This window comes from Macaca thibetana, chromosome 2 (genome assembly GCF_024542745.1).
Source record: "Macaca thibetana thibetana isolate TM-01 chromosome 2, ASM2454274v1, whole genome shotgun sequence".
Classification (NCBI taxonomy): Eukaryota; Metazoa; Chordata; class Mammalia; order Primates; family Cercopithecidae; genus Macaca; species Macaca thibetana.
This window is the reverse complement of record NC_065579.1, coordinates 19,692,596-19,836,774: the sequence shown is the minus strand read 5'-3', so window position 1 is coordinate 19,836,774 and position 144,179 is coordinate 19,692,596. Positions and strand designations below refer to the sequence as shown.

General features: G+C 35.5%; 1 protein-coding gene across 2 annotated transcripts; it reads left to right on the top strand.

Annotated features, from left to right (window-relative positions):
- Positions 1-26,419: 26,419 nt before the first annotated feature.
- ZCWPW2 (zinc finger CW-type and PWWP domain containing 2) lies at positions 26,420-142,034 on the top strand. 2 transcript variants are annotated; one of them, XM_050779503.1, is made up of 10 exons: positions 26,420-28,376; positions 38,669-38,733; positions 42,947-43,291; positions 56,652-56,811; positions 100,445-100,562; positions 114,164-114,210; positions 130,250-130,308; positions 131,390-131,457; positions 137,116-137,240; positions 140,389-142,034. In XM_050779503.1, exons 3-10 carry the CDS (start codon positions 42,960-42,962, stop codon positions 140,548-140,550), a joined length of 1,071 nt encoding a protein of 356 aa, XP_050635460.1. In that variant the 5' UTR covers positions 26,420-28,376; positions 38,669-38,733; positions 42,947-42,959; the 3' UTR covers positions 140,551-142,034. The 2 variants fall into 2 exon arrangements, with proteins under 2 accessions (XP_050635460.1, XP_050635459.1); XM_050779502.1 differs by lacking the exon at positions 26,420-28,376 and having other exon boundaries at positions 38,575-38,733.
- The last annotated feature ends 2,145 nt before the right edge of the window (positions 142,035-144,179 follow it).

Below are 144,179 nucleotides of genomic sequence, written 5' to 3'. Positions count from 1 at the left end.
CACTTTGAATGAACATATTAATATTAACCATATCTTTTATTTTTTTGTATTCTGATGCTTTGACATTCTAGTGTTTTGCTGACCCTAGAAGTACAGCGCCTTTCAGTGTTTGCCCATTTCTAGAGCTAGTAAACAACTGGCCTGAAATGTACTTTTCAAATGCAGATCAACCAATCCAGAGCCCACACCCCAACCACCTCCTTTATTAAGCTCTTACTCTCCATACCACTGTTTACCTGTGCTAATCACCCCGGAGATAGGTACCAGAAAACTAGGGTCAGCCCCTATGTCCCAGAGCTTCCTGAAATCATTCAAACTAGCCAATCTTAAACCTTTTTTTTTTTTTTTTTTTTTTTGAGACAGAGTCTTGCTCTGTCACCCAGGCTGGAGTGCAGTGGCGTGATCTCGGCTCACTGCAACCTCCACTTCCCGGGTTCACACCATTCTCCTACCTCAACCTCCCAAGTAGCTGGGACTATAGGCGCCCGCCACCACGCCCGGCTAATTTTTTTTTGTAATTTTAGTAGAGAGGGTTTCACCGTGTTAGCCAGGATGGTCTAGATCTCCTGACCTCGTGGTCTGCCCGCCTCGGCCTCCCAAAGTGCTGGGATTACAAGCGTGAGCCACTGCACCCGGCCGCCAATCTTAAACCTTAGGGCTTGCCTTTCCCACTCCTTCCCATAGAAACCACAGTTAAGCCTCTTGTTCGCAGTCCTCCCTCTCCTTCTGCCTCCTGACTGATCCTGGTCCTTCCTCATGTAGCCCTCTCTGGTGGTGCACACTCCCTCCTTTTGTGAATAATAAATTGTCTTTTCAAAATGGCAATTACATTGTTATCTGTCAGCCTTACTGTATCTCAAATTTCCTGTTAATATCTTATATTCGAAATATAATCTTCCTATAATCCATATTGTCCTAATCCATATTCAGTCAGTCATATGTTAAATGTAAGTAGAATCACGGTAAAATCACTACACACCAGAATGGCTAAAATGAAAAAGACTGATAGTATCAAGTGATGGCAAAAATGTGGAGTGACAGAAACTTTTATATATTCTTCATGGGAATATAAGTTGGTACAACCACTTTGGAAAGTCCTTGTCATTATCTACTATGACCCAGCAATTCCATTTGTAGGTATATACCGAACTGTTAAGTGTGCACATTGCACTAAAAGACATATATAAAAACATTCACTGTGGCATAACAACCCTAAACTGGAGATCTAAATAGCAATATTAGAATAGATAAATAAGTTGTGGTATATTTTCGTAATGGAATATCCTATGGGAATGAAAATGAATAAACTAGCCACAAGCAATAGCATGGAGGCATTTCATATGGGCACAAAAGAATACATGCTTTATGATATACTTTATATGAAGATCAAAGCAGACAAAACTATTAGAAGTCATGATAATGGCTACTCCTGGGGAGAAGAAAGAGGGTAGTGACTGGGGAGAGGTCAAAATATTTCTAAGGTATTGTTTATGTTCTAATCCTTAAACTGAATGTTGGTTACATGACTACATTCACTTTGTGATAACTCATTGAGCCATACAGTTATAATTCATGAACTTTCTCTGCTAATTTTCATAAAGGTTTTTTTTTTTGAGATGGAGTTTCACTCTCGTTGCTCAGGCTGGAGTGCAATGGTGTAATCTCCTCTTCAACCTCCTCTTCCCGGGTTCAAGCGATTCTCCTGCCTCAGCCTCCCGAGTAGCTGGGATTATAGGCATGCTCCACCACGCCTGGCTAATTTTGTATTTTTAGTAGAGGTGGGGTTTCTCCACGTTGGTCAGGGTGGTCTTGAACTCCCAACCTCAGGTGATCCGCCCGCCTCAGCCTCCCAAAGTGCTGTGATTACAGGCGTGAGCCAACATGCCCGGCCTATAAATTTTTTTTTTTAAACTATAATTAGTTACAGAGTTGTGTTTCATTTAAGCATCTAACATTCTTAGGTTTGGAATATTAGACTTTGAATTTATCATAGTATTGATAAATGTATACATTTGAGAGTAAATCATATAAAATATTCTACCTAAATGATGTGTTGATGCTTATTGCTTGATTTTATTACAACATCCTACCAGTTTTGGTAAAGAAAAAATTTTTCTGACACTTGTTAAAATGGTAAAGAAATCTTTATTCAAGACTATTGCAATAGGTATGTGGCAATAGGTGAGAGAAATCAGAATAAAACAAGAACGACTGGGGATTTACAGCCAAGGAGCATGGTAAAGTGTCGTGGATAGAAAATTACTGGGAGGAGACATCAAGTGTAGGGGGATTTTGCTAAATTGACTTGACAAGAATCTTACTAAAGGCCAAGGAGTTATACATCAAAGGAAGTTGACCAAATACCAGGAGTGAGCAGCCTGGTATAGTGGCTCATGCCTGCAATCCCAGCTACTCAGAAGGCTAAGGTGGGCGGATCACTTGAGCCCAGGAGTTTGAGGCTACAGTGAGCTATGATTGTGCCACTGCAGTCTAGCGTGGGCAACAGAGCAAGCCCTATCTCAAACAAACAAACAAATAATAAATAAATGTTTGATCAATATTAAGGATGGGAGGACTCTCAGTAAACTAACTTAGCAGGATTCTTTGCTAAGATTGGGCTGCAGAGGCCAAAGATAGGACAAGATAGGTGGGGGTTAGTGGGGGATGTGGTCAAGCTCCACGCCTGGAGGAAAAGAGGCCTTAGAGGAGCCTGATTAAAGTTTAGTGAAAGGGAGAGGCTTTGCCAGTTTCTTCTTCTCCTCCTTCTTCTTCTCTCTTCTTTCTTCTTCCTTCTTTCCTCCTCCTCCTCCTCCTCCTCTTCCTCCTTCTCCTCCTTCTCCTCCTCCTCCTCCTCCTTCTTCTCCTCTTCCTCCTGCTTCTCCTCCTTCTCCTCCTACACCCCCTCCTCCTTCCTTTCTTCATTTTTTGCTTGTAATAATATGGGCTTAATGTTGTTCTTGGCAGGATGGTTCCTTTAATTACCTTGCTAAAATTCATACTACCATAATCTATATTCAATTAATATAGCAGTTGAAGGACTTACATTGATAAAAGACAATGATTATGAAGATTGTTGGATGTAGTTAGAGATTTATGTGAAATATTCACTTAGCTATAATATTAAAGAACCGTAGTCTGTAGTATATTTTTTTGTGATATAAAGTTATGAACGTTTTTAGAAGCTTAAGAGAACCATCAGTGTTTTTAGAAAAGGAAAACAAGCAAATCATGAAATGTTAACAGCCCAAATATCTAAAGATGGAATATTATTTCATCAGGGAATGAAATAATAACTTTTTAAAAATAACTTTTTTTCTTCAATTACAAAGGTTTAAAAAGTACCTATTGAAAAACTGAACAAAGTAAAACTACAGTGTAGCCGTTGATATTAATACATTTTGAAGTACATTCTGCTAGTCTTTTTCTGTGCATTATTTACAACCTTTTTTGGTAACTTTTCCTTTATTTTATTTGAATAGATTCAGAGGATACATTTTGTTGCATGGGTGAGATATATTGCCTAGCTTTGATGTATTGGCTTTTAGTGTACCATCACCTGAATAATGAACATTGTATCCAATAGGCAATTTTTCAGCCCTCACCCCTTTCCCTACCTCTCCCTATTTAGAGTCCCCAGTGTCTATTATTCCCCTCTGTAGTTCCATGTGTACCCATTGTTTAGCTCCCACTTACAAGTGAGAACATAGGGTATTTGATTTTCTGCTTGCCTCCAGCTCCATCTGTTGTTGCAAAAGACATGATTTCATTCTTTTTTTAATGGCTGCATAATATTCCGTGGTCTATATCTATATATCCATATCTATATCTGTCTATCTACACAAACTCCCTACATTTTCTTTATTCACCCATTGATAGACACTTAGGGTGATTCCATAATTTGGCTATGGTGAATAGCGCTACAATAAACATGAGAGTGAAGTATCTCTTTGATATAATCATTTCTTTTCTTTTGGATATGTATCCAGTAGTGGAATTACTGGATCATATGGTAGTCTTTAGTTTTTTGAGGGACATCTATGCTGTTTTACATAGTGGCTATACTAATTTACATTTCCACCAAAAGAATAGGAGGGTTCCCCTTTCTCCACATCCTTACTAGCATTTGTTATTTTTTGTCCTTTTAATAAAAGCCATTTTAACTGGGGTGAGATGATATCTCATTGTGGTTTTGATTTGCATTTTCCTAATGATTAGTGATGTTGAGCCTTTTTTCATATACCTATTGGCCATTTGTATGTATTTTTGTTTGTTTGTTTGTGATGGAGTTTCACTCTGTTGCCCAGGTGAAGGGCAGTGGCACAATCTCTGGCTCACTGAAACTCCTGCCCAGGTTCAAGTGATTCTCCTGCCTCAGCCTCCCAAATAGCTGGGATTACAGGTGTGCAACACTATGCATAGCTAATTTTTGTATTTTTGGTAGAGACGGGGTTTCACCATCTTGGCCAGGCTGGTCTTGAACTCCTGACCTCAGGTGATCCACTCGCTTCACCCTCCCAAAGTGTTGAGATTACAGGTATGAGCCACCACACCTGGCTCCATTTGTATGTCCTTTGAGAAATGTCTACTCAGATCTTTTGCCCATTTTTAAATTCGATCTTGTTTGTTTGTTTTTTGCTGTTGTTGGAGATCCCTATAGATTCTGGTTATTAATCCCATCTCAGATGGATAGTTTGAAAATATTTTCTCTCATTCTGTAGGTTGTCTCTTCACTTTGTTGATTGTTTGCCGTGCAGAAGCTTTTTGGCTTCATGTGATCTTATTTGTTTATTTTTGCTTTTGTTGCCTGTGCTTTTGCTGTCTTACGCAATAAAATTTTTGCCCAGACCAGTGTCCTCAAGCATTTCCCTAATGTTTTCTTGTAGTAGTTTCATGGTTTCCCATCCTAGATTTAAGTCTTTAGTCAATTTTGATTTGAGTCTTGTATATGGTGAGTGATAGGACACTAATTTTATTCTTCTGCATATGGTTATCTAGTTTTCCCAGCATGATTTATTGAAGAGGCTGTCCTTTTCCCAGTGTATGTTCTCAGTACTTTTGTCACAAATGAGTTGACCGTTCTGGGTTCTCTAATCTGTTTCATTAGTCTATGGGTCTGTTTTTATGTGGCGTTGGTTACTTTGGCTTTGTGTAGTATATTTTGAACTCAGGTAGTGTGATGCTGCCAATTTAGTCCTTTTTGCTCAGGATTACTTCAGGCTCTATTTTGGTTCCATATAAATGTTAGGTTTGTTTTTTCTATTTCTATGAAAAATCTCATTGGTATATTGATAGGGATTATATTGAATTTATAGGTTGCTTTGGGTAGTATTATTTTAATGATACTGATTTTTGCAAACTATGATTATGGGATGTCTTTTCATTTTTTGTGTGTTCTTTTCATCAGTGTTCTTTTCCTCAACTGATTTTTCTTGTATAGATCTTTCACTTATTTGGTTAAATTGACTCCTAGGTATTTTTTATCTTTTGTAGATATTGTAAATAGGATTGCTTTCTTGAGTTCTTTTTCAGATTGTTCACTGTTGGCATATATAAATGCTACTGATTTTTGTATGTTGATTTTGTATCCACAACTTTACTGAATTTGCTTTACAGGTTTTTGTTAATTTTCGTTGATTTTTCTTTCTGGATGATCTGTGTGTTACCAAGAGTGAGGTGTTAAAGTTCCTTACTGTTATTATATTACAGTGTCTCTTTCTCTTTAGATCTTTAATATTTGCTTTGTATACTTGAGAGCACCAGAGGTGGGTGCATAGATATTTATAATTGTTTTATCCTCTTGCTGAATTCACGCCTTTATCATTATATAGTGACTCTCTTAATCTCTTTTTAGTCTTTGATTTTTACTCTATTTTTGCTAATGTAAGTATATTCTGGTTTTTTTTTTTTTTTTTTTTTTTTTTTTTTTTTTTTTTTTTTTTTTTTTAGTTTAGTTTAGTCTGTCTGTTTGTTTGTTTCAAGTTGTATGTAATACCTTTTTCCACTCCTTCACTTTGTCTATGTGTCTTGATAGTTTAAGTGGGTTTCTTGTAGGCAGTGTATATTTGGGTCATGTTTCTTTATTAATTCAGCCACTCTCTGCCTTTTAATTGGAGAATTGAGTTCATTTACAGTCAGTGTTATTATTGATAAATAAGGACTTAACTACTGCCATTTTGTTGCTTGTTTTCTGGTTGCTTTGTAACTCCTCTCTTCCTTTCATTCTTTCTTACTGTTTTCCTTTGTGGTTAAGTGATTCTCTCTGGTAGTATTTTTTAATCCACTGCTTGATTTTTAAAACATTTTTGTGGGTACATAGGTTTATATATTTATGGGTTAGCTGAGATGTTTTGATACAGGCATGTAATCTGAAATAAGCATACCATGGAGAATGGGGTATCCATTTCAAGCATTTATCCTTTGAGTTACCAATAATACAATTACATTCTTTAAGGTATTTTAAAAATATAATTAAGTTTATTATTGACTATAGTTATCCTATTGCGCTGTCAAATAGTAGGTCTTATTCATTCTTTCTATTTTTTCATGCTCATTAATTGTCCGCATTTCCCCTACCATCCCCCTACTACTCTTTCTAGCTTCTGGTAACCATCCTTCTACTCTCTATGTCCATGAGTTCAATTGTTTTGATTTTTAGATCCCACAAATAAGTAAGAACATGAAATGTTTGTCTTTCTGTTCCTGACTTATTTCACTTAACATCATAATCTCCAGTTCCATCCATGTTGTTGCAAATGATGGATCTCATTCATTTTTTTATGGCTATTTGAATAGTACTCCATTGTGACTATGTACCACATTTTCTTCATTCATCTGTTGATGGACAGTTAGGTTACTTCCAAATCTTAAGTATTGTAATCAGTGCTACAACAAACATAGGAGTACCGATGTCTTTTTGATACACTGATTTCCTTTCTTTTGGGTATATACTCAGCAGTGGGATTGCTGGTACTTGATATTTTTAGTGAATCTATTATAGGTTTTAGGGTTGTGGTTATCATGAGTTTATAAAAACATCTTATAGATGTTATTTTAAGGAGATGTCAGCTTATCTTTCAATAGAAACAAATAATGAAGAAATAGAAAAAAAAATCTCTACACTTAACTCCATTCCTCTCACATTTTGACTTTTAGTTATTGCATTTACATATTTTTATATTAACCATATCTTTATAGATTGCTCTAGCTATTTTTTTTTTGATAGATATATGTTTGGAGTTTCATTCTAGAGATATGAGTCTATTGCACCCCAGCCTTACAGTACTAGAGTTCGGGGTTTGTCTCTGTACTCAATTTTACCAGCACAATGTATCTGGCAGATTGTGGGAGAGGTGTCATGAATATAGAAGTCTGATTCTCTTATTGTCTGCCCAGTTTTTTCACTTCTCTTTGAACCTAGAGATTGCTTCATCCTCAGATTTCAGTTCTGGGATATTGCTCGTTGTAATCTTGGCAGAAGGTATTTGTTTTTAGTTTTCTCTTGGGGTGAGGTGAAGCTTGATTCCTTGTACTCCACCATTTTGGTGATATAACTTTTGTCTCAAAATGTACGTTGAAATCTTTTGTACACTGATTGCTCCCTAACCCTTTTTTCTCTTTTATGTGTATATTTTCTTTTTATGTCTTAAATGTAATTTTAATGGAAAGAAAAGGTAAATAAATTAGTAGTCTTAAACAGAACTAGACAGTTTGCTTTCTTTATTTAATAATATATTGTGAACATACTGTTTAAGCATAGGCATGATTTTAGTTTTGATGTTAAAATTATATTCTTTATTCCTCAGTTATGTATTTAGACAGTTCTAATGAAATTCACAGTGAAGACAAATATTTTTCCAATATTGAATTCACTACATGATTATGTTTTTTTATTTTATTAGTGATTTGTTTAGAGACCTTTAGTTTGTTTTGTTTCTTTTCAGAGAAAGAATTCCAAATTTTCCTGTCCTCAACCTGTTGTTTTACTCTGCAGATTCAGATGTCATGTATTAAAGATGCATGCTCTCATTTTTGTGTCATGCAATTTAAAACTACTTCCATTTTTACATTCTAATTTTAAAGCTTGTGATAGAGTCCTTTTCTTAATATTTGTGTAATGATTCTTGAAACAATCATTATGCAGTTGCTCACTAGAACTGAGAGTAAGAAGGTTATCACTCTTTGTTAGGATTATGACATTTACTTCAAAAATAAGGAAAGTAAGTGACAATGTATAAATCATCTTGAATGTCAAGTTACAGTTTTCTAATTAGATTAGCTCAAGATTCTATTTTTTGTGTGCTATAGTTTAAGGAAAATGGCCAGCTGAATTAAAGACTTTTTTCACATTAGGGCAACAAAATTTTACCTTTAAATAAATCAACTGTATGACTTCCATGACAATGACAATATAACTTAAATCCAAAGGTCAATTGAGAATGGTCACATTCAGGGAAGAATAACTAAGCAGTCTAAATTTTGTATTCTCATTTTTTCTGTGAATATAACTTTTATATATAATGGGATTTGAAGAGAGTCTGAAGAACTTAATTTTAACTGTCTTGTTAGGTCTGTTTTATTTTTACAAGTCTTAATATACTGAATAAAATTGGCAGCCATTCAATGTAGATCTAAAGCATATAGCTTGATTATTAAGATTTGGAGTTGGCATTTAGCACAATTTATCAAATTTCCAATTATTTACCTTTCCCTTGAAAATATTTAACACAGCAGAATGTAGTTGCTGCAAAAGACACCAGCCATTAAATATCCCAATATGCTGTTTTTGTCCGTTCTACTTTCATGTCTGACTTTGGATGAAACCTATCAGTTATCTTTATTATTATAAAAGAAAAGAAGATCTTTGTTAAGCTTCTTGGAGCTATGCCAGAAATTATCCACCAGTATCTGCATAAACTAGTCTCTGAATGATAACAGTTTTGCATAGATACAGTCTCTTAATACATTTTTGTGGAATCATTAAGTATAAGGTTGACATATGAGCATGAATTTCTTAATTAGGCAAAAGAATGAACAGTGAAAGTTAAATATAGAGAAGATTGAAGATAAGTGTAGTTTAATGATTTGAAGAAAACTAAATAATTATTTGTTGAGCACTTGAAAAAATGAAAGACAAAGTAGACAGCTCCCATTCTACATTGGTTTTTGCACATTTTAATTTCTTATCTAACTAGAAATATAACTGACTTAAAAGCAGTCTAGAAAGGAAATCAAACATTTATTGTATCTTCAGTGTGTCCCAGATACTGAAATGGGTTTTTTCATATGCTGTTTAATTTCATCATTAAAGCTATCTACGAATTAACTGTTATTACCATCAACATATACAGATGATAAAAAGACGTTTGGATCATTTAACTGACTTGCCTTGATTTGAAAATCTCATAGGAAACGAAGTGCGAATTTAAGCCCAGACCTAGGGATGATGTGCAACTGATACGCATGGCCATGATTATTGTTAAATATTTTGAATATCAACACTGCCTAAGCCAGTCTAATTCTGAGGTATATATTTTTTTCATTATTTCATGCCTTATAAATAATTCAGTGCTTCTCTTTGACAAATGTTCTTTTAGATGCTAGGGATAAAGCAATTAATAGATAGATATGAGCCTTGTCCTAAGTGGACTTGTCTTGTAGAGGATGTCACTAAATAAACTATAATACAATGTGTTAAGTAGTATGCAGAGGGAGTAGAGATTGCTGAGGCATATAATAGGGATACTGACTCCTACTTATTATCTTTCAGATTAGCTTAGACATCACTTCTCCCAAGTAGCTGGACACTGCCTGAACATATCAGGTGTGCTTTATGTGCTTCCATAGAATTCTATGTTTGACCCATAATAGTACTTATCATCACTTATGGAGAGGGGTCTTGTATTTACCTTTGCATTTTATACCTGGTTCGTAGCAAACCCTCAAGAAATAGTTCTAGAACAAAGAAAATAGAATCAAGGTCTGAGACTGCAGCAAATCCATGAGAGAGTAGTTTTAGATAAGCTTTTAAGTATTTGGATGAGAAGTGATGGAGATATCCTTGTAAAGCCAGAGGAAAAATTATCTTTTGAGAATGAGGAATATGGTCTAGAATGAAAAAGATTTAGAATAGTCACTGAGGGGATGCAAGAGGAAAGAGAAAGAATACATTAAAAAGACAGCCTTAAACAAGTGCTATAGAATGAGGGTAAAATTCCTGAGGTTAAAACAAAAAACAGCAAAAAATGCCCTTAAGAATATTACTGTGAATTCTTCCCTGAATATCAACAATTAGAAAGTTTATCTGTATGTTTTTCTGAAATCTACCTTTATACAATAAATATCTTCTGCATTAAAATTGGTCATTGAAACAAAAGTTTAGAAAGGAATACCTCTCTGTTCTATTTCCAAAACATTTTTTTTTTTTACACTGGATATGTTAACATCAGTCAGTACTTAAGCAACATTAAGGAACCTAGGACATACAAAGAAATGATTGTACTCTTTAAATGGGTGACTTGTGAAATGTGAATTATATCTCAGAATCAAGCTGTTAAATAAAAAAAAAAAAGAGAACCTTTTCCATAGCAAAAATAGAGAATAGAAAAATTTGACCATTTGTAGCTCAAGTAACATATCAAGAAGTTTCTATTTTGGGAGTCAAAGGGACAGGTGAATTATAATGGAGTAGACCTAATCTTGGAACAAAAACATTGAGTAAGTCAAGTTTTTTTTATTTTTTATACTGGACTCCTCCCCCTCACCACCCATATAAATATATGTCATAACTTGCTCTGGCCCCACAGTGCTTTCCAGCTTGCTCTTCTCTTTGCATTTTTCCTCACTTCCACAGAAACATGCAAACAAACAAAAACAACTACTCAAAGAATCACCTATTGTTTTATACACTTCCTTACTTTATAATTATTCTTTAGCATGCTCCGATGAGGATTTCATCTTTACTATAAACCTAGCATTGCTCCTGTCACGTCATCAGTGACTTCCATGTTGAAATCCAATGGCAACTTCTCTGTCTTCATTCCTGAAAATTCTAAGTAATGTCCAACACAATCAACCATTTAGTTTTTCTGGAGACATGAATGTCACTAACTTTTATTTGATTATTTAGGTTGAAATCTTAGTAGTCAAACTTGATTAATCTCTTTTCATTTTTCCCTACATGCAATATGTCAGTGAGTGCTGCTTATTTGACCTCTAAAACATATGCAGAATGAGTCCACTTTTTTTCAAAGCTCTGTTCCCACCCAAGACCAAAACATTATCTTTTTCCACAAGTCTATTCTCTACCTAATAATGTGCTATGTTTAAAATATATATACTTTGTTGAACTTTAACATATATATATATGTACAAAAATTATTAAGTCTTTACTGAAGTCTCTTGAAAGGATGGCAGACGGGGAAGTCCTTCATTTAATAGAAAATAAATTTCCTCACTCATCTGTCCTCCTCAAAGTTCCAAACTGTGCAGGAATTGCTTGCCTCCCTAAAAACTTCACTAGTAGCCTATTGTTGACCAAAACCCTTAACAATAATATAAACAGTCAATTAACACATACTTTGTATGTTATATCTATTGTATACTGTATTCTTACAATAAACCTAGAAAAAAGAAAATGTTACCAAGAAAATCATAAAGAAAATATACTTACTATTTATTAAGTGGAAATGGATCATCATAAAGGTCTTTGTCCTCACTGCCTTTATGTTGAGTAGACTGAGGGTTGGTTTTGCTGTTTCAGGGATGATGAAAGTGGAAGAAAATCTGCATGTAAGTGGACCCATGCAGTTCACACCTATGTTATTCAAGGGTCAACTGTGTATGTAAATGTTAGAACACCACCAGCCTGGGTGACACAGTGAGACTATGTCTTTACTAAAAATGAAATAAATTAGATGAGCATGGTGGCACACGGCTGTACTCCTAGCTACTCAGGAGGCTGAGTGGGAGGATTGCTTGAGTCCAGGAGTTTGAGGCTGCAGTGCGCTGTGATCCCACCACTGCACTCAGGCCTGAGCAACAGAGAGAACCCTTATCTCATAAGCGTATTTTGGAAGAATAAAGTGGCTGTATTTATTTGCTAGGACTTCTGTAACAGAGCACAACAGATTGGCTGGCTTAAAAAACATAAATTTGGCTGGGTGTGGTGGCTCATGCCTGTAACCCCAGCAATTTAGGAGGCCAAGATGGGTGGATCACCTGCAGTCAGGAGTTGGAGACCAGCCTGACCAACATGGAGAAGCCCCATCTCTACTAAAAATACAAAATTAGCTGGGCGTGGTGGTGCATGCCTGTAATCCCAGCTACTCGGGAGGCTGAGGCAGGAGAATCGCTTGAACCTGGGAGGTAGAGGTTGCAGAGAGCTGAGATTGTGCCATTGCATTCCATCCTGGGCAACAAGAGTGAGACTCCATCTAAAAAAAAAAAAAAAAAGAGAGAGAGAAATTTATTTTCTCACAATTCTGGAAGTAAGAAGCCTGAGATCAAGTCTGAAATCAACCCTGTTGACAAGGTGGGTCCCTTCTGAGAGCTGTGAGGGAAGGATCTGTTTCAGACCTCTCTTCTTGGCTTGTAGATGGCCATCTTCTCCCTGTCCTCACATTGTCTTTCCTCTGTGTCCAAATTTCCTCCTCTTCTAAGGACGCTAGACATATTGGAGGAAGGCTCATCCTAATTACCGCATTTAAATTTAATTACCTCTTTAAAGACCCTAACTCCAAATAGAGTAATATTCTGAGTTACTGGGGATTAGAATTATAGCATGTGAATTTTTTTGGAGAGGAGGGCAAACAATTCAGCTGATAATAGTGGTTTTCCTACTTTTGTTTTAGATACTTACTATTCTGCCAAAGACAATTTATAGAATCCGTTTATTGGTTCTTTTCTTCGTTTTCACAAACTCTGAAGCTAGTATCTAGCTTAATAAAAGGTAAAAAAGGTACATATAATATTTAAGATATTGAGTCTTTGATAGGAAAGCTGGATGCTGCTATAAAGTGCCCTTAAGTCTTTCAAAATCCTGTCCTAATGAGTAACATTAAGGAAATTTCAGGGTACATAGATACTGTCTTAATTGTATGGTAAAACAAATGTTAATTTCAGTCTTTCCACATTAAGAAGCAGTAGTTGAAGCATTTTCAACGATGACTGGCTATACTTGTTTTGCCTCATAATAATAAATTTATAATAACAAAATCACATGGAATTGACACTGGCAGTATTTGTTAACAATTTTGAATTAGGGTATTGCCAAGGTTTCCATCACTCAACCCTGTATTATTGAAATATTAATCAGGGCTGACTTAGCTTTCTGGTGCAAATACCTTGAAGGAGAGGGTAATTCCTAAATATACAGAGGTAACTTGACTGTCTGTGTTGCATCCTGTGTCATCTCCCACATATTAATATTCGATAAGTTGTTTAATTTACATAAGACGTCTAAAGCAGAACCACAGCTCCTTTTGGGAAAATGGCAAATCTTTAGGATGAAAGAACCTATGCGAATAGTACCAAAGCATTACCACATAGTAGCTAATACACTCTATTAAATGTTACATATCGGAAAAATAAAACATACAAGTCTTTAATATTAGACACAAAGCAAAGATTAATGCTTCTTAGATTACATTTTATAGAGAGCTTGCCATAGGTATAAATAGTTGACTTTTTTTTTTTTTTTGTATTATGTGACTGACAATGTCACTGCAAACCTGAACAATGCAGTTTTAGCTATGGATTCAGTTGGCCTTTGTGAAGGTTTTACCTGTGTAAAATGGGCATTTGGTGGGTTTAATGTGTTAGGGTATATTTCTTTTTCTACTTTATAAGTAAAAACAAACAAACAAAAATCTGCTAGGAAATAAGAGGTGTGTGTTAAAGCTGAGTGGGCTGGTTTTGGGGTGACCTTTTTAAGTCAGACATTCTAAATATTGGAATGTTAATTGATTAATAAATTCTCAACGTGGACCTCTTCAATTCTAAAATCTTTATGAAAAGCCTCCCTCACATGAGCCTAAACCAAAGTACTCTTATTGCCACTTTTCTGAAAGTTCAGGGGAAAAAAATCAGTTCACACTTTTTATAATGAACAAACATTTGCCTATTTTATAAAAATGTGACTCAATGCTTACTTTTAAAACTGGATTTTTAAAAAATTGGATGGTATAGGTACCCTGTAATTTTATAATTATTCATCTAAACTTAAAATTTAGTGTTTCTTCATTTTAGAAAAAAATCAACATGCTCCATACCTCCATATACACAGACCATGTAGTGAGTTTCCTGGGCTCTCCCACAGCTTTAGAAGTATATTACTAGAGGCCTAGCCATTTTCATCTTCCTCCATATTTTAAATCTGGGTAATACATTTCTGCTGGTATTAATGGTAGAATATACTGTAATGTAGATCATCTCTACTTCTGTGTTTATTTGTTATTAGACCCAACCACAGTCTTCTTTCCTTGCTTTCATCTTTCTCTGCTCATGGAATATATGTAATTATACACTTTGTATTAATATGTTAGAAATCACAAATCTGTTTTGTACTTTTTATGTTATTAAATACTGCTTGTCAAACTTTTGCTTCTATATTAAATAAAATTAGTCTCACTAGAAAATGTGTCTAGTATACTGAAAATGTGTCTAGAAAATATGTCTGTATACTGAAAATATTTCATTCTAGTTACTTGCCTTTCAATTTACTTTATGGTTTTAATTTTTCAGTTTACCTTTAGTTACACAGAAGATTTAATCACACATTCAAGTTTACCGATTTTTTTTTTTTTTTTTTTTCTGAGACAGAGTCTCACTCTGTCACCCAGGCTGGAGTGCAGTGGGACCATGTTGGCTCACTGCAATCTCCACCTCCTGGGTTCAAGCAATTCTCCCACCTCAGCCTCCTGAGTAGTTGGGATTACAGGCACCCACTACCACGCCCAGCTAATTTTTAAATATTTTTAGTAGAGACGGTGTTTCACCATGTTGGCCAGGCTGGTCTTGAACTCCTGACCTCAGGTGATTCACTCATCTCAGCCTCCCAAAGTGCTGGGATTACAGGCGTGAGCCACCACGCCCAGCCAATCAATCTTTCTTTTATGACTTTTGTGTTTTACATACATTTCTACGTCAATATTATACATATTTTATACTGTTTTGTCAGTCTAGAATTTATGTTTATAAATGGTGCTAGGTTAAGATTAAACTTTATTTTTTATTGTAAGAATCGCAAATAAATGTTGAATTTATCATGCTTTTGGGGCACATATTAAGATGATCCTATGGTTTTCCTTCTTTAATCCATAATGTGGCATGTCGTGAAAGCAAGGCAAGTGGTCAAGACCTGCACATATCAGACCTGTTGAAACAGTATTTAATTTACTGGAGAAAGCTCAAAGGGACAGGCGTCAATAACTCAATTTGTGGGTCTCTGTGACATCATCCCACTCTGAAGCAGACAGGGCATAGCAATTTTTAGAGGCCATATGACAAGTTCCATTAGAGGGACCTTGACTGTTGGCCTGTATAGCTTTTAATTAATAATTAGAGAAATACCACTTCATCCCCTGGCATGATCAGGTACCAGAATACAGCATGATGTGGAAGAAGTTTTATTCCAGCGCTAGTCTGAAAGCATGGGTATTCAAGGTTGATGGGATGTCCCAGCCCAACAGCATCCAGGCCTTATGGTTACAGCTTTGTGATAGTGCAAGATAAGAGTAGGATTGACCATATCAGTACACATGATTAGACTAGCACCAGCTCCTTCTCTGGCATGATAAGGGTTGGAGGTGGCACTGGGGTCCAAACATTGTGGTTGACCAAAATTGATTGCTTTAGGCTCTGGGCCATAGTTAGTTTCTATGGAGCTTTGTAGGACATCATATCTTTGGGAGGCTAGCTTGCAGGGGACCATTCTTGGACTAATTAATTCTTACTCTTATTACCTATTTGGCCATGGTGAATTTTTCTCTTAATATTCTAACAGATTTGATTTACTGTTTTAGTTAGGATTTTAAAAATCTACTTTCCTAAATGAGATTAACATAACCTTTTATTTTCTTACACTCTCCTTATCTGGCTTCTAAGTTTTTTGTTTTTTTTGTTTGTTTGTTTGTTTGTTTTTGAGTTAAATATGTAACATTATATCCTTTAGTAACTTTAAAATTTTTGTTTCTATAGTTATATTTCTAATACAATTTATTTCTGTTTTCTCTTTTTGAAGAACCAGCTTTTGCTTTTGTTGATTGTTATAAACTGAATGTTTGAGTCTCCCCTAAATACAAATGTTGAAACTCTGACCTCCAGTATGGCTAAATTTGGAGTGAGACCCCTACGAAAGTAATTAGGAATAAATGAGTTCATAAAGGTGGTATCCTGATCTGGGAGGATTAATGCCCTTGTAAGAAAAGACACCAGAAAGCTCACTTCCTCTTTTCTTGCATACACACCAAAGAAAAGCCATGTGAGTATCTAGCAACGAGGCATCAGTCCACAAGCAAGAAAGAGAGCCCTCACTAGAAACCAAATCAGCCAGAACCTTTATCTTGAACTTCTAGTTTCTAGAACTCTAAGAAAATTAATTTATGTTGTTTAAGTTACCCAGTGTATAATATTTTGTTTTGCCTCCCCAAGCGGACTAATAGATTCATTGTGTTTGTTTTTTCCTTGCTTGTTTTTTAGTTTATTCATTTCTCTTATACATCATTTTGTAAATTTCAGTGTGCATCCTATGAAACATTATTAGCTAAAGTTTGCCACTCATTAATATTTATTTTTGGTTATTTTGATAGCCTATCAATCCATTTAAACAATCTTGATGGTCAGATTTAAAATATCCATGATATTGTATTGATTATTTTAAAAATAAATAGCCTTTTATATTTATATTTTTATGAGTTAAGGTTATATGATTATAAATATTTTTAAATGCTCTCTGTTTATTAAGCCTCTGTTTTATAGGATAATTGTTTTTTGTTGGATTTGTTTCTTCTCTTTTATTGTTGGCTCTTCTCTTTGATTTTTGTGATTGGGTGATCAACTGTATTTTAGATTCATTGTTAGTCTGTTTATGAGTTCTCTGCTTACTTTAGTTTTTCTCCAAAAAGGAGAAGGAGAATTGGTGGGGCAGGCTCCTGGATAGGGTGAGCCAATAGCTTCTTCTGAGCAGTAAACACTTCCTGTTCCTCCTGAATATCGTTAGACTACTGGAGGTCCTGTTTTCCCCCTTCAGCCCAGCATCAGCTCTCTGCTTTACCTGGCAACAGGCATCTCTGCTGCTTTTTCTGGGCCAAAGAGAGATTACCCAATATGCTGTTACTTCAGTAATCAAACCAATCACTCTTGGTTTTCCCAGATCCCTCCAATATTCACTATCTATGACTTGTAGGCTTAGCAAACCCTTGGATCACCTCCCATCTTTGTAGGTGTTTTCTTCTGTTCATGTTCTGCACATGGTTTTCTTCTCTTTGTTCCCATCTGTCTTCTTTCATGGAAGGACTTCCCATCATTTCTAGAGATCTGAGGATACTACTTTTTAAAAAAATTATATTTTTAGAAGATACGGAGATTTACTCTTCTGTAATTTCCTGGCACTTGAAGTGAGATGCAAAGGCTCTGGCAAGTATTTAGTCATCTATCTTAAACCAGTCTCCAAGACAGCTACATTTTAAAAGTTGTCTTATTTTGATATAATTTTAGAGTTACAGAAAAGCTTCAAAAATAGTAGAAAGACTTCTCAGTTACTCTACATTCAGTTTTTTCAAATATTAACATTTTATTACATTTGCTTTATTTATGTTTGTGTGTGCATCTATATACTCTATCTGAATCATTTAAGAGGAATAATTTAAGAATAAGTTGTAGTGATATCATAAAAAAATGGCAGAATAGGAAACTCAAAATGAAATCTGTCCACTATAACAATGATTAAACTGGCAAAATCTTTCAGAATTGACTTTTTTGGAGCTCTGGAATGTAATTTTAGAATCTAACTGAAAACTTAGTAATACCCAGAGGAGTGTGTAATAAAGAAGGGAGCTGCTAAATTTCAGTAAGAGTGTTTTATGGCATTTTCACTTACACTCTTTCTTAAGAGTTCTACAGAGAAACAGAATCAAGAAACTGCATATGTATAGAGACATATTTATTTCAAGGAATTGGCTCATGTGATTGTAGAGGCTTGACAAATCCAAAATATGGTGGGGTAGGTTAGCAGGCTGGAGACAGAAAAGAGTGGCAGTTTGAGCCCAAAGGTAATCAGTCTAATGGTATAATTCCTTCTTGCTTGGGGCAGGTCAGTCTTTCTTTTATTAAGGTCTTCAACTGAATGGATGAGGCTCACCTACATTATGGAAGACAACCTGCTTGACTCAGAGTTCACTAATTTTAATGATAATCTCATCCAAAAACACCTTCACAGAAATATCCAGAATAATATTTGACCAAATATCTGGGCTCTGTGGCCTAGCCAAATTGACACATGAAATTAACCATCACAAGTCCCCACCTTGTCAACCTGACAGCCATACACATCTCCTTAAACAATACTTAATCTGCCACTAAAGACTCTAATAAGATCATACTTTTGCCTAATATGATACAACTATCTTGCATACAACTGAAAACATGCTCTTTTTCCAGAAGAGGTTGCAAAGTCCTTGTGTGATGTTTGCTCTTTTCCTAGATATCCTGTAACATAAATACTTTGATGTAAAGTTAATAGTACTTAAATACTATGACATAAAGTCAGTATATCTTATAAGATAAGGGAATACTGGGAGAAGAAAACAAGGATATTTGGCTTAAACTCACACATATATTCATAATAAAATAAGAAATACTAATGACAATTAAAATTCTTATTTCTGTAACTGGTCATGTAGTAGTAACTGTCACCTTCTGCCACTACCCATTTTGTATTATCTTTGCACCTTTAGCCTGCATGTCAACGGATAACCCAGTCCTTCATTCCTGAGTGATGTGGGCCATTAAGTACTCCTGCTTGTTTTGGGTTATTATAATTTTCTCTTAATTTTAGTCGCAGTATGTGGTAATACTGAGATGCCCTAAAGGATTTCTCTTGTATTCCAGACATACTGTTTCTTCTTCCATTGTGAAGCAGTATCCCAGTTTCTTTTTGGAAGTCAAGATCAATCACCTCATCCATCACAGCTCCCTTCTTTGTTGATTCAGATGAATAAGGTGCCCCTCAGCCTAAACTTCCAGTTCAATGGAATAATTGTTGTGTCTCCTAGTGGAAGCGTTTTTCCCTCTGGAAGTAAGACCTCTAGGCCGACAGAGCATGGCATCTTGGGAACAGGAAGCAAAAATGTTACTAGTGATGATACTCCCATTCCCACCCCTTGATTCATGGATACAAGATATAAGGGTGTCTTTCAGGGCAGACCTACAAGCTTTCAGATTACTGATGGAGAACTTGAACTCGAAATTTGAGTTCCTGAGCTCATCCCTTTTCTTTTTTGGTTTTCCATCACATTGTCCAATAGCATGAACAACCAGCCAATCTCGTTATACTCATTAGTTTGACAAAAATGTTTGAAGGTACTATATGCATGGTTGCCCAGATCTTGGCTTTTATAAGTGCTTAATTAGGAGTATCCATTGGTGAGATTTTGCTTACCTCTATTGCCATATCATGCCATGGACTAAAATTGCTCTCTTTAGTAATGGAAATGGAGTTATTAGTGTCTTTAAATCTAATCAGATTAGAGACCAATTACAGAATTCCCAGAACTAATTTAGAAAACGCATCCTTAAGATTTTGTTCTTTTAGAACAACTCCCAGTACCAGAGTCTGTATTAGAGTTCTTCAGAGAAACAGAACCAATAGGACATGATATATTTATAAAGAGAGATTTAAAGATACATATCATGCAATTGTGGAGACTTGGCAAGTCCAGTTTCTGATGGAGGAGGCCAGTGGGCTGGAGATTCAGGGAAGAGTTGCAGTTTGAGTCTAAAGTCAGTCATCTGGCAAAATTCCTTCTTACTCAAGGGATGTCAGTGTTTGCATAATTAAGGCCTTCAACTGACTGAATGAGAACCACCCATATTATGGAAGTTAATCTGCTTTACTCAAAGTTCACCAATTTTAGTGTTAATGTTATCTGAAAACACCTTCACAGGAATATCCAGAATAATGTTTGGCCAAATACCTAGATACCATGGCCCAGCCAAGCTGACACATAAAATTAACCTTTATACCTGCCCGTCATCCTCCATTTCCCAGTTTACAGATGGCCATGGGAATGTCAGCCCACATTCTTGATGTGAGTTGCTAGTGCCAGACAGGGTGACACAACAAAGAATATCATCTTCACAGAGTAAAATTGCAGATGTGATCCCTCTTTACCACTTAATACTTCAGGGTGTATTTCAAAAAACAAATAATTATTTTTATTATTACTTAACCATAATGTAGTTATCAAAATCAGCATCTTAACATTGATCAAATACTATTACCATATGAGTATGTCTTAAAAGTGCTTATTACAAATTGCAAAATTTCCTACCCAGAGTTTTATCAAATTTATATTTTTGTCAGTGATATATCAGAATTTCAAATAATTCTTTATTATTTTAAAAATGTGGGTATTATATGGTTTTAAATTTGCTAGATTGAGATACAACTTCTTCAGATTCATCCCAGTAGAACCCCTGCCTCTTTTAGTAACTACAGACCTAACTTACTTTCTCTGGAGTTTTGGGGTCTATTTTCTTCATGGAATTTTTCTAGGAACAAAAGAAAAGTCTAACTCTTTAAATACTTGAGGAACTCCAAAATGTTTTTCTCTAGTACATAGGTATTTTTATTCCCATCACTGTTCTCTATTGCATATATGCAATTTTAAAATTTAAAAATATCACCTGTATAACTTCTCTATGAAATAATAATTTTTCAGATAAAATTAAAATACTAGGAGGTTAAATGACTTTCCCAAAGTTAGCCACAAATTAGAAAGTTCTGGAATCTTCTTATACTTTCTGACTTTGAAGTGGATAACATCATTTTGGGTTGCTTAGGTGGAAGAACAGTGAAACACTCTATCAACATTTGCCAAAGGGAATTCATATCTGCTCTCTTTTATTTTAAAGACAGTGATAAAGGCATCTTTCATGAGAGATGAGAGATACCAGGCTAGACTAGGACCCCAGATAGAGATTGAAGGTGATGAAATGTCCTGGATGTTACTGATTGACAAGAAGCACAACTTTTAGACTAAAATTATTTTCAAGTTAAGGGAGATTACATAAGCATTGGAGATAGAATAAACTTTAAGCCTAGCACATACTGGAGAGTAGATAAGATTTTTAGCAAGTCTTCAGAACTAATAAGACTTAATGACACAGATGTGATAAAAGGGTGACTGATGAAATTTGTAGTTTCATCAGTTTTAACCATGTATATACATGGTTAAAAAGAACATAGAAGAGTATATAGCAGAGAGTCATGACAGCAAGATGGAGGACTACGTGATTCCAGCCTTCAGTTCCATCAGTCCCCTCTCCCTGCCACACACAAACACACACACACACACACACACACACAAACACACAGACAAAGCCAATGAGACAGCTACCCATGAATGAAAATAGCCCTAGGAGGGCTTAGGAGTCCAATTAACAACCTCCATCAATGCAGTGGAACAAAAAATAGATAATATGCTGAAAGAATAATTGCAGAAATGGGCATACCTGAAATGCCTGGAGAAGGCTAGGGATACAAAAGAAGGGCAGGGGCTATTAGTATCAGCAGTGTGGCTTATGGTACCACATGGCAGCCCCTGTGGAAGCCATGGATACCTTGCACTTTCACGGAGTCCTCTTAGTGTTTGTCAGCATGACCTCTAATGCTCTGCTCCATAGAGGATACTGGCAGCTTTCACAGCTGAGGTAACCAATAACATTGCCACTGCAGACACCCAGAGAGGGAGAGGCTTTTGGGTCCCTCACCCTCACCCCCCAAGAAGGAGCCACTATTTTGCCACCCCAGGACCAGGCCACCACCCACTCAACCCAGTACATGCCCTAGCCCCTAGAGAATGACAGGAAGAAAGAAGCAAAGGACCCACAAAACAGCCAGAAAAAAATTTAACAAAATGGCAATGGTAAGTCCTTACTTACTGTTTGCTATTTGCCAGTCAATAATTAACTTGAATGTCAGTGGATCAGATTTTCCAATTAAAAGACATAGAGTAGCTGGAAGGATTTGTTTTAAAGAAAGATCTGATAATATGCTGCCTATCAGACTCACTTCAGCTTTAAGGACATATGGACTGAAAGTGTGGAAAAAGACAGAATCCAAAAGAGGCTAGGGCTATACATATTAGACAAAATAGACTTTAAGTCCAAAACTGTAAGAAGAAACAAAGAAGGTCATTATATAATGATAAAAGAGTCAATTTATCAAGAAGATATAACATCCATAAATATATATGCACCCAACATCATACTTCCTAAATATATAAAGCAAATATTAATAGATTGGAAGATAGAAATAGACAGGAATACAATAATAGTAGTGATTTGCAGTACCCCACTTTCAACAAGGGAGAGATCATTCAGACAGAAATCCAATAAGGAAACACTGAATTTGTACTACACTTTGGACCTAATGGACCTAACAGAAATGTAGAACATTCTATCCAATAGTAGCACAAAATACATATTCTTCTCACACATACACAGAACATTCTCCAGAGTAGATAATATGTGAGGCCATAAAACGAGTCTTAACAAATTTAGGAAGATTGAAATAGTATCATTTCTGACCACAATGGTATAAGATCAGGAATCAATAACAGGAAGAATATTATAAATTCAAAAAATATGTAAATTAAACAACATACTCCTGAACAACCAATGGCTCACTGAAGAAATCAAAAGTGAAATGAAAAAAATATTTTGAGATAAAGAAAAGGAAAAGATATACTAAAACTGATGGACTGTGACAAAAACAATACTAGGAGAGAAAAATTTATAGCAATAAATACATACATGAAGAAAAATGAATGAGTTTAGATAAAATTTACAACTCAAGGAACAAGGAGAAAACAATCAGCCCAAAGTTAACATAAGGTGGGAAATAAAGATCAGTGCAGAAAAAAAAATAGAGATTAGAAATATGCTAGAAAAGATCAAAGGAGAGAAGATTAAAAAAACTAAAATTGTTTTTTTGAAAAGATAAGCAAAATTGGCAAACCTGTAGCTCAACTAAGAAAAAAGAGAGAGAAGACTAAAATAAAATTAGAAATGAAAAAGGAGACATTACAACAGATACCATAGAAATACAAAGGATCATAAGAAACTACTATGAACAATTATATGACATCAAATTGGATAACCTAGAAGAAGTGGATAAATTCCTATAATTATGTAACCTACCAAGACTGAATCATGAAGAAATAGAAAATCTGAAATAGACTAATAATAAGTAAGCCGTTTGAATCAGTAATCAAAATTTCTCATCAAAGAGAAGTCCAAGACCTGATAACTTCACTGCTGAATACTACCAAATATTTAAAGATGAATTAATATCAATCCTTCTCAAGCTCTTCCAATAAATTGAAAAGGAGGGAGCGCTTCTAAACTCATATTACAAGATTAGTGTCACCCTTAAACCACAACCAGACAAGGACACTACAAGAAAAGAAAATTACAGGTCAATATCCCTGATGAACATAGATGCAAAAATCCTCAACAAAATGCTATCAAACCAAATTAAACAGCACATTAAAAGGATCAAACACTATGATCAAATGAGATTTATCTTTGGCATGCAAAGATGGTTCAACATATGCATATGAATATATGTTATACACCACATTGACAGAATGAGGAACAAGCATTATATGATCATCTCAATAGATGAAAAAAGCATTTGACAAAATTTAATTTCATTTAATGATAAAAACTCTTAACAAAATAGATATAGAAGGAATGTACTTCAACACAACAAGGGCTGTATATCACAGTTGTATGACTAACATCATACTCAGTAAGGAAAACTCTAACGTATTTCTCTAACAAGACAAGCATACTCACTCTGACTCTCACCACTTCTATGCAACACACTGGAAGTTTTAACCAGAGCAATTAGGCAAGTGAAAGGAGTAAAAGGCATCCAAATAAAAAAAGGAAGATGTAAAATTATCTCTGTTTCCAGAGGACATGACATTATGTATAGAAAACCCTAGAGACTCCATCATAAAACTGTTAGAACTAATAAATTTAGAAAAGATACAAGATATAAATATAAAAATTAGTTATGTTTTTGTACACTAACAAGAGCTATCAAAAAAGTAATTCAGAAGAAAATCCCATTTACAGTAGCATCAAAAAGAGTAAGATACCTAGAAATAAATTTAACCATGGAGATGAGAGATCTGTACACTGAAAACTATAAAACATTGATGAAAGAAATTGAAGAAGAAACAAATGGGAAGATATTTCATATTTGTGGATTAGAAAAACTAATATTGTCAGAATATACGTATGATCCAAAACAATCTACAGATTCAGTGCAATTTGTATCAAAATTTCAATATAATTTTTCACAGAAATAGAAAAATCCTAAAATTCCTTTGGAACCATGAAAGACTCTAAATTTATAACAGAAGCAATCTTGATCAAGAAGAACAAAGCATCACATTTGCTGATTTCAAATTATATTACAAAGCTATAGTAAGCAAAACAGTATGGTGGCATAATAAAAATAGACATATAAGCAGGAGGAAGAGACCAGAAATAAACCCATGCATATACAACCAATGAATCTTTGACAAAGGCAACAAGAATACACAATGGGGACAAGTATAGTCTCTTCAACAAATAGTCTTAAGAAAACTGGATATTCACATGGAAAAGAATTAAATTGGACCATTATCTTAAATCGTACACAAAAATCAACTCAAAATATATTAAAGACTGAGACATAAGACACGAAACTGTAAAACTCCTAAGAGAAAATATAGGGGAAAATCTTTATAACATTTGTCTTGGCAATAATTTCTTGGATATGACACCAAGTGCACAGGCAACAGAAGCAAAAACAAAGTGGGACTACATCCATTTAAAGTGTATCTGTTCAGCAAAGGAAACAACAGAGTGAAAAGGTAGCCCATGGAGTGGGAGAAAATATTTGTAAGCCATACATAAGGGATTAATATCCAAAATTTGTAAGGAATTCATTCAATTCTGTAGCAAAATATCAAATAACTTGATTAGGAAACGAGCCAAGGACGTAAGTAGGCATTTCACCAAAGAAGACATGTGAATGTCCCACATATGAAAAGATGTTCAACATCAATAATCATCAGGGAAATGCAAATCAAACCACAATGAGATATCTCTTCATACCTGCAAGGGTGGCTATTATCAAAAAAGGAGAACATGTTGGCGAGGATGTGGATTGGCATCCTTGTGCACTGTAATGTAAATGGGAATGTAAAATGGTGCAACTGTTGTGGAAAACAGTATGGAAGTTCCCCAAAAAGTTTAAACTACCATGTATACCAGCAATCTCACTTCACAGATATTTATCCAAAAGAATTGAAAACAGGACCTGGAAGAGGTATTTTCAATCCCATGTTAATTGTGGTAGCATTCACAGTAGCCAAGAAGTGGAAATAAACTAATGTCCATCAAGAGATAAATGGATAAAGAAAATGTGGCTTATACATGCAATGGAATATTATTTAGCCTTAAAAAGGAGAAAATTTTGTCATTATGACAGCTGAATAAGCCTGGAGTACATTATGCTAAATGAAATAAGCCAGACACAAAAAGACAAATACTGTATCATCCAATTATATTTAGAATTTGATAAAGTTGTACTGATGGAAACAAAGTAGAAGGGTGGTTACCAGAGGGCTTGGAGTGGAAAGATAGGGAGATGTTGATCAAAGAGTACAAACTTGCAGTTATAAAATCCTTCAGTTATAGAGACCTAATGTACAGCATAGTGACTATATTTAATAATATATACTTGAAATTCGCTAAGATAGTAGATCTTAATTTTTCTTATCAGAAAAAGTAATAGATAACTGTGAAAGTTGATGGGTATATTAATTTGATTGTGGTATTTTGCAATGTATCTATGTCAAAACATCATGTTATATACCTTGGTATATACAGTTTTTGTCAATTATACCTCAATGAAGCTGGTAGAAAGGGCAAAGAAGCTGATAATGCAGCAGGGGAAGTAGAGAGTTTTTGAGGAAAATCGGAAAGGCCAGAATGGATAAATCATGAAACATTAGAACAGAACAAATTTTAGAGATCATCTAGCCCTATTCTCTTTACAGATAAGAACACAGAGGTCCTCTAGAGATTATACAGCTAGAAAGTTGAATAACAAGTATGAAAAATATTTTTGACTTCAAGTCTTGATATTTTTCTACTGTCTCTAAAATATTACAAAATTTTAATCCATATCTTTAGAATTATTTTATTAATCATTTCAAGTTCTTTCTAGAGGTAGGCAGGACACAAATAAGTAACATTCTTTTAATCCTGTTAGTACTTTAAAAATGGCATTATGTGAACATTTCATTTTTAAAATGAAGGTTTGACTGAAAACACATTATATGTTCGGTATTGCAGCCTTATAAGCATTGTTTACAAGTGAAATGTTATCTAGAAAGTGAAAATCATGAAAATTAAAATTATAATGCCAAAATTCTCTGACTCTGAAGACAGTGATACAAATACTGTTATTTTTCTCAAACCTAAGAGAGTTGCATAATCTCTGATAGCCTCTAGCTAAAAATGGATATATATCTTCCTATAACAAAAATGTTATAGAGTGAAAGAACAACAACTTTGGAAGAACAATCATTTTTCTCATTCACATACAAACAGTAAAAGCAATTTCTATCACAAGTAGCCATTTATCTTCATTCCTATTCCATATGTATTTATTCATACTGTCTCATTACATTCTAGTATTAGGCCGGGCGCAGTGGCTCACACCTGTAATCCTAGCACTTTTGGAGGCTGAGGTGGACGGATTGCGTAAAGCCAGGAGTTTGAGACCAGCCTGGCCAACATGGTGAAACTCCATCTTTATTAAAAATACAAAAATTAGCTGGGCATGGTGGCACATGCCTGTATTCCCAGCTTCTTGGGAGTCTGAGGCATGAGAATCATTTGAACCTGGGAAGCAGAGGTTGCAGTGAGAGAAGATCACATCACTGTACTCTGCCTGTGTGACAAAGCCAGACTCTGTCTCAAAAAAAAAAAAAAAAAAATTCTGGTATTGTTCAAAACCCCTTGGGTGTGTTGTGATTTTACCTTTTTGGATTTTGGATACATCAGTCACAAAATGGTTATACATTGTAATAAAAATGGATGCTTCACAAGAATTTATATTGGCTATATTCCATCTTAAATACTTTTGCTTTAATGAACACAAAAACTGTGTAATATTTTAATTCAAGAAGAATTGATCTTATTTTCTATTTTTTTTCAAACTCTGCTGTAACATTTAAAAATAACATGTATGGGCTAGGCGTGGTGGCTCATGCCTCTAATCCCAGCTCTTTGGGAGGCCAAGGCAGGTGGATCATTTGAGGTCAGCAGTTTGAGACCAGCCTAGCCAACATGGCGAGACCTTGTCTCCACTAAAAATACAAAAATTAACTGGGCATGGTGGTGGGCACCTGTAGTCTCAGCTACTTGGGAGGCTGAGGCAGGAGAATTGCTTGAAGCCAAAAGGCAGAGGTTGTGGTGAGCCAAGATAGCATCACTGCACTCCAGCCTGGGCAACAGAATGAGACTCTATCTCAAAAATACATAATTAAATAAAAATAACATGTATAGAATACAGAAATCTTTGTAGAATTTATGTAAAATCAACAGACTTTTCTTAATTTCTTTTATGTAGCTCATGAATTACACTTAAAGCTATACATACCTATAATAATTGTACTGTTACTAAGTTGCTTAGAACTACTTAGTAGGACTCTACAGGCCTGGATGTTCTCTTTAATAAATTCAGATTATCTAGTAATGCTTATTTCTACATTATTTCTGTTGTCCTAATGAAGTTTTCATTATGTTTTATATGTACATTTTAGTAGCTTTCTTACTAGCTAGTTGTTCTGCTTCTATTTTCTCTGCATCTCTTCCAAAACACAAATTAAATGTAAGACATTGTCAGTCTGCTATAACAAATTACCATAGACTGGGTGCCTTCAACAACAAACATGTATTTCTCACAGTTCTGGAGGCTAAAAACTCCAAGATCAAGGTGACAGCAGGTCCTGTATCTGATGGGGGAGTGCTTCCTGGTTTTCAGATGGCTATCTTCTCACTGTATCTTCACATGGTGACGAGGCAAGGTAAAAAAGCAAACTCTGTGCTATTTCTTATTGTAATGACATTAATCCCATAATGAGGGCTGTCCTCTGATGACCTAATTACCTCCCAAAGGCCCCATCCTCAAATGTAATCATCTTGGGGGTGGGATACAACACTTTCTTAATTCCTAGAATTTTTACATTATAGTTATTTAAAAAGTTATTTTGGATGGTGGATGGGAGACAGAACTAGATTGCAGCTTCAACTCGGATGGAGAGAACAGTGTGTGGAGGCTTGCATCGTTAATTTTTGCTCCAGAATGACTGCAGGAATAAATTGAGAAACCTGAGAGGAGCCACAGACCCTCTGAAGGAACCAGATTGCTCCTGCAAGACCTGGGAGACACCCCAAATACTGCAAAATGGGAAAGGGAAATTGTCTGCCCCCAAATACACACCTCCACGGGGGAAACTGAAGATCTAGATTACAGGAGAAGATGCTGGCCTTACCTGGAGCTGAGTCCATTTATAGAGCCGAGTGAAATACAGGGGTAGAGGAAGCAGCAGGAAAAGCCCTATGAGCTCGCTGGGTCCCCTAGAAAGCCATATCTGCCTGACCTCACAGGGATCCTTCAGGAGGGTGGCCAGAAGCACTGAGAACAGGCCACAGGGAGAAGGCAATATCCAGCTGAACTTTGTAATGATTTGAAATGATCAAGAGGCCTCTTTGCCAAAACTCAGAGGAGGGCATGAATCTGGTGTGCAGACTCTACAGGTGGGTAACAAGGAAAGCCATACTTGCTTTTGCAACTGGGGGGTGGGTAGCCTGGGGCAAGTTCTCAGCCCCACCTGCCCACTGCCTGGAAAGAGACTTGGTGATGTTGGTGGGGGAATGGTGGGGGTGAGACTAGCCCTTCAGATTGTTTGGGAGCTGGGTGAGGCCTGTGACTCTGGCTGTCCCCCACTTCCCTGACAATCTGCATGACTCCATATAGACAGCCATAATCCTGCTAGGAACATAACTCCTTGGACCTGGGAACCTCACCCCCATCCTCCACAGCAGCTGCAGCAAGACCCACCCAAGGAGAGTCTGAGCTCAGACATACACCCAATGGTTCTTTCCCACCCACCCTGGTAACTGAAGACATATGGCATATACTCTTGAGAGTTCTAGGGCCCTGCCCACCACCTGTTCCTTTCCATACTGCCACAGCTGATGCTCTCTGGAAAGCATCACCTCCCGGCAGGAGGCCAACCAGCACAAAAGTAGTGCATTAAACCACCAAAGCTAAGGAACCTCACAGAGTCCATTTCATCCCCCTGCCATCTCGACCAAAACAGGTGCTGGTATTTGTGGCTGAGAAACCCAGAGATGGTTCACTTCACAGGACTCTGTGTAGACAACCCCCAGTACCAGCGTGGCCTGGTAGACTTGCTGGGTGGCTAGATCCAGAAGACAGATAATCACTACAGCTCAGCTCTTAGGAAGCCATGTCCATAGGAAAAAGGGGAGAGTACTACATCAAGGTAATACCCCATAGGACAAAATAATCTGAACAATAGCCTTTAACCCTAGACCTTCCATCTGACAGAGCCTACCCAAATGAGAAGAAACCAGAAAATCAACTCTGGTAATATGACAAAGCAAGGTTCTTTAACACCCCCCAAAAATCACACTAGCTCACCAGCAATGGACCCAAACCAAGAAGAAATCCCTGATTTACCTGAAAAAGAATGCAGGAGGTTAGTTATTAAACTAATCAGGGAGGCACCAGAGAAAGGTAAAGCTCAATGTAAGGAAATTAAAAAAAAAAAAAAAATGATATAAGAAGTGAAGGGACGAACATTCAGCAAAATAGATAGCATAAACAGAAAAACAGTCAAAACTTCAGGAAACAGTGAACACACTTAATGAAATGCAAAATGCTCTGGAAAGTCTCAGCAATACAATGGAACAAGTAGAAGAAAGAAATTCAAAGCTTGAAGATAAGATCTTCGAATTAACCCAATCCAACAAATACAAAAAACAACAACAAAAAGAAAAAACGAACAAAGCCTCCAAGAAGTCTGGGATTATGTTAAATGACCAAACCTAAGAATAATTGGTGTTCCTAAGGAAGAAGAGAAATCTAAAAGTTTGGAAAACATATCTGGGAGAATAATCAAGGAAAGCTTCTTCAGCCTTGCTATAGACTTAGACATTCAAATACAAGAAGCACAAAGAATACCTGGGAAATTCATCACAAAAAGATCATCACCTAGGCATTGTCATCAAGTTACCTAAAGTTAAGATAAAGGAAAGAATCTTAAGAGCTGTAAGACAAAAGCACCAGGTAACCTATAAAGGAAAACCTATCAGATTGACAGCAGATTTCTCAGCAGAAACCCTACAAGCTAGAAGGGATTGGGGCCTCTTCAGCCTCCTCAAATAAAAGGAATATCAGTCAAGAATTTTGCTTCCAGCAAAACTAAGCTTCATATACAAAGGAAAGATACAGTCTTTTTCAGACAAAGAAATGCTAAGATAATTTGCCACGACCAAGCTACCACTACAGGAACTGCTAAAAGAAGCTCTAAATCTTGAAACAAATCCTGGAAACACATCAAAACAAAACCTCTTTAAAGCATAAATCTCACAGGACCTATAAAACAAAAATACAGCTTAAAAAAACACAAAAACAAACAAAAAACAAGGTATGCAGGTAACAAATAGAAAGAGGAATGGAATGGAGCCCCACATCTCAATACTAACATTGAATGTAAATGGCCTAAATCCTCCACTTAAAAGATGAAGAATTGCAGAATGGATAAGAATTCACCAGCCAACTATCTGCTGCCTTCAAGAGACTCACCTAACACATAAGGACTCATATAGATGTAAAGTAAAGGGATGGAAAAAAACATTTCACGCAAATGGGCACCAAAAGCGAGCAGGAGTAGCTATTCTTATATCAGACAAAACAAACTTTAAAGCAGCAGTTACAAAAGACAAAGAGGGACAAAATATAATGACAAAAGGCCTTGTCCAACAGGAAAATACCACAATCCTAAATATAAATGCACCTAACACTGGAACTCCCGAATTTATAAAACAATTACTAATAGACCTAAGAAATGAGATAGACAGCAACACAATAATAGTGGGGGACTTCAATACTCCACTGAGAGCACTAGACAGATCATCAAAACAGAAAGTCAACAAAGAAACAATGGGTTTAAACTATACCCTGGAACAAATGGACCTAACAGATTTATACAGAACATTTCATCTGACAACTGCAGAATATACAATCTTTTCAGCAGCACATAGAACTTTCTCTAAGATAGACCATATTATAGGCCACAAAACAAGCCTCAATAAAATTAAGAAAATTGAAATTATATTAGGCACTCTTTCAGACCACAGTAGAATAAAACTGAAAATCAACTCCAAAAGGAACCTTAAAAATTAAGCAAATACATGGAAATTAACCTGCTCCTGAATGATCATTGGGTCAAAAATGAAATCAAGATGGAAATTAAAAAAATCTTCAACCTAAATGACAATAGTGATACAACCTATCAAAACCTCTGGGATACAGCAAAGGTGGTGCTAAGAGGAAACTTCTTAACCCTAAATGCCTATCTCAAAAAGTCTGAAAGAGCACTATCAGACAGTCTATAGTCACACGTCAAGGAATGAGAGAAACAAGAAAAAAACCCAAACCCAGCAGAAGAAAGGAAACAACCAAGATCAGAACAGAACTAAATGAAATTGAAACAAACAAACAAAAAAATACAAAAGATAGATGAAACAAAAAGCTAGTTATTTGAAAAGATAAATAAAACTGATAGACTATTAGCAAGATTAACCAAAAAGAGAGAAAATCCAAGTAAGCTCAATATGAAATGAAATGAGAGATATTACAACTGACACTACAGAAATACAAAATATCATTCAAGGCTACTATGAACACCTTTACACACATAAACTAGAAAACCTAGAAGAGATGGAAAAATTCCTGGAAAGATACACCCGTGTTAGCTTAAATCAGGAAGAGTTAGATACCCTGAACAGACCAATAACAAGCAGCAACATTGAAATGGTAATTTAAAAATTACCAACAAAAATAAGTCCAGGATGAGACGGATTCACAGCAAAATTCTGCCAGACATTCAAAGAAGAATTGGTACCAATCCTATTGACACTATTTCACAAGATAAAGAAAGAGGGAACCCTTCTTAAATCATTCTATGAAGCCAGTATCACCCTAATACCAAAACCAGGAAAAGAAATAAGCAAAAAAGAAAACTACAGACCAATATTCCTGATGAACATAGATGCTAAAATCCTTAACAAAATACTAGCTAATCAAATCCAACAACATATTAAAAAATAATCTGCCATGATCAAGTGAGTTTCATATCAGAGATGTAGGGATGGTTTAACATATGCAAGTCAATAAATATGATATACCACATAAACAAAATTAAAAACAAAAATCACATGATTATCTCAATAGATGCAGCAAAAGCATTTGACAAAATCCAGCATCCTTTTGTGATTAAAACTCTCAGCAAAATCAGCATACAAGGGACAAATCTCAGTGTAATAAAAGCCATCTTTGACAAACTCACAGCCAACATAATACTGAATGAGAAAAAATTGAAAGCATTCCCTCTGAGAACTGGAACAAGATAAGGATGCCCACTCTCACCACTCCTCTTCCACATAGTACTGGAAGTCCTAGCCGGAGCAGTCAGACAAGAGAAGGAAATAAAGGGTATCCAAATCGGTGAAGAGAAAGTCGAACTGTTGCTATTTGCTGATGATGTGAGTGTTTACCTAGAAAACCCTAAAGACTTCTCCAGAAAGCCCCTAGAACTGATAAAATAATTCAGCTAAGTTTCAGGATACATAATTAATGTGTACAAATCAGTAGCTCTTCTATATACCAACAGCAACAAAGCTGAGAATCAAATCAAGAACTCAACCCCTTTTACAATAGCTGAAAAAAATTACTTAGGAATATACCTAACTAAGGAGGTGAAAGACATCTACAAGGAAAACTACAGAACACTGCTGTTAGAAATCATAGACAACACAAACAAATGAAAACACATCCCAGGCTCATGGATGGGTAGAATCAATATTGTGAAAGTGTCCATACTGCCAAGAGCAATCTACAAATTCAATGCAATTCCCATCAAAATACCATCATCATTCTTCACAGAATTAGAAAAAAAAAATTCTAAAATTTATATGGAACCAAAAAAGAGCCCGCATAGCCAAAGCAAGACTAAGCAAACGGAACAAATCTGGAGGCATCACATTACCTGATTTCAAACTACAGTATAAGGCCATAGTCACCAAAACAGCATGGTACTGGTATAAAAATAGACACAGAAACCAATGGAACAGAGTAGAGAACCCAGAAATAAACCCAAATACTTACAGCCAACTGATCTTCAACAAAGCAAACAAAAACATAAAGTGAGGAAAGGACACCCTTTTCAACAAATGGTGCTGGGATAATTGGTTAGCCACATGTAGGAGAATGAAACTGGATCCTCATCTGTCACCTTACACAGAAATAAACTCAAGATGGATTAAGGACTTAAATCTAATACCTGAAACTATAAAAATTCTAGAAGAGAATATTGGAAAAACCCTGCTAGACATTGGCTTAGGCAAGGATTTCATGACCAAGAACACAAAAGAAAATGCAATAAAAACAAAAACAAATAGCTGGGACTTAAGTAAAGAGCTTTTACATGGCAAAGGAACAGTCAGCAGAATAAACAACCCAGAGAGTGGAAAAAAATTCTTCACAACCTATACATCTGACAAAGGACTAATATCCAGAATCTACAATGAGCTCAAATAAATTAACAAGGAAAAAAAAAAAAACATCAAAAAGTGGCCTAAGGACATGAATACACAATTCTCAAAAGAAGATATACAAATGACCAAAAAACATATGAAAAGATGCTCGACATCATGAATGATCAGGGAAATGCAAATCAAAACCACATTGTAGTTATTCATACCACCTTACTTATTCATACCACCTTACTCCTGCAAGAATGGCCATAATCAAAAATTCAAAAAACAGATGTTGGCATGGATGCAGTGAACAGGGAACACTTCTACATGGCTGGTGGGAATGTAAACTAGTACAACCACTATGGAAAACTGTGTGGAAACTCCATAAAGAACTAGAAGTAGAACTGCCATTTGATCCAGCATTGTCACTACTGGCTATCTACCCAGAGGGAAAAAAGTCATTATATGAAAAATGTACCTGCACATGCATGTTCATGGCAGCCATGGAACCAACCCACATCCACGTGCCCATAAATCAATGGGTGGATAAAGGAACGGTGATATATATATATATATATGATGGATTACTACTTAGCCATTAAAAAGAATGAATTAATGGCATTCACAGCAACCTGGATGAGGTTGTAGACTATTATTCTAAGTGATGTAACTCAGGAATGGAAAACCAAACATCGCATTTCTCACTTATAAGTGAGAGCTAAGCTATGAGGATGCAAAGGGATGAGAATGACACAATGGACTTTGGGTACTTAGGAGGAAATAATGGAAGGAGGGTGAGGGATAAAAGACTACAAATAGGGCACACTGTATACTGCTTTGATGGTGCATGCACCAAAATCTCACAAATCACCACTAAAGAACTTACTCATGTAACCAAATACCACCTGTTCCCCAATAACCAATGGAAATGAAATATTTATTTTGAACTCATTTAGACATATATTCTTATCACATCTCACATAAAAAATAAAATATAAGTGAAATAAATTTGGTTATGGAATTCCTAAAGCTTATTCATATAAAAGTACTTTTCCTAAATCACTTTTCAATTCAGTCTTCGATGTTGGTCTTTCCATATCATATTGCTATGGTCTGAATGTCTGTGTCCCCCAAAATTGATATTTTCAAATCCTAACCCCCAAGGTATTAGGAGATAGAGCCTTTGGGAGGTGGCATTAGGTGGTAGGGCTTTGCAGCCTGAACATACTAAGGCAGGAAATTGGTACTGAGAAGTGGAGGTGCTGCTATAATACTTTCCTAAGAATGTGATAGTGGATTTAGGGTAGAGGCTTGCAGAGTTTTGAGGGGCATGCTAGAAAAAGCATACATTGCTGTAAACAGTTTTTTGTTGTTGTTTTGAGATGGAGTTTCACTCTTGTTGCCCAGGATGCAGTGCAGTGGCACGATCTTGGCTCACTGCAACCTCCGCCTTCCGGTTTCAAGTGATTCTTCTGCCTCAACCTCCCAGGTAGCCAGGATTACAGGCACCCACCACATGCCTGGCTAATTTTTGTATTTTTAGTAGAGATGGGGTTTCACTGTGTTGGTCAGGCTGGTCTCTAACTCCTGACCTTGTGATCTGCCTGCCTCAGCCTCCCAAAGTGCTGGAATTACAGACGTGAGTCACCCTGCCCAGCCAGCAGAATGTTAAGGATGATACTGGTGAAGGCCCAGAAAGAAAAGAGGAGTGCAGTAGAGAATATCTCAATCTTCTTAAACAATGCCTAAGTAATCCTGAAGAGAATGTTGGTAGAAATATAGACATTAAAGGCCATTTTAGTGGGAGACCATTCTCAGATGGAAATGAGGAACATATCATAAAGCAATGGAGCAAAGACCATCCTTATTATCATGTGGCAAAGAACTTGGCTCAATTGTGTTCATGTTCTAGTGTTTTGTGGAAGGTGGAACTGTGAGTGATTAAATTGAATATTTGACTGAAGGAAATATCTGAGCAAAGTGTTGAAGCTGTGGCTTGGCTCTTCTTGACTGCTAATAGTAAAGTATAAGAGGAGAGAAATGATTTAAAGATGGAATTGTTAATCAAAAGAGAAGCAGTGCTTAAGGATTTGGAAACTTCTCAGCCTATACATATAGTAAAGAATGAGAAAGCATGTTCAGGAGAGAACATGAAGGGTGTAGCTAAATGACCATCTGATAAATTAGCAATCTCAACAGAAGCCAAGATCTACTATCCAAGAAAATGGCAGAACGACCCTGAAGAAAATTTAGAAGTCATCAGAGTTCTTGAAATGCTTTCATAGTGACTGTTGTCCAGTCATAGCATGAGAAAACCATATCTGTGCACTTTTGGGTGTGCTTATACTTTAAATTATCAAGTGTATTCATGTACAGGCAATGACAACTACATAATGACTTTGAGAGGATATTGACTGGAAGATACAGTGTGGCTGCTGAGATGTTTAATGTAAAAATATGTGCCTTGGAAATTATGAAGTATCTTATTTTTTGTGATACTCTTAGTTTTAAACAGACAATGACTCCTCTTTGCTTCCAGGATAATAATGTCTATTAACCTAACACGGTAAATAAGATGCTTCTGAGGTTTTTCCACCCTCACCTGCTATGACCTTTGCTTCCCTTAAAAAGTGTTCTAACAGCTGAGCTCAATATTTTTGTACATGCTGTGCATCATTATACATGCATGCATGTTTTCATGGAATTTCCTTTTCTTTTCTTTCTTTCTTTCTTTTTTTTTTTTTTTTTTTTTTTTTTTGACAGACAAGGTCTTAGTCTGTTACCCAGGCTACACTGCAGTGACATGATTATAGCTCACTGCAGCTTCCAACTCCTGAGCTGAAGCAATCCTTATGCCTCCACCTTCTGAATAGTGGGAATACAGGTGTGCCCTGTAACACCCAGCTAATTTAATTATTTTTGGTAGAGATCGAGTCTTACTATGTTGCCCAGACTGGTCTCAAACTCCTGGGTACAAGTGATCCTCTCACCTTGGCCTTCCAAAATGTTGAGATTACAGGCCTGAGCCATTGCACCTGGCGAGTTTCCTCTTATGTGCTCCTTTGCTCCTTCACCTCGCTGAAGTGAACTACTTATCTTTTCATGTTCAGCTGCTCCATGCATCCTTCATGGAGCCTTCTTATTTTCAGAAAATTATTTCCTCATTTGTGTTCTCCTAGGTATTTGTGCATCTAAGATTTATCACACTGTACTGCATTTATCAACTATTTTATGGAACTTGGTATCTATGTTCTGAGTCAAGAACGGGGATTGTTTCTTGTTCATCTTTTGTTCACAGTGTCTAACATTTAATAGGAACTCAATATTTGAATTGATGTTTAAAGTCATCCATTTATTCAAAAAATATTGAGTATCTATAGTGTGCAAAATAATATGCTAGGAGTTCAACATAGGGTAATAAGTAATACTCTTATTATCCCCAGGTAAGGGATCAGAGATTTTGAGTGGTGAACTAATTTGCCTAGTAAAGAGTGGTAGAGTTGTCTGGCTGAAAATTGAGTGTCCATAACCATTCATATCCATTTCTTTGTACTTAAGGCTTTATAATTTTAAATAGCCATTCTGTGTTTTCTATTTTTAAAATTTAATATTTTGTTTTTCTGCATTTTCTAGTTCAATATAAGTAAGTTATGAAATAAAAATTTAGAAACAAAAGTTGAATGAAGCAAATATTGTACTGAGCAGAGCTTTGCATTTGTCAATGTCTTTATAAACTAATTCTGATCTACTTAGGTATGATTATATTGGGATCCCTTCGAAGGCTCTAGCATTCTTGTGACCACATTCACTTCCTCATTGTCATTTGCATCTTATATGTGGCAGGAATTTTGAAAACCAGCAAAGTGTTGGAGAAAATGTAATGGAATCAATGAGAATCTGGTTTGAAAAGAATAAGCATTTTATGATCTATATTCTAAATTCTATTAGCCTGGATAAAACATATCAAATCTAAAATACCAAGAGGTTTAAGTTAGATGCAATTGAAAATGAGTATCACTAAGTAATAATGACATTTTCTTAGTGTTAGTTTATCTTCTCAGTATTATCCACTATGAGACCCAACTTCCTAAGAAAATCTGAAAACGTTATCTAGCATTTAAAAGTAATCTTTTAATCCCCTTAACATTTTATAATAGACTGTCATAATGAATTTTCATAAGCTTTCCATTGATGTGGTGCCACAAACTTTCCCCTTTATAGCAATCCATTGGCTGCAAGTTGGACAAAATGCTAAGTGATTGAGTGACAGTAATTACTTTCTTCTTTCTGTCATCTCTCTCATACTTCATTATTTGCATTATTAATATTGTCAAGTTTTTCTGTTTCTTTTTAGAAATTTTTTAACGTAACTTTATTTTCTGAGGAATAATCTAGATAATATATTCTATAAACTTGTTTAGTTAGTTAAATGTAACTCCAATACATTGCATTATAGTAAGTGTAAATGAATAACTGAAAGGCACATTTGTGAAACCCTCTTAAGTTATGGCATCTCCCACCTTTTCAGCAGGAGACCTCCCATATGACCAGCTTACATATGGTCTTAGTGAAGATTCCAGTGTCAATTTCATAGTAAGTATTAGTAAAGCCTATTTTTTCTTACTTATTAAATAAAAATAAATAGAATGTCCTTGAATGAACTTGTTATTGATAATCTCATTGTTTCTAGATCTGTACCCCAACTATTTTCCCTCAGCTCAGTTGTTCATGCAGATATCTGCTTTAGACTTAGAATTTTCTGAATCTCTTTTGGTACAGGGAAGGACATCTGAAAGAAAGGAATACAGAGCCCAGAAATAGATTCATGTGCACATATGTGAATTAGGATAAACGCCATTTCAGACCAATTACTAAAAGATGAAGAATTAAATAAATATTATTTGGATCATTGGTTAACTACTTAGACAAAAAGTAGAGTCTTCCATCTTATTCATTCACAAACACAGAAAATATTCCAGATATTCCAGATGGCTTAATTTTTTCTTTCTTTCTCTCTCTCTCTCTCTCTCTCTCTCTCTCAACCATGCCCGGCCGCTATTTCATCCCTTTCTGTCACCATCCTTATTCAATGAATACCTTTAGGTGTAGTAAATAATGATGGCAAAGAAACTGGAAAACATATGGAAAAAAAATCTAAATGAACATTGTAGAAAACATACAAGTGATAATTATGACTCATTTTGAGGTATAAATGCCAAATAGAACTGTGATGCTGGAAAGAAATGAGCTAAAGGCACAAAGGTCATCTGAATTAAAGCATTCTATTATTCTGAAGAAGGTGGAGACATTGATTAATTTATACCTTGTTAAATCACATATTAAGGGTAACTATTAAAGTAATAAAAATAACATAAACTTGTGAAAACCAGTATATAGAAGAAAAATATTAATTTGTTTTAATACAAGTTAGGAAAGGAAAAAAGTAAAGAAATAGCATAATTAATAAAAGGTGCACAAAAATGCAAGTATGTCAGTGTCAAACTAAGTGAACTAAAATCACTGGTTAGCAGATCATATCTTAGATTGGATAAAAATGCAAATCCCAACAATATACTGTTTACAGGAGACAGAGACAAAGAAATCCATAATATTAGAAAGGGTAAAAGTAAAGGGATGGTAAGAGTTATAACTAAGACCAAGCCAATCATAAACGTAAGTACTATCTTAATTGCTATGTTAATAGTGGACCAAGTAGTTTGGTCCACTAATTAAGTTAGTAGATTGGCAAAGAACATTATTAGGGATAAATTGCATCATTACATAACATGAGGAAGAATTCACCAGCAAGATGTCACAAATCTGAACATGTGTATATTTAATAAGCAAAGAAACCTGACAAAATTACAGGATAAATGGACAAATCCACAATTACTATTCACACACACACACACTTGATGTGAAGTGAAAGTTTAGGAAAGGACAGGGACTCTGTGAGTAACACATAACATAGCCCTTTAAGTAATTAATATATCAACCAATTCGTATGGATAGAGAAAATTAACCCCACAATCATAAAATTTTATTTGTAATGGTTGATACAAAGCTTGGTATAATGATTAAATGTACACGTTGCACCCAACAATTGAAAACTACACATCCTTTTTTTGCACACATATAACATTCACAAGTATTGTTAAGTAGGGCCACAAAACAAAACAAATGCCAAAAAAATCAATATCACACAGATTATATTCTCTAACAAAAATACAATTACATTAAAAATCAATAATAAAAACTCTTAAATACCCCTACCTTCTGAATTTTTTGAATTAAGTAACTCATGGGTAAAAGATGAATAGAAACTGCGTGCTTAAAACTAAATACTAAAACAATACTGGGAGAGGAATGTATAACCTTGAATGCTCGTAGTAGAAGAGACTGCAAATATATTAACTAAGCATCAACTCAAGAAGAGAAAAATAAGAGCGACAAAGAATGTCCAAAGAAAGTAAAAGGAAATAAAGAATTAAGAAAAGTGCAGCTATTCATTAAATAGAATTCAAAAAAATGAGGGGACTCAAATTCTGGTTGTTTAATAAACTCTGAGAAGATAAATGAAGAAAAAAAAGAGAGGGCATAAACTTCAAAGTGAAAGAGAGAAATATAATGAGAAATATAATAGATATACTAAAATTCATGAAATTTATGTTAAAGTTAGACAATTCCTCCCTTAGGCAAACTTTCCCAAAACGGGGGAACGTTTTTTACTTCACTTAATGAAGTAACTTTATAATCTTCATATGGAAACCAAACAAAGACAAAAGGAGAAATAACAGACAAATCTTATTTATACACACGTAAAAAATATTTATTAATAAATGAAATACAGCACTGTATATTAAAAACTTACGAGGCATAACCAGGTAGGGATTATCCAGAATACAAGCATAGTTTATTATTCAAAAAATCCATGAATATAATATACCCAATTAATATGTTTTAAAAGAAAAACCATATATTTATCTCAGTATATGCCGAAAAGAATTTAATGAAATTAAACATCACATTATGATTAATATCAATAAAAAAAATCCTTTTGGTAGGCCGGTAATAGAAGGAAAACAACTTTCTGTAACCTTTTAATGGTCTCTACAAAAACCATACTCCCAACATAACAGTCAAACATTCAAAGCATTCTCTTTAAAATTAGATAAAGAAATCTACTATCATGGCTTCTAGTCAATGTTATCTCTGTTTTAGCCAGCATAGTAAGACAACATATGAAGATTGGAACTAATCAAGCAAAAAAAGCTGTTACACACACACACACACACACACACACACACACACACACTTGATGTGAAGTGAAAGTTTAGGAAAGGACAGGGACTCTGTGAGTAACACATAACCTGGCTCCAAAGTCTAACCTCAGTCAGTTCTGCTTTACTGACTGGTGACCCAGAGAGTAGAGAAAAAATTTATTCACTTCAGTTGCAATCCACATTGCAGTTTTGCTCCTTATGCATTTTCTCATCAATTAAAGAATTAAACACATTAAAACAAATATCATTAGTAAAAGTTTATATCTTCTGCTAGATTTGATTCTGTTTTTAGACTTTTTCACTTTCAGTATGAAAAACAGTGTTACACTGAATGTTTTTGGTCTTCGTATGTATTGGTTCGTCTTTTTAAAATGTATTTTATTACATTTGCATGAGTGAGATTAATAGGTCAAAATTTTTGAACTGTGGCTATTGAAATACATTGACAAATTTCTAAAGCAATTTGCCGTGGTCCTGGTAAGGTATATGACAAATATTAGTAAGTGAGCTTCTAAATATATGATTAATTTATAAATTAAAGGATTCGTTAAATGGTGCTTATACTTGGATAGTAGTGTTTTACTAATTCGTGTATATGGTACATCAGTCTTTTTATTTTTAAGAAATAGACTTTGTATTGCAAAATAAGTTGCCAATACTTAGTTTTACTTGTATTTTATTTATGTTTATTTATTACTATATACATTGTTATTGAAGCCAGAATTTGGGGGCTTTGTTACACAATTCAAACTTTTTATATGTTTACAATTTTTCTAACAAAAAAGCTCTGAGAAATTTGATTAATAATGAATAAAAGCTGAAACTATATAAGAAAGAGATTAATTTTTAAAAAATCTTGCATTTTTGTATGTTGAAATATTTTGCTGCATTTGATTTCCTGAGACAGAAGAAGAAAAGGATCATTTAGTCATGCTGTATATATACTCAAGAGGCAGTACAAACTAATGGGTAAGATAACAAACTTAGACTCAAACTGCCGGCATTTAAATTCCAGCTCTACTGTGTATCAGCTCCAGGACCTGAGGCAAATTGCTTTACATTTCTTAGCTTCAGTTTTGTCTGTAAAAATGGGCCTAATAAGGTTGTTGGGAAGACTATATGAGCCATGTGTATAAAGCACTTAGAATAATACCTGGTCCCTAGTCAGCATTCAATAAGGCTTAGCTGTTATCATGGGAAAATGTACTTGTTATATACCAGACATGTGCTATATATTAGGTTAATAGAAACTGTAGTCAACCTCTACTACTCTTTGGTTCCATCATATTTTTCTTATTTTTAATTTTGGTGCATTTTATGCTCAGAGTGATTGTTGTTTCTATTTTGTTCCTTTGTTTCTGGGTAGGTGGAAACAATGTGTTCAACATATGTAGTCTTTGTAGGATAGAGAGGGGATGGGCATGGAAGATATCAAAGAGGAATTTCTCTGATTTTGGTTTGAATTTTCTCTCCTTATACTCTTGAATCCTCATTTTGTTATTTTCCTCTTTCTTATTTTCCAGATTAAATGCCTTAATGGATAAAGAAAAATTGGATGGTAAGATTGATTATTGTAACTGTGCAATGGATTCCTCAGTGGAAAACATGTATGTAAACAAAGTGTGGGTTCAATGTGAGAATGAAAATTGTTTGAAATGGAGATTGTTGTCAAGTGAGGATGCAGCCAAAGTTGATCATGATGAACCATGGTACTGCTTCATGAACACTGATTCAAGATATAATAACTGCTCAATTTCTGAAGAAGACTTCCCTGAAGAGTCTCAGCTTCATCAGTGTGGATTTAAGATTGTCTATTCACAGCTCCCTCTTGGAAGCCTGGTTTTGGTAAAATTACAGAATTGGCCAAGGTAAGGTTTGTGTTGTTTTATGACTTTTGAGGTATAGTCTTGCCAGGTTTATGAATATTAAAAATCTTTTTGAAGATTCAACATTTTTCTTTTGTCTACTTGTTTCTTGATTTCTTATCATTGTTCTTTTCTATACTTCTTTGGATTTTTTTTTCTAGCTTTTTAAATGGGAAAGTTAGGTAACTGAATTCAAATCTTATTTTCTTCCCAATATAGGCAATTAAAGCTACAAATTTCTCTTCAAGTAGTGTTGTAGCTTCATCATACAAATTTTGATATACTATGTTTTATTATTCATTTTGAAATATTTACTGATTTTCTTTGTCGTTTCCTTTTTGAAATGGGTTATTTAGAAGTGTGTCTTTAAATTACCAAATATTGGGGAATTTTAATGTATCTTATTGCATTCTAATTTAAATCTGTTATAATCAGTTTCACAGATTCTTATTGTATGGCCCACCGTACCTTCTTGTGGCATATATTATTGATATTTCATAGTCATTTGAAAAGAATGTATTCTGTAATTGTTACCTAGATACCTAAAATATTTTTTCTTTAGATTTATGTTGATTTATTATATTCCAATATTTCCCATTCTGGTTTGGTTTTCCCAAGTATGCAGTGTGCACTTTCATCATATAACTTCAAGTCTTATTTTTAGCTGAGGTTTATTAAATTATAACCTATTATATTTGTTGTGTTGCATTGCTTTGATTTTCTTATTTTAGGATTCTGATATTACTTATGGTGGATGTTTGTCCATCTTTTGTATTACCTTTTCTTGAACTGTGTTTATCTTTTCAATTTTTTAAAATTTCTTTTTTTTTCTGAAGGTATATAAATTGCTTTTTTTCTTCTGGTTTAGTCTTTTTTGTCAAAATCACAAAAAAAAATTTCATTAATTATGTTTCTTCTCTTTTCAAATCTTTTTCTTTTAATTGTAATTTTTTAGGTTCAGGGATACATATGCAGGTTTGTTGTATAGGTACACTTGTTTGATGGGGGTTTGTGGTGAAGATTATTTCATCACCCAGGTATTAAGCCTAGTATTCCTTAGTTATTTTTCCTAATCCTCTCCTTCCTCCCACCTTCCACCCTCTGGTAGGCCCTAGTGTCTTTTATTCCCTCCTATATGTCCATGTGTTCTCATCATCAAATCTTTTTCTCTAATCACTTACTTTATATTTTTTAGTTTTTCTAATTATAATTTATGTTGCTTTTTTTCATTACTTGCATTATTTTCTTAATTTCTATTATCTCAATTTGAACTTTCAGGTACAATTTTGATCTTTGTAAGGCCGTGCCTCTGTGATAAGCTTTCACTTTTTGGTAGGGCATTTACCATAACATCTTTATATTAGATTCTGCTATAATCTTTTGTTCCTGAGTACTTTTATATGAAATGGCTTCTTATTTGTTCAGAAGGCAAGAGGGAGTAATACGTTTTTTTCAGTTCATTTTCTCTCTGTTCAGATTGGTTTATTCCTATTGTTCTCTTTTTAAGTTCACTGATTCTTTTCTCTGTTATATTCATACTGTATTGAAAGTATCCATTGAGCTTTTAAAAATACTGTATTTTCAATTCTAAAATGTTCATTTAGTTCTTTATATTTCCTATTTGTTTACTAGACTTTATATTATTTTCATTTTGGATCTTATTTAAACCTATTTAGCAGGCTGCTTTTGCTACTACATCAGCAGGATATATGGGAGCACCTCTTTGTTACTCCCACATGGGAGTAAGAGTCAAGGTTCTCCACTCAGCCTCTATTGATTTCCAAGGGAGGGAAGGGTGCCTCAATTCCACTGGGCGGAGGAGAGAGTTCAAGCTCCCCACTCACAACCCTAGCTAGTAGGGGTAGGACGAACTTTTCATTGTTGCCAGGTGAACTTCATTGACACCATAGGGGGAGGGTCTTGTTAACACTGGAAGGTGGTAAAAATCTCGGCTTCCAGCTAAGCCTTTTCTGCCACCACCTGAGCAGGAAGGGTGCTCCATTATTACTGGGTGATTTGCAGTCCAGGCTCACCATTGGCCTTTGGCATTGGGGTAAATGTGGAGGCCATATATTTTCCATGACGTTTTTCTGGGATAGAGCAGTTATTCTGTATAAGTTTTCTGTCTTGCTCGGCTCCCCCTATCCTGGTCCTTTGGCTAAAAAGAGCAGGCTTCACTGGAGCTTTTTTTCTTTGTCTGGTTGCACTCACCGGTGTTTCTGGGTTACTGACTTCTTCAGTACCCAGCTGAGGAATATAAAGTGACAAGAAACTCACTGCCATGTCATTCCTCAAGTCACAGGATCCCTAGCTAGTCTATCATTTTCTCTGTGACTTTGAGAATCTTTTTATGTTTTTTTCATATATAACATGCAGATTTTTTGATAGAAGGAGAAATACAAAGAAATGAATCTACTTTCTTCTTGAGAACCATACGTTGGAGAATAGTTTCTGTTTGTTTTTTAGCTTGTTCCCCCCCTACTTCAAAGTTCCAGAGCCCTTATTTTGCTGTTTTCTCAAAGTATCAAAAATATGGCCTGTTCTTAAATTTCCTAGGTTTTTCTCTCCCTCATGTTTACTTTTAAATTTTTTTTTATTATTATTATACTTTAAGTTCTAGAGTACATGTGGATAACGTGCAGGTTTGTTACATATGTATACTTGTGCCATGTTGGCATGCTGCACCCATCAACTCGTCAGCACCCATCAACTCGTCATTTACATCAGGTATAACTCCCAATGCAATCCCTCCCCCCTACCCCCTCCCCATGATAGGCCCCGGTGTATGATGTTCCCCTTCCCGAGTCCAAGTGATCTCATTGTTCAGTTCCCACCTATGAGTGAGAACATGCGGTGTTTGGTTTTCTGTTCTTGCGATAGTTTGCTGAGAATGATGGTTTCTAGCTGCATCCATGTCCCTACAAAGGACACAAACTCATCGATTTTAATGGCTGCATAGTATTCCATGGTGTATATGTGCCACATTTTCTTAATCCAGTCTGTCACTGATGGACATTTGGGTTGATTCCAAGTCTTTGCTATTGTGAATAGTGCCGCAATAAACATACGTGTGCATGTGTCTTTATAGCAGCATGATTTATAATCCTTTGGGTATATACCCAGTAATGGGATGGCTGGGTCATATGGTACTTCTAGTTCTAGATCCTTGAGGAATCGCCATACTGTTTTCCATAATGGTTGAACTAGTTTACAGTCCCACCAACAGTGTAAAAGTGTTCCTATTTCTCCACATCCTCTCCAGCACCTGTTGTTTCCTGACTTTTTAATGATTGCCATTCTAACTGGTGTGAGATAGTATCTCATTGTGGTTTTGATTTGCATTTCTCTGATGGCCAGTGATGATGAGCATTTTTTCATGTGTCTGTTGGCTGTATGAATGTCTTCTTTTGAGAAATGTCTGTTCATATCCTTTGCCCACTTTTCGATGGGGTTGTTTGTTTTTTTCTTGTAAATTTGTTTGAGTTCTTTCATTTTTATTTATTTTAATTAATTGACTTTATTTAGGTTTGCAGAAAAATGGAATGGAAAGTATGGAGAGTTTCCCCATATCCCCTTCTCCCTCTTACACCCACGGTTGCCCCACCATCAACATCCCACACTGGTGTGGTACATTTGTTATAACCTAGGAAATAGCATTCACTCATCATTATCAATTAAGTCCATGGTTTACTTTAGGATTCATTCTTTGTGTTATATATTCTGTGGGTTTTAACAAATGTATAATGACATGTGTCCACCATTATAGTATATGCAGAATAGTTTTATTGGCCTAAAAATTCTCTGTGTTTCTCGTATTTACCCTTCCATTCATCCAAACTCTTGGTGACCATTTATCTTTTTACCATCTTCATAGTATTGTATTTTCTAGAATGCCATATAGTTGGGATTGTATAGTATTTAGCCTTTTCAGACTATCTTCTTTTTTTAGTAATATGCAGTTACGTGTCTTCCATGTCCTTTTATGGCTTGATTACGCATGTATTTTTGCAACTGAATGATATTCCATTGTCTATACGTAGGACAACTTATCTCTCCATTCGCCTACTGAAGGAGATCTTGGTTACTTCCAAGTTTTGGCAATTATGAATAAAGCTTCTATACATCCATGTGCAGGCTTCTATGTGGACCTGTTTTCAGTTCCTTCGGGTAAATACCAAGAAGTGCAGTTGCTGGCAGTGTGCTATGAGTATGTGTGTTGTTGTTTGTTTTTTAAGAAAATGATAAACTGTCTTCCAAAGTGGCTGTATTATTTTGCATTCCCAACAATGTTGCTTCACCTCCCTGCCAGCATTTGGTGTTACCTGGATTTTGGCCATTCTAATAGGTGTGTAGTGGTATTTCATTGTTTTAATTTGTATTTTCCTAAGGACATATGCTTTTGAGTATCTTTTTATATGCTTATTTGCCATCTTGTATATCTTCTTTGGTAGGGTGCCTGTTAAGATTTTTTGCCCATTTTAATATCTGGTTGTTCATTTTCTTATTGTAAAGTTTGAAGAGGTCTTTGTATATTTGTGATATCACAGTCTTATCAGATATATATTTTGCAAATATTTTCTCCCACTCTGTTGCTTGTCATCTTATTCTTTTGACATTGACTTTTGCAGAGCAGATTTTTTTTATTTTAATGAACTCCACTTTATCATTCTTTTCTGTCATGGTTGGTGCCTTTGATGTTATATCCCCACTTTTATTTGTATCTTCTTTTTCCTTTGTTTCTTATTGATCCTGTCCTCTTCAGTTTAGGTTTTGCTCCCAGTAGTTTCTCATTCTGTGAACTTTTTTTAAAAATTTTATTTAATTTTATTATTATTTTTTTTTGAGACAGAATCTCGCTCTGTTGCCCAGGCTGGAGTGCAGTGGCGCAATCTGGGTTCACTGCAAGGTCTGCCTCCTGGGTTCATACCATTCTCCTGCCTCAGCCTCCCAAGTAAGTGGGACTACAGGCACCTGCCAATACACCTAGCTAATTTTTTGTATTTTTAATAGAGACGGGGTTTCGCCATGTTAGCCAGGATGGTCTCGATCTCCTGACCTCATGATCCGCCTGCCTTGGCCTCCCAAAGTGCTGGGATTACAGGTGTGAGCCACCGTGTCCGGCCCCTGTGAACTTTTATCCTGGAATGGATCTTGGTTGGTTCGTAGGGCCCACACTTTTCCAACACTTTCAGATTTTGTTGCAATCCATCTCACGGTTTTGGCTGCTGTTCTTAGTTCAACTTGCTGCACTTTCCTGTCAATGCTTGTTGCAAGTCTGAAGTCCTCATTCCTCCTCCTCCCACCCTCCTTCCTCTCAAATAGATGCTAATATTATGTGGGGGTCATACAATTTTTAGTAGTTTGTGCCCATTTGCTCCTATTTTGGTGTTCATGTGGGTAGGTTACCACTTAGTTTCATTATAGGTGGTGTGCGTCAGGTTTGGTTTTGCTATTATAGTTGCCCTAACTGTATTTATGGGGAAATTTCAGGATATTCTAAAACTATACCACCATTACTGCTATCTTTCCGGAATCCCTTACTATTTTACATTGCATTTTTCAACATAACATTCTTAAATGTATATTCTAGCTTACTACCTTGTTTTCATTCATGTTCAACTATTCTCCATGAAGAAAATAGGATTTTGGCTTTCATAGAGAGACTATGGTGGTCTTATTCCCCCTACTCCACACACACACACAGCCTTTAAATCAATACCTAGATGTATGTTCTTGCTCTATCACTTATGGTTATGGCTGAATTATGTTCTCTCAAAATTCATATGTTGAAGTCTCTAACCCCCAGTAGCTTAGAATGCGACCATATTTGTAGATATGATTCTTAGAGAGGTAATTAAATGAAAATGAGACCAAAGTAAGATGGACCCTAATCCAATATGACTGGCCTCCTTATAAGAAGAGGAGATTAGAACCCAAGACGTGCACAGAAGAAAGACCATGTAAGGACACAGCAAGAAGGTGGACGTCTGTAAGCCAAGGAGAGGGGTTTCAGAAGAAACCAAACATGTCAACATATTAGTCTTAGATGTTAATCCCCCACAACTATGAAAAAATAAATTTCTATTGTTTAAGCCACCCAGTCTGTGGTATTTTGTTATGGCAGCCCTAGCAAACTCATGTGCTTACTATCTTTGCACATATGGGAAATCTAGAAAAATGTGGCCTTTGTTACTGAGGGCTTTTCTAAAGATCAAATGTGATAATGTTGTTTAAAAAATTATATTGTTAATCGGCTTCCATGTAATAATTTAGGAGGGACATCAAGAGGAAATAGTTACGTAAGAAAAAATGTTTTAAAAGACACGAATATGAACACTTATTTTATGAGAACTTATGAAGGTATTTGTAGTCCCACATAATTTTTCTTATTTCTAATTAACATTTTGAAAGCACAGTGTTTGTTTCCTCTAATGAAAATTCTGAAGTTTTAATTCTAGCTAAAAAAAAATTGATTTTTTTTGTCACTGTGTCTGAAATACTGTGTTAGAAATTTGATTAAAACTTTTCTTTTGAAGTATTGTGCTGGTCACTGAGGCTTAAGACTTAAAAATGAAACATGTTTTACCCCAGTCCCTCAATTATCTCTAATCTATGATTAGGGACATCAAAATGCCCAAAAAATACAGCTCTATCTACCTTCTTATTTACTGGAGAGTAGAATGCATCTGACTAAGTTGTCACATATATTCCTCTTTATAAACTAAGTTGAGCACACAAAATACAGATTAAGAAACTCAAATCTACTTATATTGCTTATTCAGTAGCACAAATATATAGAAAGATAATAACAGGATAAATTACAATAGGGAAATATAAAGATAGAATTAACCTACTAGAAACAAATATTAGTTCTTAATTAAGCAGTGTCATAGATGTTGAAGTTCCAAGTGGAAAGATTAGCTGCTGGCCCCAGAGATACCTAGTGGTGTAGCATTATCTGTGTCAGTTCTCTTTAGCCTATGGCCTTACATATAGCTTCTAAGGCTCAGAAACTCAATCTTGTCAACATATCAGAGTAATTCTTTCTCAAAAAAGTTGACTATAATAAAGCTAGCTAGAGACTGATACAGAATCTAGAACTGCTTTGTATCTATATAATAAAAACAAATAATTGTCAAGAGAATAGCACTTTCTTTTCCTATGTGCAGATTCCAAGAATAATCAAATTATAACAGTTATATTTACTTCTACATTCTGGCACAGCATATATTTATGTACTTATAAAAATATATATGTAGGCCAGGTGCGGTGACTCACGCCTGTAATCCCAGCACTTTGGGAGGCCAAGGCAGGAGGATCACCTGAGGTTGGGAGTTCGAGACCAGCCTGACCAACATGGAGAAACCCTGTCTCTACTAAAATTTCAAAATTAGCTGGGCATGGTGGTGCATGCCTGTAATCCCAGCAACTCTGGAGGCTGAGGCAGGAGAATCGCTTGAACCCGGGACATAGAGGTTGCAGTGAGCCAAGATAGCCCTATTGCACTCCAGCCTGGGCAACAAGAGCAAAACTCCATCTCAAAAAAATTATATATATATATATGTGTGTGTGTGTGTGTATATATATGTAGCATTTTGCCTTTGGGTTGTGCCTTTATATACTAGGATATGGAAACATCTGCATGTACTAGAAAGATAAAACTCTCCACAGTGTTCAAGCAGCCTTGTTTTTAAGAAAATTGATCATACACTATTGTATTTGGCTAGAAAGAGTCTGGACTCTTTAGAGGAAAAAATAGTGCATATCTCACTTAATTCAGGAAGATATATCATGAAGCAGAAACTAGGCTCTCTTACGGTAACTACTTCAGGAATATTTACACAGATATTTGACAAAGCTCTGTCAAAAATATGAAAATTAATTTATAGAAAATATATTTGCATTCTATTATAGTCCAGTTTGGTAATAAAATATGGCTTTAAGTTAACAAAGCAATCAAGTGATACTTTTTAGACACAGTATATAAATTGATAAATTGAGATTTCTACTAGATCCTTTTAGTATTATAAATTATTAATTGATTACTTTTCATTTGCATTATTTTGCATATGAATTAATATACTCATAATGTGTGTGTCTGAAAGGAGAACTTCCCTTTTCCATCAGCCCCTGCAATTAGGTACAGTTCAGAGAGTTCTTGGCAAATATAACATTTAGTCATGATTCCAACTCATCCATTTTGTTTCCAACAGTTTAGGGAAAAGCCCCAAGTAAAGTTTGCTCTCCACTTATACATCCAAACCACTATTTAAACATGAAGTCATGTATTTCTAATTGGCTACGTGGCACCTGAAACCATGATTAAACTTCAACTTCTATGGGGGCAATAATTATCTTATTAAAGATCATTTCTACTGGATAACAAATATGTAAAACATGAGTTTTTTCCTGATACATTGGCATTCCCTTGAGCTTACTTGTCCTGTCAAAATTTGCCCTTTCCTCTAATGGATTTCAATGACTGGTATCTATTTGATTTTGTTGCATTTGTGCATTTTACTTCTCACCACCCACAGATTCTAAAATTGATCATACACTTTTCTTGTAATTCTGCTAACTTTCCTTTGGGTTGCCCACTCTTCTCCTTTTCCATCATTAAATCTCCTGATAATGCTTCAGAATTTCTCATCCCAGTAAAAGGAAAAATAGAGAAATGGAAGTGCAGAATGCATTATCATGGTTGACAGTGTCTGAACTCAGAATGAGGTCAGCGTGAGGGCAAAAAGTGGACATCAGCTTTCTTCAAACACCTCAAGTCAGAAAAGATGATGAATGTAGGAGATAAGGAGAAGTAATCGTGTTTTCTACATCTATTGTCTCTGCTCAGCTTTTCCTTTAGTTTAGCACATTCATTTTTAACTGTGATATACAGACTAAGAGTCAAACAATTTCCCTCTGTCTCATGAAGAAATACTGAAGTGCCCCATTTATTTGGACATGTGACAATATCTTTCACAATTTGTCTTTAGATCGGCATGCAAGATTTTCTATGATTTAATATGTTTAAATATGAACAGAAGCTTTTTCTTTCATTAGCATCTAATTCTTTTTGAGAGTCATCTCTGTTTTTATTTATATTTATAAAGTAATAATTTAAAATGAATACTCTTAGACCCAATAGAGATGTGATTTATCAAAGACTATCAAAATAGCCACTCATGTTATATATAATAACTGCAAAATACTTCCCACTTTTATGACTTAAGTGTGAGAAATCTTGAGACTATTTTATGCTACTTTTAATTTGATATTGCTTGACAATAATCCTTTGAGAAATTTTAAATCACCAACTATTAAATATAAACCTCTTACATTTTACAGTTTTAACACTGTAATGTAACAATTATGGATTGGTTGCTTTTAAAATAGATGTTAATTAGGTTGAAACACCCATTGTTCCTAAATTTCTGTTAAGTTGGGGTCTCCATTGCTGCTGCCATGGAGTCTCCATTTCTGCTTCTTAGTGAGATCTTCCTTCGAGTGGGCTCCTTCAGAAATGTAAATTTCCAATGTAAGTTTACAAGGTAAACTCCGCTCAAGTTTGCTCTTAAGGACAGCCTAATAACAGTCGCCAAACAATGAGATACTGTGGTGTGAACCTGATAATAACCAGATAGTCGGCTTCATTGAGGTCCTGAGGCTACAACTGACTTTTTGTTATCACTTAGAGTTCTTTTAACATATTAGGCTTCTTTGGGTTCCAGACAGTTGGAAACAATGTGTAATGCTCTAGACCTTCCTCTTCTAAAACCTATGACTGCCAGGTAGTCCTCTACCTATGCTTTCCCTAACTCAGAGGCACAAGAGCCACAGAACTCTGCTCAGCCTCCAGGGAGCAACTGAACATCTACTTCATTCTCACATTCCACCATCTCTGTTGACTGTGCACCCATGTCACCACCTCCTGGCAGTAGAGTTGGGACTCGTCAACTTCCTAGAATCTGAATTTTTATGTCACTAAATACCAAGCATGAAATATTTTTATTAGTTTACATTGTTTTGTTAATTATAATCAGTAATGATATGGTTTGCCTCTGTAACCCACCAGAATCTCATCTTGAATTGTAATCTGAACTGTAATCCCCATGTGTTGGGGGTGGGACCTTGTGGGAGGTAATTAGAACATGGGAGCAGTTCCCCCATGGTGTTCTCATGATACTGAGTGAGAGATCATGAGATCCAATGGTTTTATAAAGGACTCCCCCCCACCTCACTTCACTTGGCACGATTCTCACTTCTCTCTCCTGCTGCCATATGAAGAAGGATGTGTTTGCTTTCCCTTCTGTCATGATTGTACGTTTCCTGAGGCCTCCCCAACCATGTGGAACTGTGAGCCAATTTAACCTCTTTCCTTTATAAATTACCCAGTCTTGGGTATTTCTTCATAGCAGCGTGAGAACAGACTAATACAGGAAATTGATACCACACAGAGTGGGGTACTGCTATAAAGATACCCCAAAATGTGGAAGCAACTTTGGAACTGGGTAGCAGGCAGAGATTGGAACAGTTTGGAGGGCTCGATAGAAGACAGGAAGATGTGGGAAAGTTTGGAACTTCCTAGAGACTTGTTGAATGACTTTGGCCAAAATGCTGATAGTGATATGGACAATGAAGTCCAGGCTGAGGTGGTCTCAGATGAAAATGAGGAACTTCTTGGGAACTGGAATAAAAGTGACTCTTACTATGCTTTAGCAAAAAGACTGGCAGCATTTTACCCTTGCCCTAGAGATTTGTGGAACTTTGAACTTGAGAGAGATGATTTAGGGTATCTGGTGGAAGAAATTTTTAAGCAGCAACGTGTTTAAGAAGAGACTTGGGTGCTCTAAAAAGCATTAAGTTTTATGTATTCATTCACAAAGATATGGTTTGGAATTGGAATTTATGTTTAAAAGGGAAGTAGAGCATAAAAGTTTGGAAAATTAGCAGCCTGATGATATGATAGAAAAGAAAAACCCATTTTCTGAGAAGAAATTCAAGCCAGCTGCAGAAATTTGCATAGTAACAAGAAGCCAAATGTTAATCACCAAGATAATGGTGAAAATGTCTCCAGGGCATATCAGAGGTCTTCATGGCAGTCCCTCCCTTCACAGGCTCACAGACCTAGGAGGAAATAATGGTTTCATGGGCCAGGTCGAGGGCCTTGCTTCTTTGTGTAGTCATGGGACTTGGTGCCCTGTGTCCCAGCCATGGCTAAAAGGAGTCAAATACAGCTCAGACCATTCCTTCAAAGGGTACAAGCCCCAAGCCTTGGCAGCTTACATGTGGTGTTGGGCCTGCAGGTACACAGAAATAAAGAATTGAAGTTTCAGAACCTCCACCTAGAGTTCAGAGGATGTATGGAAATGCCTGGATGTCCAGGCAGATGTTTGCTTCAAGGACAGAGCCTTCATGGGAGAACCTCTGCTACGAGAGTGCGGAAGGGAAATGTGTGGTTGGAGCCCCCACACAGAGTCCCCACTGAGGCACTGCTTAGTGGAGCTGTGAGAAAAGGGCCACCTTCTTCCAAACCCCAGAATGGTAGATCCACTGACAGCTTGCACTGTGCAACTGGAAAAGCCACAGACACTCAATGCCAGCCTGTTAAAGAAGTTGGGAGGGGGACTGTACCCTGCACAGCCACAGGGGTGGAGTTGCCCAAGGCTGTGGGAGCCCACCTCTTGCATCAGTGTAACCTGGATGTGAGACATGGAGTCAAAGGAGATAATTCAAAGCTTTACGATTTGACTGCCCCACTGGAGGAGACTGTAGCCCCTTCGTTTTGGCCAATTTCTTCCATTTGGAATGGGTGTATTTACCCAATGCCTGTACTAATATTGTATCTAAGAAGTAACTAACTTGCTTTTGATTTTACAGGCTTATAGACAGAAGGGACTTGCCTTGTCTTAGATGCGACTTTGGACCTGGAATTTTGGGTTAATGCTGAAATGAGTTAACACTTTGGAGGACTGTTGGAAGGGCATGATTGTGTTTGTAATGTGAGGGCATGAGATTTGGGAGTGGCCAGTGGCAGAATGATATGGTTTGGCTCTGTGTCCCCACCCAAATCACATCTTGAATTATAATCTGAATTGTAATTTCCACAGGTTGGGGGTGGGACCTTGTAGGAGGTGATTAGATCATGGGGCAGTTCCTCTATGCTCTTCTCATGTTACTAAGTAAGTTCTCGTGAGATTTGGTGGTTTTATGAGGAGCTTTCGCCCCTTCACTTGGCACTTCTTTCAGTTCTCTGTCCTGCTTCCATGTGAAGAAGGACATGTTTGCTACCCCTTCTGCCATGATTGTAAGTTTCCTAAGGCCTCCCCAGCCATGTGGAACTGTGAGTCAATTAAATTTCTTTCCTTTATAAATTACCCAGTCTCAGGCAGTTCTTTATAGCAGCATGAGAATGAACTAATACAAATAATAACTTTTTTATTTGGTTATGGGTTGTTTAGATTTATTATTTTATAACTTTGATATCAGTTGATAATTTAACAGATTAATAATCTACAGACCTCAAATTCAAGCAATGTATGGATATTTTATTTTTGTGATTTCAGATTCTTTGTATACCTTCTTTAGATTTTAAAATTATCTAAATATAGTTTGAAGTCAGGTAGCGTGATGCCTCCAGCTTTGTTCTTTTGACTTAGGATTGTCTTGGCAATGCGGGCTCTTTTTTGGTTCCATATGAACTTTAAAGCAGTTTTTTCCAATTCTGTGAAGAAACTCATTGGTAGCTTGATGGGGATGGCATTGAATCTATAAATTACCTTGGGCAGTATGGCCATTTTCACAATATTGATTCTTCCTATCCATGAGCATGGTATGTTCTTCCATTTGTTTGTGTCCTCTTTTATTTCACTGAGCAGTGGTTTGTAGTTCTCCTTGAAGAGGTCCTTTACATCCCTTGTAAGTTGGATTCCTAGGTGTTTCATTCTCTTTGAAGCAATTGTGAATGGAAGTTCATTCCTGATTTGGCTCTCTGTTTGTCTGTTACTGGTGTATAAGAATGCTTGTGATTTTTGCACATTGATTTTGTATCCTGAGACTTTGCTGAAGTTGCTTATCAGCTTAAGGAGATTTTGGGCTGAGACAATGGGGTTTTCTAAATATACAATCACGTCATCTGCAAAGAGGGACAATTTGACTTCTTCTTTTCCTAACTGAATACCCTTGATTTCTTTCTCTTGCCTGATTGCCCTAGCCAGAACTTCCAACAGATATAAGATATAAGTGGGGATATATGTTTTGTGAAAAGTCATTAAAATTCAAAGGAGGAAGTTAATATGTGATTGATAGATGTGTTGATTTCTGCCTTTTTAAAAGCATCAAAATAATTACAAATGTTTTCTTTTGAAAGTTGGCCAGGGATACTTTGCCCTGACCGTTTTAAAGGGAAATATGTGACCTATGACCCAGATGGAAATGTTGAAGAGTATCACATAGAATTCCTGGGCGATCCTCATTCAAGATCATGGATAAAGGCAACCTTCGTTGGACATTATAGTATCACATTAAAGGTAGGTAAAGTAACATCAAAACTTTATTCTTCTTGCACTTATTTTTAGTTATGGTAATTTTTATCTTTGATCATAAAATACAATTATTTGCTTTTAGATTTATATAAATAAATGTATACTGTTTATTTAATTGAAATATTTGTATTTTTAGTGTTTTTCTCAAAGAAAGTATGGACATAAAATCGTTGTGGGAGTTTTAAATTTTATTTTTCTAATGGCAATATAATAAAAATCAACTGAAGACTTTATGTGATTGCCTTTTGAAAGAATTTTAAGACTATAATTTGGGAATTTTTACATTTTCTTGAGAAGAGGAGACCGTTATAGCCATAGCTCACAGGAAAAATTAATTATGGATTGCAACCAGCTTTTCAATTTCAAATGGAATATTTCATTTATACTAACTCCTTTGGTATCTTTTCGACTCTTTTTAAACTTTAAATCTCACACTACACTTAATGGATAGACTATTAGGTTAGTGCAAAAGTAACTGCGATTTTGCCATTACTTTTGCACCAACCTAATAGTTTCTCAAATTGATGAGAATAGGTAAACTGGACCTATTTCCAAGTATTTGGTTTAATAAGTATAAACCAATTAAATGACCTGTGTTTATATTCTAATACTGAAACTTTTCATCTGCAAATCATGCTTTCATTAAAACTTGATAAAAAGTAGATGTCAGAAATGTGGATAACTTTTACTTAATTTTAGTATTTTCTGTTTTTTTTTTTTTTTTTTTTTTTTTTTTTTTTTTTTTTGCGATGGCCAGCCTTGAATTACTGGGCTCAGGTGATCCTCCTGCCTCAGTCTCCCAAGTAGCTAAGTCTACAAGCATACACTACTGCGTCCAGCTGGATGTTTTTTGTTTTGTTAATAGTGAGATGTGTACATATTTAGAAATACAAATAAGTACATACACGTATTTAAAACATGCAATTTAATCCACAGTAAAATGAAATCTTTAAATATTGGGGTAATTTTAAATGGGCTTTTACTATATCTTTGGCAAATATATGGTAAAAACTATGTATTTTTTTACTCTTTTGTTTGGTATTTTATACTATTCAGTTTGAAGCAGGTAAGAGGGGAGGCTGTTTTTGTGAAAACATTTAAGTATGTAATAACGCCATATCAACCAATTTCATGCTAGTTGTGATCCAGTCATCTTTACATGAGGCATCTTCTCTGCTCTGATGTTTTGAATGTGCTCCTAGATACTTCTGCTGGCAATCACAGAAGACAGGATAGAATATTCCATCTGGGCCCCTTTATAAAGGATAGGGGAATCTTTTAGCTGCTCATGAAGGTGACATTAGAATCTTAGCTCGGGATAGCTGAGATTTCCCTTCCTTTGAAGATGGAGATTGTATTGACTCCAATTTACGCTCTATTGCCTAGACTTCCCAGGGATTTAATCTTTTATGGTCCTTTCCACTTTGGAGCTCCTATATCCTCAAATGCTATCTCTATACTGCATCACATTGATCCAGATATTAAATGCATGCCCCCGACTTCAGAAAAAAAGACAGGACCACTTACATGAAAAGTAATGTATAGTTAAACAATGTAGAGTTTTAAAAATATTTTCTAGAGGAGAGGTATGTAAATTGTACAAGTTGTCTGATCACTTTTTCTAAAACCGGATGAAGAATGATAGTCATGTATAATTTTCTCTGGTTATAGCTGATTAAATCTTACTTCATACACTATTTCAACATCATTTCCCTCTAAATTAATTCTTCTAAACTAATTACTTTAACAACTAATTAAATAATATTTCAGGATTTTCACTGAATATGGACTCTGTATTTTGCAGTACATATGTTAAGGTGGGATAGACATAAATTTGCCTACAAAGACCTGCATTATATGCATTTAAATTAAATATTTTTTGTTTTGCTATGAAAATTTTAACTATTTTCTTTTGGTTCAATCATGTTTGTCTAGTCTTTTAAATAGTTAATTTAATAGGTACATGGTTGACATGTTTATGAGACCTCTGACTTAATTAATTTTATTGTTAAGAGCACAATAGTACTTAGTCATTCTCTAGTCATACAGATAATAGAGTTTTCCCCTGATAAATGGAACTATTTATTAATACACTGAGATATACTCCAGAAAATAGTTGAAGGTAATATTTTTATTGTAGATTTATAATTGATGTTAGTTTATATATTTTAGTTTTTAATAGGTAGCTATAAACATAGCTGAAATCCAGCTTCCTCTCTTATAAAGAAGCCTTGATATTCCTGAAAGTATTCAGAGATGGGATTCTGGGAAGATGGTAGAGTAGGAAGCACCATGATTATGTCTCTCCACCTAGACAACAATCAGACCCTGGAAGAATCTGTCTAATGTAACTATTTTTGAACTCGAGTCTATTGAAGACTTGAAACTTCCACGAAAAGGCTTGGACTGTACGCTGCAGTTAATTTCCATCAACTCCAGCTCTTAACACAGTTGCAGCTACCAGTCCCCATTCCCAGTCCTGTGGCAGACAGTTGCACATGTTTCTGGAGCATCTTGCACATAGCTTACAGGAGCTGAGGTGGGCAAAAACGACCTTGTTTTTCAAATATTGGGGATCTCTGCTGTAATCATCTATTGCTGCTGATGATCACAAAGGTTCAGACAATGAAAGAGGCAGCTACTGTTATTGTAATCTCCCTCATTTTTGCAAGCCCCTCCCCCTTCAGCTGAAGTGACTTCCAGGGGATTTAAAGGGCTGGCACCCTTTTGCACCACCACTTTCATTTTTCCATTTTTCCTCTTATGAAAGCCAGACATTAAACACTAGGAAATTTGAAACCAACTGCATATACAGGGAAAATTAGAAAGTGACTGCACAGGCAGAGGGAAAGGTGCAGGCTCAGAAAAGACCTGAGCAACACTCAAAGTTTTAGTTCAGGCTGATCCTTGGCACAAAGATAGCCTACAACAATAAACAACAACAACAACAACAAAAAACACAAAAGCAATAACAAAAACAGCAAATTGTGGAGAAGAGGATGAATCTGATTTTCAAACTTATCACATTGTTAGACTTAAATGTCCAGTTTTCAACAAAACTTCATAAGGCCTATAAAGAAATAGGAAAGTATGGCTCATTTAAAGGAAAAAAAAAATCAACAGATACTGTCCCTGAAAAAACTTGATGGCAGATCTTCTAGACAAAGACTTTAAAGCTACTGTCTTAAAGATGCTCAAAGAACTAAAGGAAGATTTTGAGAGTCAAGAACATGATGTACGAACAAAAGACAAATATGAATAAGGAAATAGAAAATCTAAAAGAAAACCAAAAGAAATTTAGGAACAGAAAAGTAAAACTGAAATGAAAAGTTCACTACAGGGATTCAAAGACAAATTAGAACACAGAGAAGAAAGAATCAGCAAACTTGAAGACAGAACAGTAGAAATTATTGAGTCTAAGTGTATTAGTCAGGGTTCTCTAGAGGGACAGAACTAATAGCATACATATATGTGTGTGTGTGTGTATATATATATGTGTATATATATGTATTTGTGTGTGTGTGTGTGTGTGTGTATATATATACACACATATATTTTTATATACCTACATATAAAGGGGAGTTTATTAAGTATTAACTTACATGATCACGACATCCACAATAGGCTGTCTGCAAGCTTGAGGAGCAAAGAGAACGAGTCCAAATCTCAAAACTGAAGAACTTGGAGTCTGATGTTTAAGGACAGGAAGCATCCAGCACGGGAGAAAGATGTAGGCTGGGAGGCTAGGCCAGTCTCTCCTTTTCACATTTTTCTGCCTGCTTTATATTTGCTGGCAGCTGATTAAATGGTGCCCACCCAAATAAGGGTGGCTCTGCCTTTCCCAGCCCAATGACTCAAATATTAGTCTCCTTTGGCAACACCCTCTCAGACACACCCAAGATCAATACTTTGTATCCTTCAATCCAATCAAGTTGACACTCAGTGTTAACCATCCCTTGGCAACTTGAACCTGTACACATCTCCTGAGATCATACATAGTCTTCAAATAAAGACAATAATAAGGTCATAATTATGCGGAACATAATACAACTATTCTTTGTACAATTGGAAATGCACCAGTTCTCAACCCAAATACTATTACATAAAGTTAGCAATACTTAAATGCTGATGTGAAGTCAATAAATCTTATGTCACATGATAAAGGAAAAAGGAAATAAAGTGAAGATATTTTCTTAGTACAAGTGTATACGTGAACGAACATGTTTTTAACAAAGAATGGGGCAATACTCATGACAATTACAGTCCCATTTCTGCAGCTGGTCATGTGGTTGTAGCTGGTATTGATGACTACCTTCTTCTACTACCCATTCTGTATTCCTTTTGCCTTCAGTAAGCATCTCAGCAGGTCATGGTTTTTTTCCTGGTGAAGTGACCCAAACCTTCATTCCTGAGGGGTCTGGGCTATTTGTAGTCCTGCCTGGATTGCGCTGTTGTAGTTTGCCATTGACCTTAATCACAGGGCATGGTAATACTAATAGAAACTCTCATGGATCTCCTGTATTCTATGCATACTCTTCCTTACCTCCATTGTGGAGTAGTAGACTGATTGCATCTTGATAGACCAGGTCAATCACCCCAGCCAACATTGTAACTCCCTTAGCCTTTTGACTTAAAGGTAGGAGGAGCCCAAAGTGTCCAGGTGGCAATCTTAACTTCCAGTTTAATGGAAACGTTATTGTGTCCTCTGATGGCAGCATTCCTCCCTCTGGAACTAAGACCTCTAGGACAGCAAAACATAATGTCACAGAAACTGGAAGCAAAAATTTTGCTAGTGGATCATTAGAGGTGATGGTGAGTGGTGCCACTTCCACTTCTACCTCTTGATTCCTGGACCTCTTGATTCCATGAATCCTGGCTATGGGAGAAACAGTACCATATATTAGATGCTGATTCAGAATATACACAGCCTTCTGGAGAACTTTGCCCCAGCAAAATATTGCCACCTAATTGGCATTATAATTGTGACTTCAAATGGCTATTCCACTGTTCTATCAATCCAGCTGCTCCAGGGTGATGGGTAACATAGTAAGACCAGTGAATTTTATGAGCATTAGCCCACTGCCATGCTTCTCTAGCTGTAAAGTGAGTGCCTTGATCAGAGGCAATGCTGTGTGGAATACCATGACGGTGGATAAGGCATTCTGTGAGTCGACGGATGGTAGTCTTGGCAGAAGCATTGTGTGCAGGTTAGGCAGCCCATATCCAGAGTAAGTGTCTATTCCAGTGAGGACCTCTGCCATTTCCATGATGATAGACATCCAATATAATCAACTAGCTTCCAGGTAGCTGGCTGATCACCCCAAGGAATGGTGCCCATATCGAGGACTCAGTGTTGGTCTCTGCTGCTGGCAAATTGGGCACTCAGCAGTGGCTGTAGCCAGGTCAGCCTTGGTGAGTGGAAGTCCATGTTGCTGAGTCCATGCATAACCTCCATCCCTGCCACCATGGCCACTTTGTTCATGGGCCCGTTGGGTGATGACAAGGATGACTGAGAAAGAGGCTGAGTGGTGTCCACAGAACGCAGTCATCCTATCCACTTGATTATTGAAATCCTCCTCTTCTGGGGTCACCTGTTGGTGAGCACTCACATGGGGTACAAATATCTTCACAGTTTTTGACCACTCAGAGAGGTCCATCCACATACCTCTTCCCCACATTTCTTTGTTACCAATTTTCCAGTCATGCTTCTTCCAAGTCCCTGACTATCCAGCCAAACCATTGGCTACAGCTCTTGAATCAGTATATAATCACACATCTGTAGATTTCTTCTTCCATGCAAAGTGCACAACCAGGTGCACTGCTTGAAGTTTTGCCTACTGGGAAGATTACCCTTCACAGCTTTCCTTCAGAGATGTCCTAGAAAGGGGCTATAGTGCTGCAGCTGTCCACTTTCGAGTGTGGTGCCTGCATATCATGCAGAACCATCTCTTCTGTCAGCTGATCACAGGGAATTCATCATGAGGCCATTGGTTCAGGCTGGGGGAGAGAAGGCAGGGTGGCAGGAGTGGAGACGGTGGAATTTGAGACACTTCCCCATGTAACTTACTTGTGCCTTCAGGACCTGCTTGAGCCCGATCACATATACCACTTCCATTTGATGGTGGAATGCTGCTGTGCACAACCCAGTTTATGGCTAGATGGGTCAGGTCAGAAAGCACCTAGTTCATGATAGGCAGTTCAGGTCACATGGGGACTTGCTAATCCATAGTCAAATGTTCAGTTTCCACCAAAGTCCAGTAACAGGCCAAGAGCTGTCTCTCAAAAGGAGAGTAGTTATCTGCAGAAGATGGCAGGGCCTTGCTCCAAAATCCTGGAGGCCTCCACTGTGATTTACCTATTTGGGCCTGCCAAAGGCTCCAGACAGCATCCTTACCTGCCAATGACACTTCAAGCAACATTGGATCTGCTGGGTCATATGGCCCAAGTGACAGAACAGTTTGCACAGCAGCCTGGACCTGTTGCATAGCCTTCTCCTGTTCTGGACCCCACTCAAAACTGGCAGCCTTTTGGGTCACTCAATAAATGCACCACAGTAACAGCCAAATGAGGAATGCGTCGACTCCAAAATCCAAATAAACCCATTAGGCATCGTGCCTCTTTCTTGGTTGTAGGAGAGTCCAAATGCAGCAACTTATCCTTCCCCTTAGAAGGAATATCTCAACAAGCCCCACATCACTGGACTCCTAGAAATTTTGCTGAGGTAGAAGTTCCCTGAATTTTAGTTGGATTTATTTCCCATCCTCTGGCATGCAAATGTCTCACCAATAAGTCCAGTGTGTTTGCTACTTCTTCCTCACGGGATCCAGTCAGCATAATGTCATCAATGCAATGGACCAGTGTGATACTTCATGGAAATGAAAAGCGATCAAGGTCTCTCTGAATAAGATTACGACACAAAGCTGGACAGTGGATATACCCCTGAGGTAGGACAGTAAAAGTATATTGCTGGCCTTGCCACCTGAAGGAAAATTGCTTCTGGTGGGCCTTATGGACAAGAATGGAGAAAAAGGCATTTGCCAAATCAGTGGCTGCATATCAGGTACCAAGAAATGTGTTAATTTGCTCAAGCAATGAAACCACATCTGGTACAGCAGCTGCAATTGGAATCACCACTTGTTTACACATATGATAATCCACTGTCATTCTCCAAGATCCATCTGCTTTCTACACAGGCCAAATGGGAGAGTTGAATGGGGATGTGGTGGGAATCACCTCCCCTTCGTCCTTCAAGTCCTTGATGGTGGCAATAATCTCCACAGTCCCTCCAGAGATGCGATATTGTTTTTGATTTACTATTTCTCTAGCTAGAGGCAGCTCTAATGGCTTCTGTTTTGCCCTTCCCACCATTATAGCCCTCACCCTACCAGTCAGGGAGCCAGTGTGGGGGTTCTGCCTGCTGCTACATATGTCTGTGCCAATTATGCATTCTGGCACTGGGGAAATGACCACAGGATGAGTCCAGGGACCTTCTGGACCCACTGTAAGTCAGACCTGAGGTAAAACTCCATTAATTACCTAACCTCCATATGCCCCTACTTAAACTGGAGGACCACAATGACATTTTGGGTCCCTGGAGTCAACATCAGCTCAGAGCCAGTGTCCAGTAGTCCCTGAAATTTCTGATCATTTCCCATTCCCCAGTGCACAGTTACCTGGGTGAAAGCCCAGAGGTCTCCTTAGGGACGTATGGGAGAAAGATTCACTGCATAAATTTTTGGTAATGTAGTGGGGTCCTTCCTAAAGGTGACCCGGCCTCCCCTTCATTCAAGTGGTTCTGGGTCTGTAAACTGGATCAAGTCTGGAAATTGATTGAGGGGGTGTGGTTCTCTGTTTTTCCAATTGAAATTAGTCTTTTGTCCATTCAACCTAGTTTTCTGCTTGTATAAATTAAGTAGGAATGCAGTAGGCTTCCTATCAGTTTCACTTCTAGGAACGTTGTGATTAACTAGCCAATACCAGTGGGCTCTACACAAGTCAGACTATTCTGATTGCTGCTTTGCCTCTGCTGTCCATTACAGTGGATATGCCCACCTTGCCTTTAATGGTTGAGTGTCGCCACTTGGCCCCTGCCACCTCAGGATCCAATTATTCTCATTGTATTTAAATTTTGTAGTCAAGTGACCGTGGTTCCCACTGTTAGATCTGACATACAGAGAAGAGCAATTACAGGGCTCCTTAAAATTGCAGATGCTGCCCTCACAAATCTGTTTTGCAAGGCACTGGTCAAGGGTGTATCTTCTGGACCCTCCCAGCTAGGATGAGTAGGTCTAAGTGACTAATCCACTCCACCATCCCAATCTCCCTAACCCTTTGGACCCCTTCCTCTACATTGAACCAAGGAAGATTAGGCATTTCCAGCTCACTCACAGTGAACCATCTTTTAATCCATGTTTCATGTGACCAAGCAAATAAACTGTTAGAACCTTTTTTTAACTCCCCAAGCCACAACATTAAAAGCAGAATCCCTACTTAATGGGCCCAAATCAATAAATTCAGCCTGATCCAATTCTGTCTTCCTTCCACCATTATCCCACACCATTAATATCCATTTTTATGCCTGTTCACCAGATTTCTGTTTATATAAATTAGAGAACTCAAACAGCCCTTTTTGAGTGTAGCACACCTACTCATGGTCACACTCTCAACCTCACCTCTAGGGATGAGGACTTTAGTTATAGGTCTAGAAGATAGCATGAGTGTTGAGGGTGGCTCCTGAGGAGAATCAACATTATTTTGCCTGGCAGCTGCCTCAGGGGAGGCCATCACTCTTGCCTCAGGCAATGCAGGGTTTATCTCCTCAGACAAAGGCGGAAAGGCTGATGGCAGCGTTGGTCGAGGCGGGGAAGCTGCCACTACAGAGTTTACAAATCCAGTGTCCCCAGCTTCATCAGGGTCCTCCCACATGTCCCCATTCCACAGTGCAGGGTCCCATTCTTTTCCAATCAATGCACTCACTTTTAGAGTAGACACCTGGTGAGGCTGTGCATGCACCTTTCGTTGCAGGTCAGCCACTCGCATGGTAAGAGCTTGTGTCTGTTTTCCACAATTTCAGCTCTTCCTCTACAGGAGATAAGACTCTCACTCAGGGCAATCTTAGCAGATTTGAGACTTAGTATCTGCTTCTTCTGAAGCCGGGAGTTAGAATCCCTGAGTTCATCTTTTGCTTTCATCACTTTGTCCACTGAACTTAGGAGCAACCAATCAGCTTCATTATATTCCTTGGTTCTTCACATATGGTCAAATGTATTATGTATAGAGTCACTAAACTCCTTGCCTCTCATAGGCAGTGAATCAGGAGTGTCAAATGCATTTATTTGGCTAACTCCATAAAAAGTTCACACCATGGAGTATCAGTGTTTTCTATACTATTAGAAGTAGAGTCCTTAGCATTTTGGGGTCTATCATATTAAGCAGCCAACTCCAGAAACCCCCAAACCAATAAAAGAACTCCATCCTTAATATTCTATTCCCCTAGAACCGTGCCTGGTACCAAAATCTGTATTAGTCAGGGTTCTCTAGAGGGATAGAACTAATAGGATATATGTGTGTGTGTGTGTGTGTATGTGTGTGTGTGTGTGTGTGTGTGTGTATATCCTATTTATACATATATCCTATTAGTGTGTGTATATATCCTATTTGTGTGTGTGTGTGTATATGTGTGTGTGTGGGTGTATATATATATATCTCCTGTTAGTGTGTGTGTGTATATATATATGAGTTTATTAAGTATTAACTCACCACTTGGGTTACCGAGTGAGGCCCTAACATTATTAGTCTAAAAGCTAGTATATGTAACTTTGGCTTATAACTCCATATTTTGTTTTCTGCATAACTTAAGAGACTGATGCTCTTCAAAGAATTATTAGTTTATATTTTTGGGCAAACAACATATAAAGATGAAATTTCATGACAGCAACTGAAGGGGGCAGGGATGAAGCTGTTAAAGGAGCAGAATTTGTGTATGTTGTGGAAGATAAGCTGGTATAAATTCAAATTAAAGTGTTATAACTTAAGGATGTAATCCTCATGTTAAACATAAAGAAAACAGCTATAGAATATATGCACAAGGAAATGAGAAAGGAATTTAAATGTTTCAGTATAAAAAATTAAATATAAAAGATGCCAGTAGGGCAAGAAATGAGGAACAAAAAGCTGTAAGGCGTATTGAAACAAATAACAAAATGACAGAAATAAGTCCCTTACTAGTAATTATTTAAATAGATTAAACTCCCCAATCAAAAGACAGAGATTAATAGAATGAATAAAAAGACATGATCTTACTATCTGCTCTCTAACGAGAGACTCATTTTAGATCCAAAGACACAAATAGACTGAAAGTGAAACAATGAGAAAAGATGTTCCATGCAAATAGTAACCAAAAGAGAACAGGGGTGGCTATACTAATAAACAAACATAATAACAAAATAAGCATAAATGTTACAAGAAACAAAGGATACAACAACAGAACAAAATAAGGATATTTTAATGAATAAGATGTTCTCTATATAGCGAGAAGATATAACTATTATAAACATGCATCTGTTAAAAGATTATTAAACCATATGAAGCAAAATCTTCCAGAATTGAAGGGAGAAATGGACAGTTCAACAATAATAGTTGGAGACTTAATAACCCATTCTCAGTAATGGATAGACCACTAGGCAGAATATAAGTAAAGAAATAGAGGACTCAAATAACACAGTAAACCAAATAGATTTAACAGACATGTACAAAACACTCTACCCAACAAGAATAGTATATTTTCTCAGGTTCACATGGGACATTTTCTACAACAGATGACATGATGGACCACAAATTAAGTCTCAAGAGATTTTTAAAAGACAGATGTAATGTAGAGTATTATCTCGGACCACAATGAAATGAAGGTAGAAATAATAAGAGGTAAAATTAGAATTTGTGGGAATTAAACATACCCCAAGACAACCAATGCATCAAAGAAAAAATTATAAGGGAAATAGGCTAACACTTAGAGATGAATGAAACACATCTTAGATAAAACAAAAACATAGGACACTAAAACTTATGGTATGCAATGAAAACAGTACTGAGGGAAAAATTTATACCTACAAACACTTATTGAAAAACAAGAAATATTTCAAATCAGCAACCTAACTTTACAACTTAGAGGACCAGAAAAAGAAAAACTAAATCCAAAGCTACTAGAAGGAAGGAAATAATAAAGATAAGAGCAGAGATAAGATATATAATAGAAAAACAATAGAGAAAATCAATGAAAACAGAAGTTGGTTCTTTGAGAAGATCAATAAAATCGTCAAACCTTTAGCTAGATGTACTAAGAATTAAAGAGAAAAGACTCAAATTACTAAAGTCAGAAATAAAGCAGGGACATTACTACCAATTCTACATAAATAAAAATGACTATAAGAGCATACTGTGGACAGTTATACGGCAACAAATTGGATAACCTAGATGAAATTTATAAATTCCTAGAAACACAAAACCTAGCAAAACTAAAGCATGAAGAAATAGAAAACCTGAGTAGACCTGTAAGTAGTAATGAAATTGAATTAGTAATCCAAAATCTCCCAACAATAAAGAATCCTGGACATGATGGCTTCACTTTGAAGTCTACCAAACACTTAAAGAACAAATACTGATCCTTCAAATCCTACTTTTCCAAAAACCTGGATAGGAGGGCACACTTCCTAACTCATTCTATAAGGCCAACATTACTCTGGTACAAAAGGCAGATTAAAACACTGCACAGAAAGAAAACTATAGGCTAGTATTCCTTATTTACATTGATGCAAAAAGTCAACAAAATACTAACAAACGTATTTCAGCAGAATAGTAAAATAATTATACACTATGGCAAAATAGGATTTATCTTGGAACGTAAGAACAGTTCAATATATAAAAATCAATGAATGTAATATACCACATTACCAGAATGACGGAAAAAATCGTTAATTAATCATTTCTATATTAATTAATTAATGTACAAAAAGGATTTGACAAGATTCAACAACATTTCATGATTTAAAAAAAAAAAAACAAACAAACCAGGAATGGAAGGCTACTATCTCAACATAATAAAAGCCATATATGAAAACTCATGGAAAACATTATACTCAAAGATGAAGAATTAAAATATTTTCTTCTGAGATGAGGAACAAGACACAGATGCCAACTTTCACCATTCTATTCAACATAGTTCTGAAAGTTCTAGCCAGAGCAATTAGGCAAGAAAAAAGACATAAAAGTTATCTAGCTTCCAGGGATGTTTTCAAGAGGCACTCAGAATGGACCAGGATTTGACATACATCGTAGGGTTTCCTACAATACAACCACTAATAAAACTAGGCTGTCCTGAATCCCTGGTAATAGAATTGTTTACCTTTATACAAAGAAGGTTGGGAAAGCACCAAATCTGCATGTGGTGTGTGCCCAGGCAGACTTAGAGGGGTTCGTGCTGTATGGCCTAAATTTCTTATGCGATTGTCCAAAACAAAGAAACATGTCAGCAGGCCCTATGGTGTTTCCATGTGTACTAAATGTTTTCATGACAGGATCAAGTGTGCTTTCCTTATTGAGGAGCAGAAAATTGTTGTGAAATTGTTTAAGGTACAAGCACAGAGTCAGAAAGCTAAATTTAAAAATGAAGCCTTTTTTAAGTAACAAAAATTAAAAGTCTTTAAAAAAAATCCAAATTGGACAGAAAGAAGTAAAATTATCTTTCTTTGCAGATGATATGATCTTATGAGTAGAAAACCTTAAAGATTCTACACACAAAAAAATAGAACCAATAAGTGAATTCAACAAAGCAGCAGAAACACAGAAATTCAGTTGCAGTTCCATACACTAAGAATGCCAAAAGATAATTATAAAAATGATTCCATTTACAATGCCATCAAAAAGAATAAACCATCTGAGAATTAACCAGGAAGATCAAATACTTGTACAATGAAAACTACAAAACATTGGTGAACAAAGTTAGAGAAGATATAAATAAATAGATAGAAACATGTTCCATGTTCACAGATTGGAATTTACTATTGTTAAAATGTTAATACTGACCGGATGTGGTGGCTCATACCTGTAATCCCAGCATTTTGGGAGGCGGAGGAGGATGTAACACTTGGGGCCAGGAGTTCGAGACCAGCTTGGCCACCATGGAAAAACCTCATCTCTACTAAAAATACAAAAATTAGCTAGGCACGTTGGCGCATGCCTATAATACCAGCTACTCGAGTGGCTGAAGCATGAGAATCGCTTGAATCCAGGAGACAGAGGTTGCAATGAGCTGAGATTGTGCCACTACACTCCAGCCTGGGCCACAGAGTGAGACTCTGTCTCCAAAAAAAAAAAAAAAAAAAAAGTCAATACTACCCAAAGAAATGTACAGAGTCAATGCAATCCCTATTAAAATCCTAATGATATTTTTGCATGAATAGCAAAACCCATCCTAAATTTATTTGGAATCTCAAGGGACCCTGAATAGCCAAAACAATCTTGAAGAACTAAGCTAGAGGACTCACACTTCCTGATTTCAAAACTTAGGATAAAGCTACAGTAAACCTATAGACAAGTGGAATAGAATAGACAGCCCAGAAATAAGTTCTCATGTAAATAGTCAAATTATTCTTGACAGTAGGGCAAAGACCATTCAATGGGGAAAGGACAATCTTATCACGAAATAGTGCTAGGAAAATTGGCTATTCATATGCAAAAAAATGAAGCTAGACCCTTACCTAAAACCACGTACAAAAATGAGTTCATAATAGATCAAAGACCTAAATGTAAGACCTAAAACTATAAAGTCTTAGAAGAAAACACAGGGCAATAACTAGTGGCATATACCAACAATGGAATATTATTCTGCCTTAAATAGAAAGGAAATACTGACATGCTACATCATGACAGAACCATGAAGATATTACGGTAAGTGAAATAATATAATCACACAAAGACAAATACCGTATGATTCCATTTATATGAAGTGCTTAGAACAGTCAAAATTGCTGGGCACAGTGGCTCATGCCTGTAATCCCAGCACTTTGGGAGGCCGAGGCCGGTGGATCACAACGTCAGGAGATTGAGACTATCCTGGCTAACATGGTGAAACCCCATCTCTACTAAAAAAAAAAAAAAAAAAAAAAAAAAATAGCTGGGTGCGGTGGCGGGTGCCTGTAGTCCCAGCTACTCCGGAGGCTGAGGCAGAAGAATGGCGTGAACCCTACAGATGGAGCTTGCAGTGAGCCGAGATCGCCCCACTGCACTCCAGCCTGGGCGAAAGAGCAAGACTCCGTCTCAAAAAAAAAAGAATAGTCAAAATTACAGAGACAAAGTAGAATGGTGCTGCCAGGGGCTGAGGGAAGTAGAGAATGGGAAGTTATTGTTTAATGGGCACAGAATTTCAGTTTTCAAGATGAAAACAGTATGGAGATAGATGGTGGTGATGATTGCACAACATTATAAATGTTTTTAGTAACACCAAACTGTACATTTAAAATAGTTAAGATGGTAGATTTTATGTGTATTTTATCACAATAAAAAATTACACAAAGTATGTGTTCAACATTTACATCACTCTAGTATTTACTCATAGAAATAACCATGAACATGTGCTGCAGGGCTATTTTTTTAAGCTGATGCATGGTATAGAATTCTTCCCCATTAGTACAAATGATTTTTCTTTTATATTTAGTAGGTACATGTCTGTAGAACCCATGATTTTAAAGTTTATTTTGTAGCTTGATAGGTTACATGATTTAGTGTAGCATTTTAGTGTAGAGTAGTGTAGTGTTTGCTCTTCATGCAAGTCTCGTTGTGCATTAGAAAGCTTTACCAAACAAAAACAATAACAAAAACAGAGAAATGCCTGAGCCTCACTCTACTGGATCAATTAAATCTGAATATCTTGGAAAAGGGCCAGGCATAAGCATTTTTAAGTTCCTCAAGCATTCGAAGTTCCTTAAGTTTTAAAGAGAGAGAACCTCTGATTAAGTTTTTCTCAACTTGAGGCATTACAGTTTTGTTGGTTTTATCCCTACTAGTGTAGTAGTCTAACTTTGTTTATGGCTTAGAGCTTTCTGTTGGCTTTCTTTAGTGTACTTCTTTTGTTAGCCTTTCACTTTCATTTGCCTGGACTGGAAATTATGCTTACTGCCATAAGCTCACATGTCTAACCCAATAGTAATCAGTTTAACTGAACACAACATTGAGGTCATTCTTGTCATTCAATATTATTTATAATTTGTAGATATTGCTGATTCAGAATTTGGACTTAATGTTTATAGCATGTTTAAGTTGATCATCTAGCTTGTAGGTGGCATAGAGCCATTATAATTTTTCTTGGGCATAAATAATGTATTCCTATTAGCAGTATAGTACAACCAGTAATTGCTTAGACTGCACTTTTGTAGTTTTTTATGTTGCCAAGAAGAAGTAGATGGTTCATCCCTGATGCTAAGATGCTCCTATAGTAAAAATGTAGCTTGTCTTATCCATGATGTGAATGGATGTTTTTGGCCATATGTCTTAGTGGTCTGCTTATCATTTTATGTAAGATATTCCTATATAGATATGGAATTATTTGGGGGGGGGTCCCAGAGATCATTTTGGTATTTATCCATTGTATTATGAAGTTTACCCATATTTTCTAGGGAAATGGAAAGGGAGCATTGCCATATTGCTAAACTTGAGCTTTACAGCTCCAATAATGCTGTTTTCTAATTGTGATAGTCATTAATATTGTTGATCAGCTTTCCAGATCTCTGCCTTCCTGCTGCAAAGTAGAAGTGCACATTTGGCACCCTCACAGTAGGTAGGGCCAGTGCCTTGTGAGTGAAAGTGATGAATGTCATTTGAGCACTTCACTGCTAGTGAAATATCATCCAGAGTTCTTTCTTTCCATGGCACAGTGACTGGTAATGTTTGAGGTGTCGGTTTGCTGTTGCCTCAGCCTGGATCCTGAGGGACTGCATTCAACATGTGCTGTGATGACTCCAATAGCAAAAAGAGGCCACAAATGTTTATATCAATCGTATATTGAGTCTATATATGTAGGCTAAAGATAGGGAGATCTTTTAAACATAATATTTAAAGTCTAACAGACATCATCACTATTTGACATATGGAGGAAACGGAGACTCAGGCTACATGTCTACTCCAATGTCTGTTGGCTAAATGACAGGGCAATGGTTAGAATCCATATATCAAGTCCAAATTCCTTTCTCTTTGTATGCTATGCCAACATATATATCCATAAGCAGTGGCCTAATTTATTTTTGAATGTTTTCTCACATTTGTACGTACAATGAGGAAATATTTTGGTTTTTAATACATGTTGAATGATGGAAGTCTCTGGAAGACTTGCTCTTTACTTGCTGCTCAATGCTCCCCTATGAAGGAATAGAGACCAAGAAGAACAGGCAGAATTCTTATTTTCAAGTTACATTTGCAGTGGTCATTTGACCAGTACACCTGGATTAACATCTAATTAAAAAGTGTTTTGCTTCTAAGATTCATTAGGATCCCAATTCTAAGATGTAGTCTGTGATAAGGATTAGTAAACGAGTTTATAGATTCATCATCTGGCAGCATTTTGCCATCAGAGTAATAGAGTGAAACTGGATACGGATTTATTAGCCAACACACTGGAAAAATACATTGGAAAACAAAAACTAAAAACTAAAAAACTCTTGCACCACGTTCCTACTAGCAAATAATCTTATACAGCTACCAAACTCTCAGTAGAATTTTATTATACTAATCCCATAGTTGGCATAAAATTTGCTGTAATTTTGCAATTATTAGATTCAACTTTTGTTTGTTTTCTAAACATCCTTTAGTTTTTGTCCTGGAGAAAGGTTGAAGGAATTAGAACATGACTCTATAACTGTGATATATTTGTGAATAATCTGCCAAGAAAAACTTTGGTAGTAATTTACAATAGGAAAAGAATAAAGTTGTCAAAGTGGTTAACATAGTGGTTAAAAATACAGGCTCTAGAATCAGGTTCTTTGGGCTTGAAGGATAGCTCTGCTACCTACTAATACTTGACCTACGACAAGTCGCTTAACTTTTACAAATCCCAGATGCCTTATCGTTTTTATTTATTTATTTGTTTATATTTTGAGACGGAGCCTCACTCTGCCACCCAGGCTGGAGTGCAGTGGCACACTCTCAGCTCACTGCAAGCTCTGCTGCCCCAGTTCAAGCGATTCTCCTGCCGTTCTCCTGCCTCAGCCTCCCGAATAGCAGGGATTACAGGCGTCTGCCACTGCGCCTGGCTAATTTTTGTAGTTTAGTAGAGACGGGGTTTCACCAGGTTGGCCAGGTTGGTCTTGAACTCCTGACCTTGTGATCCACCCACCTCAGCCTCCCAAAGTGCTGGGATTACAGGTGTGAGCCACTGTGCCCAGCCACCTTATCTTTAAAATAGAAATTGTGATAGCATCTGCCTTACAAAGTGGATATGAGTGTTAATTGAGATAATACATGTAAAGCATTTAGCATATGCTTGTCATACAGTAGGCTCTCAATAAATGTTAGTTGTTAGTATTCATTGGAAGTAACTAGTTAAATATACAGTTAAATTATCTATTTCCTTTCTCTAGGACCCCATGTCTATAGGAGAGAGTACCAGAAAGATGCTGAGAACAATAAGGTGGAGAATAGTGTCTTTTATTTTGACTAAGATTATATATAGAAAATGACATGATTTTAATGATCTTTATCAACAAACACAATGCTCCCAGAAATTGAGAGAAGTAGAGCTAGCTGATCATCTTATTCTTTGATTCTTCAGTACATCACTGAAATGAGACCATTGCTGCAATGTTTTCATAGTTTCGTGTAAACAGAAGTGTCAAGAACTACTGAAAGCAGTAAATAAGTTAGAGCCTTCTTAATCTGACTACTTGGTGAATGAGTAAGCCCAATATCAGCAGTGTCTCCAGAATACTTTGGATTTGTTTGATGGAATTTGGAAAGAGAACAGGAAATACTATATTTCATGTTCTTTGCAACTGAATGAAACCAGTTTCTTTCCCTATCTCTATTGTGCTTTTTGGATTCACTCACGTTTATATATGTTGACTTCGCAGCACCAACTAAATTGTTGAATTCACCTCTATCATCTCTCAACTTCATCTCTTATAAATTTAGATAGCTGTGAACTTGTACTGAAGTTAAAAGTCCAAACCAAATAATATGACCAACTTCACTCAGTATATAAAGAATGGAACAGCTGCCTACCTTTTCCATCATCAAATGCATGAAAAATATATCAACTAGGTTTCTCATATTGACTCTTCAATGGAACAGCAATATTCTTTTCTAAGAAATTTCAATATATAGCTTTCTCGATTTTCTAAAAGTGCTTATTTCCTGTTAAAAAAAAAAACATGAATCAGGTCATTGTTTTTAAGCCAATATACAAGACTCATAAAATTGCCCTCAGAGTCATTTCTCTTATAAGTAAAGTTGCCTTATAATGAGATTTTTTATGTTGGGATTCTTAAATTAGTAAATCGTTGGAAAGTAACTTCTTGTTACATTCTTCCATCAAGAATGGTAAAGTCCAAAACTCAAAATCAGATAAGAGAAAGTTTACAATTGTGTATATTTATAATGGTATAGATTCTTCATCATTTTCCTTTCATTAATTCTTCCCTTTACCTTATTTTTACACATTCATATATATTGCATTAATAGTGCTGACATCATGAAGCAGGACTTATGTAGGGAGTATGATATCCTAGCATTTTAAAAAATGGGATATTAGGTCATGCAAATATTTGTAAGAAAGAGGAGGCTATAGTATTAAATTTTGTGGATTTCCTCCTTTGTTATCTTTGTCATTACAAGCAAGTGTTATTCCCTTTCATGAGTATGCATTATACTTCTTCATCTTACTTTTTCACTTCTAACTTTTAAGTTCAGGAGTACACGTGTAGGATGTGCACGTTTGTTACATAGGTTGGTGTGTGCCATGGTGGTTTGCAGCACAGGTCATCCCATCACCCAGGTATTAAGCCCAGCATCCCTTAGCTACTCTTCCCTATCTTCTCCATCTTTCTACTCCTTACCCTCTGACCGGCCCCAGTGTGTGTTGTCTCTCCCCTTGTGTTTGTTTGGTCTCATTTAGCTCCCACTTAAAAGTGAGAACATGCAATATTTGGTTTTCTGTTCCTGCATTAGATGGCTAAGGATAATGGCCTCTAGCTCCATCCATGTCTGTGCAAAGGACATGATCTCGTTCCTTCTTATGGCTGCACAGTATTTCATGTTGTATGTGTACCACATTTTCTTTATCCAGTCTACCATTGATCGGCATCCAGGTTGATTCAATGTATATGCTATTGTGAATAGTGCTACAGTGAACATATGTGTGCATGTGTCTTTATAATAGAGTGATTTGTATTCCTTTGGGTCTATACCCAGTAATGGGATTGCTGGGTCTAATGGTATTTCTGACTCAAGATCTTTGAGGAATCACCACACAGTCTTCCACAATGGTTGAACTAATTTACACTCCCGCGATCAGTGTATAAGTATTCCCTTTTCTTTACAACCTCACCAGCATCTGTTATTTTTTAACTTTTTAGTAATAGCCATTCTGACTGGTGTGAGATGGTCACTCATTGTGGTTTTGATTTGTATTTTTCTGATGATCAGTGATGTTGAACTTTCTTTCATAGGCTTGTTGGCGGCATGTATGTCTTCTTTTGAGAAGTGTCTGTTCATATACTTGGCCCACTTTTAAATGGGGCTGTTTGTTATTTTCGTGTAAATTTATTTAAGTTCTTATAGATAGTGAATATTAGACTTTTGTCAGATGAATAGATTACACAAAGTTTCTCCCATTCTGTAGGTTGCCTGTTTACTCTGTTGATAGTTTCTTTTGCTGTACAGAAGCACTTTAGTTTAACTAGATCCCATTTGTCAATTTTTGCTTTTGTTGCAATTGCTTTTGACTTTTGTCATGAAATCTTTGCCCGTGCCTATGTTCTGAATGGTATTGCCTAGTTTTTTTTTCCAGTGTTTTTATAGTTTTGGGTGTTACATTTAAGTCTTTATTTCATCTTGAGTTAATTTTTGTAAATGGTGTAAAGAAGGGGTCCAGTTTCAATTTTCTAGATATGGCTAGCCAGTTCTCTCAGCAGCTTCTATTAAATAGGGAATCCTTTCCCCAGTGGTTATTTTTGTCAGTTTTGTTGAAGATCAGATAGCTTAGGTGTGTGGCCTTATTTCTGGGTTCTCTATTATGTTTCACTGATCTATGTATCTGTTCTTGTACCAGTATCATGCTTGTACTAGTACCATGCTGTTTTGGTTACTGTAGCCCTGGAGTATAATTTGAAGTCAGGTAGCATGATGTCTCCAGCTTTGTTCTCTTCGCTTAGGATTGTTTTGGCTATTCAGGCTCTTTTTCAGTTCCATATGAATTTTAAAAGAGCTTTTTCTAATTCTGTGAAGAATGTCAATGGTAGTTTAATGGGAATAACATTGAATCTATAAATTACTTTGGGCAGTATGGCCATTTTCATAATATTGATTCTTCCTGTCCATGAGCATGGATGTTTTTCCATTTGTTTCTGTCCTGTCTAATTTCTTTGAGCAGTGGTTTGTCATTCTCCTTGAAGAAGTCCTTCACTTCCCTTGTTAGCGGTATTCTTAGATATTTTATTCTTTTTGCAGCAGTTGTCAATGGGAGTTCATTTGCAATTTTGCTCTCGGTTTGCTTGTTGTTGGTGAACGCTAGCAATTTTCGTGTATTGATGTTGTGTCCTGATACTGTGTTGAAGCTGCTTGTCAGCTTAAGAAGCTTTTGGGCTGAGACAATGGGGTTTTCTAGACATAGGATTATGTCATTTGCAAATAAAGATAATTTGACTTTCTCCTTTCCTATTTGAATACTATTTCTTTCTCTTGCTTGATTGTCCTGGCCATAACTTCCAATACTGTGTTGAGTAGGAGAGATGAGAGAGGCCATCCTTGTCTTGTTCTAGTTTTCAAGGGGAGTGCTTCCAGCTTTTGCATTCAGTATGATGTTGGCTGTGGGTTTGTCTTTTATGTTTCTTATTATTTTGAGGTATGTTCCTTCAATACCTAGTTTATTGAGAGTTTTTTACATGAAGAGATGCTGAATTTTATCAAAGGTCTTGTCTGCATCTATTCAATAGATAATCATGTGTTCTTTTCTGATTCATCACATTTATTGATTTGCATATGTTGAACCAACCTTGCATGCCGGGGATGAAGCCAACTTAATCATGGTGGATAAGCTTTTTGATGTGCTGCTGGATTTGGTTTGCCAGTATTTTGATGAGGATTTTTGCATTGACGTTCATCAAGGATATTGGCCTGAAGTTTTCTTTTTTTTGTTGTTGTATCTATACCAAGTTTTGGTATCAGTATGATACTGGCCTCATAGAATGAGTCCCTCCTTCTCTATTTTTTGGCATAGTTTCAGTAGGAATGGCATCATCTCTTCTTTATACCTCTGCCCTCTAACTTTCCTTTAAAGTGTCTTCTAGTAAAGGATCAGGTCCAGTCCATGAATTAGGTGAAATCCAGTATCCCCAAATCCTAAACAATGCTGACTAAACTAGTTTTGAAAATAAATTTAGAATCATCACTTCTTTACCATTTGTTTAGCTCACAGAATATGTACTGATTCTGCATCACATATTTAACCATCTTCTTTACCTAGATTTCTCACCTGCCCTTATAATTTTATCATTAAACGTAGAATCCGAGCATCTGTTTGTAATAAATACAACCAGGGTTTCCCCTTAAACACATATTCTATGAAAAACAAGCAAGTATTGAGTAGAAAATAGCATCCAAGTATACTAACATTATTTTAGGTTCAGGTCTTGATATCCATTAATATTGTTGTCTAAAATTTTTTAGGCTAATCCTGAGTTTTTAAAGACTCAGTGCAAATGAGTGCATGCTTATTTCATGGCTGATTTAAACCTGTACACTTCTTGCAGTTCTATTTAATGTCTCTAGCTGCAGCAGTCTGCCTGGCTAGAGCAGTGGAAGATAACAGCACTTTAGATAAGCACTGACTTTAAACATTATCTGTTGACTCTATGCTCATTTGCTTCTTGTGTTGTGTTCATCAATATATTACTAATACTTCACTATCATTTTACACAGCAGAGTTTACAACTGCTTTTTTTGCTACAGACTTGATGAATTTCAGTTTTGTTAAAAATAAAAATTCTACACCTTGAAATCAGAATATGTAAAATACTTTAAACTGTACACAGTGTTTTTATTCTTTTTTAAAAAATTATATTAAAATAGATATAGGATAAAGTTTACCATTTTAATCATTTTTAAATGTACAGTTCATTGGTGATTTAAGTTTTTAACTACTGATTAATCGTCCTAAAAATTTTTTCCTAAGCAATATGAAAGTGACCAATGCCACATGGCAGTTTTTCATCATTTTCAACACCACTTATTTTTTTATGATATGAGCTAAGGAACTCTTTATAACACCATCTTTGATAGTTAGGCAATAGAATTACCTTGTAGTGAAACAATATCATTTGGTAGTGGCTGAGCACAGAAACTCTCTAGGTTGTCTGTGTATGAATTACAGCTCTGTCTTACTCTCTATGTAAACTTGTGCAAGTTCTAAACTCAGTGCCTCTGCTTTCTCATCTGTAAAATGAGGATTCTAGTATCTACTTTATAAGCTTGTTAAAAAGCTAAATGAGTTATCTGTGAAGCGCTTAGGATGGTGCCCGTCAGTACTATACAAGCATTGAAGAAATTAGTAACTTTAAAATATTAGGTTCATTAAATTGTAGAACTCCTATAGAAATTAAATATATACACGGCCAACTTCTCTCTATTGTGAATAGAGTTCCTATCTCATTTTTTGGACTGTAGACATCAAATGATAATCTCACATAATCTTCATTTGTCGTTAAGAGTGCTAAGGTTCAGGTTAAGTGACTTGCCTGAGGTTACACAGCAGCAGAACCAGGACTCAAGCTCAGATCTTATGATTACAAACTCCAGGTTTTTATATTGTATGTTAACCTGTTTGAAATTTACATTGGGGCATCTGATTCTCATCTTCATAAGCATACCAAATTCATAATAAGCTATCATTCGTAAACTGGAAAACCTCACAGGCCTTCTTATTGATCAACTGTTGTTAATTCAGCCAACCTGATTAACTAGTTTAACCTTTAACCGGGGTCTTTCAAAGCTGAATAAAGATGTGAAAGGTCTTTTAGTCATGCTTAGGGCATTGATTTCTTGCCGTGGATTTGAAGGCTCTTCATGCTGTCATTAAAACCTAGGATTTATTTCATTCCCTTTTAACACAGCAGTAACTGGTTGTTATTAATACAAATGTTGTTATCCTGTTGGCGTCGTTCGTTTTGTGTTTTTTTATTTGTTTGTTTATATTTGTTTGTTTTGATCCTACTCTTGGTTCCCAGGCTTGCTGGTCATCACATTCTGCTGTAGAGCTCCTTAAAAATACATATTCCTTGGCGTGAACCCGGGAGGCGCAGCTTGCAGTGAGCTGAGATCCGGTCACTGCACTCCAGCCTGGGCGACAGCGCGAGACTCCGTCTCAAAAAAAAAAAAAAAAAAAAAAATACATATTCTTGGCCAGGCGCAGTGGCTCACGCCTGTAATCCCAGCACTTTGGGAGGCCGAAGCGGGTGATCACGAGGTCAGGAGATTGAGACCATCCTGGCTAACATGGTGAAACGCTGTCTCCACTAAAAATACAAAAAATTAGTCAGGCGTGGTGGCGGGCACCTATAGTCCCAGCTACTAGGGAGGCTGAGGCAGGAGAATGGTGTGAACCCGGGAGGTGGAGGTTGCAGTGAGCTGAGATCGCACCACTGCACTCCAGCCTGGGCAACAGAAGTCACTGTCCTTGGTAAATCTCAAGAATCACTGTATAGCAGATTATTTTCCCAAAAATATTTTCTGTGTGGTGCTGGAATTAACTAAAGAAGATATTTATGTGAATGTGCATTGCATTTATTGTGTTTACTCTATGGAATGTATGAAAGTATTTATGAAGCTGTGGTACTGAAGAAGCCAGGAAAATCTTGGACAGGATTGTGACATTAAACTCCCTTGTCCTTTTAAATATGTTTCTTCTTTTGGTGGTGCCTGATTTTCTCTCTGCTGTGACAGCCAGAGCCCTCTCACTTTCTCTTCTCAAAATCCGATTTCAGGTCTATCACACTATATAACTGGCATATTGGTGGTATAAAAATTGTTTTCTAAAAGGATGTCACTCCAGATAATGGACAAACCTAAAATATCAAATTGGGGCTTCTTTAAAAAATATTGCCACATGCAGCAGTTGTGTATTCCTTCCAGATAGGAAAAGAGCTTAGATATTCAAAATCTTTAGTAAATATATGTTAAAGTCTAGGTGAATACAAAGCTTATCTAGTACCTTGTGATTTTTCTGATTGGTTCATTGGAACCATTTTATCATAAACTGCTTGATTTCCTACCTCCCTACCCCTGCCTGCAATGTTGCAGGGAGTACCCAGTTAGGAATTTGACCTTCTGTCTTGATACTTTCAAATAATTTTAAGCCAAGTAATGGAATTACAGTATAAAGATTTGACTCCCAAATTTTCTTATTATTTTTCTCTGCCTAATTTCTTCTCTAGCGCCCATTGCATTCTTGGCATTATCTCTCAATCTGATGTAAGGGATCACACTAAACAGAGCTAGCCTTTTTTTTCTTTTTCTTTTTCTTTTTTTCTTTGTCAGCTTTAATAGTTTACACTTTCCAATGGCATGGGGAGTGGGATACACAAGTTGTTTTGATCTTAAAATTCTGCTGAGTTAAGGAAGCAAAATTACTATTTGTGTCTGTAGGAAACTTAAGCAGAGTAAGCAACAACTCAGTAATATTTTTTAAGCAATATTTGCTTCAAGTATTCAATAATTTGAATAAGCTGTCTAAATAATCCAGATTTGATTGTTTGAAGATCGTATGAACCTATGTTAAAGTGACAGGTAAGCAGGAAGGCAGATATTATTAGAAAGCCAAGGAGGCTAACTAAAGCTATGGCTTCTCTAATGCACATGGGTATAGTGTAGCATTCTTCTAGTTTGTATCAAAGGAACAGGAATGTTCTTACTGTCTGGATTACTGGTTGCTGTTGCAGAAATCCAATTTAAAGAAGACAAGATATCCTAGTGATTAAGTTTCTACTGAACTGCTTTAAGTGAAAACGATCTGCCCAACAGAGGAAAAGAGCTATAACTTTGGCACAATAGTAAATAGAATGATGCGTCAGTGCAATACATGGTTAGAATCAGTGAGCTACATTGCAACTTTGAATGTATAAATAGCAGCAATTGACAGAAATCTGTAGACAGATACTTTATAATAGGTGGTAGTGTTGGTTTTTAAACATTTGGTGGTGATGCAGTCCAAAGGATAATAATGTTTTATTTCTTTAGATTATGAGATCTATGACTTATATCCACATGTTGCTAAAGACAGATAAGAAATAATTTAAAGAAATGATCAATATTTGAAATCATATCAATGAATTTTTGAAGTTTGTAAGTATGTGTCATTCCAGTTTTCTAGATTTTAAATATATAAACATTGTGTATAAAAGATACATTTTCTAAATTGGAGGTGCTTATATTTGCAGTTAGCCTTAATATTGATATTTGAATTGATAATTTTAGATTATAGATGTTGTCATTGTACCTAGAGTATTGTTACAAGGTTCTCCCATTCCCCAGATTGGTCATACTGAGAACATTTGATTGAATTACTTTAAAATTATGTACCCTTTTTTTTATATAACATTATACTTGACATTAGACACATGTTTTTTTCAAGAAAAAAAATGCTACCAATACTAGAGGATAAATCACTGACCTATGAAATACTTTACCCAAAATGAAGTTTTATATTATTTTAGTATCACTGTAATACCAGGTGATCATTATGTTTGTAAAATTTTCTTTTTCCTTTGTAGAGGGTAATCACATAATTCAGGATTAAAAAATGTAGCAGCCTTTCGTTTTCATCTCCAGTTTCCTGACTGGGTTGTTTTTCATGCCACCTTGAACAAAATGTGTCTGTCTATACTACTCAATAAATATCTACTGAACTCCTATTATTTGAAATTCTTCTAGGTTCCAAAGTGAACAAAATAGACAAAATTGAATGCCCTCATAAAATTTAAATTAGTGGAATAAGACATGTAATAAAGAAATAAATAAGAAAAACAATATAGTATGTTAGTTATTTTTGAGTTCTATGTAGAAAAATCAGTGCAATAGGCAGAGTAAAGAAGTAGAATACCAAGGGGTGGGAAGGAAAGACTGTCACCTCCCTATCTATTCTAATATTCAAAGTCACATAGCTAGGACATTCTTCCCTACAATTAACCAAACACCACTGGTTAGTTGATAATAATTTTTGTCTCGATTGTATTTTTCTTTCTTTTACTGCAAAAAGTAGTCAGGCCCCTTACATTTTCGTATGTCAGGGGAGTTTTCTGTTGTGGATGGTCAAAAGCAGGGTTTGCTTGTTTTCCTGACCTGAGTTCCTTGAGAGTGGCAGGGCAGACTGGGAACACAGAGGCCAGGACCACTGCAAGGGAGACACAGGAACAGCAAGGCAGAGAAGCTAGTCTCTCACATTTAGAAGAGAACAAAAGTGTGTCAGTGCCCTGGGCATGTGGCAGTACCCTGAAGAAGAACAGCACCATGGTATACCCAGGGAAGTTGAACCCATGCTATCAAGAATCCTAGCCTCTGAAAAGATTCTTTTGTCAAGGTGTGGCAAAGAAGCTGTTGGTTGCCTAACTTCAAGGGACGTGAACAAAAATAATATTCATGTAACCATGATGGGCTGAAGAGCAGTGATCTGCCCTCATTTTTCAAGCACCTTTTAGGCACAATGCCTTTCCGATTTATGTGAACCTAGCGAATGTAAAAGGTGGCCCCAAAATAACAGAGATCCAATTTCTTATTATCTTGGTTGGATGAGCACTGTCACATTCAATTTGATTTTGCAAATACGAGGTAATATGACATTGCTTACACATTCAAGTTTGAAAAGTAAGATTTATCCTGCTATAACCCCAGGTTATTATTTATTACATCTTGATTAGTTCTTTTGTAGAGGAAAAAAGTCTTAAAATAGGAAGCAACAGAAGACATGAATTTCTGCCAGATTGCAAATTTCTCTCCACTGTCCTCACTGGTGGACAAACCCTTACGTATTTTTACCTTGATTTTTTTTAATCCACATTAGTATGTAGAAATAGCATAAACCTTGTTCAGTGAGTCAAAAGTTATTGAAAAGAGACATTCGATTTCTTCCTTAAGGAAATGGGAAAGGAAAAATGAGGTTAAGGCCTTCAGTTGGTCGATAATACCTGATTAAAACAAGATCACATAGAATAGTGGTTTACAAACTTCAGTTTTGGACACAGCTAGGGATTTTCTCAGACATAGAGCATTATCTTCTCTCTCTAGCCATATGTTTAGTCTCAAACCTCACTCTTGCTCCAAACATTTCCATGCTTATTCATTTATCAAAAATCATTTATTTATATTCATAAGTTTACATAAATTTTTAGTCTAAGTGTCTTTCTTCTCTTTCTGTAATTATTACTTCTTTTATCCTCCACTGAAAATGTAATAAAACTGATTGAGAAAACTCAAGTTCAAACTTGCCACAGTAATATAGACATATTAAGGATATAATATTCTCTCTCAGAATTATAAGGTTTACTGGAATGTGATGATCATGGTACCCACTCCTTCCTATAGTCTCATCTGGAGTTACTGGTATTAACCCTTGACTTTATAAGCTTTTAGGTTCTTGGAAGTTTTTACTACAGAGCTGCCTTGAAAATGTTTAAATTTAAATTTTAAATTAAAAAATTAAAATTTGTCTGTGTTTTGCTTTGGGTTGGGAGAGAACCTAATTTGAAAATTCTAAAATTATTAGATATATTCAGATTTTAGTGAAAGTCTTTAGAACCTCAAGCTAAGGAGAAAAATAATTATTTTTGCATCACAAAGTGAGGTACAAGAGTATGTATGCAGAATTTACAAGGAGGTGCCAAACTAGCTTGGCATCCCTTAAGTCAATTTTATAAAACGTTGGAGGTTGAACATACAGAAATTTTTTGGTGGTGGTTTATGCTTGTAGTCCTAGCTACTTGGGAGGCTGAGGTGGAATGATCCCTTGAACTCAGGAGTTCAAGGGTTCAGTGAGCTATGATCATGACACTGCAGTCCAGCCTGTTCAACAGAGCAAGACCCTGTGAAAGAAAGAAAGAAGAAAGGAGGGAGGGAGGGAAGGAGGGAGGGAGGGAGGGAGGGAGGGAGGGAGGGAGGGAGGGAGGGAAGGAAGGAAGGAAGGAAGGAAGGAAGGAAGGAAGGAAGGAAGGAAGGAAGGAAGGAAGGGAGCGAGGGAGGGAGGAAGGAAAGGAGAGAGAAAGGGAGGGAAAGAGAAGTAAAGAAAGGGAGGGAAAGAGAAGTAAAGAAGGGAAGGGAAAGAGAAGGAAAGGGAATGAAAAGAAATGAAAAGGAAAATTTTGGGGGAGGAAATTTTGGTACATTGTGGTATTTTCTCTATACCTCCTTCCTCCCTATCTTGGGAAAAAGAAGATGGTCATTTTTCTTTACCTCATGTGAAGTACAAGGGTGTTGTTTGTTTGTTTGTTTTATTTTGTTTTGTTTTGTTTTGTTTTATTTAATACCTGATGAATGTGTCTTAGAGCTTGAGCAATACAGTATATTGATATAAAACTTCTCCCTGAGAAATCTACACAGTGAAAACTGAAGACAGATGGCAGCACTGGGAATGGCCAGCGTTATTCCAGTTTTCAGGAGCAATGATGCAGACAAAATGGGAAGAGTCAGGGGTCAGTTTAAAAGAGTCTCCACCCAAAAGGGCTTCCTGCCTTCATGCAACCTAAGCAGAAAGAGGCAGAATATGATAATGAGATACAGGTTGAAAGCAACCAACTAAAAAAAAGACATTGCTCCTCTCGAGGAAGTTGTCAATCAGATGTTCCTAGTTGGGAGAGAAGACCCTCTAACAACCCACAAAACACACTGTAGTAAAAAAAAAAAAAAAAAAAATACTTCAAGCCCACAGAGCACCAATCCTAGATTGCCATAAGAGAAGATAAATAAATATATTTTCTGCAATTTCTCTTGTATTCTCCATATCTAACTCTTTCAGCCACAGAGGACTTAGAACATAGTGGGGGAGAAGAAGCAGCATAGATGGACAAGGAGAACCACTGGCAGCCTGAAGTGTACTGCTAGCTTGTAGGGCACAGGAGCTTTAACTTGAAATGAAGTTTGGAATTTTGTTTCTTACATGCTAGAGGACACTTTGGCTTTTTAATATTGGGGCACTAAAACTAATTGCAGGACATTTTATTATTTTAGTGTTATCAGAAACATCACAGGAATTTCTGTAGATTTTAGCCAAGGCTTAAGAAACATCCAGATTATAGTTGAAAAAGTTTTAATGGCAGTTGCTTTCTGCTTAAGCTTGAATCCTATTTTGAATAGTATTTGTCTTTGAGAATAATTATTTGTTAAATATGAACTTAATTATCTATTTGATTGCTGGTTAGAAAAGTAAATGTAAATGTTTCCATGCTTTCAAAAGATAATTTTTTAAATGTAGTTTTTACCTTAGTTTGACCTTATCTATAAAACAGGTTTCTTTCCTTTTCTAATTTGTTTCTAAAATATAATATAAATGTGTTCCAAACCAAATATTTGTCTCTTTACATACTATAGCATTTTAAGATGGAACTTAACCATAATGGTATTACTGTAGTTCATTCAAGCGTGATGTTCATTCATCTTTCACAAACTTTATCCAGTAATTAGTATATAGAATGAATCTATTATGTTTAGTGAGATGCTGAGTCTTAGCTTCTTGTCAATCCAGAAGCCTTTCAGTGGAAGACTCAAATTTAAAGATTATGATAATGTCTAAAAGAGCTAAGTTTATGAGAATGATTTCAAACAAACTTGTTTGTTAGCTTCTCAAAATAATGCAGTTAAATAAATGTGAATTACTTCAACATCTCACGAAAAGAACATAAACTCATTTTATATTTTTATTTTAATTAGAGAAAAAACTGGTTGTTCAGGTGGGAAATTTGAATTTTTAAAAGTAGATAGGACTGCTACTATTATGTAATATTATTCTGGTCTAATTGGCTAATATAATTAACCAAAGAAAGAATCAAAAGTACCCACACAAGAAAGGAAGCAGAAAAATTACATTATTAGTAGACAAGTGTATACCTGTAAAACCCATGGAACTCAAACAAACAAAAAAAACCTATGGTAAACAAAACTATTATAAACAATAGGAAAAAATGATTAAAAGCATAAGAAAATTCAGTGGTGTGTCAGGTCATAATCTTTCTTCCTTAAAGACACAAGCACACGTATGTTCATCACAGCATCATTCACAATAGCAAATAGATGGAATCAACCTAGATGCCCATCATTGGTAGTCTGGATAAAGAAAATGTGGTACATAGACACCACAGAATACTATGTAGCCATAAAAAGAACAAAATCATGTCATTTGTAGCAACATAGATAGAGTCAGAGGTCATACTCCTAAGAGAATCAATGCAGAAACAGAAAACCAAATACCGCATGTTCTCACTTCTAAGTGGAAGCTGAACATTGAGTACACATGGACACAAAGATAGGAACAGTAGACACCAGGGCCTACTTCAAGCAGTCTTCTAGTAGGATGGGAGGAGAGTGAAGACAGAAAAACTACCATTGGGTACTGTGCTCATTGCCTGGGTGATGAAATAATCTGTACACCAAACCCACATAACACACAATTTACCCATGTAATGGACCTGAACATGTGGCCCCTGAACCCAAAATAAAAGTTGGAAGGGAAAAAAAAAAAGAAGTAACCATTTTGAAAATATAAAGAGACTAAAATTCTCATTTATAATAGCAACAAAGCATAAATAATACACTGGTGTAAGCCTAAGAAGAAATGTGCAAGATCTGTGTGAATAAAACTTCAAAATGCTAAGAGACGGAAAATAAAGCCCGAGACTGGCTGTGATGGCTCGTGCCTGTAATCCCAGCACTTTGGGAGGCCAAGGCAGGCAGATCACCTAAGGTCAGAAGTTCAAGACCTGCCTGGTCAACATGGTGAAACCCTGTCTCTATTAAAAATATAAAAATTAGGCTGGGTATGGTGGCTCACGCTTGTAATCCCAGCACTTTGGGAGGCCGAGGCGGGTGGATCATGAGGTCAGGAGATCGAGACCATCCTGGCTAACATGGTGAAATAATGTCTCTGCTAAAAATACAAAAAATTAGCCGGGCATGGTGACTGGCATCTGTAGTCTCAGCTACTCTGGAGGCTGATACAGGAGAATAGCATGAACCCGGGAGCTGGAGCTTGTGGTGAGCCAAGATCGCGCCACTGCACTCCAGCCTGGGCAACAGAGCGAGACTCCATCTCAAAAATAAATAAGTAAATAAAATAAAATACAAATACAAAAATTAGCCAGGTGTGGTGGCACACACCTTTAGTCCCAGCTACTTGGAAGGCTCAGGCATGAAAATTGCTTGAACCCAGGAGGTGGAAGTTTCAGTGAGTTGAGATTGCACCACTGGACTCCAGCCTGGGTGACAGAGCAAGACTGTGTCTCAAAATAAAAATAAAACATGAGTAAATGGAAAGATATAATCCTCTTCTTGATGTGGAAGATTTAATATGGAAGGTGTCAGTTCTCCCTAAATTAATTTAAATGCCATCTCAATTAAAACAAACAAACAAGAACTTTGACAAAACAAACTAATTATAAATTTGTTAGAAGGTTAAACAAAAGAGAGAGGCCTATAAAATATGATAGATATAACAAGATGTCACTAGTTAAGGCAATATGATACTAATAGTGATTTGACAGATTAATAGAAATATATAGAAATTCCACAAATAAACTCAAAAGTACTTGAAATTATAGTTAATGGTTCAGGTTGTATTCAAATAAGAAAAGTTATATTGCTTAATAAATGGGATGGGTACAAATAGTAACCTGCGGGGAAAAAATGAAGTTGGAGCTATATATCATACTTATGTCCAAACTAGTTCTACAAGGAAGAAAGACTTAAATGAACAACAACAAAAAAAGAAAATACAAACGTACAAAAATACAAACTATAAACAGAGGAGAATATTTGTAGTACATAGAAGAAAGGGGTATTTTTAAAAAATATATAAAAATATGATTTTACAGTCAATAAGAAAAAGACCATTATACATACTAACACAGGACTTGAATAGTCATTCCATATAAAATAAAATATAAATGGCTTTTAAAAAACAATCACAACCTGCTGATTGTAGATCCCTAGGGCATTGAGAGAACATAGGCAGTAGCGAGGCAGTGGTTATAGTGGGCCTTGGGCGAGATCCAGTACTGTGCTGGCTTCAGATCAGAGTCAGTGCATTCCCAGTGGTGGAGGCCACAAGGGTGCGTGTGTCACATCATCCCCAGCCCCAGGTGACTCACAGAGAGCAATATTCTGTTTGTTTGTACGTAAGTCAGGGAAGAGAACAAGAGTCTCTGCCTGATATTCCAGAGAATTCTTCTAGATCTTATCCAACACTCTGTGAGTCCGTAAGAGCCATAGCATTACTGGGCTTACGGTGCTCCCTAATGCAGATACAGCTTAGATCACAACACTCAAGCTCTTTTAAATACCTGGAAAGCCTTCCCAAGAACAACAGGTGCAAACAAACCCATACTGTGAAGACTACAATGAATACCTAACTCTTTAATGCCCAGACACTGATGAACATGCACAAGCATCAAGACCATCCAGGAAAACATGACCTCATCAAACAAAGTAAATAAAGCAACAGGCACTAATCCTGAAGAGATATGTGACCTTTCAGACAGAATTCAAAATAGCTGTTTTGAGGAACTCAAAGAAATTCAAGATAACACAGAGAAGGAATTTTGAATTCTATCAGATTAATTGAAGAAAGAGATAGAAATAATTAAAAAGAATTAAGCAGAAATTCTGGGTTGAAAAAATGCAACTGGCATAATGAAGAATGCATCAGAGTCTCAATAGCAGAATTGATCAAGCAGAAGAAAGAATTAATGGGCTTGAAGACAGGCTATTTGAAAATACAAAGAAGAGACAAAAGAGAAAAAAAAAATAAAAGAATGAAGCACACCTACAAGATCTAGAAAACAGCCTCAAGAGGGCAAATCTAAGAGTTATTGGCCTTAAAGAGGAAGTAAAGAAAGAGATAGTGGTAGAAAGTTTATTTAAAGGGATAATAACAGAGAATTTCCCAAACACAGAGAAAGATATCAATATCCAAGTATAAGAAGATTATAGAATATCAAGCAGAATTAACACAAAGAAGACTACTTCAGGGCATTTAATAATCAAACTTCCAAAGTCAAGGATAAAGAAAGGATCCTAAAAGAAGCAAGTAAAAAGAAACAAATAACAAACAATGGTTCTCCAATATACCTGTCAGCAAACTTTTCAGTGGAAACCTTACAGGCCAGGAGAGAGTGGCATAACATATTTGAAGTGCTGAAGCAGAAAAACTTTTACCCTAGAATAGTGTATCTAGCAAAAATATCCTTCAAACATGCAGGAGAAATAAAGATTTTCCCAGACAAACAAAAGCGGAGAGATTTCCTCAACACCAGACCTGTCCTACAAGAAATGATAAAAAGAGTACTTCAATCAGAAAGAAAAGGATCTTACTGAGCAACACAACATCATCTGAAGATCCAAAACTCACTGGCAATAGAAAGTACACAGAAAAACTCAGAATATTATAACACGGTAACTGTGGTGTGTAAACTACTCTTCAGTAGAAAGAGTAAAAGATGAACCAATCAAAAATGGTAACTGCAACAACTTTTCAAGACATAGAGAGTACAATAAGATATAAATAGAAATAATAAAAAGTTAAAAAGAGGGAGGAAAGAGTTAAAGTTCAGAGTTATTATTAGTTTTCTTTTTACTTATTAGTTTGTTACATGTAACAACATGTAAGCAGTTGTTGTTATCAGCTTAAAATAATGGGTTATAATATTTACAAGCCTCATGGTAATCACAAATCAAAAAACATACAACAGATACACAAATTAAAAAGCAATAAACTAAATTATGCCACCAGGAAAAATAATCTTCATTAAGAGGAAGAGAAGAAGGAAGGAAAGAAGGAGGATTTGTAAAACAACCAGAAAACAAATAACAAAAGGAGTAAGTCCTTACTTATCAATAATAACATTGAATGTAAATAGACTAAACTCTCCAATCAAAAGACATAGAGTGGCTGAATGGATTTTAAAATAAGATCTAATATCCATTGCTTACAAGAAACATACTTCACGTATAAAGACACATGTACTCTGAAAATAAAAGATGGAAAAAGATATTCCATGCCAATGGAAACCACAAAAGAGCAGGAGTAGATACACTTAATACTAGACAGTATAGGTTTCAAGACAAAAACTATAAGAAGAGACAAAGAAGATTATTATATAATGATAAAGGAGTTCATTTATCAAGAGGATATAACAGTTGTAAATATATATGTGTGTATATATATGTGTGTGTATATATATGTGTTTATACATATATAAATATATATGTGTGTGTGTATATATATAAATGTGTGTGTGTGTGTGTATATATATATATGCATGCACTGGAGCACCCAGACATATAAAGCAAATATTATTAAAGCTAAAGAGATAGATAGATCCCAATACAATAATAGCTGGAGACTTCAACATCCCACTTGCAGCATTGGATAGATCTTCCAGACAGAAAATTAACAAGGAAACATCAGACTTAGTCTGCACTTTGGAACATATGGACCAAATAGACATTTACAGAATATTTCATCCTATGGCTGCAGAATACATATTCTTTTCCTTAGCACATGGATGATTCTCAAAGATAGACCATATGTTAGGTCACAAAACAAGTCTTAAAACATTCAAAAAATTGAATGTATGTCAAGTAACTTATCTTACTGCAATGGAATAAAACTAGAAATAAATAACAAGAAGAATTTTGGAAACTATACAAACACACGGAAATTAAACAGTATGCTCCTAAATAACCAGTGGTTCAATGCAGAAATTAAGAAGGAAATTTAGGCCGGGTACAGTGGCTCACGCCTATAATCCCGGCACTTTGGGAGGCCGAGACAGGCGGATCATGAAGTCAGGAGACCGAGACCACCCTGGCCAACGTGGTAAAACCCCATCTCTACTAAAAATACAAAAATTAGATGGGTGTGGTGGTGTATGCCTGTAATCCCAGCTTTTTGGGAGGCTTAGGCAGGAGAATTGCTTGAACCAGGGAGTCAGAGGTTGCAGTGACCCGAGATCGTGTCACAGCACTCTAGTCTGGCGACAGAGCGAGGTTCCGTCTCAAAAAAAAAAAAAAAAAAAAAAAAAAAGAAAGGAAATTTAAAAATTTATTGAAACAAATGATAATGGAAACATGACATACCAAAACCTATGAGATATAGTAAATGCATTACTAAAAGGGAAGTTTATAGCCATGAGTGCCTAAAGAAGAAAAGTTTCAAATAAATAACCTAATGATACATTATAAAGTACTAAAAAAGCAAGAACAAGCAAAACTCAAACTCAACTGATTTTCTTTTACTCAAATAAATAGAAGAAAAATATTGAAGATTAGAGATGAAATAAATGAAATAGAAACATAAAATACAAAAGATCAACAACACAAAAAAAATTTTTGAAAAGCTAAATAAAATTGACAAACATTTAGGCAGACTAACTATGAAAAAAAAAGATAAGACCCAATAAATAAGAGCTAAAAAGGAGACATTACAGTCAATACCACAGAACTTCAAAGGCTCATTAGTGGCTACCATGAGCAACTATATGCCAATACATTGGAAAATCTAGAAGAAATGGATAAATTTCTAGACCGTACAACTTACCAAGATTGCACTACAAAGAAATCCAAAACTTGAGCAGACCAATAACAAGTAACAAGATAAAAACTATAATAAAAAGTCTCCCAGCAAAGAAAAACCAAGAACCTGATGGCTTCACTGCTGAATTCTATGAAACATTTAAAGAATAACTAATACCAGTTCTACTGAAACTATTCCAAAAAATAGAAGTGGAGGGAATACTTCCAAACTCATTCTATGAGGCCAGTATTACTCTGGTACCAAAACCAGACAAACATATATCAAAAAAGAAAACTACAGGTCAATATCTCTGATGAATATTGATGCAAAAATCTTCAACCAAATACTAGCAAATATAACCAAACAACACACTAACAAGATGATTCATTATGATCAAGTGGGGTTTATCCCAGGGATGCAGGGTTGGTTCAACATACACAAATCAATCAATGTGGCATATCAACAGAATTAAGGACAAAAACCATATGATCATCTCAATTGATGCTAAAAAAAGAATTTGATAAAATTCAGCATCCTTTTATGATAAAAACCTCAGAAAACTGGGTATATAAGAAGCATACCTCAATATAATGAAAACCACAGACACACAGCTAGTATGTATCATACGGAATGGGGAAAAACTGAAAGCCTTTTTTAAAAATCTGGAACATGACAAGGATGCCCACTGTTATTCAACATAGTGCTAGCTAGCGCAATTAGACAAGAGAAGGATATAAAGGGCATCCAGATTGAAAAGGAAGAAGTCAAATTATCCTTGTTTGCAGGTGATATCATCTTATATTTGGAGAAACCTAAAGACTTCACCAAAAAGCTGTTAGAACTAATAATCAAATTCAGTAAAGTTGTAGGATACTAATCAACATACAAAAATCAGTGGGATATTTATATGCCCATAGTAAACAATGTGAAAAACAAATAAAAGAGTAATACTGTTTACATTAGCTGCATATAAAATAAAATACCTAGGAATTATCTCGACCAAAAAAGTGAAAATTTTCTGCAATGAAAACTGTAAAACAATGATGCAAGAAATTGAAGAGGACAGAAAAAAATGGAAACATATTTCATGTTTATGGATTGTAAGAATCAATATTGTTAAAATGTCCATACTACCCAAAGCAATCTACAGATTGAGTGCAATCCCTATGAAAATACCAATGACATCCTTCGCAGAAATAGAGAAAAAGAATCCTAATATTTATATGGAACCACAAAAGGCTCAGAATAGCCAAAGCTATCCTAAACAAAAGGAACAAAACTGAAGAAATCACATTACCTGACTTCAAATTATACTGTAGAGCTATAGTAACAAAAATGATACGGTAATGGCATGAAAGCAGACACAATCACCAGTGGAACAGAACAGAGAACCCAGAAATAAATCCATACATCTACAATGAGCTCATTTTTGACAAAGGTGCCAAGAACATACATTAGGAAAAGAACAGTCTACAATAAATGGTGCTGGGAAAACTGGATATCCATATGCAGTAGAAAAACTAGAACCCTATCTCTTACCATATATGAAAATCAAATCAAAATGGATTAAAGACTAAAATCTAAGACCTCAAACTATGAAACTACTACAAGCAAACTTTGGAGAAACTTACCAGGACATCAGTCTTGGCAAAGATCCCTTGAGTAATACTCCACAAGCACAGGCAACCAAAGCAAAAGTGGACAAGCGGGATAACATCAAGTTAAAAGCTTCTGCACAACAAAGGAAACAATCAACAAAGTGAAGAGACAACCCACAGAATGGGAATAAATATTTGCAAACTACCCATTCGACAAGGGACTAATAACCAGAATATATAAGAAGCTCAAACAGCTCTATAGGAAAAAAAAAAATCTAATAATCCAATATAAAAAATGGGCAAACGATTTGAATAGACATTTCTCAAAAGAAGACATACAAATGACAAACAGGCATATGAAAAGGTGCTCAACATCATTGATCACCAGAGAGGCAAATTAAAACTACAATGAGATATCATTTTACCCCAGATAAAATGGCTTATATCCAAAAGACAGGCAATAACAAATGCTGGTGAGGATGTGGAGAAAAGGGAATCCTTGTACAGTGTTGGTGGGAGTATAAATTAGTACAGCTACTACGGAGAATACTTTGGAAGTTCATCAAAAACTAAAAGTAGGCTGGGTACAGTGGCTCATGCCTGTAATCCCAGCACTCTGGGAGGCCAAGGTGGGTTTATCACTTGAGGTCAGGAGTTCAAGACCAGCCTGTCCAACTTGGCAAACCCGATCTCTACTAAAAATACAAATGTTGGCCAGGCGTGATGGTGCATGCCTGTAATCCCAGCTACTTGGGAGACTGAGGCAGGAGAATTGCTTGAACCCAGGAGGCAGAGGCTGCACTGGGCCGAAATCATGCCACTGCACTCCAGTCTGGGTGACAGAGTGACACTTTGTCACAAAAATAAATAAATGAATAAATAAATAGAGCTACTATATGATCCAACCATCCCACTTCTATGTATATACCCAAAAGAAAGGAAATCGGTTTATTGAAGAGGTAATCTGCACTCTAATGTTTATTGTAGCACTGTTCACAATAGCCAAGATTTGGATGCAACCTAAGGGTCTATCAGTATATGAATGGTTAAACAAAACATGGATCATGCCATGGAGTACTATTCAGCCATGAAAAAGAATGAGATCCAATCATTTGCAACAACATGGATGGAACTGGAGGTCATTACGTTAACTGAAATAAGCACAGAAAGATAAACTTTGCATTTTCTCACTTATTTGTAGAAGCTAAAAATTAGAAGAGTTGAACTCATGGATATCAAGAGTACAAGGCTGGTTAACGGGCTGGGAAGGGTAGTGGAGTGTCAGGGGGATGTGGAGATGGTTAATGAGTACAAAAAATAGAAAGAATGAACAAGACCTAGTATTTTCTAGCACAAAAGGGTGACAATAGTTAAAAATATTTAATTGTACATTTAAAAATTACTAAAGAGTATAACTGGATTGTTTGTAACACAAAAGATAAATGCTAGAGGTGTTAGCTATCACATTTATCCTGATCTGATTATTACACATTACATGCCTGTATCAAAATATCTTATGTAACCCATAAGTATATACACCTACTATGTACCTACGAAAATTAAAAATTAATAAAAAAAAAAAAGATTGGTCAAGATGTCAAAGCTTGGAACAGAAGTTCTGCAAAGTGTGGGGAAATATATTGAATATATTTCTTGTGGCACTGTAAACTTTGACCTCCTTATTCAAAAGTGATTTCACAGTAGCCTCCAAAATTTAAAATATACATACATTAAACCTGTAATTTTATGTCTTGGAACTTATCTTTCAGTATACTCTCAAATGGACAAAATGACATATGGACAAAATGTTTTTGTTTCAGCCTTGCTTCCAATAGCGTATTAGGAACAACCTAAGTGTCCATCACTTGAGCATTGTCAAATGCCTGCACATGCGCATTTGTGTATGTGTATATGTTTGTAATTCCTAAAGTTTATCTGCAGGTAAGTTTTCTGTCCTGAATTTTCATATCCAACTGCTACTTGACATCTCCACCTCGATGTCGTAATTATCTTCCTGTTGGGTATTGAGAAGTCTCGTGTCAGTATGTGGGGGTTCTTTTTTTTTTTTTTTTTTTTGAGATGGAATGTCGCTTTGTCTCCAGGCTGGAGTGCAGTGGCACCATCTCCGCTCACTGCAACCTCCGCCTCCCGGGTTCAAGCAATTTTGCTGCCTCAGCTTTCCGAGCAGCTGGGACTACAGGCACATGCCACACTGCCCGGCTTTTTTTTTTTCTTTCTTTTTCCTTTTTTTTTTTTTTTAGTAGAGGCGGGGTTTCACTATGTTGCCTAAGCAGGTCTCGAACTCCTGAGCTCAGGTAACCTGCCCAACTCTCAAACTCCCAACCTAGCCTCCCAAAGTGCTAGGATTACCCGCAGGAGCCACCGCGCCCGGCCCCGAACTCTTGATCTTTCTCCTAATCTTTCTTTATTGACAGCCTGCTTCATCTCAGTAGAGAGCAAATTCCATCCTTTTGCCCGCTGGGTTTGAAAGTCCTAGAGTAATCCTCCGTTTCTCCCAAAACCAATTTTCAAGTGGTCAGGAAGTGCTTTTTGCTCTATCATCAAATTATATCCAGAGCCCTAACACTTTTTATCACAGTAACTGTTACTGCCCTGGTCCACACTGCCATCATTTCTTGCATAAATTATTGCAATAGGCTCCTAATTGTCCTGCTTCTATACTTGCCTCTGTATAGCCTTTCCTCATCAAAGCAATCAGAATGATTTCTTTAAAAACAGGAATTCAAATCAAATATTAATTTTATGCTCAGAACTCTGCCATAGTGTCGATTTCACTCAAAGTAATAGCCAAAGACCCTACAATGGCTTGCAAAGGCCTTGATGATGTGGCCCTTGTTAATTTTCTGAAATCATTTCTTGTTACTCTCTTTCTTCATCATTAGACTCAGCTACCCTGGATTCTTTGATACTTCTTGAATATACATGTACTCTCCCACATTAGAGGATTTTTTCTCTACCTGGAGTATATTTTCCTTGGATATATATGTGGGTAACTTCCTGGCCTCCTTCAGGGAGATCATAGCCTAAATTCACCTTTTTGATGAGAGTTACCTTGACCACTCATTACCCACCCTGACTTTGCCTTACATTTTATTACAGAGCACTTATCACCTCTTATACTATAGCCTTATGTTTTATGCTTGTTATAAATTGTCTCTTCTCATGGGTTAGAATGTAAGCTTTGTCTGTTTTCTTCAATGATAGATCCTGAGAGTCTGGAATATGCTGTATCAATAAATTCAGCAATCTTCAAGAAAATTTTAAAAATCAATTATATATAACTATTCATAACATTAATTATATATTTATATAAGTTATAGAAATATATAATGTTATAATATATACATTGTACAATTATATAAATATATATCTCTGGAAGACTGTAAAAGCAACTAGTAACAGTAATTTTGGGAGAAGTAGTACCTGGGATGGGAAGGAAGGCACATTCCATATTGTGAGAATTTGCACCTTATCACTTCTTCAATTAAAAAAAAAGGAATTTAAAAATACAAAGCACAGTTGAGCCTAATTTGGAAATTAAAATTCTTCGTAAAATAGATCCTTAGTTTTTTGAGTTCCTTAGGAGGTTTTAATTTGTATTACCACTAGGTGGCACATGCCTACTGATAAGTTCAAAGATTCCCAGACACAAGTGTTAAACCTTTCAGTTCCCCTAAGTCTTCAAAGTTTATTTTAGCTATATGGCACTGATTTTTCTCAAGAATTTTCTTTAACTATTTTCTTATACTATTCCTGTAGGGCAGCAGTCTCCAACCTTTTTGGCACCAGGGACCGGTTTCATGGAAGACAATTTTTCCATAGACTAGGGGTCCGGAAGGGGAATGGTTTCGGGATGATTTAAGTGCATTACATTTATTGTGCACTTTATTTCTATTATTATTACGTTGTAATATATAATGAAATAGTTCTATAACTCACCATAATGTAGAATCAGTGAAAGCGCTGAGCTTGTTTTCCTCCATCTAGAGGGTCCCATCCGGAGGTGATGGGAGACAATGACAGATCCTCAGGTATTAGATTCTTATAAGGAGCACACAACCTAGATCTTTCCCACGTGCAGTTCACAATAGAGTTCATGTTCCTATGAGAATCTAATGCCGCAGCTGACCTGACAGGAGGTGGAGCTCAGGCAGTAATGCTTGTTCGTCCCCCGTTCCCCTCTTGCTGTGCTGCCCAGTTCCTAACCGATCACGGACTAGTACTGGTCTGACCCCTGCTTTAGGGAATATTATAGGAACTGTTCCTACACCATTGCTATATACAGAATAGTATGGGAACTGTTTTGTGCTATAAGCTTTATAGTGATTTTTCACTATAATTTCTAATTTAATTTTATAACATTTGACTTGCAGAAATGTCTTAAATCTGTGAAGGCTAGCTTAGACATTCTTAAAATAATTTAAAATTTCCAGTATTTAGTGAATTGTATCTGTCTCTTTTCATCTGTTTCCTATGAAATAACTTACTTAATAAATGAAATTCATAGATTATGTGTCCAAAAGTAAATTTTTGTTTGATCCTATTGTTTCATTGCTTTTATGTCAAGTTAATCTGTGCCCAGGACCAAATGCAATTTATCAGCCTCTTTCTGAATACTTTATGTAATATACCATGAGGTATAGGCAAATGGGTACTGCAGAGGATGCAAAGATGAAATGTTATTTATTGCCTCCATCTTCATGGACCTTTCATTTTATGGGTAGTGATGTCATGAACACAAATAACTATAATAGAAGTCAGAAAGTAGTAAATCAGTAAATAAAAGTATTATGTGTAGTGGGAGCACAGACTTGATATTAATTTAGGGACTCTAAGAGTATGGTGACATTTGAGAAGAGCTTTAAATATATAGTTTAATTCTCTGAACTAATTCAATATGGGTCTTATATAGATTTACACTTCTGTGAAAAAGGTGAATTATACATCTGAGAGAAAAATATAATCTTTATAGATAGGTGATAATTATAGGTTAATAAAATAAATAGCCATATTCCTTTGGCTGGTAAAGTATTTTGAATAAAATGAAAATGATGGCATGCATTTTATAAATATAACATTTAAAAACATTATACAGATCTTTTTTGCTAAGTTTTAAAATAACACTGAAAACATTGGACTAGGTCAATTTAATATTTATTTTTGACCCAGATTTTTTTTCATTTTGTTTTTCTTCTTAAAATATATTTTTGTAAACTAAATATGTGTTTAGAAAATGTACTGTATCCAAGTAAAATAATTTATCGAATTCTTATTATGCCATGAAACTATAATCTATTATTTTATTTCATACTCATGAAACCTTATGATGTATGTAGTGTTATCATTCATATTTTCTAGATAAAGAAACTAGGGCACAGAAAGTTTAAGAAACTTGTATGCATATGTTAATATCTGCTGTAACACTAAAACTAGATGTGAATGTAATTTCTTTTTATTTTATTTTATTTTATTTTATTTTTGAAACAGAGTCTTACTCTGTTACCCATACTGGAGTGCAATGGCACAATCTTGCATCACTGCAACATCTGCCTCCCAGGTTCAATCTATTCTCCTACCTCAGCCTCCCAAGTAGCTGGAATTAACAGTCATGAGCCACTGCACCCTGCCAAATTAATTTTCTTCTAATAAGAAACTTGCTTTTCAATTTGTACCACTTTAGTATAATTGCTATGTTGTTTAAAAAGAAATCAACATTATTCTTATTAAATCTATTAATATTAACTACTTTGTTATGTAGCGAACCAAACATCTGACCCTTTGACTATTAAATTGCAAAATTTTCACAATTTTGCTGAATTCTAAAATAATAATAAAATAATAATTAGATACCAAAGTCTAAGAAATATACTATACAATGCTCCAAATTAGATTTTGTTCCAGCTTAATCAGTGGATTTTAAAACAAAGTTATATATTTAAAAAAGAATTTTATTCTTTTTTCTGTATTTATATAGCCAGAAAAATGTAAGAATAAAAAGAAGTGGTATAAAAGTGCACTTCAAGAAGCATATCTACTCTATGGATATTCTCATGAACAAAGACTGGAAATGTGCTGCCTATCAAAACAACAAGGTATATCAATATTTTTTCTTTATTACTCCAAAATAAGGATTTATCCAAATGCATGTTTTCCAAAATATGTTTGCTTATTCAAAAATCTGTCTCTTTCTGTTCACAGAGAAATAGTATGTCATTGTTTATTGGAAAATTATTTTTATATAAATGAATAGCATATATTTTGTCCCCTAAAACAATTTTCAGTGACTAAGCATACACTCTATTTAAATGCAGGAGTTCTTGTGAGCACTTTTGTTATCTTCTTTACTCTTAGACTATCTACAGATCCCCTTGTGTATTTCAAATGCATATATTTCACAATGGGAACCATAGCTTTAAATATATTCCTGGCATTAAAATTTCACTTGGATATGCTGTATTATTACAGAACAAAGTATTTTCAAAATGTTGCATTTTAAAATAAGTTCAGGGCAGGAATAGAAGATAAACTTCAACTTTCAAAAAAAATAGGTGAAAAATTGTGATAATATTTCAGGTTATTTTCACAGAAAGTTTTATTGAATTCTCAATACTATGGTGTATAGTTAGCTTTTTAAATGAAACCATTTGAAAGATTATAGTAGGTTTGATTTTTTTGTATATATTTAACTTTTAAGTTCAGGGGTACATGTGCAGGCTTGTTATATAGGTAAATTTGTGTCGTGGGAATGTGTTATAAAGATATTTCATGGCCGGGCGCGGTGGCTCAAGCCTGTAGTCCCAGCACTTTGGGAGGCCGAGACGGGCGGATCACGAGGTCAGGAGATCGAGACCATCCTGGCTAACACGGTGAAACCCCGTCTCTACTAAAAAAATACAAAAAACTAGCCGGGCGCGGTGGCAGGCGCCTGTAGTCCCAACTGCTCGGGAGGCTGAGACAGGAGAACGGCGTAAACCCGGGAGGCGGAGCTTGCAGTGAGCTGAGATCCGGCCACTGCACTCCAGCCTGGGCGGTAGAGCAAGATTCCGTCTCAAAAAAAAAAAAAAAAAAAAAAAGATATTTCATAACCCAGGTATTAAGCCTAGTACACATTAGTTATTTTTCTTGATCCTTTTCCTCCTCCCACCTTCCACCCTCTGATAAACCCCAGTGTGTGTTCTTCTCTAGGTGCCAATTTATTCTTATCAATTAGCTCCCACTTATAGGTGAGAACATGCAGTATTTGGTTTTGTTCCTGGATTAGTTTGCTAAGGCTAATGGCATCCAGCTCCTTCCATGTCCCTGCAAAGGACTGATCTCATTCTTTTCTATGGCTGCATAGTATTCCATGGTGTACAGGTACCATATTTTCTTTATTGCAGTGTACAGGTACCACGTTTTCTTTACCACATTTTCTTTATCCACATTTTCTTTATACCATTGATGGGCATTTAGTTTGAGTCATTGTCTTTGCTATTGTGAATAGTGTTGAACACACGTGTGCAAGTGTCTTTATAATAGAATGATTTATATTCCTTTGGGTATATACTCAGTAATGAGATTGCTGGATTGAGTGGTATTTCTGCCCCTAGGTCTTTGAGCAATCACCACACTGTCTTCCACAATGGTTGAACTAATTTACACCCCCACCAACAGTGTATAAGTGTTCCTTTTTCTCCTCAACCTCACCACCATCTGTTATTTTTTGACTTTTTAATAGTAGCCATTCTGACTAGTGTGAGATGGTATCTCGTGATTTTGATTTACATTTCTCTAATGATCAGTGATGTTGAACGTTTTTTCTTATGTAGGTTGGCCACATGTATGTCTTCTTTTTAAATTGTTAGTTTGTGTCCTTTGCCCACTTTTTAAATTTTTTTTTTTTTTTTTTTTTTTTTTTTTTTGTGAACTTGTTTAAGTTCCCTATAGATGGTGGGTATTAGACCTTTGTCAGATGCATAGATTGCAAAAATTTTCTTCCATTCAGTAAGTTCTCTGCTCACTCTGTTGATAGTTTCTATTACTGCACTCTTTAGTTTAATTAGATCCCATTTGTAAATTTTTGCTGTGTTCCAGTTGCTTTTGGTGTCTTCATTGTGAAATCTTTGCCCATGCCTATGTCCTGAATGGTATTGCCTAGGTTGTCTTCCAGGGTTTTTATAGTTTTGGGTTTTACATTTAAGTCTTTAATCCATCTTGAGTTAATTTTTGTATATGGTATAAGGAAGTGGGGCAGGGTCCAGTTTCAATTTTCTGCATATGGCTAGCCAGTTCTCCCAGCACCGTTTATAGGGAATCCTTTCCTCATTTTTTTTTTTTTTTTTTTTTTTTTTTAGACAGAGTCTTGCCCTGTTGCCCAGGCTGGAGTGCAATGGTGTGATCTCGGCTCACTGCAAGCTCCACCTCCTGGGTTCAAGTGATTCTCCTGCCTCAGCCTCCCGAGTAGTTGGGATTACAGGCACATGCCACCATGTCCGGCCAATTTTTTGTATCTTTCGTAGAGATGGGGTTTCACCATGTCGGCCAGGCTGGTCTTGAACTTCCCATTGCTTGTTTTTGTCAGGTTTGTTGAAGATCAGATAGTTGTAGGCATGTGGCCTTATTTCTGAGTTCTTTATTCTGTTCCATTGATCTATGGATATGACACATTTTTAACTCTAAAAAGATGATTGCCACATAAAATGATAACATTTATTTATTTATTTATTTATTTAGATGGAGTCTCACTCTGTCGCCCAGGCTGGAGTGCAGGGACGCGATCTTGGCTCACCACAAGCTCCGCCTCCTAGGTTCTAGCAAGTCTTCTGCCTCACCCTCCCGAGTAGCTGGGATTACAGATGCCCGCCACCACGCCCAGCTAATTTTTGTATTTTCAGTAGAGACAAGGTTTCACCATATTGGCCAGGCTGGTCTTGAACTCCTGAACTCAGGTGATCCATCTGCCTTGGCCTCCCAAAGTGCTGGCATCACAGGCATGAGATAGTTTTTATTAAACTTAAATATGTTTAAATTGCTTTCTGCTTAGTGATTATAATCATTTAATATTTTATAAGCCCCATTTTGTCTTTATTACTTTAAGTTCTAAACAGATTACTCTATGGATAGAAGGATCCGGACTTTGATGCTGACTGGATTTTAAAGTAGCAATGATTTTTTTTTTCTCCTTTGGAAAACTTTGATTTATATTTACAAAAAAATGTATATGTGAAAAGATTTTATTTGAGAAAAAATTTAAATTTCAACCCAGCCACCTAAGTTTAGGATTTAAAGCAAATAAGTATGTTTGAAAAGAGTGGAAAAAGAATGACAAATACACTACTCAGGTTTACTCTGAGACCATGAGAAGAGACATTTATTACTACAAATGCAATTTTATTCCTGTGCTGAAAATATAATGTCTCTGTTTATTAGCAATAAAGGTTGAACTCACTGTATTGTCACAAATACAATTTTATGCCTTGCACAGACTATACATTTCTGTTATTTAATCACAAAAGCCTTTTAGACATTTAATTTTTTGAACATTAATAACTTTAAGTAATATAGTCATTTACTTTTAAAACTTATATTTATTTCTCACGAGGAGTAGACTTGCACTCTCAATTAGCAGTGGGTCCTTTGACATTCTTGCCTGTCCAGAGACTCTGAAGAAGGATTATTTCTGATTGGTTTTGCAGCAATAGCTCATTTTCTTGCTGAAAGTCTGATTATTTTTACATGCAGAGTTTTATGTAATTCAGCCTGATTCTTGAGAGCCATATGCCTAACAGCTTTCATTTTGTCTCTTAAGTAGCCAAAATGGAGGGGCATGAACTTTCAGGACTTCAGAATTCTAGGAGTTCAGTCTTTGCAGTAACAGGCTCACAATTCACTATTCACTATCTCCAAAATAGTCATGTAATCCTTGTGTCTGCTTCGCATCCAGTGCAGATGCTGGTAAAGTATTCAACTTCTTTCTATATTCAAAAGTAGTTTTGAGAGATAAGTAGCCACCGTTTAGATATTTCACCAAAGATGAATAACTTAGCAGCAATCCACTTTGTAACCCAGCAACTTGAAAAGTTTCTTCACCTAACAATTTATTTTTCCAACCTAGAAACAAATTACCCCAATATTTAACCTATAGTCTTCCTACCATGCAGAAATTGGTATAGTATTTTATCTGATGCAACTCTCTCATTGTTGAAATATGCAGGATCTTTAAATATATGTAAATTTTTAAATATAACTTTAAATATAACCCAATCAGATTATAACAGTCTCACCCTCATAATTTAGTTGTTCTGTTTTTGTTGCATTTATTACTACTACTGTAACTAAGTAATTCTGCTGGAGCTAGAAAATTTTTTATCTTATATAGAAACATTCATTTTAATTATACTTCTAAAAATAAATAGACCATTATCCATAGAATAATGATTAATCTTAATAAAGATTAAGACTTTCTTACATGCTCTACATTTTAGAATTGATGTCCTTATTTCTAACTTTTTCCCAGAATTATTTATATTGTAAAAAGAATTGACTTGATTTTTTAGAGCAGTTTTAAGTTCACAGAAAATTGAGTGGAAAGTACAGAGAGTTCACATATATCTCCTCCACACAGCCCCTAAACACACAACCTCCCCCACTATCAACATCCCATACCATGAGATCTATTTGTTACAATTGATGAACCTGCACTGACACGTCATTATCACCCAAAGTCCTTAGTTTACATTAGGGTTTACTCTTGCTGTTACACATTCTGTGGGTTTGGAGAAATGTATAATGACCTCTATCCACCATTGTAGTATCATGTAGAATAGTTTCACTGCTCTAAAAATCCAAGGGTCAAAGGGTCAGATGTTTGGTTCACTTCCATATTGGGTTGGCTATTCTGGGTCTTTTGCCTTTCCATATACATTTTAGAATCAGTTTGTTGATTTCACAAAATAACGTGCTGGCATTTGATTGGGATTGTGTTGAATCTATATATCAAGTTGGGAAGAGCTGACATCTTGACAATATTGAGTCTTTTTATCAGTGAACATGGAATATCTTCAAGTTTATTCAGTTCTTTTTTGATTTATTTTTATCAGAGTTTGGTAGTTTTCCTCATTTAGATCTTATACTTTTTTTTAGATTTATGCTTAACTAATTCACTTTGAGGTTTGCCAGTGTAAATTCTAATGTGTTTTCATTTCAAATTCTATTTGTTTGGTACTGGTATATCAGAAATCGATTTATTTTTGCATGTTAACCTTGTATCCTGCAACCTTGCTATAATCTATTATTAATTACAGGATTTTTTTTGTCTATTCTTTTGGATTTACTACATAGACAATCATATCATGTGCAAAGAGACTTTTATTTCTTCTTTCCAAATCTATATACCTTTTATTTTCATTTATTGTCTTACCGTGTTATCTAGGAATTCCAGTACAATATTGAGAAGAGTGGTGAGTGAGAAAACCCTTGACTTGTTCTTCATCTTAGCATGACAGCTTCTAGCTTGTTACCATTAAATATGATACTAGCTTTAGATATTTTGTAAATGCTCTTTATGAAGCTGAGGAAGTTCCCCTGTCTTCCTTGTTTCCTGAGGTGTTTTTTTTTTCTTCTTTATGCTGTTAATGCAATTGATTGATTAAATTAATTGGTTTCCAATTTTTGAACTACCTTGCATTGAATGAGTTAGAAAGTATTTTCTCTGCTTATATCTTCTGGAAAAGGTTATGGAGAATTGGCATAATTTCTTCCTATATGTTTGATAGCATTCACCAGTGAACCCATCTGGGCTTGCTGCTTTTTGTTTTGGAAGGTTATTATATTGATTCAATTTCTTTAATAGTATAGGTCTATTCAGATTGCCTGTTTCTTTTTGTAGAATTTTAGCAGAGTGTCTCTTTCAAGAAATTGGTCCATTTCATCTAGGTTATAAAATTTGCGGGCATAGAGTTGTTCATAATGTTCCTTTATTTTCTTTTAATGCCCATGGGATTTGTTATAATGTCTACCTCTTTCATTTCTAATATTAGTAATATGTGCCCACCTGCCTCTCTCTCTTTCCTCCTTCCTTTCTGTCTCTCTCCCTCCCTCCCTTCCTTCCTTCCTTTCTTCCTGCCTTCCTTCCTTCCTGTCTTCCTGTCTTCCTTCCTTCCTGTCTTCCTGTCTTCCTTCCTTTCTGTCTTCCTGTCTTCCTTCCTTCTTGTCTTCCTTCCTTCCTTCTCTCTCCTTCCTTCCTTCCTTCCTTCCTTCCTTCCTTCCTTCCTTCCTCTCTTTAGTCATCAAATTTACTGATCTTTCAAAGAACTAGCTTATGGTTGTATTGATTTTTCTCTATCTACTGTCTTCAATTTCATTGATTTCTGCTCTTTTATTTTTTTCTTCTGCTTACTTTGGATTCAGTCTGTTCTTTTTCTTCTAATTTCCAAAGTAGAAGCTTAGATTATTGATTTTAGAGCTTTTTTCTTTTCTAATAGATGAATTCAATGCTATAAATTTTCCTCTGAACATTGCTTTTGCTGCATCCCGTGATTGACAAGTTGTATTTTCATTTTCATTTAGTTCAAAATATTTTAAAATTTTTCTTGAGTTTTTTATTTCTTTGATCTATGTGTTACTTAGAAGTGTGTTCCTTAATCTCCAAGTATTTTGAATTTCCACTTCTCCCTCTGTTACCAGTTTCTGGCTTAATTCCATTTTGGTCTGCAAGGAGACATTGTATTATATCTATTCTTTTAAATGTGTTAAAGTATTTTTTATTGCCCAGAATGTGGTCTGTTTTTCTGAATGTTTCATGTGGGCTCAAAAAGGATGTGTATTCTGCTGTTGTAGGATGAAGTAGATTACAGATGTCAAATATATCCAGTTGATTGATGGTGCTTTTGAGTTCAACTGTGTCTTTACTGATTTTCTTTTTGCTGGATTTGTTCATTTCTGACAGAGGGCTGTTGAAGCCTCTAGCTGTAATAGTAGATTTATTTATTTCTGTCTACAGTTCCATCAGTTTTTGCCTCTCATATTTTGATGCTCTGTTGTTAGGTGCATGTACATTAAAGGTTGCAAGTCTTCTTGGAGTATTGACTTCTTTATTATTTTATATGACCCTCTTTATTCTTGATAACTTTCCTTACTCTGAAGTCTGCTATGTTTCAAATTAATATAACTCCTCCTACTTCCTTTTCATTAGGGTTAGCATGATATACTTTTCTTTTAATTCATCCATCTAGGCCATTAATATTTAAAATGATTATTTTTAATATCATGGATTAATAGTTGTCATATTTATTATTATTTTCTATTTATTGCCCTTTTTCTTTGTTACTGTTTTTGCCTTTTACTCTTTTTCTGTCTTTGTGATTTTGAGATTTTATGTAATTACATTTTCTTCCCTGTTGCCATATCAATTATCAATTATACTTTTTTAAAACTATTTTTAGTGGTGTCCTTTTTCTTTTTTACTGTTTTTGTCTTTCACTCTTTTCCTGTCTTTGTGATTTTGAGATTTTAAATAATTCCATTTTCTTCCCTCTTAGCATACGAATTATCAGTTATACTTTTTCAAAAACTTTTTTTAGTTGTTGCCCTAGAGTTTGCAATATACATTTACAACTAATTCAAATCTCACTTACAAATAATTATCCTGTTTCATGGGTAGTACAAATATCTTATGACAGACTATGCCTAATTCTTCATTCTCATCCCTGCTATCATTGATATCATTCATTTTACTCATATATAAGCATATATGCATGCACACAAAAAGATGTATGCGTAAACATACGTAATTAAGTATATCATGATTATTTTAAACAAACTGTTATCTGTTAGATCAATTAAGAATAAGAAAAGGAAAAAGTTTTTACTTTACCTTTACTTAGTCAGTTTTCAATGCTCTTCTTGTCTTTGTGCAGATCTGACTTTCTAACTTATATTATTTTTCTTCTTTCGGAAGAACTTCTTTTAGTATTCCTTGCAAGGCAGTTCTATTGGCAACAAATGCCTCCTTTTTTTTTTTTTTTTTTTTTTTGCCTGAGAAAGTCTTTATTTCTCCTTTACTTTTGAAAAATAATTTCACAGGCCATGCATTGTGGCTCAGGCCTGTAATCCCAGCACTTTAGGAGGCTGAGGCAGGAGGATCACTTGAGCTCAGAGTTTGAGACCAGCCTGGACAACATGGTGAGATTCCGTCTCTATAAAAAATTCAAAAATTAACCAGGTATTCATCTGTAGTCCCAGCTATGCAGGAGACTGAAGTGGGAGTATCACTTGAGCCCAGGAGGTTGAGGCTGCAGTGAGCCATGATTGTGCCACTGCACTCTGACCTAAGTACAGAGCAAGATCCTATCTCAAAAGAAAAAAAAAAAAAAGAATTAAGAAACATGTTTTCTAAATGAAAAAAAAACAAAAAGAAAGAAAAGTAATTTCAGAGTGTATAATTCTAGGTGGGTGGGTTATTTTGTCAACACTTTATTTTGCTCAACTGTTTTATCGATTGCATGGTTTTTGAGGAAAAGTTTGATGTAGTTCTTATCTTTACTCTTCTATTGGTAAAGTGGGTTTTTTCTCTGACTTCTTTCAAGATTTTATTTTTAATCTTTTATTTTCTGCAGTTTGAATATGACATGTAGATTTTTGGCATTTATATTACTTGGTATTTCCTGAGCTTCTGGGTCTATGGTTTGGCATCTGATATTAATTTGGGGGAAATTATCAGTTATTATTGTGTCAATTTTTTGTTGTTGTTGTTCCTGTATCTCTTTTCATTCTGGTATACCTATTACGTGTATGTCACACTTTTCTAGTTGTCACACAGTTCTTGGATATACTGTTTTATTATTTTTTTCAGTATTTTCTCTTTTTCAGTTTTTTTAGTTTTGGTGGTTTTTATTGATATATCCTGAAGCTCAAAGATTGTTTCCTTAGCTATGTTGAGTCTCCTGATGAGCATATCAAACACATTCTTCATTTCTGTTACAGTACTTTTGCTCTCAAGTATTTCTTATGAATCTTTCTTAGAATTTTCATTTCTTTACTTACATTACTCATCTGTTCTCGCATGTTGTCTACTTTTAACACTATAGCTTTTAGCATATTAATCATAGTTGTTTTAAATTCACGAGCTGATAATCTCATCATCCCTGCCATATCTTGATCTGGTCCTGCTGCTTGCTCTTTCTCTTCAAATTTTCTTTTTTGCCTTTTAGTATGCCTTACAAATTTTTATTGAAAGGTGGGCATGATGTTCTGGGTAAAATAACTGCAATCATGATAGTTTAGCAGTACAGTGGTAAGACATGGGGGGGAGGGAAAGCATTCTATGTTCCTATCATAAAGTCTCAGTCCTAGGCTGTAAACTTCATAAGGGCTTTCCTCCAACTTCCTTTTATTTTCTTCACCTACATAGGTGGTAAAGGATGGCTAGAAGGGGCTGGAGTTGGGTATTTTGCTTCTCCCAGGTCAGGCTGGGGTTAGGCTTTGAAAATCCCTCAATAGGTTAGGCTCTGGTAAAATAGTTTCTCCTCAGGGCAGGCCTTGCTAAGAAGTACAGAATGGTCTGATTATTTCAAAATGATTACTTTTCTCCTCCCCTTGATGGAACCAGGAGATATTTCCCTAATCTTCTCTGTGAGAACCTGGTAGAGCTCCTTCAGGTAAAACTCAACAAAAGTGTGTGCCGCTCCCACCATGACTAGGTCCCCCTGGAGTTTTTGTCTCAGGCTTGTTCCCACAGAGTTTCTAGAAGTTTGTCAATTGAAGTTCATGTTTTCCTACCCCTATACTAGTTTCCACCCTGCTCAGGTGGGTTGTGATTCTCTGTATTTACCTGTCTTTTTCTCCAAATTTGGGGACATCAGTTTTCCTGGTGACCTCACTTCTCCAAAGGATCTGAAAAGAGTTGTTCATTTTTCATTTTGCTCACCTTTGTACATGTTGTTGGACTCTAGTGGCAACGTTCTAAGCTCCTTACATTCCAGACCAGAAACTGAATGTCTTCTACATTTTTATGAAAATGCTCTCAGCTATCACAGTTAAACAAACAAAAACTGACAAATTTTTCAGAGTCCATGAATACACAAGGTTTAAAAAAATTATTTAAAGAAGAGAAATCATTGAATTATGTGAATATTTGTATTTCTCCCTAATATGGTTGTAAGTAAAAAATCAGTAACATCTGTTCTGGGTCATGAGTCATAACCACCTCTACTCATTTAGAACATTTTCATTTACTACCAGCAGCTCCTCTTTTGCACTTTAAAAATATGACTTGGATATAACTCAAAGGAGGAGTGAAGGCCCTTTTCATTATCCACATCTACATTTCCTGTTAACTGCTTTTCACTCTTTATGGTGAGAGTCCCTCCATGCAGAGATTTCTGAAGGAAGGAAATTAAATCTTTCTCACAAGAGAAAATTTAGCTTTTAGAAGGTTGTTAATTTTTGCTGAAGTTGAACATAGACCTACTGTTATTATTAATAAAGAAATTACTACTGATCATAATGTTTCAAGTATTACATAAGAATTTTCCTTAGGCATTTGAAAATCAATGTGGTTTTTGATATTCCCCAAGATACTCTACTTTTATTGGAAGATGGTTTTTATAACTTTTGAGCATAAAAAGCTCCTTGAACAATAGTTCACATATTTCTGTTCCCTATTCATTGCCATGTTAGCAAATTTATGTAAGAATGAGGTATATTTTGACAGGAAACATAGCAAACATCCATTTTGGTTAACTCTCTCTATCCCATACAGATACATAGACTCCAATTTTAGTTTTTGAGTTTCTTTTTCAATTTTAACTATTTTTAATGATTGATATTTCATCATGACTTCTATCCTTATTAGAGATTTTCAAAAAAACAAAGAGTAAATTTACTTTTTTTAAGATACAACAAAACTTATTGTATCTTTTTATTACTGTAAGGTTCTACTGGGCCCTTTACACGTCATTAATCCCAAAATATACTGTGAGATTTTTGTGATCTTATTTTTTCCTATTTCTTGAAACATGTTGCTATTTTATTATTACTCATCAATTATTTCTAACTATGTTAAAAAGATGAAAATAATTATTTAGATGGAAGAATGGTAGAGTCACCTAAAAAGATGATACAGTAGTGAAATATATAATCACTAAAGTGTTTTTCCTAGTATTCCAAAGATCAAGATCTCTGTCTTTCTTTCTGTCTCTTTCTCACACACACACACACACACACACACACACACACACACACACACACACACCATGTCTATTAGCTAAAATGGAAGTGAATATTTGTTGATTTTCAGACATTGTTTTAGGAGTTTTAATTAAGTAGCTTATTCTATTTAAATCTCACAATATACTAGTGAGGTAATCATTTTTACTCCTGGACCCAATTAAACTAAAGAGCTTTTTACAACAAACGAAACTATAACAGAGTAAATAGACAGTCCACAGAATGGGAGAAAATATTTGCAAACTCTGCATCTGAAAAAGTTCTGATGTCCAGCATTTATAATAAGCAAAAAATAACCCCATTAAAAAGTGGGCAAAGGACATGAACAGACACTTTTCAAAAGAAGACATATATGTGGCTAATGAGCATATGAAAAAATGCTCAACGTCACTGGCCCTTAGAGAAAGACAAATCAAAACCATAATGAGATAGTATCTCACAGTAGTCAGAATGGTTATTAATACAAAGTCAAAAGATAACAAATACTGGCGAGGTGGCAGAGGAAAGGGAATGCTATAATACTACTTGTGGTAATGTAATTTAGTTCAGTGACTGTGCAAAGCAGTTTGACAATTTTTAAAAAACTTAAAACTGAACCATCATTTGACCCAGGAATCCCATTTTTGGGATATATACCCATAGAAATATAAATCATTCTACCATGAAGATATATGCACACATATGTTCATTGCAGCACTATTTTCAATAGCAAAGACATGAAATTAACTTAGATGCCCATTAATTGTAGACTGGATAAAGAAAATATGGTACATATTCACTGTGGAATGCTATGCAGTCATGTAAAAGAACAAGATAATGTCCTTTCAGCAACATGGTTGGGACTGGAGGTCATTATCCTAAGCAAGATAATGTAGGAACAGACAATCAAGCACTGCATGTTGTCACTTATAAGTGAGAACTAAACATTGAGTACACGTGATGACAAAAAAGGAAACAATAGACACTGGGGCCTACTTGAGAGTGGAGGGTGGAAAGAGGGTGAAGATTGAAAACCTACCTATTGGGTACTATGCTTACTACCTGGGTGATAAAATAATATGTACACCAAACCCTGTAATACACAATGTATCTGTATAGCAAATAAGTACATGTACCCTTGAAACTAAAAGTTTAAGAAAAATAATTATTACCCTGGTTTATAAATAAATAGAGTCTAAGAGCGTGTGCATTGTTTTATATCTTATACTGTCTAATATAGTAGCTGATACCAAGTAAATGATCAATATATTTTAATTAATACATTACAGTAATTTTTTTCAGGTAAAATATATATTTCAGATTCATAGGAGATTTTGGATGAAATACATATACATTTTTATTTATAAGTAATATTGAACACTTACTGCATATAAAATGTGGTCCCTGCTTTTGAGGAATATTCAAGTCACAGAATACTTAGACATGTTCTTAACTAACCATAATACAAAGAAGAAAGTTTCATGGCTTAATATGACTATGATTTTGCAAAAGAGGTGGAGTTTTATCCTAATCAGAGGAATATCTGTAGTGGCACATAACCTTATACATTCATCAGTGGAGAGAAAGGGTGTTCCAGAAAGAGGGATCATCTCAAGTATACAGCTGGATATAGGAAAGAGGATAGTTTACATGTGACCAGCCAGTTGTAGGAATGAATATAGTAACCTGTTCCTCTGAGTTTCTATATTTTATGACAACAGTCGTAACCAATAGGTACATATACACACATACCTGCTTTAGCATATCTCAAAATAATATCCTGGGATAGTTTTTTATGAACTATTTGGTTACTAATTATTCTGTTTTTAGGAGTGGAATAATGAGAAAATGTACTAAATTTAGGAGTAGTATAATGAGAAAATATACTAGTAGTTTCCATTCTTGCTGAGTCTTTCTCTGAGGCACTGTTGGTAGCTCAGTGGTCCCAAATGGAGATGACAGACATTCTGGAAAAATTAGAGGCTTGTGATCAGATGGTTCTGGCCAAGCTGCATGACCTCAGGCAGGATACGTTATTTACCTCAGCTGTGAAGTGAGGAGAGGCTGCATACTTTACAAGGTTATAATGATAATTAAATAAGATATCTATATAAAGTCCTTGTCCCATGTCCAGCATATAATAGATAGATATGAAAATGGAGGCAGCTGGGATTCAATTTTAGATCCTATATACTCCAGAGTACACAAGCTCCCCAGAACCTAGAAATCAGATATACTAGACAACTTGAGGACATCCAACTAACCAACTTTAAGAGAGGAGATTTGCCAAATAAATATAAAAATGTTCATATTATTACTTTTGGATTGCATTGCTCTACTAAACAATGAGAAGCTCAGTTTATTAGCATATTAATTAAAGGGACAACTGGAACAAAATAATGTTATAATAGTAATGAGAAAGTAGAAAATTCTAATTGTGTAACTCAGTATTTATTTGAACAGGAACATAGGCACATTTTTGAAGCAGCCATGTTTCATTGTCTTACAGATAAATCTAAAACATATGACAAAGTTGCTGCACTGGCCAAGAAAGGGGTAAGATTGTGTTTTATTATATAAAATATACAAACTTCAAATTTCATTTAACACTATTCTTTAAAGAAAATTAAATTATTTAAAAACAAACAATGACATACAATCCACTTTTTCTTCTAAATGTTACTTCAGTATGTTTCCTTTCTTAGGTTAATATGAGGAAATTAATGTTTATGGTTACTTATATTAATGTTAGAGGACTATCAGAAATTAGAACAATAGAGAACTGTAAGTAAACAAGTAAATGAGTGCTTTTACTTAAATTATATTTCATATACATACTCATATACTAAAATATTTTTATATACTATATTACTGTAATGTGTGTACACAGTCTCATAGAAAATTTAAGTAGAATTTACTGCTCAACATAGCATCTGTCTTAAACTTAAGTAGAGAACAGTATCAGCCATCTTAATGAATTTTCTGAACGTGGAATGTTTTAAATGAAAATTGTCAGCAGCATTTTTAAAGAATTATTAAAATGTAATACATTATTCTGAATATTGTATTCAGACAGTTGTTTAACTCTACTTATTGTCAAAAACTTGGTTGAGATAGGATGAACCTTGACATTCTCCTCAAGAGATGATGTTCTTACCACTAAATAAAGAGAAAGAATTGGTGCCTAAAACAAATACTTGTGGACATATACTAGTGCCACAATAAAAAGGAATTACGATAGAACGAAAAGCCTATGGTGAGATTTCCCATGTTGAGTAGTGAAGCAGAGCAGATCCAGGGAAGGTCAAGTGTAACCTCGAGGAACAGAAAAGGATGTTGGGCATGTATCTATAGATGATTAGGCAAAAGATGGGCATCATTTTTGTATTCTGAATATGTACATTTTATGAGTCCTTCTAAAATCAGGTGTTGTTTTATCTTTTTGCTTTTTGGCTTATAAAAGGAATCTTGGCTGTTCACTGGCTGAATATTGTTCAGCTCCTTTGCAGAGAGGAATTCAGTATCATAGAAAACAAGGTTGCCCTTTATAAAAGAAAGGATATAGGTTTTGTGTGTTCATCTGGAGATTTAGACAGGAGTACGTGAAGTAGTGCAGTATTGTTAATGTGGATAAGTTTATTTTAATCTTGGCGAAATGATATTTAGAATCAAAGACTATAAAGATAATAACTAATGTTTCTATATATTGCTTTATTTGTACCAATTTTTCTTAACAAAGGCAGTACTGTTCTCAGGGTCAGTGCCATGGGCCAAGTCTTTGTTATTGTAAACAGTGCATAAATAAACATACATGTGCATGTGTCTTCATAGTAGAATTATATATAATCCTTTGGGTATATATCCAGTAATGGGATTGCTGGGTCAAATGGTATTTCTGGGTCTAAATCCTTGAGGATTCCCCTCACTGTCTTCCACAATGGTTGAACTAATTTATACTCCCACCAACAGTGTAAAAGTGTAAACAGTGTAGAAGTGTCCACCTCCTCTCCAGCATCTGTTGTTTCCTGACTTTTTAATGATTGCCATTCTAACTGGAGTGAGATGATATCTCATTGTGGTTTTGATTTGCATTTCTCTAATGACCAGTGATGATGAGCTTTTTTTCATATGTTTGTTGGCCTGCATAAATGTCTTCTTTTGAGAAGTGTCTGTTCATATCCTTCACCCACTTTTTGATGTGGATGGTTGTTTTTTTCTTGTAAATTTGTTTAAGTTCCTTGTAGATTCTGGATATTAGCCCTTTGTCAGACGGATGGATTGCAAGAAATTTCTCCCGTTCTGTAGGTTGCCTGTTAACTCTGATGATCGTTTCTTTTGCTGTTCAGAAGCTGTTTAGTTTAATTAGATCCCATTTGTCAACTCTGACTTTTGTTGCCATTGCTTTTGGTGTTTTAGTCATGAAGTCTTTGCCCATGCCTATTTCCTAAATGGTATTTGCCTAGGTTTTCTTCTGAAAATTGTCTAATTATACCCTTACCCATTTTTTCTTGGGCTTATTTTTTCTGATTGATTTGTAGGCATGGACACTCTTATTAGTTATTAATAATTTGTCAGTATGTTACAAACATTTTCTGATTTTCCTTTTAAATGTTTTGTAGTTCTTTTTCTGTATTTATATAGTAAAATTGTCTCTTTTGGGGCATTCAGTGTTTTTTTTTTTTTGACATGCTTTAAAAGACTGCCTTTTCATTAATATAAAATATGTTTCACAATTCACTTAACCTTTCTTCTATTGTTGTTGGTAAAAGTGATGAAAAGCTTCATCAGTATAGCTTTCTCTCCTACCCTATTTGTTGAATTGTTTTTTTAAGGACACTTCCCAGTAGAAGGATTATGTTGAAGTGTTCTCATCATCAGTGCTTGCAAATGCCATAATTGTCATTGACAAGTATTAGTATAATAAAGATGTTGTTGCCAGTTTACATCATAACTTGTTGTTGTTGCTATAACATGAGGTAAAAAAAATCTATGTACCAATTTAGGGAAAAATTTCATGTTTATAATATTAAATGCATCCATGTAGAAACATAGTTTGATTCTCTATTCATTTTTATTTCGTTTTTTCAATAGAGAATTTTACATATTTCTAATTAACTCTATCCCAGATATTATTACTAACTGGAAAAGGATCTATTTTTTAATTTTTTGCTTACATACAGAAATTATGTGTATCTTTTTCCCTAAAACTTATTAATACCAATAACTTAACTTACGATTTGAACAACAAAATTAAGGACCACTTTCTTGATTTATACATTTCAATATGAGGAATTTCAGCTATTATGTTTTCTGATAAAAAGTATTTCTCTCAAAAGTTATTACAAAAAATTTCCATAACAAGCAGAAAATTTTCATTAGCCCAATTAACAGGATAAGTTGCTTACATTTTATGACTAGATGTCTGGATATTTGTGTTAATTGCTAAGCTTGCTATTAATATGGAATTCATGTACTGCAACTCACTTAATTTATTTAGCTTTATATGCATCCTTCCCAGAAGATAAATATATTATAGCAGATTCCTACTGCTGGGTTCTAGCCCTAGGTAGAGAGAAATCTCAGAAAAGAATAGCAAGGAGCAGAACCCCTTGGGAAGAGTCACAGTCAGGCTTCAAAACTCATTTAATTTCCTTTTGTATTCTACTTTGTGGGCATTATTCACCTTTCCATAGGCCAGTGTCCCCCAGACTTGAATCATTCAGGTATTCCGTCACCATTTTGCCATTTTCAGTACTATTAATATAGTTTTTGTTTTTTGTTTTTTTTTTTTTTTAGTTTTTAGAGAAGAAATTTTCAACAAATCGAATTTAAAGATCAAATTGGCTTTTATTAGTGATTCGTGAATCTGGCAGCACCTTATTTATGAAATAGAAGGGTGCTCTACTGGGATTAGCAGAATGATCAGCTTTTGTAAGGCAGCTCCAGTAGGAAGAAGGAAACAGCATTGTGCAAAAAAACTAGGTTGGTTAGCATCAGGTTACTTCAAGTTACTCTCCTTGTGTGGCTTAAAGCAGAAGATACTTTCTTATTATGACAGCTCAGATTGACTGGGACCCTTATTATTGGTTGCTGTGAAATCTTCTGGTTTTTGGAAAACTAGCTCATGTCTCAGTTAGTTTGATTACATGACACCTAGTGCGAGTGACTCCATTCTAGTGTGGTCTGGATTATTGGGGTCTAGTGCAGGGGCACAGTCCACAATGACTACCTCCTATAAATTTTATTTAGCCAACTTGACTCACCTTTTTCATAATTTAAATTTTTATTGAAGTAAAATTTAAACACAGTGAAATGCAGAGATCTTAAGTGTACAATTTGATGATTTTTTCTTAAATATATATACTCATAAAACTACCATCCCTAATCAAAATAAAGAATTTTCCCTACCCAGAAAGTTTCCTAATGTAAATATTTATCCATTTTATCCATTTATTACTTTAAATCATCAGTGTAAATCTTAACATACAAAGTTCATTTTTCTTTTTTTGAGGCAAGGCCGTTGCCCAGACTGGCATACACTGGTGTGAACACAGATGGATCACTGAAGCCTTGACCTCCTAGGCTCAAGTGATCCTTCTGCCTCAGCCTCCCAAGTACCTGGGACACACAAGTGTGCACCACCTTGTCTGGCTAATTTTTGTGGTTTTTTTTTTTTTTGTAGAGACAAGGTACTCCTGGGCTCAAATAATCCTCCCACCTTGGCCTCCCGTAGTGCTGGGATTACAAGCATGAGCCACCCACACCCCACCAGAAAGTTGTTTTCATACTAATTTCATTTGCCCTATGCTCAAAATCTATAGAGGGAAACTGCCTCCTTATAAGGCAGTATTAAAATGCCCTTCCAGAGGGTGATTTTAACAAGATACTCTTTAGTAACTTCATAACTAACCCTGCTTGATTAAATTGCAAGATTTACCTCTTTTATCTTGAATTAAAGTCTATAGGAGTTCTATAGGATAACAATTAGTAGTAAAATATTACAATTAGAGAAAATAGATAAATCTCTGATTCCAAATCCTTTTATACACCATTTATGAAGGCAAGCAAAGATCCCTTGCTTCAGAATACCAATTTTCTAGTGCAGATTATTGTATTTGCTCCTTAAACAAAAAAGAAAAAGTCTTCATTGAGACTTATATATTTCCTTAACCCTTTTTTGTATTTGATTTTCGCTTGATGGATCTGACTTCAGTCAAACTGCCTACTTGTGGTTTTCACAAAATGGCCAGTGGGAGTGGGAGGAGCTGAGGAGTACAGGGTAAATGCGTGTCAAGGGTGAGTATAGCAGAGTTGAAAACTCCTTTGTTTTTCTCCCCTGGAGAGAATACAATAGTATGTCATAGTGTGAAGACCGCACTATTCCTCAAGTTCATAGGGCATGTAGTATAAGAAATGTTGGCTAGCAACTAGCTATAAGGGGAAGTTTTTCCATCCACAGGGCTACTGGCCTGCTTATTGTTGCTAGGGTTGCAGTTGAGTTGTAAGGGGCTGTTCTAAGAAAGTAGAAGTGGAGAGAGGTATAGTGATGCCTTCCTAAACCAGTGTTTTTCTCCCAGTGCAGTGAGTGGTTTGTCTGAGAAAATTCAGAGTTTAATTATGCAAATCTGGTTTTTGGTAAACAAACATTGAGGTTTATCTATCAGTGATTTTCTCTAGTCATTTAAAATTTGTTTTCATCCTTGTTACTAAAAAGCAAACACAAAAGTATGCTTTTTGAATGTCACTGTTTATAATGACTAGTTTTGTATTAATTTTTCTCTATACATAATGCCCATTTAAAAATTCAGTTTAGATTATTTTATTTGGAATTTGAATTTGATGATACTTAAAATCTGCTGCTGCAGATTCTAAAAATTTGAAACTTTTCAACCATAACTCTCCCTGTTTTCTATTCTATATTTCAACTTTGAACCAGAAAACAAGAAATATGATTCCACAAAATGTAGCTGCCCTTTTTTTAAGAAACAAAATCTTCCTCAAATACCAGTTATCAAATGGTGAACAGCTGCCAGATGTTGTCCTTTGTTATTTGGACCTACGGTTGTGGTATGCAGTTTTCTTCAATGCATTTTGCTGATTGTATTTAGTACAAGTGTAATCCTTTCTCTCTGATTCAGAGACACATAAGTCCTATTTCCAACTTCAGACTCCACACAAAATGAATCTGAGTTTCCTCTAAATTCTGGAATATTTCTTGCTTACCATCATCATCTTCACTCCATTCCATTAAAACCAAAACCAGTAGTACCTATCAATAGGTTATTGATATAATATAGAATAGGAATTTGAATAATGAGTTGGTATTTTATGGATTGTAGCAATTACACTAGTTATATTAAGTGATTTTTCTATGCCTAATAGTTATACTACTATTCTACTTGCAAAGGGGAGAGATATCACCAGAAAAAATACAATGTCATTGAAAAGAAAATTGGCTTATAGCAGAATTCAAGCCTACAGTTTCAAATTTATAAGCATTTGGCTTTTGTCCACAAGTCTTTCAACTTTTCATTTATGTTAAATGACACAGACCTATTTTCTTTCTTTAAAAACCTATAAATTACTACTTCTAAAATTCTTTAAAATTATAATGACTTTGAGATGCTATTTGTCTTTTTGTTTATGTAGTTAATACCTTTACTTTGCCAAGCAGGGTGGCTCATGCTCATAATCCTTGCACTTTGGAAGGCTGAGGCGGGTGGATCGCTTGAGCCCGGGAGTTCGAGACAAGCCTGGGTAACATGGTGAAACTTTGTCTCTACTAAAAATACAAAAATTATGCCAGGTGTGGTGGTGTGCATCTGTGGTCCCAGCTACTCAGGCTGAGGTGGGAGGATCCCCTGAGCCTGGGAAGTTCAGGCTGTAGTGAGCCAAGATTGCGCCACTGCACTCTAGTTTGGGTGACAGGAGTGAGACCCTATCTTAAATAGTGATGATAATAATAATAATAATAATAATAATAATAATTCTTTCACTTTGTTCCAGAAATAATTTGCTGCATCATGAAATGTTTATATTAGAGATACATCTTAAACTTATACTCTCCTACACACTAGACAACATTTTTAAAATAATTTTTTAAATGTTTTAGTTGTGCTATTGTGGAGAGTCTGTCTATTCCTATGTATAAGAGAGATCTTATGCATTCTACTGAAGGTAAATGCTTAAAGCATTTGACAATGATCCATGAGTTCAAAAATCAGGCTGGTTATCCTTACTGTTCTAGCCGATATGGAGAAAAATTATAAAACAAATAATGAAACACTTGACATTCATTCTTTTGTCCAGAAAAACAGCATAATATAGATACTATAACCACTGAATATTCTCTGCATCAGCTTTTTAGAATGTAATTGAAACACATAGACTCTAGAAGGTCTTCCCTAAAAACAGTATCTTCTCCCAACATTCCCCTTGCTAAGATATCTGTTGACTTTAGGAAAAAACTGTACCCAAGTAGGAATTGTTTCAACTGATTTGGATTTTCAGAAAGCCTACAATTAGAGGTCAGATAATCTTAATTTACTGGCTTTATTCAATCAGCTAAGCAACTGTGTCACAATTTCTGCTTTCCATGGGGTTTGTCCCTCCCTGGACACCCTGTCTGGATTAGTCCTTAGTATTCTTAAACTCTTTATAATTATAAGTGAAATCTATTCTATTACAAAAAGAAATACCTGGATTTTCATGATCTATCTCTGGTATATATAGTCAAAGACCACTAAAAAATAAATGTAAGGCTTTAAAAAACTATCAGCGAAGCACCAAATCATAGAGCTCCTTGAAGTTTCCCGGTACTTCTGTTCTCAGCCAGGATTGTTAAGTGTTAATCAAAGGCTTTTTATGCCTTTTGTTTAAGGTGGGCTGGTGATCAACTGCTATTTTTAGGGAAAGTGCTGTCTTGTGTCTCAGCTCACTGCTTGAATACACACTCCAGTGTTCTCTTTGATAAGCCCCTCAAAGCAGAGAAATCCACAGTGCTTTATTGTAAACTTACATATGGCTGAAGAAGAGAGTGCAGGGAACAGCAAGATATTAAGTCATATTGTCAGGGACTGGTCTCTAATACTGTTCAAATCTCACAGGAATGCAGAACTCTACTAAAGGTTGACTAGACTGGAGCATGTAGCAATTGATGATTGACATTTATATAAGAAACACTAGATTTGTGTTCTTTCTATTGAAATAGTGTCTAAAATAGGGCCAGCAAATGATCATTTTAATCCTCCCCTCCTTTTCAAAGGAAAGTTGAAAGCAATCATTGTCTAGGCCCAAAGACTTAACTATATTATCTCTACTCTTTGGATACTCAAATTAAGTAATAACCATCATTTGCAGTGCTACATGTAACTAGTTTTCATCCTTATTCTGAGCAGATTTTTCAAAGGGAAATGAGGATATTGGCTTTTTCTTGTATATGATAACGTTTAACAAGGAGTTTGTGTACATTATTCAAAGCACATAGATTCACTTTTGGAAATTCTGTCAAAGCAGGCAGCTCTTTAGTGATTATTGACTGACAATTACTCTCAAAAGAAGATTACAAAACATATTTATGTCTTCCCTGAACATAAAATACTGAATCAAAATTTCACACCCTCAGATTTAACAGAACTACAGACTTATTCTTTTTGTTTAAAAATTAAAAAAGAAAACTTCATTTAGCTGAATAGTGACTTAAGGAAATGGGCAATGTCAAGTCATTTTATGCAGATTATATAAATCTAATGTAAACACAGTTCTATGGATTTTCTGTCCTTTGCAATTAAAGGCAATTCTGTCATTTGCCATTCCAGTCAGCAATCCTAATTATCATTTTGTGTGTATGTGTATATATATATATGTGTGTGTATATATATATATATATATAGAGAGAGAGAGAGAGAGAGAGTCTTTCCATATAACCACGTTGTTTTTTACACTCCACAAGGAAAGCATTAATACTTATTTGATTTATTTAAACTCAGTGACACATAGTGTTATATTTGTGTGGATAGGTGGGAAGCATTAAATTAGTGCCTCAAAAACTTTAATTTGCTTGAGAGTCATCTAAGGAGCTTATTTAAACACAGATTCCTGGGACCCACTCCCAGAGTATCTGATTCAGTAGGCCTAGGGTGGGCATAAAAATTTGCATTTCTATCAAGCTCCCAGGTATTTCTAATTCTGGCTATTACTCTGAATAGTAATAGGCTAGACAACATAGGAGAATCAGCTATTCAACGGTAGATAGAGAAGTGGAAGGGATGGGATAGGTAAATATTATAGTATCTACCTGTAGTGGGTTGAATAGTGGCCCCAAAAATATATGTCCATCTGGAACCTTAGAATGCGACCTTGTTTGGAATAATGGTCTTTGCAGATGTAATCAAGGTAAGGATAGTAAGATGAGATCATCTTGGAGATGAGGGATGAGTGCCCTCACCAGATACAGACTTCCATCCTATATTACTGTAAGATAATACATTTCTCTTGCTTTTCTGTTTGTGATAATTTGTTCCATCAGTCCTAGGAAACTAGTGTACTACCCAAGCTCCTACTACACCATGATGCTCAGTTCCCTCAGTCATATGCTGTAAACAAAAAGGGTAGAATCTGGACACTGGTCCAGAGGTGAACAATGATTGAACAACTAACTGGCAAGCAGAGTTGGATATTTTCTGATATGTTATTTTATCTTCCCCCAAATACTTTGAGGTAAATAATTTTTGGTATCATTTAACAAAAGAAGACCTTAAAATGCCAAATAGTCATTTAGGCCACAAATATTTATTGTTTATACCAGACTCTTGCTGGCTATTGGAGTGGTCAAGTGACTTGCCAAAAGTGACACAGCCAGTAAGTGCCAGATTAAGCACTTCACTCTAGATCCTGTTATACCAAATTCTGTGCTTTTCTCCATCACAATTTATCAAAGGCTCATACCAGCAAGGCACAGAGCATTTTGGCAAATACTGACTTGTTCATTTCAGTCACTGTAGAATATTTAACGAAATAGAAAAAGAATTTATTTTTTTCAACAGGAATCTCTGTGATTTATGGTAACTGTTTAATGGTATTTCCATTAGTAACAATACAGTACTTTTCATTTGTTGTTATCTTTTAATCTTATTTCCTCTTGTAAACCTTTTTACTTTATATTTAAACGTGCAGATAATTTAAGATGATACTTACTAACAAGATAGAAATAATAGTTCTACATTGTCTTTGGAGATGGAGGTCAGTGATTCAGACAATATTTCAATATTCTTTTTTTTTGAGATGGGGTCTCCCTCTGTGGAGTACACTGGTGCAATCTTGGTTTCTATGAATTTATTACAAATTTTAGTTAGCTACCTTTTGGGTTTTGATTTCACATGTTATTGCGTTTTTGTCAGTGAATGTGGTCTGTAAAATAGAGATTACTTTAATATTTTTGAGACTTCCTCTGTGACCCAGTAGGTGGTCAAATTTATAAATGTTTCAATGTTGGAAACAATATGTATTCTTTAAATATTCAATGCTAGTTTTAATATATGTTCATTATATTAGGCTTATTATTTGTGTGGTTGAATTATCATATTTACTGTATTTTTTCTGCTTTATTATTTTTTGAGAGGTAAATTGTATAAGAAATTTTAAGAGAGGTAAAAAAACTGTAGATTCAGTATTTTCTACTTGTAATTCTGTGTTTTCACTTTGTATATTTTAAAGCTACGTGTCTTAGTTCATTTAGTGTTGCTATAAAGGAATGCTGAGTAATTAATAAAGTAAAGATTTATTTGGGTCAGGGTTCTACAGGCTGTACAAGAAGAATGGTGCTGGCATTTGCTCAGCTTCTGATGAGGGACCCAGGATGCTTCCACTCATGATAGAAGGCAAAGGGGAGTCAGCAGGACTCTTTTTAACAACCAACTGTAGTGAGAATTAATAGTCTGAGAACTCACCCACAAAGGAGGGCATTGATCCATTTATGAAGGATTTGCCCCTGTAACCCAAACACCTCCCATTAGGCCCCACCTCCAACAGTGAGGATCAAATTTCAACATGAAGTTTGGAGGGGACAAACATCAAAATTATTGTACTAATATTTTAGATAATAGACAGGTCAAGACAATTATACTTTCTGAGTGAATTTTTTTTTAGCATTTGGTAATAACCCTTTTTATCTCTGATTATGCTTTTTGACTTAATGTCTGCTTTTTTCTGACATGAATATAGTTACATTAGGTTTCTTTTGTTACTTTTGTTAATAATTATAAATATATTATATTCCAGCTCCTCACTTTCAATCTTTTTTTTTTTTTGAGACAGAGTCACACTCCATCACCCAGGCTGTAGTGCAGTGATGCGATATTGGCTCACTGTAACATACACCTCCCGGGTTCAAGCGATCCTCCTGCTTCAGTCTCCTGAGTAGCTTCACCCTCCTGAGTATTACTGTTGTGTACCATCACACCCAGCTATTTTTTGTACTTTTAGTAGAGATGGGGTTTTACCATGTTGGCCAGGTTTGTCTTGAACTCCTGCCCTCAAGTGATCTGCCTGCCTTGGCCTCCCAAAGTGTTGGGATTATAGTTTTGAGCCACTGCCCCTGTCCCTTTCAACCTTTCCATGTCACTCTGTTTTTTAAATTACAGATTTATTGAGATTTAATTTGTATATCATACAACTCACTTTAAAAAAATGTACAGTTCAGTTTATTCAAAGTTTTGCAGCCAACATCACTAGCTAATTTTAGAACAGTTTTTTCATCACCCTGAAAGGAAACTTTATACCCATTAGCAGTCACTGCCCATTTCCCATCTACCCCTTTTCCGTGGTAACCATGCATCTATTTTCTCCTTCTATAGATTTGCCTTTTTTAGACATTTTAGATCATATAATACTGTGGCCTTTTGTGTCTGACTGTTCATTTTTCATCTATATTGTAGCATGTGTCAGTACTTGGCTGAGTAATATTTCATTACATGGATATACCACACTTTATCCATTGGTGGACATTTGGGTTGTTTCTACTCTTTGGCTATTATAAATAATGCCATTATGAACAATCATGTGCTCATTCTTGTATGGGCATATGCTTCTGTTTTTCTTGGGTATATACCTAGGATTGGAATTATTAGATCACAGGGTAACTCTAAATTTCAGATTTTGAGGAACTACCAAACTATATTCCAAAGTGGCTGTACCATTTTATATTCCCACCAGCAATAAATAAAGATTTCAATTTCTTCAATCCCTGTGAACACTTGTCATTTTCTATTTTTTTAAAAAAAATATTAGCTATCCTAGTAGGTTTGAAGTGGTATGTCATTGTGGTCTTGATTTTCATTTCTCTAATGACTAATGTATTAAGCATCTTTTTCTGTGCTTATTGGCTGTTTATACATCTTTTTTGGAGAAATGTCCATTCAAATTCATTGAGCACATTTTAATTGACTTACTGTATTTTTATTGTTGTGACTTCTTTACATATTCTAGACACAATTTCTTATCAAATATGTGATTTGAAAATTTTTTTCTCGTTATATAGATTTTTTCACTTTCTTGATTGTGTCCTTTACAATTACAGAAGTTTTAAAATGTTGATGACATCCAATTTATTCTTTTGTTGTTTGTGTTTCTGGTATCATATCTAAGAAACCATTAACTAATCCAAGATTATAAAGATTTGCCCCTGTGTTTTCTTCTAAGAGTTTTAACTTTTATCTCTTACATTTACATTTTTGGTCCATTTTAACTTTTATGTATGATGTGAGGTACAGGTTGAACTTCATTTTGCATGTGGATATCCAGTTGTCTGAGTACTATTTGTTGAAAAGACTATTCTTTTCTTATTGAATTGTCATGGCAACCTTGCTAAAAATCAGTTGCCCATATACATGAGAGATTTTTTCTGGACTCCCAATTCTATTCTATTGATCTATTCTTCTGTTCTTATTCCAATACCATACTATGTTGATTACTGTAGCTTTGTCATAATTTTTGAAATCAGGAGATGTGACCACCTTCTTTAAACCACACCCTTTATAGTTGTTCCTTCTAAAGAGTATATTGGCCCACTGCATGCCTTTGGCTGAACTCTGTGACCTACTTTGGCCCATGGAATAAGGTAGAAGTGACAGTGTGATAATTCCAACCTAGTCCTTAAGAGGCTTTGTGTATTTTGTCTTTTCTTTTGACCCTCTACACTAACCCAAGTTTACCCAATGGTCTTAGGAAAATGCAAGTCATGTAGGGCAGAACTACCTACCTCAGCCAACCCTAGACCTACAGGAGAGCATTCCTAGCTGCTTCACTGTGTATCAGAGATGCCCCACCAAACCAAGAGGAACCTCAACCAACCTGAAGACATAAGAAAAGAAGCCACCAGTTTCTGTAAGGAAAGCCTAGGATCTTCCATGAGAAGATGATGATGTACAAATTTCTTATCTGTATTAGTCATTTACAAACACTGTGCATGTCCATTGAGGATTAGCAGGGATTGAAACAATTAGAACAGAATCTCTACTCCATGGTCACTAAGGGAACCAGATTGAATCTCTACCACCTGGTAGCTACACTCTGGAACTTGTAGCCTTTTCAGCTATCAAGATGAGAGTCAAGGCTAAGAATCTACCCTAGATGTCAAGAAAGACCCTGGGCATAATCAATGCTGAAATGAAAAAGGATCAACACTGGAGAGAAAAGAGGGGAAGAAGTAAACATAATGACAATCTGGAAGATGAATTGAATTTCATGGCAGTAAGGGAACTCAGGAAGTCATTCAACTATCTGGGTGTGAACCAACTAGGAGCAAGTGTCAATTCTTTATATGGGTCATATTGTTGGATCCTCCCTCATGGGAACTAATATCTTAAAGTGGGTTTTGAACAAAATTATGGAACTTGAAAATATAGAAAATGAATATACATAATGTAAACAAGAATTTAAATGGAAAGTACTTCATTTGAAAAATTTTTTCAAAAATGTTTTCAAAAATGTTAGCAGCAAATTCTAATAATAAATGTACTGAATAGACAGGCATTATCTGTCTATCCAAGTATTAACTCTATGAATTTTTCTATCCATTGAAGTACATATTTTTAGACATAATAAAAATGAATTTTCTTTAAAAAAATACAAATTGTATTTCTCTTCTTTTGGTGATTATCCTTAAATATGAACATGCTTAATGGGTTTAACAATTTAAATCTGATCACCATCACTCTTCTTCTGAGTAATTCAAGGTTCTTAAGATGCTTTCACCTTTGTCTAACCCCTTTTCCTCTTCCATTCAGTTGTCTACTTTTGTAAATCCTCTTCGTTCTTTACTCCATTACCAATTTGTCTTTTTTTAGGTCAGTGTTTATTTAGATTTATATAATGTTGAGCACTTAATTTACTTATCTTCACTTCTTTTTGATTTTTCTAGATTAATGTTCTTCCTCCAAAGTACATTCTGTAGTAGCTCTGTCAGCAAAGTTCTATCTTTTTAGTTCTCACTCTTTTGAAAAATATTATTTTAAAAATTGTAATTTTTTTCATAATCATGGAAATTAACAATCACAAAGGCAGAGAAAATAGTATTAAACCTTTTTATACTCCTCAGTCTCAACAAACACACACATATGGCTACCTTTTTGAATTACAGTTTTATTGAATATTGTTTAATTGAAGATATGTTCCTGGGTATTGTTTTGATATTGTGCCTATTAAAGCCTAATTGTCTTACCTTTATAGCTTGGCACCATGGGCTTTTACAAATTGACATGTTTAATTCTGGAAAATTCTTTTTTTTTTCTTCTTTGAGACAGATTCTCGCTGGAGTGCAGTGTTGCAAGCTCAACTCACTGCAGCCTCTGCCTTCAGGGTTCAAGTGATTCTCATGCCTGGCTGATTTTTTTTTTTTTTTTCAGTAGAGACAGAGTTTTGCCATGTTGAGCAGGCTAGTCTCAAACTCCTGACCTCTGATAATCAACCTGCCTTGGCCTCCCAAAGTGCTGGGATTACAGGTGTGAACCACCACACATGGCCTAATTCTGGAATATTCTTAGTCATTATCACTTCAAATATTTGATCTTCCATTTTGTTTCCATATTATTCTTATGGAATTCCTTTCAGAAATATTCTTGACCTTATCATTCTATTCTCTGATTCTTAGCTACTTTTCCAAAAAGTATTTTTGTGTCTCACTGCTATAGATTTGGTGATCTCGTCAAATCTACCTTCCAGAATAGTTATTCTTTCTTCAGTATATCTAATCAGCTCTTTAATTCATCCATTGAATTTTAAATTCAATGACTTGACTTTTTTTTTTTAATTCTAGAAGTGCTATTTGGCTCTTTTTAAAAATTCTTTCATGGCTTATAGATAGTATAGAAACCTAAAGTTGTTCATTATAGTTTCTAATCCATTTTAACCCTTTAATAACTTAAATATTTATTTTTAATTTAGGTTTATTGCTGTAATACAAACATACAAAATGAAAATCATAAATGTAGATAAAATTAGGTGAATTTTTTAAAATGAGCATTCCCTTCTAACCAGCACCAAATCAAGAAGCAAATCATTTCCAGAACCCCAGAAGTGTTCTCATGCCCTCTTCTAGTCACACTTCCTACCTCCAAGGTAACTGCTATCCTGACTTGTAGTGCCACAGTTTAGCTTTGCCTGTTTTTGAGTTTTATGTCAACTGAGCTATACAGTGCAAATGTAATTATTTTATGGGTTTTTTCTTCTCCAGATGATCTATATGCTCTTAATACTTGTGAATTACAAAGACCGTGTATACATTTTTACATTAATTTCTTGGCTCTTTTGCTTACTTTTGTCTTAGTGATTTTAGAAGTCCTGGATAAGTCTTCGTGTTAATTATTCGACTGGGAAATCTCAGGAGACATGAAATTGGATTTCTCACTTTAATGGTATAGACTTAGTGTTTTCATTCTTTTAGGATTATTGCTTTTTGCCATCTAATTCCCCATGTCAGACTGCGTACTACCTTATTGCTTTTGTGTCCTCGTGAATGAAGATTTTCCTATTGTTATGGACAGGAAAAAATCCTTGAAGTCCCTGGGCTTTATGGAACATTATTAGCACAGCTCTCTAACCAGTGTCACCCTCAGAGCATGTCACTTATCTTTGCCTGGACATGAAAAGCCCAGCTCAAAACTCCTTTGGCCCCTTATCCTGGTACAAATTTCTTTTGGACCTTCACTATGTCAGTTTCCACCTATATATTAATAGCTTTGCATTTCATGTGCTTCTGGCATCTGATTTTTTTTTCTTTATCTAAACGTTATATATGTGTGTACAACTTTAAAAGTGTTTTTATTAGTATTTTTATATGTTTGTGAAGTTATGTAAGGGGGAGCGGGTAATATGGGAGGTAGACATCCAAATCAGATCAGTTTAGCACTCCTGAAAGATGAGGAGATCCATGCAATTGCAGTGACTATGCAGTGGTTGACTAGACGTAAAGATGTTGTTTAGGGCTATCGGCCACGGTGTTTCTTCTGGCCAAATTACTTGAACTGCATGGGGCCCATTATTTTACTAAGCTGATTTAGTCCTATATGAACTAACTCATATTTTTGTTTTTGTTTTACAGAAGCAGATTTCTAAAAATAATATTGAAAAGAAGAAGCCCAAACTTAGAAAAAGGAAAAGGTATACTTTTTGAAATTAAATAGTATTATGATAAAATTGAAATATATATTGGATTTAGTTGTTGCATGACCTTTCTCATAATCCTTGATTCTGTTTCACTTGGAAAATACTGTGTTTACAGTTTTCTAAAAGAATTAATAGAATTATAAGTAGTAGTCTTAGAAGTAGGGAAAAAGGTTTATATTTATGAAATATTTTGAAATGGGACTTTTAGAGATTAATATCTTATGAGCAATCAGAAGAGAATCAGGTTTTTAGTTTAAAAATAGGTAATTTAAACCAGAAACAGGTTTTCATAATGAACTAATAAGCCACAGATGACAAGTTTTAGTGTTTGTCATTGAATCAGTCATTTTTTAAAGAATGGTAATCAGTGCTGTGTTAGGAGGGGTCCTACTCAAAAACAAGGACTGACACTAATAGGTAGCCCTTTTCTTCTTCCTTGTGCTTTTTCAGAAGATGAATAACTAAAGTTTAAAAATAGACTTTCACTGCCTTATTTCATTACACTTCACACTAGCCCTATCAAATAGTTAGGAAGTATATTATAATCTCCATTTTAAAAAATGAAGAATTCCTGGCTTGGAGAAGTTAGTGACTTTCTCAAGATCTTATGGTTAGAGAAAGTACATTTGAGCAAATTTTTTTCTTACTCTGTGTCAGCAACATAGAGTCATGGAAACAGTATGGATTTTGAGTCTGACCGAGTTTAGTTCTGCCATGTTCCACCATTTACCTAAGTTGTCAAACTTCTCATTTTTCTCTGATATCTCAAATTTTCAGTTTCTTTATATAATGACAGTAACAATTAGTAGTTGTTTTGGAGGAGGATTATGAAAAAGCCAGTGTAAGGTGCTTGGTAAATTGTTAATGCTTTGCACCTAGTGAGAACTCAAATCAATATTAGTCTTCTTTGTTTTTCACTGCAACATAATTTCTTACTACATAAAACAACCAAGAGAATTACCTTAAGAAAATATATGTATTTATAATCTACAGTTACCAATGAATAGACATAAATGGCCATTTAAATATACATGATTGATCTTTTGAAACTAAATCTGTCAAATTCTTTTTCTAGGAAAGCAATTTTAAAATGCGCTTTTGAAAATGTTTGTTCTGATGATGCCTTATCAAAGGAAAACATGGGTATGTGAAAGCCTGTCCTGCTTTTAGTTCTTTAACCTGTATTTAATTCCACAGAATGTAGCTATTGTCCTTTGAAGGAAAAAAAAACTCTCGTGTGTGTGTGTATATATACACATATACACATGTATACATATGTATACATTTTTACACATATATACGTGTGTGTATATATACACACATATATGAAAAATATTAATGAATCATTTTTGTTATTGATTTACATACCAGAGCTTTTAAATTTTCTTTAGGTTTCTATTTCCTTGAATTAAATTTTCTCTTAGTCATGTATTTAATTTTTTAAAATAACACACCAGGCCAGGCACAGTGGCTCATGCCTGTAATCCTAGCACTTTGGGAGGCTGAAGCAGGCAAATCACTTCAGGTCAGTAGTTCAAGACCAGCCTGGTCAACATGGTGAAACCCATCTCAACTAAAACTACAAAAATTAGCTGGCCATGGTGGCATGCACCTGTAGTCCCAGCTACCCTGGAGGCTGAGGCAGGAAAATCACTTGAGCCTGGGAGGCAGACGTTGCAGTGAGACGAGATCGCGCCACTGTATTCCAGCCTGGGCGACAGAGTGACAGAGCGAGATTCCCTCTCAATAAATAAATAAATAAATAAATAAATAAAGCAGCAGCTGTGAGAAGAAATACCAACAACTATACATTTCAATCCAGACTTCTTCATTCCAAACTTACTGGGATCCTAGGAGTGCCAAAGGGAGAGAAGAAAGAAAAGCAGAAGCCTGGGGCTTCCAACTAAATTGTCCTCGGTTAGAACACAGTAGAGTGAATGTGGAATGCAGGGAGAAAGTTTTGGTTTTCAAAGGCAATTTCCTCCTTCTACATTTTCTTTAGTCTTGAAAAGCAGTAAAATGCTTATTTGCAATGTGGAACTTTGGCAGTCATGTTCAAAGCCCATTAAACCCTGAAGAGTTATCAGTGATATATTCCCTTTTCCTTGAAGTCACTCCCAGGGGATGCTATGGCATTGCATTTCAATTGGCTAAATAAGTCAGTCGTTGTAGTGTTATTAAAAGAAAGGAAAGCCAGGTGCAGTGGCTCATGCCTGTAATCCTAGCACCTTGGCAGGCTGAGGTGGGAGGATCCCTTGAGCCCAAGAGTTAAAGACCAGCCTGGACAACACAGTGAGACCTCATCTCTACTAAAATTAAGAAAATAAAATAAATTAACTGGGCATGGTGGCACATGCCTGTAGTCCCAACTACTGGGAAAGTTGAGGTGGGAGGATGACCTGAGCCCAGGAGTTTGAGCTTACAGTGATCTATGATTACGCCACTGCACTCCACCCTGGGTTACAGAAAGGATGAAGTAGTTATTTTTTAAAAAATAACTTGTTTTTTTAGACCCAGAATGTAAAATAGGAAAACTTTTAGATTCTAACACTTTTCTTTTAGAAAACAAAACCAAGTACTTTTTCCTCCTCATCACTCTTCTCTTTTATTAAAATACCTTCCGAATTTCAATATTGACATAGCCCTGCAAATTTATTTAGGATTTTTTTTTCAGTGCCAGCTTTGGGGTAACCCAACCAGTAGCTACTATATAAGAGAATGTGTTAGTCTGTTCTTGCATTGCTATAAAGAAATACCAAAGACTGGGTAATTTATAAGAAAAGAGGTTTAATTGGCTCACAGTTCTGCAGGCATTCTAGGAAGCATGGTGCTTGGCTCCTGGGAGCCTTCCCAGAAGGCTTAAAATCATGGCAGAAGGTAAAGGGGGAGCAGGCATGTCATATGGCAAAAGCAGGAACAAAAGAGGGGAGAGTTGCCACACACTTTTAAATGACCGGATCTCATGAGAACTCACTCACTATCACAAGGACAGTACCAAGGGGATAGTACTCAATCATTCGTGAGAAATCTGCTCCCATGATCCACTTACCTCCTACCAGGCCCCACTTCCAACACTGTAGATTACAATTCAACATGAGATTTGGGCAGAGACACATATCCGAACTCTATTAGGAGGAAACAGCTTCTTAAACATTTAATAGATAAGTCTAGGTGAAAGAAAACTCCATAAACATATATTTGAAAGTTTCTAAAATAGTGACTGAGTTATTGAGACAAACTGTGAATTATTTCTTATCAGGAATGGAAAAACAACACTGATTTATTTTTCTACATATTAATTTTTTAAAGCTAGATATGGGGCTAGACGTGGTGGCTCACGCCTATAATCCCAGCACTTTGGGAGGCCGAGACAGGTAGATCACCTGAGGTCAGGAGTTCAAGACAAGCCTAGCCAACATGGTGAAACCCTGTCTCTACTAAAAATACAAAATCTAGCCAGGCATGCTGGCGTGTGCCTGTAGTCCCAGCTACTCAGGAGGCTGACCCAGGAGAATTGCTTGAAACCGGGGGGCGGAGGTTGCGGTGAGCTGAGGTCATGCCACTGCACTCCAGCCTGGGTGACAGAGTGACATTCCATCTCCAAAAAAAAAAAAAAAAAAAAAAAAAGCTAGATATGGACTTTGCTATTACAGACACGTATTTTTTCTTTCATTTCTTTTTTCTTTTTAACTTTCTCTGAGTGATAGAGTAGCCGTAATGCTACCACTTCACTCTCAACAATAAATTGAAACAAGTCAGAGAAACTACAAGATAATCAGTGTGGATAGAAGATGATTGGTCATGCAGTCAGCAAAGGCATTCATTTTGTCCGTATCTTTGGAGGATATCATTGACCAATTTTGATAACATAGTTTGTAGATTACAATAACTGCTATTTTTTGAGAATTATTTTTTAAGTTCATTTACAATATAGGAATACTTATTTAGAAAAGCAAACCTCCCACTACTCTGGAAGCAGAAACTGACAGCAGTCAGGTTGGTGTTGTAAACCCTAGTTGACTTATGAAGTCATCCATTACTTTGTCTAATTTTGATCAAAAGGCAGTGTACGTATTTCTTCAGATCACTTGAAAAGAGCCTACAATGCCATTTGGCAATGATATTTATTATCATAAATTGATTGTATTTTAGCCTAACATTAGAAATATAAAGGTGTTTGTTTGCCATTTTTTCTTTTACAGTATAGCTTCAAATCTATCATCTCAACAGTGTATTAAATGTCATTGTCAATTTCCATAGACTCAGAATGTAAAGTAGGAAAACTTAACATTTGTGAGTGGAACTGGGGAATTGGTGTGAAAATAACCATGAGCAGTCATCTATTTAATTCCACAGAATGTAGTTGTAGTCCTTTGAAGGAAAAAAAAAGGTCGTGTGTGTGTGTGTGTATATATACACATATACACATGTATACATATGTATACATTTTTACACATATATATGTGTGTGTATATATACACATATATATGAAAAATATTAATGAATCATTTTTGTTATTGATTTACATACCAGAGCTTTTAAATTTTCTTTAGGTTTCTATTTCCTTGAATTAAATTTTCTCTTAGTCATGTACTAGTCAGGTATATAGTCTATTATATAGTCTATTATATAGCATAATGACTATTATACTAGTCATTATATAGTCAGGTTACTAAATAAGAAATCTGTCTTAAAGAGGGTGTTAGTTTTATTAACAAAAGTGCTTCAATAAAAAACGTACATTCCTCTAGAAAATCCTGATTTGATAGACATGGCATTGTTATATTTTTAAATAAACTCTCCAGGTGATTATTATGCCCACACAATTTTGAATGCCACTGTTTTAGAATCTAGCATTCTGTATTCTGTGTTCTTAGGCCTTAGCAGTAACCCTAGAACATAGATCTATGTGGATGCAACTAACATGTTAATTACAGGTTTTGCTTGTTTGTTTTTAAACATGAGAACTTTTTATAAGATGTGGAGTTGCTTATCAAAAAGCTTGTTTCAAACTATTTTGAAAGAGGTTTTCCATAGAGAAAACCTAAAATTGACTAGGAGGAGGTGATAGCTAGGAAGGCTTATTAGCCTATGCCTGTTTTCTTGTGTTCCTGCCCCTTAGTAGGTAAACAGTAAATATTTGTTGATTGAATATGAAAGTGCTTGGGGAAAGCAGTAAATATTGACAGAAAAATTATTTTCAAGACAAACCTGTGTTGTGAAAAATATAAACTAAAAGTAGCTTTTCCAGTACTGTAATGACAAGAACCAAGAAATGAAAACCTATTTCATAACCTGCTATGATTTTATTTAACATTATTTAGTAAGTACTTTAGCAGAATTTTAAATTTTCCTACTTATGTCCTCCTTGGGTATTTTCATGTTCCATGACCTTTCAGCTGCTCCACTAGGTGGGAGTTTTGCTGACTTGCCCATGAACTGCAGATAATAGAAGGTGGTATGTTAGATTTTACTAACTAGTGGAAGATGAAGGGATGTGTACTCACAGCCTTTCTCTCTGAATTACGTTGTCTTTGGAAGAGCTTCTCAGATGCTCCATCTGCCTCTGGTGCAAGACAACAGGCATGTGGCCTCCCTTCTTTGAAGCAAAGGCTTCACTAGGCCTTCTATAAAATGAAAATGTTTGTTTTATTTAAGTCAAAAATGCAAATGCATATTTTTAATCAATAGTTAAGTCTACAGTTATAGTAGGCTTTTATTTCTTTGGTGGGGATATTGTTTTATCTCAGCAAGGTCAATGAATTACCAGATTTTTTTTTTTTCTCCTTTTTTTTTTTTTTTTTTTTTTTTTTTTTTTTTTGAGACGGAGTCTTGCTCTGTTACCCAGGCTGGAGTGCAGTGGCGCAATCTCGGCTCACTGCAAGCTCCGCCTCCGCCTCCTGGGTTCACGCCATTCTCCTGCCTCAGCCTCCCTTGTAGCTGGGACCACAGGCACCCGCCACCACACCTGGCTAATTTTCTTGTGTTTTTAGTACAGATGGGGTTTCACCATGTTAGCCAGGATGGTCTCGATCTCCTGACCTCGTGATCCACCTACCTCGGCCTCCCAAAGTGCTGGGATTACAGGCATGAGCATGTCACGGTGACTTTTATAATACAAAAAGACTTTTATAAATGCAGTATTTAAAAAAATAGATTAAGCAATTAAGATGTGTTGCCATTTGGATTAGGAAGGCACTAGCTTGTGTTCAGCCTAGCCACTTAATTACAAAACTTTTCCTTTTAACAGTAGTTTAATAATCTGTAGTAGAGATTGGCAAACTGTGGTCACCAGCTGCTGCCTGTTTTTGTAAATAAAGTTTTATTGGAACATAGCCACTCTCATTTGTTTATGTACATGTCAATGGTTTGTGCTACAATAACAGAATTGAGTTGTTGTCACAGACCATCTGGCTCCCAAAGCCTGAAATATTGGCTCTCTGTCCCTTTAGAAAAAAATTTGCTGACGCTGTTTCTATAAATAATATAATTTAGTTTGGTGCCTTTAGCCCCTAATTTAAAAAAGTTCTAATAAGCTTTTGATATTTCACTTCTACTTTATGGTTTATACATAGCAAGACTATTACCTACATTTTTTGAGGAAGAATTGTAAAAGATTCACGTTGATATTCATAATAATTTTGTATCAGGAAGAAGTCATGTAAGAAAATTATATGAAACATTTATATTTTACCTTGTAGCATTTAAAAGATTTCTTCTTTCTGAGTAGTTAAGATTATGAATTAGATTGAATTAAGTGAGATGTAGCATTTTTTACTGTATTAATCATGGTTTTTTTAGTTGTATCTGAGACGGAAGTTTTACTAAAAGAGTTGGAGCAAATGCTACAGCAAGCACTGCAACCCACAGTCACACCTGATGAGTCTGAAGAAGGATATGGAGAGGAAATAAATATGGGAGAAAAGGTAATATTGATAATTATTTTCAGACCTAAATAACAACTTCAAATTATTTAAACAGAATTTTTCCTCATTGTACATTTTAAATATATAAAAAACTATTTTTATGTCTGAAATTTGAGTCCTTGGTTATCATGAGGTAAATAATAAACTAGTAGCCTGTTAAGAAATCAAAACACATCTATCAGTATTTGAAAAAAAAATCTGTGTTTAAGCAGAGGAGTTCTTTTAATTTTAAGTCTTTGGGATTGGAGTGAAGAAAGACGGATGATGCTCACTGTAGCTGAAGTAGGCCACTCCAGAGAGAATTCCCCCTTGCTACCAATCTTTACAGTCAGGAGAGGGGGCCAGGATAACAAGAGCTCACTGGAAAATCTGCCCTGTCTGGGCTATGCACCGAGATAATCTCTACAGGGACAAACCTTATCATTAACATACTGGAGGTAGAATTTTTCACTGGAATAAGTTTTACTATTTATATCTAGACTCATCCTTTTTTTATTTTTTTCATTTGGCTTTCTATGTTGAACTCAGAAAGGCCAAATATGCTTACTTTATTCAATGTCTCTGCAAATAAAATGAGAGTTTGTGATACAAGGCTCTGCCATTAGTACAGAGCAGTGATGTGGTAGGTATGAGAAAAAGAAGTCATAGGGTAGACACTTTCATGTGCCAGTGCAGCTGTTCCCTAACTAGGAAAAAAATGGCAGTGAGGAGTTCTGTAACCCTAAGGCTTTATTCATTCATTTATTTAGATATGCAGCGTGCCTGGAGTCGAGAGAGCATATTGACACTGACTCTGAAATATAATCCTGTGTCCCAGTCCTGGTCCTGCCAATAAGGACTTGTGTGATTTGAAAAAGTGGCTTATCACTTACCTCAGAGGATTGTTTTGAGGATAAAATATGATAAACCAGGAAAAGTGCTTTCCATAGGAACAAACACCCCAGGTTTGGCTATTACTACAGATGAGAATTGGCAATGGCAGTTGCTAGAGGGAATAAGTGCTTAGATTTTCTTACTTCATCTCTCTTTTCCCACATTCACACTTTGAACAACTGCCTATCTCCAAGTCTGTCTGTTCCAAGATGTAGAAAAAGATGGATTTATAAATGGACAAAGGGGTTTACACCGTTAAGCAGACTGCCCAGTTGTATGATTTCATTCAGAATGTCAACAAAAATAAAGATTATTCGTAAACATGTCCTTTATTGAGTTAGAAATTAATAAAATATATAGAATGTACTACTATGGAGATGAATGTGCTAAAGGAAAGTAATATTAACATTAAAAACTCCTACTGAGTTGGAAAACATAACTTTCTTAATCAGCATCAGCAATATCAATTTTTACCTGAATGTGCATGGGTTGTAAATGCTACTTTTCCAGTTGGATTCCTTTCTAAAAAAAAAAGACTTGTTTACTATATATGGGTCTTTTGCAGAATAAGACCTGTAGATTGGTATCATACATCCTACATACGTATAATTAATATACAAATTATTCTTTTTCAGCAAATGTGTGTTTTATTTGAATACCATATGGTTTTGTGTAGTGTTTTTCAGTGTTAGCAGTTTCTTTTAAAAAATACAGCCAGGTTGATCTTTAGAGCGATGTCCTGGAGCTTTTACAGGCACAGAATTGACTTCTGTTTTGCCATTATAAGTAGTACCTTGATAGAACAGAGAAATACTTCTGATTTTTATTTCTTAAGGTAAAATACATAGTTTTAACCCATCACCAGGCAGGAGCTTGCTTTTGTTTTAGATTCTTGTATTATTTTATTCTTTCAAACAGCATTTCAGAAGTGTAAAAATTAGCTATTTTAACTGGCTAGTGGGCAGGTGAGTGCCTCCTGGTTACTGAAACATAAGCACTGTGCATACTGAGCTTTGTAAGTCTGGCATTCATGCCAGATTCAGGATATTTAGGTTCTTGTTCACTTTTAAATGAGGAGAATAACGGTGAAACCAACTAGCAAAGCTGGAGAAATTTCAGTTTAAAAGTAAATAAATAATCACATGTTGGAATTTATTTACTGTTATTAGAAATAATTAATTTGTCTCCCAAAAGCAACTCCACTTAAAGCTGGAGATGTGTTGTTTTTAGGAGAAGGTGGCCTCTTATAAGGTAAATACTCCAAGAAGAGACCCCTAAGAATTAAAGTCCTGAGCACGTTGACTCTCTGAGCAGACATTGTATAAGCTGTTTTCAAAGTTGTGAATTTGATGATGTTTTCATCATTCATTTCACCTATGAGGTTTCAAGTGGATTATCTCAGGCATTTACATCAATAGATGAGAATAACAACATGGAAAAAAGCTTATACACATAGATAATCAAAACTCATTTCTATTTGTCATTGAAATGTTTTATGAAATTATTTTCCTACATAGAGTCACCTTCCTAATTATGTTCTTCTTAAGCTAATATTAACATTGGGTGACATGCCCTGACTTGGCAAGCAATCGGAGGAAATAAATTTTAGATTTTTATAAATCCACCTGAATAATTCACAAATTGAATAATCCATATACAAATAAAATAGAGTTTACTGAAAAATTATTGGTATAAAAGTGTACATTTTTGATATGTGAAAATATTTATATGAACTACATATACATTTTTTCCCTTGAATTACATGGGAAGTGAACTCTACCTTTAATAAGCTCTGAAGTTATAAAGCAAATAAATCCACATATGCATTGTTTTTACTAGTGTCCTTTCCCACTAAGCAAGAGCAAATTATCACTATTTTTAAGAAATGCAGATGACCTTTTGACAACATGACCACAGAAAATGTGACTAAAGCAGTTACATTTTAAGTTGTATTCCCTATAACAATAATGTAAAAACTAAAACAATGTAGAAAACTCACATAGAATCAGAATTACCACTTTTTTCCAAAGCATAAAATTAAAACTAAAAATATATAAGGCTGGGGAATAGACACAGACCTAAATAATGACTTTTTCTTATATAAACACATTCACCCTACATTGTACTATATATAGTGACTATTATTTGAACACTAGAATAACAGAAAAGTTTGTTTAGCTAATGTGGCTTGCGGAATTACTGACTACTTTATGTTTTGTTCCAGTAATCAGGTAAATTTGACATAGTTCCGATTAATTATATGGTTGTTTTGCAGTTATCTAAATGCAGCCCAGAAGCTCCTGCAGGCAATCTGTTTGAAAACCACTGTGAAGAGGACTATCTTGTAATTGATGGGATAAAATTAAAAGCTGGAGAATGTATTGAGGATATAACTAATAAATTTAAAGAAATAGATGCTTTGATGTCTGAGTTTTAGAATACTATACATTTTTAAGTTAATTATAAAAATATTGGCATCTTTATATTTATCCGAAGTTAAAACCTTAAAAATGTTTGGTGAAATAGGTATAAATTATACCAAAGTTTATATTTGCAATAACTTTCTACTTCATATTTTGAGAATGGCCATGATTTTTAGAGCCAGTCAAATGGTATTTAAGTTAGTGTTAAAAATTTAGAATTAAAAAACCCTGATAGTTGTATTTATATATTTCTTGTTTGCCTTAATTTTTAAATGATTTGTGAAATTGCCTCACAAACATATGCTTTACAATGATTGTTTAGGCCGTTTATTCAAAAATGGATAACTTAAAATGGCTGGCCAAGCTATTATAAATCTCAGAGGTAATTCAAATCTAATAGACTTAGAGAATGTATATTTGTGGTGGAATCAAACTATTACAAAATAAAAGGAAATAATTTTTTAAATAATTGTTTAATAGAGTTGAAATTTTTCTTGTAAAACAAAATTTCACTTGCTACTTATACTAGAAACAATTATTTCAACCATGGTACCCAAAAACTGACTGCTTAATAGAGTCTGTGGGAATTTTGGAAGATCAAAATCCTGGACCCTTCCCTGCTGAATCAGTGTCTTTGGAGGTATCATCAGAAAGGTGGAAAAATGTAATTTAACGTGTATACAGAGAAGTTAAACATATTCATTATAAGAAATCTAACAATATAGAAAGTAAAAACTACATCATTTTTCAGGAATTCTCATGAACGGTTTTAGTAGATATCATTCTAGATCTTGCTTTACGTACACTGAAATGTGTGGGCATTCACACCTATCTTTAGTTCCTGCTCTAGCTCTCTCTGGCAGTACGGGGTGAGGAAAAGGGCATTCCAAGCACATAAAAACCAAAGCTTGAGGAGAGAAGTGCACGAGAGCATCACCACAGTGGTGAATTTTATTGTGAGTTGCCTCATATTGCTTTATCAAGGAGGCAGCACATGTATAGATATTAAAAACAAATAAGACACCAAACAACCAACATATCACTAAGGACTCATTGAGTGGGTTGCTTCTTTTAAGTATTTTTAGATTCTGTAATAATCACATAGACTGGAGAGTAGAGATAGACCCATAACAGTGAAATATCTTATTTGTCAAAGTAAAGTGTGTATGTATTTCTGTCCTCCTTGTTTTCCTCATGTATTCCTTAGCATTCTGATATTGTGTCATAGGATGTTGAGTTGTAAAGCCTGTCTGGGTTCTTATTTTACCTACTAACTTGTCTTAAGTCATATAACCAGTAAATAGAACTCTCAGAAGTTGAGTACATTTCTGTCAGGTTCCAGATCCCACGCCATTGATTACCATCTATAACGTCTTGATGAAGCTTTTAACTAGCTGGGTGGTGGAATGATAATCTAGTTTCCTCATGTGTAAAATGGGGATGGAACTATGTAAACCAAGCATTGTTGTGAGGAATAAATGAGATTCTTTTTGTGAAAGTGGTTTGTAAATCAATTTGATCTTCCGTTTTACTCTTTGCAAAGAGAACCAAGTATGTGTTTAAGTATATTGCAATTAATCATTACTGAGATAAAATGTAACTATACATTTGAAATGATGACTTTTCTTTCTCTTATATTATTTAATCTACTACCCCTCAATATCAGAGTTCCTTCTTTCTCATTTATAAAATTAATCTTTGGAAACCATCACAAGCAACATTATGCTCTTCTGTCTATCTTTTAAGGTACAGCTCACTGTTGAGTTTTAGAAATGGCTTTAAATAACTTTGCTTTCTTAATAGACATTCAGTTAAATAGGGAAAGGTGGGGGAAAGTCTTAGTTTTGATGAGTAGTGGCTGGTTTCTCTGTCATTTTGGATGCACTTCAGCAAATGGCCAAATGCCTTTTGCAAGAAAGACATGCTATTTTTAAGGATATGTTCCTGCAGCAAGTTGGAATTTGGGCCCAGGCTCAAAATAACTTAAAAACCAGGAAGTTCACCAAAATATTTAATCAGCATTAGTCTCCTTCATTGTTGACCCTTCCTTATTATGACATATAATGAATTTCCATAAATCTTAAATTTTATGAAATGAACTTCTTGCAATTTGCAGAGGAAAAGAAGAAGTCAGGAGAGAAATGTATTTATTTACTTTTATTTATTATACTTTAAGTTCTGGGATACATGTGCAGAATGTGCAAGTTTGATACATAGGTATACACGTGCCATGGTGGTTTGCTGCAGCCATCAACCCATCATCTATATTAGTTAGGTATTTCTCCTAATGCTATTCCTCCCCTAGCCCCCTACCCCCAACAGGCCCTGGTGTGTGATATTCCCCTCCCTGTGTCCATGTGTTCATTGTTCAGCTCCCATTTATGAGTGAGAACATGTGGTGTTTGGTTTTCTGTTCCTGTGTTAGTTTACTGAGAATGATAGTTTCCAGTTTCATCCATGTCCCTGCAAAGGACATAAACTAATCCTTTTTGATGGCTGCATAGTATTCCATGATGTATACATGCCACATTTTCTTTATCTAGTCTATCATTGATGGGCATTTGAGTTGGTTCCAAGTCTTTGCTATTGTGAACAGGGCTGCAATAAACATACATGTGCATGTGTCTTTATCATAGAATGATTTATAATCCTTTGGGTACATACCCAGTAATGGAATTGCTGGGTCAAATGTTATTTCAGTTCTAGATCCTTTGGAATCATCACACTGTCTTCTACAGTGGTTGAACTAATTTATACTCCCATCAACAGTGTAAACATGTTTCTATTTCTGCACATCCTCTCCAGCATCTGTTGTTTCCTGACTTTTTAATGATTGCCATTCTAACTGGCATGAGATGATATCTCATTGTGGTTTTGATTTGCATTTCTCTAATGACCAGTGATGATGAGCTTTTCTTCATATGTTTGTTGGCTGCATAAATGTCTTCTTTTGAGAAGTGTCTGTTCATATCCTTCACCTACTTTTTGATGTTTTTTTTTTTTCTTGTAAATTTGTTTAAGTTGTTTGTAGATTCTGGATATTAGCCTGTTGTCAGATGGATAGATTGCAAAAATTGTCTCCCATTCTGTAGGTTGCTTGTTCACTCTGATGATAGTTTCTTTTGCTGTGCAGAAGGTCTTTGGTTTAATTAAGTCCCATTAGCTTTCATTGCCCTTGCTTTCGGTGTTCTAGTCATGAAGTTTTTGTCCATGCTTGTGTCCTGAATGGTACTGCCTAGATTTTCTTCCAGGGTTTTTATGGTTTTAGGTCTTACACTTAAGTCTTTAAGCCGTGTTGAGTTAATTTTTGTATAACCTGTAAGGAAGGGGTCCAGTTTCCGTTTTCTGCATATGGCTAGCCAGTTTTCCCAACACCATTTATTAAATAGAGAATTATTTCCCCATTGCTTGTTTTTGTCAGGTTTGTCAAAGATCAGATGGTTGTCGATGTGTGATGTTATTTCTGAGGCCTCTGTTACGTTCCATTGGTCTATATCTCTGTTTTGGTACAAGTATCATGCTGTTTTGGCTACTGCAGCCTTGTAGTATAGTTTGAAGTCAGGTAACATGAAGCTTCCAGTCCAGCTTCTTCTTTTTACTTAGGATTGTCTTGACTATACAGGCTCTTTTTTGGTTCCTTATG

What these genes read in the sequence shown, in the direction of transcription:
- ZCWPW2 (XM_050779503.1), top strand. Translation starts at nt 42,960, where the DNA reads ATGGATAAAGAAAAATTGGATGGTAAGATTGATTATTGTAACTGTGCA. An exon ending in AAATTACAGAATTGGCCAAG is followed by an intron (nt 43,292 to 56,651) that starts GTAAGGTTTGTG and finishes TTCTTTTGAAAG; the next exon opens with TTGGCCAGGGATACTTTGCC. An exon ending in CTTATCAAAGGAAAACATGG is followed by an intron (nt 131,458 to 137,115) that starts GTATGTGAAAGC and finishes TGGTTTTTTTAG; the next exon opens with TTGTATCTGAGACGGAAGTT.